Source organism: Salvelinus alpinus, chromosome 28, assembly GCF_045679555.1.
Source record: "Salvelinus alpinus chromosome 28, SLU_Salpinus.1, whole genome shotgun sequence".
NCBI classification, from domain to species: Eukaryota; Metazoa; Chordata; class Actinopteri; order Salmoniformes; family Salmonidae; genus Salvelinus; species Salvelinus alpinus.
The window spans coordinates 31,919,872-32,057,745 of NC_092113.1; the positions used below are offsets into that span (position 1 = coordinate 31,919,872).

Consider the following 137,874-nt stretch of genomic DNA (forward strand, 5'->3'; position numbering starts at 1 on the left):
TGTTCAGGGGAAGAAGGACAGGTTTTTACCTTGTCAGCTCGGGGATTTGACGCTGCAACCTTTCGGTAACTAGTCCAACGCTCAAGCCACTAGGCTACCTGGAAGTATACTTCCTCATGTATATCATCTGCAACCCCAGAAATAACCCCCTTGACAGGCGCCCTGCTTCGGAGATCCATACACAAAACCTTCAATTCAAAAATATTTTTGAGGGGCAAAGCACACACAAAATTCGTAATAAGACCAGCTTGTGTGACTCACCGAAGCCACCTCACCCAACGCCTTCATGACACTCTTTATGACTTTGAACCGATCCCCCAGGTAACATTGATCCAAAACCCTCACTCCGTCTATGAATTATTCTATCTAGTTAATTCTTAGTTTCCATCACAACTTTATTTATTTTGTTTCCTTTCTTTTTCACGACAACTCTCATTTTCACCCGACCCAGCATCAGTTTCGAACAGAACATCAGCGTCTGCCATCTTCCCTCCTTTCTCAAACAAGGCAACATGGTGCATCATCCAGAAACATACAACATCTCTTTTCCATAAGTTCAAATATGAATTTTCAAATTAGTTTCATTGGGAAGGCAGATAAAGCATTTTCATCAAAAGTAATTACTTTCGCATGTGAAAACACAGAATCCTACTTATTACTACACATGCTTAATTACGTCGCTTTTGTTGTACTGAACAGGGCACCTGGCTCATGCCCGGGAGGCAGCCCGGTTCCAAATTGAATGCAATCAGCTTTCAGCTGTTGTGAAACACGCCTACACAGGCGCCCGGGCTAGATTAATCAGGTAGGTCCCTCCCCGTTTCGTTGTATTTGCTTCCGTTTAAGATGCCCCTGCACACAAGTGAAAAGAGGGAGGTGTCATGACTTACTCACAAGACATAAAGTCATCAAGTCTACTATCTCTGTGTTTAGAGTATTTAAAAGAGAAAATGTGCAAAATGTTTCAAATGTCATCATTTTTTTATAGAATATAATTCAATGTAGTAGGTTGGCTACTTTGACAAGCCTTGACAAGGATTATGCAACATGGTTCAGAGAAATAAGGGTGAGAGAGAGAGAGAGATTTTCCCTTTCGTACAACACTGTACATAGCCATAATATAACCTTTGAAATGTCTCTATTCTGTTGAAACTTTATGTAATGTTTACTGTTCATTTCTAATTGTTTATTTCACTTTTGCTTATTATCTATTTAACTTGCTTTGGCAATGTAAATATGTTTCACATGCCAATAAAGCCCTTAGAATGAAATTGAATTGGCATGAACCTACTATGCATCACTGTGATTGACATTATGAGCCATGACACCCCATTTCAGATCCAAGCCTCACCATCTAGGGACAGAGGCTCTCATGTTCTGTCAAATCAAATACATTTTTATTTGTCACATGCGCCGAATACAACAGTTGTAGACCTTACCGTGAAATGCTAACTTACAAGCCCTTAACCAACAATGCAGTCCTATTGTTAATACATGTAGCTCAATAAACACCAACAGTTTATGTACATATTATACATGAAATTGTATAATCATGTAAATTCTAAACATTGGTGAGAAAATAGAGTGATTTTTGAATCAGCCGTAGGGACCTTTACAATGTGTAGGCTAGCCCTGGTGCAGAGAAGACTCTCCTTTAACAAAAAGCAAGCAACCACACAGTAAAAAATATCGTTTGAAATAAGGAAGTGATTTCAAAGCCGTCAGAGGAAATTGAAAAACGTTGCAATGAGAGCTCTGGTGTCCTGCGATCTAAACTATTGAGTGTAACTTTCTCTTGGAGTATATTTTTTTGCATTTTAACGGAATGAACAGTTGTGGAATGAAAAAGAGAGGAGTTCAAATGGGCTGAAGCAACTGGATTATTTACCTAGTTTATTTCAATCTACATACTTCAAGATGAATAGCAGCAATAAATTGTCTCAGTCAAGTGCCATAAGAGCAGAGGTAAAACGGCATGAATCCGTTCAGAACACAATCAACAAACTGTTTAAGCAGTTTGAGAGGGTTGGTGATCAGCAGCTCCGCTCTGGCCTTAAGGTTTACCTCCACAGTATTCAAGGTAAGCTCTCCTCTCATTACAACATGGGCAAGCTGTGTTTCACTTCAAATTAGAATATTCCATTTTCAATTGCTGTGACCTATACCATGGTGTTACTGAACTGAACTTGTCATATAGCATTCACACATGATTTATGCAGTTTTATGTTATAAATGAGTTTCTAGCTATTCTCTCTCTTGTTTTCGATTAGCCAATGTGAGGTCTTTTTTATCCCATCTACTATAGTACAGTTGCTTAGTGGTCCAGTTTGTTTGTCCCTTGTGAGTGTATTAGAAACAACAACTGACTTCAGATCATGATAAGATCAACCTCTTGTAGCTTCCTGTGTTTGACTGAGGTGGGGACTCTTTCTTCCACACATCCTCTCTATCAGTTCAGTGACAACACTTCTAACTAACCTGTCTCTGTGGTCATTGCCATGGCAGCAGGTTTGTTCAACCCAGAACTCTGGGCTTCTAGCCTACTTCCTGTCTGTCTGCCACTCTTCTTATTCTTCTGTTGCTCTCAAAGCCACTTCCTCTCAGACCAGGACAGTTTCTCAGCACCATAGTTTGCATGTGAATTATGTCACTTTCGTCACTTCCTTCATCCGCCCTCCCACAGTTGTTTAGTTATTTTCTTGACTTCACAGAGACTCAATGTATTACTCTCATCATCATTCTCGTTGTTAGTCTCTGTTTATGTAATTTAATCTCATTCACTTGTAATTGGTTAAAGTAATTGGTTAACCATTGCTATGTGGATCATGAATGTATGATTTAATAAAGGAGAGCTATTCACTCTCCTGTTTGACTGATGAGGCAAAAGATACTCGAATAGTTGAGAGCCACTGGTGCTTTACTACTCTGTGTCTGCGTCCCAAATGGGACCCTATTTTCTTCATACTGCACATTTTATTATTATTTAACTAGGCAAGTCAGTTAAGAACACATTCTTATTCACAATGACGGCCTACCCCAGCAATTCCCAGACAGCCCAGGGACAATTGTGCACTGCCGTATTGGACTCCCAATCACGACCAGATGTGATACAGCCTGGAATCGAACCAAGAACTGTAGTGACACCTCTTGCACCGAGATGCATTGCCTTAGACTGCTGCACCACTCTGGAGCATTTGTCCCTTCTTGTCACGTTCGTCATAAGAGTGAGACCAAGGTGCAGCGTGGTATGCGTACATTCTCTTTAAATGAATGAACACTTAACAAAACCAACAGACAAACCGCTATACAAATAGTGCAGACATGCAACTAAACATAGACAATATCCCACAAACACAAAAGGGAAATGGCTGCCTAAATATGATCCCCAATCAGAGACAACGATAAACAGCTGCCTCTGATTGGGAACCATATCAGGCCACCATAGACATACAAATTCACCTAGATAACCCACCCAAGTCACCATCACGCCCCAACCAACACAGAGAAAAACAGCTTACTATGTTCAGGGCATGACACTTCTAGTATTTCTATTTCTTTCTATGGCCCTCCCACAACCACTCCCCCACCCATCCCCAACCAAAGGTGTCACCCCCTCAAAATGCTGTAAATATTTACACAAATAAGATAAGACCTGGAGGAAAAAATAAAGTGTGAAGGGCTATGGTCGAAAGTAGTGCAAATGTACAGGAAATAGGGTGCCATTTGGGACACAGACTATGTGTTGACACGTTTTGAGTAGATTTGTATGATCTGCCAGACCTCTGCATGGCCTTAGAGATATATGCCTAATATACATTCAAACATTTATTTTACATACAGTGCCTTCAGAAAGTATTCACACCCCTTGACTTTTTCCACATTTTGTTGTGTTACAGCCTGAATTAAAAATGTATTAAATTGAGATGTTGTGTCTCTGGCCTACACACAATACCCCATAATGTCAAAGTGGAATTATGTTTGTTGAAATTTTTACAAAGTAAATAAAAAAAAACTGAAATGTCTTGAGTCAATAAGTATTCAACTCCCTTGTTATGGCAAGCCTAAATAAGTTCAGGATTTAAAATGTGCTTAATAAGTCACATAATAAGTTGCATGGACTCACTCTGTGTGCAATAATAGTGTTTAATAACATGATTTAGAATGACAACTTCATCTCTGTACCTCACACATACAATTATCTGTAAGGTCGTTCAGTCGAGCAGTGAATCTCAAACACCAATTCAACCACAAAGACCAGGGAGGTTTTCCAATGCCTCGCAAAGAAGGGCACATATTGGTATATGGGTAAAAAAAAAAGCAGACATTGAATATCCCTTTGAGGATGGTGAAGTTGTTTACACTTTGGATGGTGTATCAACACACCCAGTCACTACAAAGACATAGGTGTCCTTCCTAGCTCAGTTGCCGGAGAGGAAGGAAATCGCTCAGGGATTTCACCATGAGGCCAATGGTGACTTTATAACAGTTACAAAGTTTAATGGTTGTGATAGGAGAAAACTGAGGATGGATCAGCAACATTGTAGTTACTCCACAATACAAATCTAAATGACAGAGTGAAAAAAAGGAAGCCTGTACAGAATAAAAATATTCCAAAACATGCCTCCTGTTTGCAATAAGGAACTAAAGTAAAACTGGAAAAAAAATGTGGCAAAGAAATTAACTTCATGTCCTGAATACAGAGTGTTACGTTTGGAGCAAATCCAACACAACACAGCACTGAGTACCACTCTTCATATTTTCAAGCTTGGAATTGGCTGCATCATGTTATGGCTATGCTTGTCATCTGCAATGAGTTTTTTTGTTGACAAAAATAAACGGAATAGAGCTAAGAACAGGCAAAGTCCTAGAGGAAATCCTGGTTCAGTCTGCTTTCCAACAGACACTGGGAGACAAATTCACCTTTCAGCAGGACAATAACCTAAAACACAAGGCCAAATATACACCGGAGTTGCTTACTAGGACGACATTGAATGTTCCTGAGTGGCTTAGATACAATGTTGACTTAAATCGGCTTGAAAATCTATGGAAATACTTGAAAATGTCTGTCTAGCAATGGCAGTGATCAACAACCAAGTTGACAGAGCTTGAAGAATTATTTAAAGAATAATGTGCAAATCCAGGTGTGCAAAGCTCTTAGAGACTTACCCAGAAAGACTCATAGCTGTAATCGCTGCCAAAGGTGATTATCATCTATTGACTCAGGGGTGTGATTACTTCTGTAAATTAGATATTTCGGTATTTCATTTTCAATACATTTGCAAAAATGTCAAAAAACATGTTTTCACTTCATCATTATGGGGAATTGTGTGTAGATGGGTGAGAAAAAATTATATTTAATCCATTTTGAATTCAGGCAGTAACACAACAAAATGTGAAATGAGTCAAAGGATATACTTTCTGAAGGCTCTGTAATTCAAAAGTTCAATGGCAGCCATGATCAAAGAATGTCCATCTCAGATGGATACCATTTGGGATGCTTACATAGTGTGGAGTACACTGGTGGAAAGAGGGGCGTTTCTGTTAGGAATTGAATGCTAGTGAGTCGAAAGAGTGGGGAGAAGAAGTGATGCTCCAGGGTGCAGAATGAAGCCATTTGAATTGGGATCTGTCACATACAGCAGCTCTGTTCACTGCAGCATGCCAAGAGAGTGGGAGGGTGGGAGATATATGTAGAGAAAACTAATTAAAGAGGACCAGGGATGGTTCACAGCAAAGATGAAATAATATGAACAATCACAGCCTGAACACTGCCCTCTGTCAGTGTCCATCTGACTCGCTCTCTCTCTGTCTCTCTCTCTCTTTCTTTCTCTGTCTCTCTCTCTATCTCTCTCACTCTCTCTCTTTCTTTCTCTCTGTGTGTGTGCACGTGTGTGAGAGACAGAGAGAGCGAGAGAGAAAAGAGATAGAGGGAGCACACACATCTCTGATATTTCTTGCCTTGGGCAACTGGATTCTTCCATCTCAAATCTGTGGGTGTCTATATCAGATTCATTAGATTTAGTCTCTCTCTCTCTCTCTCTCTCTCTCCCTCTCTCTATCTCTCTCACTCTCTCTCTTTCTTTCTCTGTGTGTGTGTGCACGTGTGTGAGAGACAGAGAGAGCGAGAGAGAAAAGAGAGAGAGGGAGCGCACACATCTCTGATATTTCTTGCCTTGGGCAACTGGATTCTTCCATCTCAAATCTGTGGGTGTCTATATCAGATTCATTAGATTAATCAAGAAACAGAACAGAAATATTCATAAACCTCTTGCACGTGAGTAATTCAACACAAAAAATAGGATTTTATATGGACACATGGCAGTTGTTCCTGTTTTAGATGTTCTGCAGGATGTTTACACATAAATTGACCTGCTCTCCAAAAATAACATGTTGCATTAGTCGCATTAATTCACTTCCTCTGTGTTTGAGACTGTAGTCATGTTGTTTCTTGGTTGCGTTTCCCCCCTGTAGCTGAAACGCTGTCAGAATCTTTTCTATTCCATGTGGTCTGAGATGTCTAGAGATGTCATGAGACTGAGATGTCTAGTGTATGTGAAGATTCTAAACATATACAACCCTCACAAAACTGTTCGTAGACAACAGGTTTTTACAAAGGAAACCCATAAAATGTGTGTAAAAAAAAAATGAAATGTGTTACTTTTCAGCCCTTTTTCCAGCTCACACTCTCAAACACATAGATCCCCTGAACGCAGCCCACCTTCCAGCTCACACTCTCAAACACATAGATCCCCTGAACGCAGCCCACCTTCCAGCTCACACTCTCAAACACATAGATCCCCTGAACGCAGCCCACCTTCCAGCCCACACTCTCAAACACATAGATCCCCTGAACGCAGCCCACCTTCCAGCTCACACTCTCAAACACATAGATCCCCTGAACGGAGCTCACTTTCCAGCCCACTTTCCAGCTCACACTCTCAAACACACAGATCCCCTGAACGGAGCTCACGCTCCAGATCCCAATCACCTGAATTCTGATCACCTGTTCACATACCTGTATGTTATTTACACACACAATTTAGTTCAGTTCTTTGCACCCTGTCATTGTGAGGTATTGTTTGTTTTTGTACACATTCTATTCAGAGCTCTGTTTATTTCCATATTAGTCCTCCTGTGTATCATAGATTTTGGCCGTCCTCACTATCGGCGCCTTTTTGACTATTCCCTGCCTGTACTTTTGCCTATCGGATTTCCTGTCATCAACATCTTGCCTGATCTCCCGGACTACGGTACTAGCCTTTTCCCTGCCTGTACTGTTGCCTATTTGGATGCAATGTGTATGACCTTCTGCCTGCCCCTGGACCCAGCTACCTGCCTCCTCCTGTGGTCCTTTACAAATAAACACCTGCTGCGCCCTGCAATTGAAACCAGCTCTCTGTCTCCCATTGTATTCATTACAAATACATGGGTTCATTATGACATAATATGGTTTACAGATTTAATAGTCCTTTCCTCTACACCTCATCACCTCCCTCTTTACAACAAGGAGAGAGCGTGAGAGCAAGAGCGAGAGAGAGGGTGATGAGGGGGGGAGGAGCAAGGAAGAGCTGGGACAGTGCGCAGTCTGCATGCTGAGAGGCAGAGAGGTAAAAAGAGAGAGAGGGGGGGGTGGGGAAGAAGAGAAACAGGGTTTTCCTTCTCTGTTTGGTTTGGCACTCACACAAGAAGGGGATCTAGAGGAGGGCTTGAGAAGATTCTCTCTCCGTATCCATACTCTCAGGTACCAGCTGTGCGACTGGGTTTTGTACTCATGTCGTACCTGTTGTCTGTATAGCACAAAGATTCAGAGCCAAAGATGTTCAGTGTTCATTGCAGAGGCTTGGCTCAGCCTCACAGACCGGTGGCTCTATTGACATGCACAATGCCTGACACGATTGAAGGACACAGGAACTGACGGAAAGAGGCGTGATGGTGGCCGGGCGCTGTGACTCGGTCATGCATCTCCAGATCTCTGCCTGCGATTGGATCCTAGTGGCTTTTTCATCCTGATCCACATCAAACCTAATCACTGTCCCGTCTGTCTCTCGCTCAGACCTTTCTCTGAGTAGAGGTTGCTGTCAGAACACATGGCTGAAGAGGATTACCCATAGTCTGAACTGCACTCTGTGAGGATATTTTCTGATACCGTACAAAGGTTTTTTTTTCAACATGGGAGTATTGAATCCTTCAGTATCCTTCAGATTTTCCTGACACTCTTGATCGACAGTTTCAGTGAAATGGGATTTTTTTCCTTCTGATTTGCGTTTTGCATAGAATATGGGACAGCAAGTTGACAGGAAGTAGAACACTATTGGAGATGGGGGAGCGGCAACACAACACAAATAAAATCAAGTTAATAATTGAAACCATATTATACAGTTGATTTATATACTCACTTTAATCCAGATGTTTTTACTGCAGGATGTTTTAACACAACTGGAACGCTACTGAATGGATTTCAGTCTCTTTTGATATTTGTGGCAGAAGATGGTACTTTTGTACATTGCAACAAAATGAATGGAAGTTTAATTGAAACACTGACAATGGATGACTGGAATCCTAAATCTAAAAGCAATGAAGAGGGAGAAGAGGGGAGTGAAGTAAAGGAATAAATACATCTTAGAGCAGGTATAGCAGTTCTGTTCTAATCCCTTGAGGAGATACTTCAGCTCTCCTTCTCTCTCTTCAGCTCCCTCTCTCTCTCCCTCTCTCTCTCTCTCTCTCTCTCTCTCTCTCTCTCTCTCTCTCTCTCTCTCTCTCTCTCTCTCTCTCTCTCTCTCTCTCTCTCTCTCTCACTTGTTCTCTCTTCAGCTCTCTCTCTCTCTCTCTCTCTCTCTCTCTCTCTCTCTCTCTCTCTCTCTCTCTCTCTCTCTCTCTCTCTCTCTCTCTCTCTCTCTCTCTCTCTCTCTCCCTCTCTCTCTCCCTCGCTCTCTCTCTCTCTCTCTCTCTCTCTCTCTCTCTCTCTCTCTCCCTCTCTCTCTCTCTCTCTCTCTCTCTCTCTCTCTCTCTCTCTCTCTCTCCCTCTCTCTCTCTCTCTCTCTCTCTCTCTCTCTCTCCCTCGCTCTCTCTCTCTCTCTCTCTCTCTCTCTCTCTCTCTCTCTCTCTCTCTCTCTCTCTCTCTCTCTCTCTCTCTCTCTCTCTCTCTCTCTCTCTCTCTCTCTCTCTCTCTCTCTCTCTCTCTTCCCTGCATTTCACATCACCAACCATCAGTCTGACATTCTTAACTGTATAAATACTAAATATGCCCTTTTTGGAGAAGTTAATCAAACTTCAGAAGCCCTTGTAGTTTCATCTGCCTCGGGCACATACCATGTATTTCAAGAACAACAACATGGAAACATGAATAATGTCTGTGGAGGTTAGTGACAAGCTGTTTCACTGGTATTGGCTTGCAGCTTAATTATTTGTTTGCAGTGCTTTTATGTTTTCTCAATATGAGTATGGGCCTGAAGTGTATAGTATACATCGCATATGTTCTGTGTCTAGTCATGTATGGTATGTGTTCTCTCTGGGCAAGAGCAGAATCAGCCTAGCAGGGTCTGGGGGGAAAGGTTTCCATCGCAACACGGGGGTGCTGTGTGTGTGTGAGAGAGAGAGACTTCTAATGTTCCCAGGAAGAATAGAAGGGTTCTTTGAATGTCCGTGACATTTTAACAATTACACTACATTATTGTCTTCATACAGTTCAGGGAGAGAGTCTGGATATTTAGCTTTATACAGAGTGATTTGTAGGCAGCTGTATCATGCTGTCTGATTGCTTTGGCAACATGTCTCATGTGGCCTGGCGCATAAAGAGCCCTTTGGCTTGAGTTGAATTCGTCTCTCTCTATGTTAGGGGAAGCTGCCTGTGAAAAATACAATTTTGTCATCTCTCTCTTTCTCTGGCCCTATTGTGTCTTCCCTCCTTGTGCATCTGTGTTGGCCTGCATCTTTCAGGAACTGACATCACTGAGTAGTAGACTGCTGGCACTGGTCCCACCACAGCAACACACAGAGTCACTCAGCTTCCTGCGGACACAGAGTGTCAAAGGGTGTGGGGGTGTGAGCATCCTATTGCATTGGGGGCATCTCTGGCCCAGCAGGGACAGTAACAGTGTTGGTGCTGTTCCATCCCTGACAGTGACAGTGTTGGTGCTGTTCCATCCCTGACAGTAACAGTGTTGGTGCTGTTCCATCCCTGACAGTAACAGTGTTGGTGCTGTTCCATCCCTGACAGTAACAGTGTTGGTGCTGTTCCATCCCTGACAGTAACAGTGTTGGTGCTGTTCCATCACTGACAGTAACAGTGTTGGTGCTGTTCCATCACTGACAGTAACAGTGTTGGTGCTGTTCCATCACTGACAGTAACAGTGTTGGTGCTGTTCCGTCCCTGACAGTAACAGTGTTGGTGCTGTTCCATCCCTGACAGTAACAGTGTTGGTGCTGTTCCATCCCTGACAGTAACAGTGTTGGTGCTGTTCCATCCCTGACAGTAACAGTGTTGGTGCTGTTCCATCCCTGACAGTAACAGTGTTGGTGCTGTTCCATCCCTGACAGTAACAGTGTTGGTGCTGTTCCATCCCTGACAGTAACAGTGTTGGTGCTGTTCCATCCCTGACAGTAACAGTGTTGGTGCTGTTCCATCCCTGACAGTGACAGTGTTGGGGCTGTTCCATCCCTGACAGTAACAGTGTTGGTGCTGTTCCATCCCTGACCGTGATGGTGTGTGTGTTCCACTGGGATTGCACAGAGCATTCTACTGCCTAGCGACACACAAAGCGAAGGGAGTCGTTGCCCCCCTGCATCAGACACTTTGATCCTTAGTAGAGCAGCTGCCTTTGAATGGCAGCTACATCATGTGAAGGATCTTCTCAGAGAACGACACAAAATATGTATGGCAGACCTCTTGGTGGTACAGTGGATAAACAGAGCATTGTACAAACTAGCCTAGTCCAGTAAACTCATTTATGTTGTCGTGAAAGGTTATTTTGATCAAGAGTGCCTGACTGCCACTCAACCAATTCACATAACAGTCATTTATCGCTAGTCCTTTCCAAGGCCATTCTGATTGTTGTTTCCCTTGAATTATCAAAATGATGATTCCCTCTGTCCCTTTCTCCCAAGCAGCGGCTTGTGCAAATAGTCAAGAGTGGACCTTGAGTCGATCCATCCCTGAGCTCCGTGTGGTAAGACAAAGCATCCTCATTAAAGATGAATTGAAAGAAAAGTTAGATAGAGCTTCATCTCTTTTCACACTCTATTCAGGGAAGCTACCATGAGTGAAGATGTGTGTGTGTGTGTGTGTGTGTACAGTAGGCTGTGTGTGTGTTTTCGAACTTCTTTAATCTGTGCAGGGGGTGCTGGGAAGTCTTCGGAGTGGCAGGTCAGCGCTGATAAACAGATACATAACAGGAAGTTACCTTCCACTAGAGAAGATTGAAGGTAAGCATGAAAAACACTTTTCTTGTCCTACCATTTTATCTTTCATAATGGCTCTCTGACACACAATAACTAACCTCTGCGCTGCTGTTCCATTGTCAGGGGGGAGGTATAAGAAGGAGGTATTGGTAGATGGACAGAGTCATCTATTGCTAATCAGAGAGGAGGCAGTTACTCCTGATGCACAGGTGTGTGTAAATGTACTAGTGTATTTGCTGGAGTGTGTGTACAGTGCATTCGGAAAGCATTCAGAACCCTTGAGCTATTCCACATTGTGTTACATTACAGCCTTATTCTAAAATGGATTAAATTGTTTTTTCCCCTCACCAATTTACACACAATACCGCATAATGACAAAGCAAAAACAGATTTTTAGATTTTTTTTCAATTGTATAAAAAAAAAACTGAAATATCACATTTCCATAAGTATTCAGACCCTTTACTCAGTACTTTGTTGAAACACCTTTGGCAGCGATTACAGCCTCGAGTCGTCTTGGGTATGACACTACAAGCTTGGCACACCTGTACTTGGGGAGTTTCTCCCATTCCTCTCTGCTGATCCTCTCAAGCTCTTTTCAGGTCGCTCCAGAGATGTTCGATCGGGTTCAAGTCCTGGCTCTGGCTGGGCCACTCAAGGACATTCAGAGACTTGTCCCGAAGCCACTCCTGCATTGTCTTGGCTGTGTGCTTCGGGTTGTTGTCCTGTTGTCCAATTCTGAGGTCCTGCACTCTGGAGCAGGTGCTCTGGAGCAAGTTTTCATCAAGGATCTCTCCGTACTTTGCTCCATTCATCTTTCCCTTGATCCTGACTAGTCTCCCAGTCCCCGCCACTGAAAAACATCCCCACAGCATGATGCTGCCACCACCATGCTTCACTGTAGGGATGGTGTCAGGTTTCCTCCAGACGTGATGCTTGGCATTCTGGCCAAAGAGTTCAATCTTGGTTTCATCAGACCAGAGAATCTTGTTTCTCATGGTCTGAGAGTACTTTAGGTGTCTTTTGGCAAACTCCAAGCAGGCTGTCGTGCCTTTTACTGAGGAGTGGCTTCCATCTGGCCACTCTAACATAATGGCCTGCTTTCCAGGTTAAATAAAGGTTCAATTAAAATAAAACAACTTGATTGGAGCCCACCTGTGGTAAATTCAATTTATTGGACATGATTTGGAAAGGCGCACACCTGTCTTTATAAGGTCACACGTTTGACAGTGCATGTCAGAGCAAAAACCAATCCATGAGTTCGAAGGAATTGTCCATAGAGCTCCAAGACAGGATTGTATCCAGGCACATATCTGGGGAAGGGTACAAAATTCTGCAGCATTTTAGGTCCCCAAGAACACAGTGGCCTCCATAATTCTTAAATGGAAGAAGTTTAGAACCCCGGCCAAACTGAGCAATCGGGGAAGAAGGGCCTTGGTCAGAGAGGATCTGATCAACGTGAACAGGATGCCCCTGAGCTCAATTTCCAGTCTCATAGCAAAGGATTTGAATACTTCTGTAAATAAGGTATTTCTGTTTTTTATTTTTTATACATTTGCAAAAATGTCTAAAAGCTTGTTTTCACTTTGTCGTTATGGTGTATTGTGTGTAGATTGATGAAGACATTTTTTTATTTAATATTTTTTAGAATAAGGCTGTAAGGGAAGTGGTCTGAATACTTTACGAATGCACTGTATACCTTGTTGCATTGTTGTTGATGTAGAATGATGTGTTGAGAAATAATTACAGAATTACAATCTCACTAACTCATCTTAATCCTTATCCTGACCCATCTTGCACTTGTCTCCCTCTCGCCTCTCGCTTCTCTTCCCTCTCCTACCAAATCTCTGTCTGTAGATCAGCAACTGGGTAGATGCAGTGGTCCTTGTGTTCAGTCTGGAGAATGAGGCCAGCTTCCAGGATGTCTACCAGCTGTACAGCCAGCTCAACACACATCGCAGCAGTGCTGACATCCCACTTGTTGTGGTTGGGACACAAGGTAAGGAACATGGAGGAATGAAAATGGATGGATATGTTCAGGGAAATGTAAGAGGGCAGATGGATAGCATCTACAGAACCATTAGTCTTGTTTTATATAATTAGATGGAAGAAAGTGAGCATATACTGTACAAGCTACTGTAGCCTATATGACTTCATCTCAGTGTCTGAAGCCCCACGGTCTCCGCTGTCCTCTTTCTATAGACAAAATCAGCAGTACCAACCCACGTGTGATTGAGGACATGCGTGCCCGGCAGCTATGTGTTGATGTGAGGCACTGTGTGTTCTATGAGACCTGTGCCACCTATGGGCTCAATGTAGACCGGGTTTTTCAGGAGGGTGAGTTAACTGAAGTTGAGCATTGGTGTCAGAGCTGGTGACCCAAAGGTACAGACACATTACCATTGTTTTAACACAATAAATCATTCCGGTCACACTATACACAAATGCTTCACAAATCATTTAAAAGAAATGTCATTCTACATAAAGGATTATATCACAAATCTATGTTGTTTGACCAGAGATGCACGGCTGTACTTACTTACCTAACACATACAATTCACATCCTGAAGTAATGAGCGATTAGTGCCATCTCACTAGTGCAGTATTTCTCTCTCCTCTCAGCTGCCCAGAAAATAGTCGCACAGAAGAAACAGTCTGCGTTCCTGGCCTCCTGCAAGTCTCTTCCTAACTCCCCCAGTCACTCTGGGGGCTCCACATCGGGGTCAGCATCCTTCCTTGGACAGGTAACATGCCTCACACTGTTTACATCTGTCTTTTTCCCAGGCTTATCTCTTCTGTGTTGTTGACAGAAAATCAATACTGTAGTGCAGTGGGACCCACAGGTGGATACCAGCTACAGTACTGAAGATCCTCCTATAGGCCTTAACCTTGAGCTGTGGCTAGATACATTGTTGTCACCCACAATAAAATCGAGGAGGGGACTGTGGATCTGTCTCTTACATTAGTACGATATTGACAAAACTTGGGTGAATGATGCATCTTGCCATAGAGAGCTGGCATTTATACAGTTACACTGATTGGCTAGATGGTTGTGCTATCACAACAGATTTATAATGCAAACATTGAAAGGTCACACCCCTCACCCAATTTGACCTAGTCATGAAATTCGGTACATAGGTCACTCTCCTCACAAGGACCACATTTGCCTCAGGGACCCATAAGGTCCACAATGATGGATTTTCCACCATTTCAAATTTTGTGAAAAACACATAAAAGGCTACTCTTTTGGCACCGAATGACCGATCTGCACAAATCTTGTTATGTGGTAAGTGGCAGCTATGGACAAAGATGTCTCAACGCAATATTTTCCAGACTAGCACCTAAAACATCATGGCCAATACTGACCAATAAACATTCACGAGGGCGTATTCTGGCACATAAAGGCAAATCAGTCAAGGATATTCGTATTGTAACAAAATTTGGTTCACATGTTACAAACACTGTGAAGATTCAACATATACAAGAACATTAATGTCGACCACACGATGGCGCTATAACAGGCACATGTTTATATCTCTTGATCTGTTTGACTCAGAGAGGAAATGTGGCACACATTGCTCAGGAATATGAGTCTGGCTAACCCACGTGATATCTCAGACACCACTGGTCCAATTTCGATTAAACTTGGGTGAATTATGCATCTTTCCATAGAGATCCGACATTTACTAAATTATACTGATTGGCCCAAGGCGGGAGTTTTTTGTTCATCTGGGGGCTTAAAAGAGGCCCTTGATGGATTCAAAGAATGGTTCAAAAAGTTTGGGAACCACAGATGTAGGATTTATTCTAGTAGATACCAAATGTATTCAGGAGGAAGAGCATGTTGTCTGGTCCGTTTGTCTAGTTTTCTCTGTTTCATCTCATTTGTCCTCACCCCATCCTCTCTCTGTATTCCTTGTGCCACTCTCCGTCTGCCCTCTTGTCCATCCCCCTGTCTGTCCCCCTGTCCCCCTGTCCTCCCTCTCCCTCTCAGGCCAGTAATGGAGGACTGAATAGTGGCTACCCCTCCTCTCTACCCTCCACCCCTGTGATCAGCCACAGAGAGCTGCGGGGTGGGGCAGGGGCGGTGGCAGCAGTAGAGGGGGCTGGCAGTATCACCTCCTCAGGGTCCATGAGAAACATCCCTCAACGGCGGACCTCTCTGTTCAAGGTCAGTTACTGTTCTCAGAATCTCTGGTGATCAAATTATTGGAATATTTCATCAACGGAACAATGTTCCAAAGAGCCATATAATTCAAACAAGCTGATTTCAAAACAGAGCTAAAATAAATGTACAGTTTAACATACAGTAATAGTCACACAGTTTCGCATCTGTCCTGTACACTTGTGTCAGTCCATATTTATACCTGTCACACTCTCATCTCTAACCCTATAATGTTGATACAACTTCTCTCAGAACCGTCGAGGCAGTGGCAGTGAAAAGAATGTTGACCCTAAAGGTGACGTGGGCAGTGGCCGGGCCATCGCTATCAAACAGGTCAGTGTGACACACACTGGATATTGTGTATAATGAATAGATTAGTTCCAGTTCTTCAGTCATGGAAGGGAACTTAATGACATTGAACCCATTGTTTGTAACAGAGTATCCTATGGAAGCGGAGTGGGAGCTCACTGAACAAAGAGTGGAAGAAGAAATATGTCACTCTGTCCAACAACGGCTCCCTGGTCTATCACTCCAGCCACAATGTAAGTCACACCACAATCAACCAGACCAACACCAGTAACATGATCTCATCTTAGTTATAAGATAACAAAAATATATACAATACCAGTCAAAAGTTTGGACACACCTACTCATTAGAGGGTTTTTCTTTCTTTTTATTATTTTCTACATTGTATAATAATAGTGACGACATCAAAACTATGAAATAACACACATGGAATCATGTAATAACCAAAAAAGTGTTAAACAAATCAAAATATATTTTAGATGTTAGATTCCTCAAAGTAGCCACCCTTTGCCTTGATGGCAGCTTTGCACACTCTTAGCATTCTCTCAACCAGCTTCATGAGGTAGTCACCTGGAATGCATATCAATTAACAGGTGTGCCTTGTTAAAAGTTAATTTGTGGAATTTCTTTCCTTCTTAATGCGTTTGAGCCAATCAGTTGTGTTGTGACATGGTAGAGGTGGTATACAGAAGATAGCCCTATTTGGTAAAATACCATGGCAAGAACAGTTCAAATAAGCAAAGAGAAATGACAGTCCATCATTACCTTAAAAACTTCTTGTCAATAGGGGGGCGCTGTTTTCACTTTGGAAAAAATCGTGCCCAATTTATACGGCCTCGTACTCTATTCTAGATCATACAATATGCATATTATTATTACTATTGGATAGAAAACACTCTCAAGTTTCTAAAACGGTTTGTATTATATCTGTGAGTAAAACAGAACTCATTTGGCAGCAAACTTCCATACAGGAATTGAAAAATCTGAAAACGAGGCTCTGTTTCAGGGCCTGCCTATTCAACTGGCTTTTATTTATCGATATGCATGCACTTCATACGCCTTCCACTAGATGTCAACAGGCAGTGGAAGGTGGAATGGGGTGTCTAGCTTGATCTGAGGTCGAATAAGAGCTTTTGGAGTGACAGGTCCGGTATTTTCTTTGTCCTCGAAGGCGCGCAGGGGAGCTCGACATTGTTTTCTGAAAAGCGTTCGGTATACACGGCGAATATCTCCGGCTCTGATTTTATTTGATACATATGATAATAACATCATAAAGTAGTTTTTTTCAACCGAGTTTTATCAGTTTATTCAACGTTTATTGGGACTTTTGGAGTTTTCCGTTCTTTGCGCCAAGAGAGGATGGGAATGTTAGCAGCCTTGGCTAGCATTGTGGCACGAATTCGACAGAAGAAATGGACATTCTAAAACCAAACAACGATTTATTCTGGACCAAGGACTCCTTGTACAACATTCTGATGGAAGCTCAGCAAAAGTAAGAAAACATTTATGATGTTATTTCGTATTTCTGTGGAATATGTAGAATCCAACAGGGCGGAGAATATGTGAGCGCTGTCTCACAATAATGTATTTTGTATGTTGTAGTAAAGTTATTTTAAAAAATCTAACACAGCGGTTGCATTAAGAACCAGTGTATCTTTCCTTTGCCATACAACAAGTATTTTTATGTAAAGTTTATGATGAGTTCTTTGGTCAGATTAGGTGAGTGTCCAAAATATCTCCGGACATTCTGGGAAAATGTTGCTACGTATTCACAATGTATAACCACGATTTGCAGCTGTAAATATGCAAATTTTCGAACAAAACATAAATGTATTGTATAACATGATGTTATAAGACTGTCATCTGATGAAGTTGTCCAAAGGTTAGTGATTCATTTTATATCTTTTGCTGGTTTTTGCGAAAGCTACCTTTGCGGTGAATAAATGCGTTTGTGTGTTTGGCTATTGTGGTAAGCTAATATAATTCTATATTGTGTTTTCGCTGTAAAACACTTAAAAAATCGGAAATATTGGCTGGATTCACAAGATGTTTATCTTTCATTTGCTGTACACCATGTATTTTTCATAAATGTTTTATGATGAGTATTTATGTATTTCACGTTGCTCTCTGTAATTATTCTGGCTGCTTTGGTGCTATTTTTGATGGTGGCTGCAATGTAAAACTATGATTTATTTACATTTTCGAACAAAACATAAATGTATTGTATAACATGTTATAAGACTGTCATCTGATGAAGTTGTTTCTTGGTTAGTGACTAATTTTATCTCTATTTTGTCGGTTTTGTGAAAGCTACCTATGCGGTGGAAACATGGTGAAAATATGCGGTTGTGTGTTTGGCTATTGTGGTTAGCTAATAGAAATACATATTGTGTTTTCGCTGTAAAACATTTTAAAAATCGGAAATGATGGCTGGATTCACAAGATGTTTATCTTTCATTTGCTGTATTGGACTTGTGATTTCATGAAAAATATATTATATGATATCCCTGTCCCGTTAGGCTAGGCTATGCAAGTCAGCTTTTTTGATGAGGAGGATCCCGGATCCGGGAGAGAGAAGCGGTAGAGGTTTTAAGACACGAAGGTCAGTCAATCCGGAACATTTCAAGAACTTTGAGAGTTTCTTCCAGTGCAGTCGCAAAAAACATCAAGCACTGTGATGAAACTGGCTCTAACGAGGACCGCCACAGGAAAGGAAGACCCAGAGTTACAGCAGAGGATAAGTTCATTAGAGTTACCAGCCTCAGATTGCAGCCCAAATAAATGCTTCACAGAGTTCAAGTAACAGACACATCTCAACATCAACTGTTCAGAGAAACCACTACTAAAGGACAGCAATAAGAAGAGGAGAATTGCTTGGGCCAAGAAACACGAGCAATGGACATTAGACCGGTGGAAATCTGTCCTTTGGTCTGATGAGTCCAAATTTCAGATCTTTGTGAGATGCAGAGTAGGTGAACGGATGATTTCCACATGTGTAGTCCCCACCGTGAAGCATGGAGGAGGAGGTGTGATGGTGTGGGGGTGCTTTGCTGGTGACACTGTGGGTGATTTATTTAGAATTCAAGGCACACTTAACCAGCATGGCTACCACAGCATTCTGTTGCGATACGCCATTCCATCTGGTTTACACTTAGTGGGACTATCATTTGTTTTTCAACAGGAAAATGACCCAACACACCTCCAGACTGTGTAAAGGCTATTTGACCAAGAAGGAAAGTGATGGAGTGCTGCGTCAGATGGCCTGGCCTCCACAATCACCTGACCTCAACCCAATTGAGATGGTTTAGGATGAGTTGGACCGCAGAGTGAAGGAAAAGCTGCCAACAAGTGCTCAGCATATGTGGGAACTCCTTCAAGGCTGTTGGAAAAGCATTCCAGGTGAAGCTGGTTGAGAGAATGCCAAGCATGTGCAAGGCTGTCATCAAGGAAATGTGGCTAATGTAAGGGGTGCGTACTGGCGGCAGAGAAGTCAGACGCAGGAGAGCAAAAACTGTGTTTCCAACGGTGCAATTTAATAATAAAAACCCACCGGAAACCAGAACAATCAATAAATGGGTACAAAACCCGACGCACACCAGACATAACGTGCACAAGCACTTACAATAAACAATGCAGAACGTCGCACGAACAAGGAGAGGGACCGACTTCGGAGGAAGTCAGACAGCTACTTTGAAGAATCTTACAATCTAAAATAGATTTTGATTTGTTTAACACTTTTTTGGTTACTACATGATTCCATATGTGTATTTCTTAGTTTTGATGTCTTCACTATAATTCTACAATGTAGAAAATAGTTAAAAATGAAGAAAAACCCTTGAATGGGTAGATGTGTCCAAACTTTTGACTAGTACTGTATATATATATTTTTTTATGATGTTAAATTAGTTGAAATCTATTTTGATGTGAGAATTCACTGTGTTGAGAACTGTAATACACAGTAAAATTGCAATATTTCGGAAAAAAACTACATTTAATTTCCAGTCTAGTGAAATTTAGCAAATCATCCTAGTTTAACAGGTATGATCTTGGTGGTTTCAGGACTATATACAGAATTCTCACGCTAAAGAGATCGACCTACTGCGTGTCACAGTGAAGGTTCCAGGGAAACGCCCACCAAGGGCAGTCCCCCCTTATGGGCCCTCCCCTGGCCTGAACGGTGTGGCCAAGGATGCTGCACCCACAGAGAGCGCCAGTGCCCCATTGTTGCCACCAAGCCTTGTGCCTGTTGAAGAACAGCCTGGTGCGTTGTCTTCTCCCGGAGATAGAGGAGTAAAACGTTGTCCATCAACACTGTCCAGCAAGTCACATAGTGCTGGTATGTCAGAAATGTAATAATAATAGGTTTCTAATATACAGTATGTCAATGTGGGCTTTGGAGCATGATAGTACCAGAGCTGCAAGTTCCCTCAACACATAACAAACAGTGTTTTATGCATCTTTGTACCCCAATGTCAGATGCTATTGAAGGAGCAACCAGTCCCCCTTTTGGAAAAGATGGTCAATCCTCTCCAATGATGGACAAAAGGAAGAAAACAAGGAAGAAGAGTATGAACCAGAAAGGCGACACAGCCATTGGACAGGCTGAAGGTGAGCTCTGGGCCTCCTACTGTACATCTCTACCAGATTATTCTGCACTCTTTATATAAATCTATTTTGCTGTTATTTTCCTTAATCTCCTGCTAATCGGGGCTAAACTGTTGTCCTGCAGCCAAGCACAAAATGTGGAAATTAAAAAGCTTTGGTACCTTGAGAAACATTAACAAGACAGGTAACAACAAGGAACAGTGAGGAGCTGACTGGCTCACTGAATCTACATTTACATTTACATTTAAGTCATTTAGCAGACGCTCTTATCCAGAGCGACTTACAAGTTGGTGCATTCACCTTATGATGTCCAGTGGAACAACCACTTTACAATAGTGCATCTAACTCTAAGGGGGGGGGGGGGGGGGGTTAGAAGGATTACTTTATCCTATCCTAGGTATTCCTTAAAGAGGTGGGGTTTCAGGTGTCTCCGGAAGGTGGTGATTGATTCCGCTGACCTGGCGTCGTGGGGGAGTTTGTTCCACCATTGGGGTGCCAGAGCAGCGAACAGTTTTGACTGGGCTGAGCGGGAGCTGTACTTCCTCAGAGGTAGGGAGGCGAGCAGGCCAGAGGTGGATGAACGCAGTGCCCTTGTTTGGGTGTAGGGCCTGATCAGAGCCTGAAGGTACGGAGGTGCCGTTCCCCTCACAGCTCCGTAGGCAAGCACCATGGTCTTGTAGCGGATGCGAGCTTCAACTGGAAGCCAGTGGAGAGAGCGGAGGAGCGGGGTGACGTGAGAGAACTTGGGAAGGTTGAACACCAGACGGGCTGCGGCGTTCTGGATGAGTTGTAGGGGTTTAATCGCACAGGCAGGGAGCCCAGCCAACAGCGAGTTGCAGTAATCCAGACGGGAGATGACAAGTGCCTGGATTAGGACCTGCGCCGCTTCCTGTGTGAGGCAGGGTCGTACTCTGCGAATGTTGTAGAGCATGAACCTACAGGAACGGGTCACCGCCTTGATGTTGGTTGAGAACGACAGGGTGTTGTCCAGGATCACGCCAAGGTTCTTAGCGCTCTGGGAGGAGGACACAATGGAGTTGTCAACCGTGATGGCAAGATCATGGAACGGGCAGTCCTTCCCCGGGAGGAAGAGCAGCTCCGTCTTGCCGAGGTTCAGCTTGAGGTGGTGATCCGTCATCCACACTGATATGTCTGCCAGACATGCAGAGATGCGATTCGCCACCTGGTTATCAGAAGGGGGAAAGGAGAAGATTAATTGTGTGTCGTCTGCATAGCAATGATAGGAGAGACCATGTGAGGATATGACAGAGCCAAGTGACTTGGTGTATAGCGAGAATAGGAGAGGGCCTAGAACAGAGCCCTGGGGGACACCAGTGGTGAGAGCACGTGGTGCGGAGACAGATTCTCGCCACGCCACCTGGTAGGAGCGACCTGTCAGGTAGGACGCAATCCAAGCGTGGGCCGCGCCGGAGATGCCCAACTCGGAGAGGGTGGAGAGGAGGATCTGATGGTTCACAGTATCAAAGGCAGCCGATAGGTCTAGAAGGATGAGAGCAGAGGAGAGAGAGTTAGCTTTAGCAGTGCGGAGCGCCTCCGTGACACAGAGAAGAGCAGTCTCAGTTGAATGACTAGTCTTGAAACCTGACTGATTTGGATCAAGAAGGTCATTCTGAGAGAGATAGCAGGAGAGCTGGCCAAGGACGGCACGTTCAAGAGTTTTGGAGAGAAAAGAAAGAAGGGATACTGGTCTGTAGTTGTTGACATCAGAGGGATCGAGTGTAGGTTTTTTCAGAAGGGGTGCAACTCTCGCTCTCTTGAAGGCGGAAGGGACGTAGCCAGCGGTCAAGGATGAGTTGATGAGCGAGGTGAGGTAGGGGAGAAGGTCTCCGGAAATGGTCTGGAGAAGAGAGGAGGGGATAGGGTCAAGCGGGCAGGTTGTTGGGCGGCCGGCCGTCACAAGACGCGAGATTTCATCTGGAGAGAGAGGGGAGAAAGAGGTCAAAGCACAGGGTAGGGCAGTGTGAGCAGAACCAGCGGTGTCGTTTGACTTAGCAAACGATGATCGGATGTCGTCGACCTTCTTTTCAAAATGGTTGACGAAGTCATCCGCAGAGAGGGAGGAGGGGGGAGGGGGAGGAGGATTCAGGAGGGAGGAGAAGGTGGCAAAGAGCTTCCTAGGGTTAGAGGCAGATGCTTGGAATTTAGAGTGGTAGAAAGTGGCTTTAGCAGCAGAGACAGAAGAGGAGAATGTAGAGAGGAGGGAGTGAAAGGATGCCAGGTCCGCAGGGAGGCGAGTTTTCCTCCATTTCCGCTCGGCTGCCCGGAGCCCTGTTCTGTGAGCTCGCAATGAGTCGTCGAGCCACGGAGCAGGAGGGGAGGACCGAGCCGGCCTGGAGGATAGGGGACATAGAGAGTCAAAGGATGCAGAAAGGGAGGAGAGGAGGGTTGAGGAGGCAGAATCAGGAGATAGGTTGGAGAAGGTTTGAGCAGAGGGAAGAGATGATAGGATGGAAGAGGAGAGAGTAGCGGGGGAGAGAGAGAGAAGGTTGGGACGGCGCGATACCATCCGAGTAGGGGCAGTGTGGGAAGTGTTAGATGAGAGCGAGAGGGAAAAGGATACAAGGTAGTGGTCAGAGACTTGGAGGGGAGTTGCAATGAGATTAGTGGAAGAACAGCATCTAGTAAAGATGAGGTCAAGCGTATTGCCTGCCTTGTGAGTAGGGGGGGAAGGTGAGAGGGTGAGGTCAAAAGAGGAGAGGAGTGGAAAGAAGGAGGCAGAGAGGAATGAGTCAAAGGTAGACGTGGGGAGGTTAAAGTCACCCAGAACTGTGAGAGGTGAGCCATCCTCAGGAAAGGAGCTTATCAAGGCGTCAAGCTCATTGATGAACTCTCCAAGGGAACCTGGGGGGCGATAAATGATAAGGATGTTAAGCTTGAAAGGGCTGGTAACTGTGACAGCATGGAATTCAAAGGAGGCGATAGACAGATGGGTCAGGGGAGAAAGAGAGAATGTCCACTTGGGGGAGATGAGGATCCCAGTGCCACCACCCCGCTGACCAGAAGCTCTCGGGGTGTGCGAGAACACGTGAGCAGACGAGGAGAGAGCGGTAGGAGTAGCAGTGTTATCTGTGGTAATCCATGTTTCCGTCAGTGCCAAGAAGTCGAGGGACTGGAGGGAAGCATAGGCTGAGATGAACTCTGCCTTGTTGGCCGCAGATCGGCAGTTCCAGAGGCTGCCGGAGACCTGGAACTCCACGTGGGTCGTGCGCGCTGGGACCACCAGGCAGCGGCCACGCGGTGTGAAGCGTTTGTGTGGTCTGTGCAGAGAGGAGAGAAGAGGGATAGACAGACACATAGTTGACAGGCTACAGAAGAGGCTACGCTAATGCAAAGGAGATTGGAATGACAAGTGGACTACACGTCTCGAATGTTCAGAAAGTTAAACTTACGTTGCAAGAAATCTTATTGACTAAAATGATACAGTGCTGCTGAAGTAGGCTAGCTAGCAGTGGCTGCGTTGTTGACTTAGTTTGAAAGTGTAGCTGGCTAGGTAGCCTCGGTAACTGGCTAGGTAACCTAGACAATCTACCTGTGTTTTATGCCTGTTTGTCTGTTTGTCTCTCTACCTAGCAAGTGTATTACACATTTTGGATTGACCTGTGATTTGTAAGGTTTGTTGTTGGTTTTCGTTACTTTCTTTCTCTCAATCACCCTTTTTCAACTTTTTGCATCATGCACAATGTCTGCCTGCTCGGTGTCCTTTTTTTAAATGATCAGCGAACATCTCATGGTGATGAAGTGAGTCTGTGTTTATGCTGGTTACATGTGCTTTTTGTGTATGTACTGTAAAGAAGTGTTAACCAGGATTTGAATTTACTAAGTGGGGCAGACTAATGGTATTACATTTTCCCATTTTCCCTTGCCAACGTGTCTTTGTAGATGAGGAGAATACTGGCTTCATCATCGTGTCCAGCACAGGGCAGACGTGGCACTTTGAGGCCCAGAGTCTGGAGGACAGAGATGCCTGGGTGACGGCCATAGAGAGCCAGATACTGGCCAGCCTGCAATCCTGTGAGAGCCTCAGGAACAAGGCAAGGAACTGACTGGGCAGCACCCTGGGATGTGTGGAAATATGTACTGTTTAAAAATAGTATTCAAAGATGATTTCTTATAATAGACTATACAAATGGAAATAGTTTAAATAGTTTTGAATGTTTTATAGTACATAACATGTGTATATGTTCCCTGTGGAACCCTACTGGGGAGTGAAGATAATGCTGATTGGCTGTGTACTGACAGGCGTTGCGGTCCAAGTTGCTGATTCCTTAGAGACGTATTCAGTCACAATGCACATCCACTTCATACTTGTGGAATGTCAACTATGTGTTCTTTCATAGGCACGGAGGAGCAGCCAGAGTGAGGCGGTTGCCATACAGGCCATTCGCAATGCCAAGGGCAACAGCTTCTGTGTGGACTGTGGAGCACCAAGTGGGTTTCTAGACTTGACCTCCTCTCTCACTCTTTATATATCTCTCTAACTCTCTAGTTAAAAACGTATTCTATTCAATGTCCATGCATGTGCAAAGAGTTCATTATTATACTATCTACCAGATACGGCCATTCATTTTTTTCGGTATTAATGAAAAAGGAGTCATTAGTGCAAAATGATTGATTACGTTAGAAGCAGCCTTTCTTTTACTCAATCCCTTACTCTCGATCTCAATCCCTTACTCTCGATCTCAATCCCTCTGCTCTGGTTTGGATGTCCTCTCCAGACCCCACGTGGGCCAGCCTCAACCTGGGTGCGTTGATCTGCATCGAGTGTTCAGGGATCCACCGTAATCTGGGGACACACCTGTCCCGCGTCCGCTCTCTGGACCTGGATGACTGGCCCAGGGAGCTGACACAGGTCCTGACTGCCATTGGCAACCACTTGGCCAATAGCATCTGGGAATGCCACACCCAGGGCAGACACAAACCCACACCCAACGCCACACGGTGAGGGTCCTGGTTCAGTATAATAGATAGGAAACATCTGGATGCTTTATTTATGGTCACCTGTTTCGTGAGAGTTCAAAAGAAAAGCCAATATTTTTGTCCAATGAAGACCATTATTTGACTAGAATAAGATTTAAATAGTTGAATCCAAGAATGAGTTGCAGACGATCAAATCAAATCAAAGTTTATTTGTCACGTGCGCCGAATACAACAGTGAAATGCTTACTTACAGGCTCTAACCAATAGTGAAAAAAAAGTATTAGGTGAACAATAGGTGAGTAAAGAAATAAAAACAACAGTGAAAAATAACAGTAGCGAGGCTACATACAGACACCGGTTAGTCGGGCTGATTGAGGTAGTATGTACATGTAGATATGGTTAAAGTGACTATGCATATATGATGAATAGAGAGTAGTAGTAGCGTAAAAGAGGGGTTGGGGGGGCACACAGTGCAAATAGTCCGCGTAGCCATTAGATTACCTGTTCAGGAGTCTTATGGCTTGGGGGTAAAAACTGTTGAGAAGCCTTTTTGTCCTAGACTTGGCACTCCGGTACCGCTTGCCATGCGGTAGTAGAGAGAACAGTCTATGACAGGGGTGGCTGGAGTCTTTGACAATTTTTAGGGCCTTCTTCTGACACCGCCTGGTGTAGAGGTCCTGGATGGCAGGCAACTTAGTCCCAGTGATGTACTGTGCCGTAATCACTACCCTCTGTAGTGCCTTGCGGTTGGAGGCTGAGCAATTGCCGTACCAGACAGTGATGCAACCAGTCAGGATGTCCTCGATGTTGCAGCTGTAGAACCTTTTGAGGATCTCAGGACCCATGCCAAATCTTTTTAGTTTTCTGAGGGGGAATAGGTTTTGTCATGCCCTCGTCACGACTGTCTTGGTGTGTTTGGACCATTCTAGTTTGTTGGTGATGTGGACACCAAGGAACTTGAAGCTCTCAACCTGCTCCACTACAGCCCCGTTGATGAGAATGGGGGCGTGCTCGGTCCTCCTTTTCCTGTAGTCCACAATCATCTCCTTAGTCTTGGTTACGTTGAGGGATATGTTGTTATTCTGGCACCACCCGGCCAGGTCTCTGACCTCCTCCCTATAGGCTGTCTCTTCGTTGTTCAGGCCTACCACTGTTGTGTCGTCTGCAAACTTAATGATGGTGTTGGAGTTGTGCCTGGCCACTCAGTCGTGGGTGAACAGGGAGTACAGGAGGGGACTGAGCACGCACCCCTGGGGATCTCCTGTGTTGAGGATCAGCGTGGCAGATGTGTTGCTACCTACCCTCACCACCTGGGGTTGGCCCGCCAGGAAGTCCAGGATCCAGTTGCAGAGGGAGGTGTTTAGTCCCAGGATCCTTAGCTTAGTGATGAGCTTTGAGGGCACTATGGTGTTGAACGCTGAGCTGTAGTCAATGAATAGCATTCTGACATAGGTGTTCCTTTTGTCCAAGTGGGAAAAGACAGTGTGGAGTGCAATAGAGATTGCATCATCTGTGGATCTGTTTGGGCGGTATGAAAATTGGAGTGGGTCTAGGGTTTCTGGGATAATGTTGTTGATGTGAGCCATTACCAGCCTTTCAAAGAACTTCATGGCTACGGACGTGAGTGCTACGGGTCTGTGGTCATTTAGGCAGGTTGCCTTCGTGTTCTTGGGCACAGGGACTATGGTGGTATTACAGACTCAATCAGGGACATGACACTGACATGACACAATCAGGGACACTTCACTGACATTTTCTGAAGACACCTGCCAGTTGGTCAGCACATGACCGGAGCACACGTCCTGGAAGATACTGTATGTTGCCACAGAGATCTCTCTCTTGATCCATGAGCAGTTGCCATGGTAACTCACCTGTATGTTTGTGTCTCTCTCACAGAGAGGAGAGAGAATCATGGATCCGTGCAAAATACGAGCAGCGTGTGTTTGTGGCACCCCTGCCTGCTCTAAGCCCCACAGGCCCAGGGGACACTGCGATGTCTGTGTGTCTGCTGTCCGCGGTGACAGAGAGGGATTTGCCCAGGCTCCTACTGCTCCTGGCCCACATCAACAAGGATCAGATCAACACTGCCCTGGCCAACGGAGGAACACCCTCACAGCCACAGCCTCACACCTCCCTGCACGCTGCCTGTCAGCTGGGTGATGTGGTAATGACACAGCTGCTAGTCTGGGTAAGGCCCTGGTCTGGACAAATTATTTGTTGATGATGATCTTCCCCAAGCACTGGACACAAATTGTTAGCCTTTAGCCCAAGTCAAGTGGTGTCACATGAAATTAATTCACCTATTCTCAATTATTATATTTTGGGGTAATTTTATACCGAATGTAAATGGTGAATTGCTGAATCTCTCCCTCCCTGCAGTATGGAAGTGATGTGAAGGCCAGGGATCCTCAGGGCCGGACAGCCATGACCATGGCTAGAAAAACTGGGAGCAAAGAGTGTGCTGACATCCTCCTGCAACATGGCTGCCCTAACGAGGTCTCCCCCAATTGACACACGGGTGTCTCCCGTAGACCTAGCACTGCCAGCCTCAGCAGCCTGGGTCATACCAATTCCAAGAAGAGGGTTTCGTATCTTTAACGCCATGGTAGCACACAAAGGCTGGTGAAAAAAAGCTTCTATGGATGTGGTTTTGAAAGTGAGGAAGGCAACAAGAATACAAAGAAAGTACTCCACTTACAAAAGTAAAACCCAGAAAGAGAACATATCAAGCAACTAAAAAAGCCATATTCATTCAATTTTTAAAGGCAAATATATTGCTGAAATTGTCAATGGTTGTCTGTTTACAAATACAAACAAATGAGAAAATATGTGGGTTAAATCTGTAATAAACTATATCTGTTTAGATAATACATTTGCCTGTTTTACAATATTGAGAAGTCATACTGACATACAATGACCGATTATAATGATTTTGTAATATATACTGTACTTTTATGTAATTCTGCCTGCTGGAACATCTAAGACTTGTTTGTAGCCATGCAGGGTAACACTTACAATTCAACAAAATTGACTGCAATTGTTTTCTTTGATTTCCAGAGTACTTTATCAATAGACCATAGGATTTTATCAGACTGTATACTTTCAACCATTTTCTGTTTGTTATTTGTTACAATGTATCTATTTGTCATCTATTTTTCTCACTGTTTCTATTTGAAACGTTTATGAACTGTAAGTAAATAAAATATCGCCAAAAGTAAACGTTTGTTTTTATGGCCCTCTGGCTCCTGTGTGCCACTGTCATCCAACCACTGGGGGGCAATACTGCAAAATATTTGGCATTCAAGCAGCCTTCCAAGCATTATTTTGTTTTACGTCATTGCTGTGCGACTAACGACCGATAATAAAAAAGGAAGCTAGCGAAACCGTTGACTAAATGGTCGAACATACTGCCTTCTATTGGTAAAGAATATAATATCAACATTATTTATGAAAGACTCTGTCTATCCTTGTAGAAAGGTGTTTAGAGGTTTGCATTTTGTAGAGTTTGGAATTGGATCATGGCAAACGTAGAAAACTGATCTGCAGCTAGCGTTAGCTGGCAAACTAGGTACCCTAACAAATTAGCATTCAATGAAACTTGAAACGTTACAATGTTTCCCTAGTTTATTATGTATTCGAGCTCTAATAACTACCTGTTAGTTCAATAAGTATTATCTATTTGTTTTACAAGCATGGCACTCGACAAAGCTGCACTCCCCTTAATCTCACAATCAATCAATGGCGCTTGATACTGGATTATGTTATTGCGGACTGATTTAGGCTAGACAATGACGCTGTTGGCTTCCCCTTGTCTCTTCTCCTAGTTGGGATTTGAGTAACACCGCCAGGGAGGGATGAGGATTCGGCTGCAGGGCTCAGGCCACGCCGCTGGCCTCCTCGCCGAACTCAACCACTGCCGCCTGTCTCGCCTCTTCTGTGATGTCATCCTCCAGGTGGGGAGCCGCGCCTTTGCAGTGCACCGCGCCGTGCTCGCGTGCGCCGGAACCCACTTCCGCAGCCTGTTCTCGGGCAGGGGGACCCAGATCGTAACCTCAGGAGCCGGAGCCACGACAACGTACACTCTGGATTTTGTGTCCCCGGCCAATTTTGAGAAGGTGCTGACTTTCATCTACACGGGAGAGATCTTCACAGACCTGATAGATGTAGGAGTGCTGTATGAGCTGGCAGAGAGGCTGGGGGTGAGAGAGCTGGTGAGGGCCTGTCACGCTACCTTCCCTGACCTGCAGCAACCGGGCTCTGGCTCTGCAGACTGTGTGGTGGATGGAGACCTGGACCCTGACATGGTTGCAGCTGCTGCTGCTGGGTCATCCGTGTGCTCGTCCTCTGCAGCGTCTTGTTCCTCCCTGTCATCATCTGCTGGTCCCTCGGCTGCTCCTACTCCAGCGGCGGCCCCCTCACCTCTCCCCCAGGGCAGCAGGGTGGCCAGGCTGGGCCGGGGTGGTGGACACACAGCCCCTCTGTCCCTGTCCCTCAAAGCAGAGGACGTCCAGTCTCACCTGGGCTATGGACAGATGGCCGAAGACAAACGGCTACAGCTGACAGGAGATCAGCAGAGTTCAGTAGACATGTCCACTGTAGCTGTGGTGGCTACACCTGGACCTCCCCTGCAGCTGAAGACTGAGGAGGTGGTGGTGGGAGACGGGGTTGGTAACGGTGAGGAAGAACAGATGGTAGTTAGTGGGAGTAGGGCTGGTTCTGTACCTCCATGTGTGTCTGACTCCTGCTCCTACCCCGACTCATCAGCCCAGCTGGGAGGGGACATCTGTGGGGTGAGGGAGGCCCCCATGTCCTCCTCTGGAGACCCCCTGGACAGCCTGCAGATGGGAGTGGTGGAGGCTGGGGTGGGAGGGGTGAGCTCTGACCACGCAGGGGTCATCTTTGGGGGGGAGGATGATGAAGATGATGATGAAGAGAACGAGGAAGAGAGAGAGCATCTGCAGGGAGATGAAGAAGGGACTGATGGAGGAGTGGACCAGTGGAGACAGCTGGCTGGAGAGATCATTGAGTTGAGCGATGGCGAGAACTACATGGAGGAGGAAGATGAGGAGGAGGATGAAGACGAGGACTTGGTGTGTGTGGAGAACGGAGCAGCGGTCAGTGCAGGAGGTGTGAACACTGGCCAGGTGTCGTCGGTGCAGGGTATAATGGCGTGTAAAGCCTGTGGAATGGCACTGTTGGCAGACTCCGCTTCCCTGAGGGCCCACGCAGAGACCCACCTCTCTGAGACAGGGGCCTGCAGGGTGTGTGGGGCATCTTTCCCCGGAGACCGTGGCGCCAGCATCACCCACGCCCTGTCCCATGTGGTGTTCTCTTGTGACATGTGTCATCTCCAGTTCAACAGCCAGGCCAAGTTGGTACGCCACCGGCGCCAAGCTGCAGCCAGGTACACCCTCCCCAGTCAGCTCCACAACGCCACCCAGGGGCACAACGGGGAGCTGCAGTGTGCTGTCTGTAACAAAGCCCTCACCAAGGACTTCCAGGTCAGTTTGGTTTGCTCCACTTTTCCTGAGTGATTGCGTTTTGGCTAATGGCGACGGTAAAATATATAGATTGACATAGCTCAATCAAATTCATTGAACTCGAGTACACCTATTGCATTGAAGTGGCTAAGACATCTATTATCCCTCCTTGTATTGTTGACATACTGTCTCTCTCCTTCCCCCAGGTCATCAGGGATCACCTGCTTAGTCACGTGTCTATCCAGTCACTGAGCTGCGGTGTGTGCCAGCTGCCCCAGCCCTCCCTGTGTGCCCTGCTGTGGCACGCCCTCACCCACCTCTCCCTGCCAGTCTACTCATGCCCGCTCTGCGCCTGCGGCTTCCTAGATCGCCCTCTGCTGGACAGACACATGTTCCTGCATGCTGAGGAGGCCGCCACTGACAGAGAGGCCATGAGGGCTCATAAAGCAGCCGGACCAGAGGGAGAGGAGGAGCTGCGTTGCTTCTTATGCCCACAGACCTTCCGCTCCGCCTCAGCCTTCCAGTACCACCTGAGCTTTCACACCAACGAGGCCCAGGGCAGCCAGGGGTGGGCAGGGAAACGAAAGGCTGACCAGATAGAGTACCCTTCCTCTTGCTCCTCCTCCTCCCCCCTGGAGGCAGGCAGCCTGGGGAAGCTGGGCAACATGGGCTTCGGCCTGGGCTCCTTCAGCCTCTCAGACAAGCTGCTCCAGGGGGCCGTGGCGGCTGGCTTTCCCACGGGCCTCCTGTCCAATGGGAACTCCATGGGTGGCACCATCCCCCGGGAGAAATGGTACCGCTGTCGCTTCTGTGGCAAACGCTTTGCCCACTCTGGCGAGTTCACCTACCACCTGCGCATCCACACTGGGGAGAAGCCGTACCAGTGCAAGGTGTGCCTGAGGTTCTTCCGAGGGCGCTCCACTATGATCTGCCACCTGAAGACCCACGCCGGGGCACTCATGTACCGCTGCACCATTTGCGGCCTCTACTTTTCCACGCTCAAGCTGGTGTCCTCCCACATGGACGTTCACAAAGACCACCTGCCTCCAGACTTCAACATAGAGCAGACCTTCATGTACAACGACCACTCCAAAGAACCCCTCCCCGCCCTGGACACCTGATCAGCTACTCCTCTGGTGTCTCTTTCACTTCCTTTTCTTCCCCCCGTCTCTTTGTCTGCCTGTCTCTCGCCCCTTCTCTCCCTCTCTTTTCCACTCGCTTTCAATACCTCTTTCTGGTTGTGGACCATATCTATAGCCGTGTAGAATGTATTTCACTTGTTTTATGTCTGTATTTCAGATGGTATTATGGATCGAAGAGACCTGTTTTGTAGCATAGTGTCGCTGGAAAGGTCATCTTTCTTGGAAGAAGCTTAGCCACTTGGTGGCAGTATATCTATTGTGGTCTATGGAAGGAAGGACGTGCTACTGTTTACAACGCAAGTCCATTGGCTTTTCCTAAGTTGCAGTCAAACTTTGTCTTAAGTGTCTTCTTACTCAGTTTTACAAAAAATGAATAACATTTTTCTATCACTGTAAGCATTTTGTCAGTTACATGTTCATCCATTTTTATATTAAACACGTGACAGACCATTCATGTGTGTCTGAGTGAAACACAATATTTGCCACGCTGCACCAAGCATATGTACCCATTAACATGGGTTAAGTGTACCTGACCAGTCATACTTTGTAACTGAAGAATGGGAGGATGAATGAGGCCTTGCTGTATCTGTTCCCTAGGAAACCATTTAGGTAGATCTTCCTCAAAGCATTTGTTATGTTGTGATAGACTATAATGCAGACATTATATAGTAGTTCATATGTGTTACTGATCAGATGGTATGAACGGTAGTTTCCAACCAGAGTGCCATTTAGTCACGCAAGAGGTTTAAAAATTCACAGGAAATCATGTCTGCCTTGTCTCAGCATTTCAAAGGCACTACGTTATGAGTATTGTGTTTTGTAGACTTGTGGTCCTTCAAGTGCTCACTTTGGGTATGATGACATTTAAACAACTATTTGGTGTCTCACCTCATCAGTCGGATTAAACTATTTATTATTTTATGTACTTTTTTAAAATGAGAACTATGAACGTTGGCCTTTATATCTCGTTTCTAGTTCTGAAAAGAATAAAGTAAATATAACAAATAAATGTTGATCTCATTGTCTAGTTACTTTTCGACCTAACCCTAATGCTTTGTTTTTTCTTCATTGTATTTGATCTGTTATGTCCGCTGCCACAGAATAGTACATTCATCATTACATTTTAATGATGCATATGCATTATGCACAATTTGCGTGTTTATCTAGATCCTGCTTTAGGGACTGGTGACCTTTGAACCTGTAACGGTGTTCTGTTCTTGGTATGCTGCTTCCTCCCATTGTGCTGTATGTGAAGTGAAACCTAAGCCTTTTCTCCCTCTTATTACCATGTCAACATCGTTAAACCAACATAAAATTCCTTCCGGACTTCCCAGTGAAAGCAAACTCAGGCAAGTATTAAACTAAAAAAATGACTGATTTTGTGCAATCAGACCTGTGTTGAAATAATACTCAGGGTATTTTTTTATATTACTTTCAAAGACATTTGGAAGTATTTAGATATTTATTTGAAAAGACTAGTTGAATATTGGAATGTATTTGGAAATACTCACACTAACATGCATTTAATAACCCATGCATTTGAAGATAAGTACTTAAATACTTTAAAAAGTAGGCTATTTATAGGAAATTTAAATACTTTCAATAGAAGTAGTTGATTTAGGACAGATTTGAAAATACTAAAATAAACAGAAAATAAGTATAAATAACTAATCAAATATATAATTTTACCCAGGTCTGCATAAAAATAAAAGTTATAACATTTAAGAGATGTTTTCCAGTTACAGATTAAACCTAGTCCTGGACTGAAAAGTAAATTTAATGGAGAATATCCATTGAAAGTGCTATTTAGTCCAGGACTATGCTTAATCTCTGGGAAACCAGCCCATAAAAAATGTAAAGATGGTGCAGTGAAATGTGTTGTTTTAAAAGGTCAGTCATAGTAGTAAGGCAGCCCGTAGCAAATTAGGGTTAAGTGCCTTGCTCAAGGGCACGCTGACAGTTATTTTCACCTTGTTGGCTTAGGTATTCGAACCAGCGACCTTTTGGTTACTGGCTCAACACTCTAGGCTACCTGCCTCCTTCTACGTGAGCTATTCATAGTCTTGCCTTTATTTTTCCCTATTGTAAATAATCAAAAGGTGAAGTTGATATTGATATTAACACAATCATTCTGTTTGAAATACTTTTATTCAGCTTTCAACACATTTACAAATTCAGCAGAAAAACAGTTACTGTGGAAATTAAGATTTGTTTATGTGTTTGTGTAATCAAAATGTTTTACATTTAGCAGTTGCATTTCAATTTTACAAGTTGTTTATACTCAGTTATAAGTATAAGTATAAGAGGAAAATGTTTATTTGCGAGGAAGCTTCTCTTCACCCTGCGATGTAATGACTAATTCTGTCCTCCAGAAGTTCCTAGATATTGGTGCCACAAGTTCCTGTGGAAGTTCAAAGAAAAAAAATCTGAAAGCGTTTCCTTCCTTCCTCTGTTTACAACATTATTGATGTGCTGAATGAGAAAAACGGGAGACAGATGAGGGACAGAGAGCCCATCATTTACATTACTATTTCTTAGTGACCAAGGCTGAATCCTGATTCTCCACAATTCTCCATAAATGTGTACTTGCACACTGCTGGTCATGTTCTCTTTTGTTTTATAATGTAAAAAACTCCCTTCAGCCAATGCTTACACCAATCAAATACTTTGAAATGAAAGTGTGGAAGTGTACACTTTGGGAGAAGGGTGAACAATCTGGACCCAAGAGAGTCAGACTAAGAAACCTTGTCTTGTGCCCTGTCTTTTAGCCTGTGAAGGCAGCACACGCTTCAGTAACAGCTCAAGTGCTTTTTTCCCCTTTCCTACATTGTCCTTCAGTGATGATAGCTAGTTAAGTCTCAATGTGACACTGTGGTGCTTCCTTTTTCTACAACCCAGCAACATCAGAGTGACTGGTGCTCATGTTGCTAAGCTTGCGTTGTTTCTTCCTAGTGTCTGGTCCTCCTGCGTTGGGTGCAGTTTCTTGGGGATTCGACCCTCCTGGACCCTCCCTGGGTGCATAGTGGACCACAGCGTTGATCAGGTTGGAACGGAAGCTCTTGCTGAGGAAGTTGTAAAGGACAGGGTTGGCGATGCAGTGGAAGAGCGACAGGCCCTCAACCACACTGTAGGAGTTGTAGAGCACCTCCACTGTGTTGCAGCTGAACACGTGAGGGTCCAGATCATTCACCATCATCAGGAACAAGACCATGTGGTACGGCAGCCAGCAGAGGACAAACACCAGGGAGTAAACATGCACCAGCCAGACGTCCCGTTTTCCCTGCACGTCTGGAGCGGAGCGCACCGCTCGGGCTATCAAGATGTTACAGGTGACGATGACGGAGGCCGGGCCAAGGAACTGGAAGATGAGGCAGAGGAAGGAGACGGAGACGAACCACTCGGTGTAGTTGTTCTCTGGCAGCATGTAGCAGCCCGGCTCGTCCCACTCCAGCAGGTCCATGTGGACGTTCTCCAGCAGAGCCAGGAACAGGGAGAGGAGCCAGAGACCACCGCAGAGTAGCCAGCGGCGACGTCTGGCCACGGGGAAGCAGGCGGGAGACGAGGGCCTGGACAGGGACAGGTAGCGCTCCAGGGTCATGAAGGCCAGGAAGAAGGAGCTGCTATAGAAGTTGATCACGTAGATGAGGTGGGTGACTTTACACAGGAAGCGGCCCCACAGCCATACCTTGTCCATGGTCACCTCCAGCATGTAGAAGGGCAACATCAGAACCACCATCAGGTCCGACAAGCTCACGTTGATAACGCAGAACAAGACGCCGTTGGCCGAGTGGCGCCGGCGCCAATTGACCCAGACCACCAGGGTGTTTTCAGCCAGCCCCACCATGAACAGCAGCAGGTAGAGGAGGAACAAGGCGATCCGCTGATAGTCCTTATCCAGGTTGAGGGTGCACTCGTAGACGAACCAGGGCGTGCCATTGAAGAAATTTAACGAGGAGTTGTGCAAGTCAAATTCGTTCATTGTCTATTGAAAGCAGAGGAAATTGTTAGCCGTGTTAGGAGTTTAGAATTGGGATAATCAGATTAAAGTCAGACATAATGTAAGCAGTGGAGGACGTGCAGTGGTGAAACATGCATTTCTGGCTGGTTTTGAGCTGCAAAATGAAATGTGAGGAGCATTTCACACCAGAGAATTGTCATGAAGAATATATATATATACAGTGGGGAGAACAAGTATTTGATACACTGCCGATTTTGCAGGTTTTCCTACTTACAAAGCATGTAGAGGTCTGTAATTTTTATCATAGGTACACTTCAACTGTGAGAGACGGAATCTAAAACAAAAATCCAGAAAATCACATTGTATGATTTTTAAGTAATTAATTTGCATTTTATTGCATGACATAAGTATTTGATACATCAGAAAAGCAGAACTTAATATTTGGTACAGAAACCTTTGTTTGCAATTACAGAGATCATACGTTTCCTGTAGTTCTTGACCAGGTTTGCACACACTGCAGCAGGTATTTTGGCCCACTCCTCCATACAGACCTTCTCCAGATCCTTCAGGTTTCGGGGCTGTCGCTGGGCAATACGGACTTTCAGCTCCCTCCAAAGATTTTCTATTGGGTTCAGGTCTGGAGACTGGCTAGGCCACTCCAGGACCTTGAGATGCTTCTTATGGAGCCACTCCTTAGTTGCCCTGGCTGTGTGTTTCGGGTCGTTGTCATGCTGGAAGACCCAGCCACGACCCATCTTCAATGCTCTTACTGAGGGAAGGAGGTTGTTGGCCAAGATCTCGCGATACATGGCCCCATCCATCCTCCCCTCAATACGGTGCAGTCGTCCTGTCCCCTTTACAGAAAAGCATCCCCAAAGAATGATGTTTCCACCTCCATGCTTCACGGTTGGGATGGTGATCTTGGGGTTGTACTCATCCTTCTTCTTCCTCCAAACACGGCGAGTGGAGTTTAGACCAAAAAGCTCTATTTTTGTCTCAACAGACCACATGACCTTCTCCCATTCCTCCTCTGGATCATCCAGATGGTCATTGGCAAACTTCAGACGGGCCTGGACATGCGCTGGCTTGAGCAGGGGGACCTTGCGTGCGCTGCAGGATTTTAATCCATGACGGCGTAGTGTGTTACTAATGGTTTTCTTTGAGACTGTGGTCCCAGCTCTCTTCAGGTCATTGACCAGGTCCTGCCGTGTAGTTCTGGCTGATCCCTCACCTTCCTCATGATCATTGATGCCCCACGAGGTGAGATCTTGCATGGAGCCCCAGACCGAGGGTGATTGACCATCATCTTGAACTTCTTCCATTTTCTAATAATTGCGCCAACAGTTGTTGCCTTCTCACCAAGCTGCTTGCCTATTGTCCTGTAGCCCATCCCAGCCTTGTGCAGGTCTACAATTTAACCCTGATATCCTTACACAGCTCTCTGGTCTTGGCCATTGTGGAGAGGTTGGAGTCTGTTTGATTGAGGTTGTGGACAGGTGTCTTTTATACAGGTAACGAGTTCAAACAGGTGCAGTTAATACAGGTAATGAGTGGAGAACAGGAGGGCTTCTTAAAGAAAAACTAACAGGTCTGTGAGAGCCGGAATTCTTACTGGTTGTTGGTGATCAAATACTTATGTCATGCAATAAAATACAAATTAATTACTTAAAGATCATACAATGTGATTTTCTGGATTTTTGTTTTAGATTCCGTCTCTCACAGTTGAAGTGTACCTATGATAAAAATTACAGACCTCTACATGCTTTGTAAGTAGGAAAACCTGCAAAATCGGCAGTGTATCAAATACTTGTTCTCCCCACTGTATATAGTTTTTTTTATCTACCTGAGACAAAGTCAGACACTATGGCGTATGTGTATACTAGCTAATTTGAGATAATCATAATTTGCTGTTTTCCTCTTTACTTATCATAATAATACAGCCAAAAAATGCATGAATAAATTACTTTGTGTAGACCATAATGAGATAATTAAATAATAAATATGAATATTCGCAAATTAAGTTTTTCATTTTTCACTCTTAGAGTCTATCAAGTCTAAACTCAAATCATTGAAAATTCTACTAGAGGTGAAGAACAGCAGGAAGCCATACTGTTGTGATACATACAGTACCTTGATGTGCTGTGGCGAGGAGAACCTGGTGATAGATGATGAGTGGTTAGGAAAGGTCCCTCAGGGCAGGGGGTTCTGGTGGTCTGCCTGCCTGGGGAGTTAGCTGAGGCTTGGAGGAGCGAGAAGGCTGGACTGGCTCTGGGGTCCTGGAGAATCTGTGCTTAGTTCAGGCTGACTGGACTGACAGACAAAGCCCTCTCTCTCCTCCCCCGTCCTGTCTTCTCAGTGCCAGAGTTGACAGGACATCCTAAGAAGGGGGTGGGGGTTGGTAGTGTGGAGAAGAGCAGGAAAGCCTTGATGGCTGTGGAGCTGCTAGGGGGGAAATACTGGCCTATGTCCCAAATAGCTCCCCATTCCCGATTTAGTGGAGTACTTTTTATTGCCTTGTTAAAACTAATGCACTATATAGGTAATACGGTGCCATTTGAGAAGCTGTTACGGGGGGTCAGTGTGACTGGATGGAACAGGGAAAGCAGCCTACCTAGAATCTCTACCTTTACCTCCATAACAGCTGCAAATTTAGCATTGTTGCTTAGTACATCACACATATTGTATGCTCCTCTATCAACCTTTTATGATATTTTCCTTCACATATAAAGTGGTAAATACAGTGCATTTGGAAAGTATTCAAACCCCTTGCCTTTTTCCACATTTTGTTAAATCAAAAATTGATTAAATAAATGTTTTTCATATCAATCTACACACAATACCCCATAATGATGAAGCAGAAACAGATTTGCAAATGTATTACATTTTAAAAACGAATACCTTATTTACATAAGTATTCAGACCATTTGCTATGAGACTCAAAATTGAGCTCAGGTGCATCCTGTTTCCATTGATCATCCTTGAGATGTTTCTACAACTTGATTGGAGTCCACCTGTGGTAACATGATTTGGAAAGGCACACACCTGTCTATATAAGGTCCCACAGTTGACAGCGCACGTCAGAGCAAAAACCAAGCCATGGGGTTGAAGGAATTGTCCAAAGAGCTCCGTGACAGGATTGTGTCGAGGCACAGATCTGGAAAAAGTTTGGAACCACCAAGACCCTTCCTAGAGCTGACCGCCCGGCCAAACTGAGCAATAGGGGAAGAAGGGCCTTGGTCAGGGAGGTGACCAAGATCCCGATGGTCACTCTGACAGAGCTCTAGAGTTCCTCTGTGGAGATGGGAGAATCTTCCAGAAGGACAACCATCTCTGCAGCACTCCACCAATCAGGCCATTATGGTAGGCCAGACGGAAGCCACTCCTCAGAGGAAGGCCCAAAACATTGTCAAAGACTCCAGTCACCCAAGTCATAGACTGTACGATACCAGTGCGCCAAGTCTAGGTCCAAATGGCTCCTTAATAGCTTCTATCCCAAGACTGCTGAACAATTGATCAAATGGCCACCTGGACTATTTACATTGACACCACACCCATTTGTTTTTACACTGCTGCTACTCACTGTTTATTATCTATGCATAGTCACTTTACCCCTACCTACATGAACAAATTACCTTGACTAACCTGTACCCCCGTACATTGACTCAGTACCGGTACCACCTGTATATAGCCTCGTTATTTTTATTTAATTTTGTTTTATTTAGTAAATATTTTCTTAACTTTATTGCATTGTTGATTAAGGGCTTGTAAGTAAGCATTTCACGTTAAGGTTGTTGTATTCAGCACGTGTCAAAAACTTGATTTAATGAAAGCCTGCTCCAGAGTGCTCAGGACCTCAGACTGGGGCGAAGGTTCACCTTCCAACAGGACAACAACCCCACACAACAACCCCACACAGCCAAGGCAACGGAGTAGCTTCGGGACAAGTCTCTGAATGTCCTTGAGTGGCCCAGCCAGAGCCCGGATTTGAACCCGATCAACCCGATTGAACCCGATCTGAAAAGACCTGAAAATAGTTGTGCAGCAACGCTCCCCATCCAACCCGACAGAGCTTGAGAGGATCTGCAGAGAAGGTGAAAAACTCCACAAATACAGGTGTGCCAAGCTTGTAGCATCATACCCAAGAAGACTCGAGGCTGTAATCGCTGCCATAGGTGCTTCAACAAAGTTTTTTATTTGACCTTTATTTAACTGGGAAAGTCAATTAATAACAAATTCTTATTTTCAATGACGGCCTAGGAACAGTGGGTTAACTGCCTTGTTCAGGAGCTCAGAGACAGCTCAGGGATTTGATCTTGCAACCTTTTGGTTACTATTCCAACGCTCTAACCACTAGGCTACCTGCCGCCCCAAAGTACTGAGTAAAGGGTCTGCATACTTATGTAAATGTGATATTTCAGGTTGTTTTTTTTTTTTACCTGTTTTTGCTTTGTCATTATGGGGTAGTGTGTGTAGATTGAGGAAAAAATAAAATAAAAATAAGGCTGTAATGTAACAAAATGTGAAAAAAGTTAAGGGGTCTGAATACTTTCTGAATTTCTCTGTCCAGTTATTCTGTGGCGAACAACAAAACTATAATTCTACCAATTGTCTTCTAAGATTAAACTTGAGTAAAAACACAGTTTAGTTGGTATGAAGGGGGCTGTGTGATAAACCAAAAAAAAAAATCAGCCACTTAACATAAGACAATCCCAGGAAGCCCTTTTAGCCGTAGAGGAGTGATGAATGGCAGAGAGTAGGGGGACATTGGAAGCCTGTGGTACATCAAACCTCACTGGAGTGAGCGAGCCCTTTTATCTGAACCCCCCTCCATCTCTCCCTGTCTGATGTTCGTCTCAGCACCCACTTTGAAATCACTACTTTAACTACAGTAGCTTGGCAGCCACTCTGCACAGCCAGTTGTAGGCAATTATTTTACTTACATGTCAATACATTGTTTCATCTACCTTGGAAGGGGTGTATTTCCCGAAAGCTCTGTAGCATTAACATCATCCTTTGGCCGACCTATGAACTTAGTGCTATGAATTTGGGCGGGAATCACCCCTAGTCAGTTTTCCCATTGAAATAGTGAGTCAGATCATTAAGTCGTCAACACCTGTCAGGTTAGGTGACAAAGCAAAAGACATGATATCAGCATTGGGAAACCACTTGACATCATTGGCATAGCATTGCATCAACTTATTTGGTGCTTTTTTGCTGTAATATAACTTCTGTTCTCACCATCAGCTCCATTTAACTTCTGTGTAATTTGTTTGTTTTCATTGATTTTATGGGACCCAGGGCTCCCTGTAAAGCACTGGCTATTGTCAATGAGTGGACTATCCTGGCTAAATAAATCAAACTAAATGAATGAGCAGTCAGCACTATTGTTCTGTTGAAGAGTTCAAGTGGCAACAGCCACCACAGCCTTCCAGGGGTCGGAGTGATAAGGAGCAGCACAGGGAAGACATTTGTGTTGGCTGAGGCGCATGGGACATGTTCTGAACACAGTGTTTCAACTTCCACCTCTATTTTTTTCTCTCCTGAGTCTGCCCATCCTGCTTACGTCCCTTTGTTAAGAGTTGTCAATTCCTCTCTTTTCCTAAAGCAACAGGAAGAGGTCTGTCAGCAGAATTATGGCTCCTGACCTCCTCCAGTCCGTATGTTGGGCTCGGCCTGTTATCTGTGGCCAGTGTAAAACCCAAATAACCCTAGTGGTAGCACTAACCAAACTAACACCCCTATCAACTGTAACGCTAACCAAACTAAACCCCCTATCAACTGTAACGCTAACCAAACTAAACCCCCTATCAACTGTGATGCTAACCAAACTAAACCCCTATCAACTGTAACGCTAACCAAACTAACCCCCTATCAACTGTAACGCTAACCAAACTAACCCCCTATCAACTGTAATGCTAACCAAACTAACACCCCTATCAACTGTAATGCTAACCAAACTAACCCCCTATCAACTGTAATGCTAACCAAACTAACCCCCTATCAACTGTAATGCTAACCAAACTAACCCCCTATCAAACTATCACAAGAAAGCAATGCCTCTCTCCCCTATGTGACCTAGATATTGTATTGATATGTAGGCTGTGTGCCGTTTTGAAATGTATGTACTGTAGTTCTGTCCTTGAGCTGTTCTTGTCTATTAATGTTCTGTATTATGTGGACCCCTGGAGGAGTAGCTGCTGCTTTCACAACAGCTAATGGAGATCCTAATAAAATACCAAACTCACAACCATATCAACTGTACCACTAACCACACACCAAGAGAGATGTGTATGCTGCTGTGTGACTGCTGTAATGTAAAATCTATATAAAAAACACATTTCAGAAAATCTTTGTAAAATATATTTTGATCCAAAAGCTGATTTGCAAAAATACAAGATGTGCAATCACAATGGTTACAAGGCTTCACTTACTCATACTGCAACTATTCAGCCCGTCAATGTATTCAACTTCTATACTAGAAAACTCATCACATCTTTAAGGCAATCAAATTGCATAAAGCAGCTGAAATGTAGTGCTATATTCTATGAGTAACACATAATACCCAAGCTAGCTCTTCTGTGGAGTCTCTTCAAATGTCATAATAATAGTCGTCATCAAATCTGACCAAGCATAGACCATCATCTACCTCTACTCATCTTTTATTCTAGCTTGGTCCATTGCTGTCATTGTCAAGCAAACATGTTTGGCATGACAATGTGAGAGGGAGTTGGAATGATTATACTTATATTCCCCATAACAATGATCTTAAGAAGTCCTTTAAAAATGACTCTCAGTTTGAGGCACCAAAAGGTATTCAAAAGGACATTGTCAGTCCAACAACAGGGTCTGGTTTCAAGTCCACTCATGATAGCATAATGCTACACATGATCCAATGTGAGATGATGATGGAGGACGTTCATGGAAAATCCCAGAAGACTGAGACAAATTGCTCTGATATTTACTGTAGGGTTCACTACAATGATATGTTCCTATGTCCAGTTATATTAGTATATTCAGTAGATCAGACCAATCCAGGGTTGTGTTCAGTAGCCCGTAAATAACCATGATTTCTTATTGGACAAGTTCAGGTAGTTAGTCATTGGTAGTACAGCACCTCCCAGTTTCCCGCCGTTTCCTTCTGTTTGGTGCCTAATGGACACGACCCAGGATTTAAACTGACTGGGTTAAAGGGGCAATCTGGGATTCAAACAAACAAAGTGGTCGATGTATCAATCCCAGGTTGTCCCTTTAAGTCTAATCTATCCTTTTCAGTGTAACATCTCTGAGGACACAAAGCAGCAGTATTAGCCTAAGTACCCTTTTGCTACAAAGTCAGTCAAGAGTGCTTATCAATATGGAATCACATTAATCTTATCAATCTAAAAATAAATATGTATCAGTCAGTAATACATTACAACAATGGAAACAGTCAAGTGTGAGATCAAAATAACATGATCTGTGTGTTTAGAGTTTTTGGGTCAATGTTTCATGATATAAATGTACATCAGAAAAAAAACAAGGCAAAAAGTCCCAGAACAAAAGTAAGAGAGAAAGAACAATACAAGCCATCCAATCTAAATGGGAAAAGGTTGGTTGTATCAGTGGTGGTTATAATGTCCTGCTATGCAAAGATGTTGGAGATGAAATCACGAAATCGCTTGGCGTACTGTTCTGGGTGGACAGTGGAGATTTCAGCACCAGCCTGAAGACAGAGGCATAGAGAAGGGTACACGTCAGACTGAGTAGCTCATATAATGGGAATGAAAAGCGTCAATGAAATGCTCATTTTCCGGATAAAAGTTAAACAAATAAGATAGTGCCTACAGGAAGTATTCATACCTCTTGCCTAATTCCACATTTTGTTGTTACAGCCTGAATTTAAAATGGATTAAATGTTTTTTAAATTTTTTATCTCACCCATCTACACACAATACCTCATAATGACAAAGTGAAAACATGTTTTTAGACATTGAAAATGAAGTGGAAAACTATCACACACAAGTATTCACACCCCTCAATCAACACATGTTTGAATCACCTTTGGCAACAATTACAGGTGTGAGTATATTTGGGTAAGTCTCTAAGAGCTTTCCACATCTGGATTGTGCAACATTTTCCCATTATTCTTTTCAAATTTCTTTAAGCACTGTCAAATTTGTTGTTGATCAACAATTTTCAGGTCTTGCCATAGATTTTCAAGTAGATTTAAGTCTAAACTAACTCGGCCACTCAGGAACATTCACCGTCTTCTTGGTAAGCAACTGCAATGAAGATTTGGCCGTGTGTTTTAGATTATTGTCCTGCTGAAAGGTGTATTCATCTCCCAGTGTCTGGTGAAAAGCAAAATGAACCAGGTTTTCCTCTAGGATTTTGCCTGTGCTTAGTGCAATTCCATTTCTTTCTTATCCTGCAAAAACTCTCCAGTCCTTAACAATTACAAGCATACTCATAACATGTTGCAGCCACCACTATGCTTGAAAATATGGAAAGTGGTACTCAGGAATGTGTTGTATTGGGTTTGACCCAAACATAACACTTTGTATTCAAACCTTATCTCAGAGCATTTTGTATTATTCTGTACCTAAATCCAATACCTCCACTTAGTATGATATGTTATGTTTCATATGGTATGTATTAATTTTTGGATGTCCATCACCTATTTTGTATGATATTTTTTGAATTACAATCCTTTTATACATTACGAATTTGCAAAATGTACAATATGTTACAGATTCTAGCTAGGTGGCTATGTTAGCTAGGCTAGGGGTTAAGGTTAAGTTTAGAATTAGGTTAAAGGGTTAGGTTTAGCTAAAAGGTTTAAGGTTAGCTAACATGCTAAGTAGCTGCAAAGTAACTAAAAAGTAGCAAGAAGTTGAAAAGTTACTAATTAACTAAAATGCTAAAGTTGTCCATGATGAAATTCAAACTCGCAACCTTTGGGTTGCTAGACGTTCACGTTATACGCCCACCCATCCCGACAAACCACCCTACTTTCGTTTTTGCCTTAAGTAACCATCCGTCTTATGTAACCATACCAAACGTAACATATACTATTTTGATTGTCCCGGATTTATTTTTTATATGTTACGTCTAGTTTATGAGACCAGGCTGTATATTCAGGACAAAAAGTTAGTTACCTTGCCAAATTTCTTCAGTATTACTTTAGTGCCTTGTTGCAAACAGGTTTGGTGCATGGTTTGGAATAGTTTTACTCTGTACAGACTTTTTTCCCAATCTGTCAATTAAGTTAGTATTGTGTAGTAAATACGCTGAACAAAAATATAAACATATAAAGCGTTGGTCCCTTGTTTCATGAGCTGAAATAAAAGATCCCAGAAATGTTCCATAAGCACAAACATTTTGCACAAATTTGTTTACATCCCTGTTAGTGAGCATTTCACCAAGATAATCCAACCACCTGACATGTGTGGCAAATCAAGAAGCTGATTAAACAGCATGATTATTACACGTAAGTGCACCTTGTGCTGGGGACAATAAAAGGCCCTTCTAAAATGTGCACAACACCACAGATGTCTCAAGTTGAGGGAGCGTACAATTGGCATGCTGACTGCAGGAATGTTCACCAGAGCTGTTCTCAGAGAACGTTATGTTCATTTCTCTACCATAAGCCACCTCCAACGTCATTTTAGAGAATTTGGCAGTGCGTCCAACCGGCCTCACAACCGCAGACCACGTGTATGGTGTCGTGTGGGCGAGCGTCAGCTGATGTTAACGTGAACATAGTGCCCCATGGTGGCGATCAGGTTATTGTATGGGCAGGCATAAGCTACGGACAACAAACACAACTGCATTTTATCGATAGCAATTTGAATGACCAGAGATAACGTGACGAGATCTTGGAGGCCAATTGTTGTGCCATTCATTCACCACCATCACCTCATGTTTCAGCATGATAAGGCACAGCCCCATGTCGCAAGGATTTGTACACAATTCCTGGAAGCTGAAAGTGTCCCAGTTCTTCCATGGCCTGCATACTCACCAGACAAGTCACCCATTGAGCATGTTTGGGATGCTCTGGATTGACGTGTACGACAGCATGTTACAGTTCCCGTCAATATCCAGCAACTTTGCACAGCCATTGAAGAGGAGTGGGACAACATTCCACAGGCTACAATCAACAGTCTGATCAACTCTATGCAAAGGAGATGTGTCACACAGCATGAGGCGAATGGTGGTCACAGCAGATACTGACTGGTTTTCTGATCCACGGCTCTACCTTTTTTTTAAGGTATGTGACCAACAGATGCATAGCTGTATTTCCAGTCACGTGAAATCCATAGATTAGGACCTAATGGACTTATTTCAATTGACTGATTTCCTTATATGAACGTGTAACTCAGTTGGATGTTAAGTTTATATTTTTGTTCAGTATACAATGTTATTGATCCATCCTCAGTTTTCTCCTATCACAGCCACAAAACTCTGTAACTGTTATAATGAGGCCACCATGAGGCCAGTCACCATTGGCCTCATGGTGAAATCCCTGAGCGGTTTCCTTCCTCTCCGGCAACAGAGATAGGAAGGACGACTATATACAGTATGTAGTGACTGGGAGTAATGATACACCATCCAAAGTGTAATTAATAACTTGATGCTCAAAGGGATAATTTGTGTTTGCCCATCTACCAATAGGTGCCCTTCTTCGCAAGGCATTGGAAAACCTCTCTGGTCTTTGTGGTTGAATTGGTGTTTGAAATTCACTGCTTGACAGAGGGAACTTACAGATAATTGTATGTGTGAGGTACAGAGACAAGGTAGCCATTCAAAAACCATGTTAAACACTATTATTGCACACAATAATAACAATTATTGACTTGTTAAGCCACATTTTTGGGCCCTAACAAAGGGATTAAATACTTAGACTCAACTTTCATTTTTTATTAATTAGTCAAATGTTCAAAAACAATTATGCTAACATTATGGAGTATTGTGTGTAGGCCAATGACCAACAATCTACATGTAATTAATTTTAAATTCAGGATGTAACAACAAAATGTGGAAAAAGTCAAGGGGTGTTAATACTTTCTGAAGGCACTGTATTCTAATGGGAGACCCTTAACCCTCTAATCTCAAAGATGTGATCTGCACAACATCGAAACCAGGGAAAACAAGAAATTGCATTGGGAATAGGTCACTTTCAATTATTGATTAATAGGGAATGATGTTAGAAAAAGCAATAAATGCACAGTATGCACTAGGCTGTATCACATGATGGGGAGTCCCATAGGGTGGCGCACAATTGGCCCAGCGTCGTCTGGGTTTGGTCGGTGCAGGCCGTCATTGTAAATAAGAATTTGTTCTTAACTGACTTGCCTAGCTAAATAAAGGTTAACATTACAGTATGCACTGAGTATCTCATCCCTTCGCCCTTTTCACTCACCCCATGCTTGACAGTTTTGGCTGCGTGAGCGGCTTTCTTCTTGGTGTCGTACTGTGTTAGAACGTCTATCAGACCCATGAAGTACACCTCCTTCTGAGGGGCTCCTGAGGGGGGAAAACAGACCAGATGCTGAATAAAGTCACTGCTTAAAAACCCAAATGACCCAACTTGCAGTGTAACTTCGAATCCAGGAATAGAGTCAATTCCATTTAAAAATCATTTAATTCATTAGGGAAATTGAGAATCCAATTGCTTAAAATTACTGACTTGATCCAAACCCTGTAATTTCCCAACTTCCCTAAAACTTACCAGGGGCACTCCTTATGGCATACACATCCACATAGGGGTCAAACTCCCCGGGCCCCAGGGGCTTGCAGGAGGCCATGTAGCCAGCGATGCCCTCAGGAGACGTGCCGTAGGAGCACGCGTTAGGGACCTGCGTCAGGCCATTCTCAGTCTCCCCACCCTCCTCAATAGAGGGATCCTCTCCCTCCTCCTCTTCCCGCTCAGCCCGCCCCAAGTCATGGATACCCAGGAGCAGGCTGTAGTCCATGATCTTTAGCTTGACAAGAAACTATAGAACAGGACACACACCAGATGATTACTATGAATGGAGATGGTGGTATAATGGCAACAAACAGCTAGAATGTTTCTACTGCCACCTTGTGTTAGACTCAATAGAATAGGACGACAGTTTCTAGAACTTGAGAGGTCAATGTAGAAATAGACTGAATTCTAGTTCTAAATCTGTGGAGGTCACATTACCTCCACATCTCTGTTGAGTTTCTCCATGACCTTCTCCTTCTGCTCCTCGTTCACATACACCTTCTGCATGTTGTTTCTGAAGTCCATGTCCTTGTAGGTGGGCAGCTCTTTCACCTGAGGGACCGTTATGAAACAAACGCATGAGAACTTTCCCAAGCATGTCAAGTGGCCCCTAAAACTAAACTCTGGACCTCGAAGCCCATTCCACTGCATTTATTTTTATTTTTCAAGGATCATCAATTTGTAATATTATGCAATTGTTTCTAGTCTCCACCAGTAGATTGCCACAACCTCATGAGTAAAAAAACAACTAACTTACTATTCAAATCAAATCTTATTGGTCACATACACATGGTTAGCATATGTTATTGCGAGTTTAGCAAAATGTTTATGCTTCTAGATCTGACAGTGCAGCAGTATCTAACAGGTAATATCTAACAATTCCACAACAAAACCTAATATCTAACAAATTCCACAACAAAACCTAATACACACAATCTAGTAAAGGAATGGGAATATATAAGAATAAAATATATGGATGAGCAGTGACAGAGTGGCTAAGATGCAATAGTGTAGGATACAGTATATACAACTTTCGATGCAGAATTACTTTCCCATTGTTCCTCAACTGCAGTGTATGATATACAATTTTATAGTCGCTGAGTCTTTACTTTTATCCAACGTAAAAAATAAAAAAAATAAACATTTTGCTACATAAGACCGAATCAAGGTGGTGGGTCACATGTACTGTGGGTTAGTGTCACGATACCAGCATTTTGACTTCAATTCCAATAGCAGGTTTAGTATCACGATGCTCGATACCATGGCAAAAGAAGGTGTATTGGCCAAAATCACAGAATGGCACTTGATCCAGACAAATCTTTTGAGCTCAAACTCATTACATTTGACATTTTTCAGAGACAGCCATGTATGCATTAATGCAGAATCCAAAACTCGGTCCTCAGGACCCCAAGGGGTGCACATTTTGGTTTTTGCTCTAGCACTACATAGTCAACTAATCATCAAGCTTTGATCATTTGAATCAGCTGTGTAGTCTTAGGGGGAAAAAACTAAACATGCACCCCTTGGTTTCCCGAGGACAGAGTTTGGGAAATGCTGTATTAATGAATTAATTGCATCATACAATCAATTTGACTTCATTTTTACCAATGTAGCTCCATAACATAATGGTAATCATTTATTTGAATGCTATATCTATTGATAAACCAGGTACAGTGGGGGCAAAAAAGTATTTAGTCAGCCACCAATTGTGCAAGTTCTCCCACTTAAAAAGATGAGAGAGGCCTGTAATTTTCATCATAGGTACACTTTAACTATGACAGACAAAATGAGAAGAATTCTTTTTCCAGAAAATCACATTGTAGGATTTTTTATGAATTTATTTGCAAATTATGGTGGAAAATAAGTATTTGGTCAATAACAAAAGTTTCTCAATACTTTGTTATATACCCTTTGTTGGCAATGACAGAGGTCAAACGTTTTCTGTAAGTCTTCACAAGGTTTTCACACACTGTTGCTGGTATTTTGGCCCATTCCTCCATGCAGATCTCCTCTAGAGCAGTGATGTTTTGGGGCTGTTGCTGGGCAACACGGACTTTCAACTCCCTCCAAAGATTTTCTATGGGGTTGAGATCTGGAGACTGGCTAGGCCACTCCAGGACCTTGAAATGCTTCTTACGAAGCCACTCCTTCGTTGCCCGGGCGGTGTGTTTGGGATCATTGTCATGCTGAAAGACCCAGCCACGTTTCATCTTCAATGCCCTTGGTGATGGAAGGAGGTTTTCACTCAAAATCTCACGATACATGGCCCCATTCATTCTTTCCTTTACACGGATCAGTCGTCCTGGTCCCTTTGCAGAAAAACAGCCCCAAAGCATGATGTTTCCACCCCCATGCTTCACAGTAGGTATGGTGTTCTTTGGATGCAACTCAGCATTCTTTGTCCTCCAAACACGACGAGTTGAGTTTTTACCAAAAACTTATATTTTGGTTTCATCTGACCATATGACATTCTCCCAATCTTCTTCTGGATCATCCAAATGCTCTCTAGCAAACTTCAGACGGGCCTGGACATGTACTGGCTTAAGCAGGGGGACACGTCTGGCACTGCAGGATTTGAGTCCCTGGCGGCGTAGTGTGTTACTGATGGTAGGCTTTGTTACTTTGGTCCCAGCTCTCTGCAGGTCATTCACTAGGTCCTCCCGTGTGGTTCTGGGATTTTTGCTCACCGTTCTTGTGATCATTTTGACCCCACGGGGTGAGAACTTGCGTGGAGCCCCAGATCGAGGGAGATTATCAGTGGTCTTGTATTTCTTCCATTACCTAATAATTGCTCCCACAGTTGATTTCTTCAAACCAAGCTGCTTACCTATTGCAGATTCAGTCTTCCCAGCCTGGTGCAGGTCTACAATTTTGTTTCTGGTGTCCTTTGACAGCTCTTTGGTCTTGGCCATAGTGGAGTTTGGAGTGTGACTGTTTGAGGTTGTGGACAGGTGTCTTTTATACTGATAACAAGTTCACGACTGCCGTCTTCATGACTGTCTTGGTGTGCTTGGACCATGTTAGTTTGTTGGTGATGTGGACACCAAGGAACTTGAAGCTCTCAACCTTCTCCACTACAGCCCCGTCGAAGAGAATGTGGGCGTGCTTCGTCCTCCTTTTCCTGTAGTCCACAATCATCTTCTTTGTCTTGATCACGTTGAGGGAGAGGTTGTTGTCCTTGCACCACACGGTAAGGTCTCTGACCTCCTCCCTATAGGCTGTCTCATCGTTAAATGGGTTTCCATCGCATTTTCAACTCTACTGATGTTTCTCACAAAAAAAATTGTTATATAGCGAGATTATATTATGGACAAAATAGTAAGATTTGTATTTGTCAAATGACAGCCAAGCATCGATTATCATGTCACCAAAATAAGACCCTTGATATTTATTGGAAAGGGGCATCAAGCTCATCACCTTGCACTTTCACCACCCTGTTAAATTCATCATAATTTAGTTAATCTGTAGCCTAATAAACTGCATGCTTTCCCGATGAGTCGTAGAGGGAGGACCACAGAACATGTTATCACGTGACTAAGTTTACTTCAATATGATGGTTATTATATCAATACAAACCCAAAAAGATCCCACCTTGTCTAGCGTATTTTGTTTTGTCGACATAAAAAGGTTGGATGGAAACCTGGTTAATGATTATGTTTTTTTGGTGACAATCAGCACATTTTGCATTATGGTACCACAAACAAAGTACTATGGTAGTGAATTGATGTTAGCGTCATCTGTAAGAGAGCAAAAAAAGTTGGAAGCTTCCGGTATGTTCTGTTCTTGCATTGTAAAGTGTTCTAGCCTGTAAAGGACATTGCTTTGCGAACAGTAATTAACAGTTGCAACATTATTCAACTGTTTGCTTCTGTACAGCATGAGAGGGGAGCTAACATGATGCATCCCAGACTCCCAGTGAGTTCAGTGGTTCCTCAATACAGGCTAGATCTAGCAATGGATAACTGGAGCAGGCACGGTGCTCTCGTGCCTTAAGGCGATATTGTCTACAGACTTGATCCTTTCTCAGTCAGTAGACGACGTGAAATGCGTATGATAGAAGTACCGAAAGTAACAAATTCTAGTACCAAAATGTTTTTTAAATGTTATAGGATTTAAAAAGTTCTGAACTTTCGGTATACCGTGCAACACTACTGTGGGTGCCTAACAGAGCTAGTCCTTAAGGCAATTTTCACATGTATGGTTGGTTGGGTGAGATAGACATTCTTAGTTGACTTACCCGCTCTTTGTCACTTGCTTCACGAGACACCAGAGAGCCCTGAGTATCAATAAGATTAGAGTTTAATAGGCAAGGTCAGGGATTATACAAGTGTAAATCATGAAGTAGCGTAAGGAGCAAGCATTACAGAACACTACCGGTGTACAAGCATTATACAACAGGTGACTAGAGTTGCAAAATTCCAGTAACTTTCCCAAAATGCTCAGGTTTTTAAGAAATAAATCCTCCAATCAGGATTCCTGAAAAACCTGGGAATTTTCAGTAAGTTACCAGAATTTTGCAACCCTAGGTGTGTCTCTCTCTCATCTGGATGTTGTACTGTGTGTGTGTGTGTGTGTGTGTGTGTGTGTGTTTTTCGCTCAGTCTCACCTTAAGGTCGTACTTCCTGTGCACCACCAGTCTGTGGCTGAACATGTTCCTCATGACGATCAGGTAGGTCTCCTCATTCTCTACACCCACACGGTACATCCCCAGGAACTGGGGCAGCAGAGTGCTGCCGTGACACTTCACTATGTGCTGCAGCCAGGGAGAAGAGGGGGACAAATTAATGGCGAATAGACTGTGATTGTGTCTGAAATGACTCCAAGGGCCCTGGTCAAAAGTAGTGCATTATATAGAGCAATTTTTTTGTTTGTTTGTTGTTTACAAGCAAACGTCACGTTTGAGGGATGCACACACATCCCGCACCAAAAACCTCTGTAGCAGGATAGCTAACGCTTAAGTCGGGACCTTGACAAATAGTGAGTGAGTGATGACAATAAAAACACGCAAGACTTACGGCTATAGCTCTGTTCAACAAGTATATTATTCTTCTGGCTTTACCCATCTCTATTTGTGATATTTTACCTTGCCTGGCTGGCTTGCTACAGTAGGTAATCAATCCTCTGATGAAATCTGTGATGTATCTGATTACATGTTTGTTAATTTGAATGAGCTGCATTTGAAGTTGCACGTGATCGTATCCACTGCTAGGTAAACAGAGCTTTTTGATTCCAAACTGCGCTCACAACTTCTCATAAAGCGGCAGGGAAATGGTTCTGTGGAATAGGATGCCATCTGGAACACACCAGTACTATACATTCACATGACTCCTTTCACCTCTGGTTGAATATGAAAATGAAACTTTTTTCTACACTGAAACCAAATTGCTTGCTCTTACTTTTTCTCTTTGTCTTGCTCTCTATCCAAGTTACAAATATGTCCCCACTTAGTCTGACCAAAAATGTGTCAGACTAAGTGTCAAATTGAAACAGAGGTGGTCCCTGCAGATATCTCCTTACTATTAACCTTTCTGGCGCAGGCGTTCCGCTACCGACCCACCTCGACAACATCCGGTGAAATTGCAGAGCGCCAAATTCAAATTACAGAAATAGTCATAATAAACATTCATAAAAAATGCAAGTGTTATGCATCATTTTAAAGATTAACTTCTTGTTAATCCAGCCGCTTTGTCAGATTTCAAAAAGGCTTTACGGCGAAAGAATACCATGCGATTATCTGAGGACAGCGCCCCGCTTACAAAAGCATACAAACATTTTACAACCAAGTAAAGGAATTTAAAAAGTCAGAAATAGCGATAAAATTAATCACTTACCTTTGAAGAACTTCATATGGTTGCAGTCACAAGAGTCCCAGCTACACAATAAATGTTTGTTTTGTTCGATAAAGTCCCTCTTTATATCCCAAAAACTCTGTTTTGTTGGTGCGTTTCGTTCAGTAATCCACTGGCTCAAAGGCGGTCAAAACATGCAGATGAATACATCCTAATAGTACCGGTAAAGTTCGACAAAACATGTCAAACGATGTTTATAATTAATCCTCAGGTTGTCAATTGTCTAAATAGTCGATAATATTTAAACCGGATAATAGCGTATTCAATAGAAAGGAAAAACAACAAAGGGAGCGCAATCGGTCACGTGCACAAACCAGCACTGCATGATTCTACAGTCCACTGACAGAAAGGTCTCATTCTTCTTAATTTTTCAGAAAACAAGCCTGAAACAATGTCTAAAGACTGTTGACATCTAGTGGAAGCCATAGGAACTGCAATCTAACCCATTAGATACTCTATAAGCGTTCAATTGAAAATACCCACATCAAAACAACCCCACTTCCTGGATGGATTTTCCCCTGGTTTTCCCCTGCCATATCAGTTCAGTTATACACACACATGCATTATTTTTAACAGTTTTGGAAACTTTAGAGTGTTTTCTATTGAAATCTACCAATTATATGCATATCCTAGCTTCTGGGCCTGAGTACCAGGCAGTTTACTTTGGGCACGCTTCTCATCCAGACGTCGAAATACTGCCCCCAAGCCATAAGAAGTTTTAAGCAAAGCTTCCCTCAAGAAGGCAGGGGCTGTACTAGACATAAAAAATTACATTGAACTTACAAATTGAACTTACTACCTCAGGCCACTATTGTTTGTCTAAAATGTTTAAAGAGAACACACAGAGTTCAAGTAAAAATGAGATTCTGATGGACACAGAGAACATGGCCACATAGGAAAAACACAAAGTATTGTTGATAGACTTCAGAAATGACTCAGCAGTTCTGGGAATAATGAAAAGAGTATTTCCATTCTACGGCAGATAGTGAACAGTTGTGACACATGCCAGAAATACAGCAAAGGTAAGCCCAGACCAGCTGTTAGTTTGCCACTGGCTTCCAAGTACAATGAAACAGTGGCTGTAGATCTACATGAGCTGGGACCAAGTGTGTGGTACCTTCACATAACCCACCACTTCACACGCTTCAGCGCTGGAAGCATTGTGAATATAAAGAAAAGCACTTCATTCATTCCTGGATAAGTGTGCATGGCCTGCCCCAGAAATTGTACAGTGACAATGAAATTGCATTCACATCCGACCTCCGCATGAAGCTAACATGCTGACCAGACCGCACGCGTGCGCCATCGTGTGCACATTGATTTTGTCCACCCCACACCAGACACGCAGGTTGAAATATCAAAAACTCAGAACCAATTATATTAATTTGGGGACAGGTCAAAAAGCATTAAACATTTATAGCAATTTAGCTAGCTAGTTTGCTGTTGCTAGCTCATTTGTCCTGGGATATAAACATTGGGTTGTTATTTTACCTGAAATACACAAGGTCCTCTAGGTCATCTCTCCTCCTTCCTTCAGGCTTCTTCTTCTTCTTCTTCTTCTTCTTATTTTGGACATTATATGGCGTTTGGCAAAAACTTTAGGTGCATTAGCGCAACAGACATGAGTGTGGACCTAAGTTCATCTTTCAATCACCCACATGGGTATATGCTCAGAAAAACCAATGAGGAGATGGCACGTGGGTATATGCTCCTAAAACAAATGAGATGGGAGAGGCCGGACTTGCAGCGCATTGAGTGTCACAAATAGAACATATTTCTATTTTAGCGCCTGGACACGCAGACGCTTGCGAGCAGTGTGGGTGCAATGATTGAATAACGTGTACATTTATTTTGCAACGCTTGCACATGCGACGTGTCCGGTCTGGTCACTGTGGAAACTAAAAAGAAAAGTGTATGGCCTGGCAGATGCATCACTCTACTGGTACAACAAAGTCAAGGCAACAATGCTGAGTACAGGTGGGAAAATGGCACAAGTGGATCCTGCAGTCTTCTACTGGCTTGATCAAGACTGCAATGTGACTGGAGTACTTGCCAGTCATGTTGATGACTTCATCTGGGGGGCTCACAGACCTTTGCTACAACTGTGATTCCACACCTCAAAGCTGTTTTCCAGGTTGGCCACAAAGGAGCACCTGTCTGACTGTCTGACTAAAAAGGGAGCATCCGGTCTTGTGCTACTAAAGGCACCCAGTAATGGAAAGTGGCAGCTTGAGAAACAAAAATAAAAACTGTTACACAACCCATTTGTAATGGGGAACTTAAATAATACTTGGGACATTTAATTATTTTGTTGATGTTTTATTTGTCTTTAAAGAAAAGTGGGAGATTGGTAAGTTCATGTTTTAAGTATCCCTATATTTCTGTTATTACGGTGCTATCACTCTGTTATTAGTACGCCTGCGCCGTAGTCTCACTGGAGATGGACCTGGCTGGAGTGTGAAGGTGACTATGTACTGTGGAAATACGGGGAAGTAAACGTTGTTAAACTGGAACCTAGTCGTTGTATCATTTTTAGTTAATGGCAAACCTCAACAAATAAATAAATAACTGACTTCGCTGATAGCAAGTACATTACCCCTCAAAATAGTTATGACTGATATGTGGTTGTCTCCCCCAAATATCTTAAGATGAATGCACTACTTGTAAGTCACTCTGGATAAGAGCGTCCGCTGAAGGACTAAAATGTAAATGTAAAGCGTTCAAATTAAAATGTAGCCAAAATGTTTTCCCTCTCATGAACACGAATTGATTAACGCCAAGTTCAATGAGACTTAAATTTGTGAAAAAGTATAATTGACTAACATTTCTCCATTCCAAAGATAGAAACTGTATTGAGGTGGGAAAAAAAGATTCTCTCCTCGCCTAGTTTTGCTATGCAAAACATGAGGCATGGATGAACAGTCCTACATGATATACCCCCCTACTACTATAACATTTACATTTACATTTAAGCCATTTAGCAGACGCTCTTATCCAGAGCGACTTACAAATTGGACCTAACACTAGTTCCACCAGAGTACACAGACCAGACCATATGATTCAGTAGAAGATGCTAATTTGCAATTCAAGGAAGCCCATGTTGCTTTAATGCTTTTGATACGACCAATCAATGTTTTTGTTTATCAAATGCACTGTTCATTTCACCCAGCAGTACTAGAGAGCATTGCAACACTTGACCATAATAAAAAGGGAAACTTTACCCTCCCTTGGGCAGTATTACAAATTGCACCCTATTCCCTATGTAGTGCGCAAATTTTGACCAGGGCCCATAGGACTCTGGTCAACAGCAGTGCACTATAAAGGAGATATGCCATTTGGGATGAATCAATTGGGTTTTGAACTGAAGTTAATTGAGCTGTCCACAGCCCGGGGGTTATTACATTACCTGGTGGTATTCAGACAGGATGCCGTGCATGTCTGCCACGTCCTCACTAGAGATCTGCTTGATGACCAGCGTGCGGTCATAGGAGGTCAGGAGGATCCCCTCCCCCTGGGCGTCCCCACCTCTTACAGGAGGGCTACGGGTCAAAGAGACCTACAGGGATGAGAAAAAAACAGGGTTGTATTCATTAGTTCACACCTTTTTGTTGTGCTTCTACATCTGCATTGCTTGCTCTTTGGGGTTTTACATTCAGTTTCTGTATAAGCACTTTGTGACAACTGCTGATGTAAAAAGGGCTTTATAAATACTCCCGATTGATTGGAAAAGTTCAGGAAGTCCCTCCCCATATCAGTCCGTTTTCTTCTGTTGATGATGACTATCTTAATATTTAACCTATTGCTTTAGTAGTCATTTGGCTCTGGATGGATTACTGGCATCCATACATGCACATAGGGAGTGGATGAAGAGGAATACTCCTTTTGAATAATGCGCTGTGTCAAGATGTATCAAATATATTTATACACACACAAAATTAGTATAACCAAACATTAGGAACACCTTTCTAATAGTTAGTTGCACCCCCCTTTTGCCATCAGAACAGCCTCAATTCGTCGGGACATGGACTCTACAAGGTGGTCGAAAGCTTTCCACAGGGATGCTGGCCCATGTTGAATACAATGCTTTCCAAAGTTGTGTCAAGTTGTCTGGATGTCCTTTGAGTGGTGGACCATTCTTGATACATGTGAAACTATTGAACATGAAACTCAGCAGCGGTGCAGCTCGACACAAACCGATGCGCCTGGCACATACTACCATACCCAGCTCAAAGGCACTTAAATCTTTTGTCTTGCCCATTGTCCCTCTGAATGGCAAACATACACAATCCATGTCTCAATGGTCTCAAGGCTTTAAAATAGTTATTTAACTTGTCTCCACCCCTTCATCTACACTGATTGAAGTGGATTTAACAAGAGACATCAATAAGAGATCATAGCTTTCATCTGGTCAGTCTGTTATGAAAAGAGAAGGTGTTCTTAATAATGTTTTGTATGCTCAGTGCCTTCAGAAACTTTTTCAAACTTTTGTTACGTTACAGCCTTATTCTAAAATGGATTACATAAAACAAAACCCTCAGCAATCTACACACAGTACACCATAACACATTTTTCAAATGTATAAAAAAAATTCTAAACAGAAATACCTTATTACGATGGGATTCAAAATTGAGCTCAGGTGCATCCTGTTTCCATTGATCATCCTTGAGATGTTTCTACAACTTGATTGGAGTCCACCTTTGGTAAATTAAATTGATTGGATATGATTTGGAAAGGCACACCTGTCTATATAAGATCCCACCGTTGATAGTGCATGTCAGAGCAAAAACCAAGCCATGAGGTTGAAGGAATTGTCCACAGAGCTCAGAGAGAGAATTGTGTCGAGGCACAGATCTGGGGAAGGGTACCAAAAAATGTCTGCAGCATTGAAGGCACTCAAGAACACAGTGGCCTCCATCATTCTTAAATGGAAGAAGTTTGGAACCACCTAGAGCTGGCCGCCCGGCCAAACTGAGTAATTGGGGGACAAGGGCCTTGGTCAGGGAGGTGAACAAGAACCCGATGATCACTCTGACAGAGCTCAAGAGTTCCTCTGTGGAGATGGGAGAAACTTCCAGGAGGAAAACTATCTCTACAGCACTGCACCAATCAGGCATTTAGGGTAGAGTGGCCAGATAAAAGCCACTCCTCAGTAAAAGGCACCTGACAGCCCGGTTGGAGTTTGCCAAAAGGCGCCTAGACTCTCAAACCATGAGAAACAAGATTCTCTGGTCTGATGAAACTAAGATTCAACTCTTCGGCCTGAGACTAATCAGGATCGAGGCAAAGATGAATGGAGCAAAGTACAAGGAGATCCTTAACAAAAACCTGCTCCAGAGCACTCAGGACCTCAGACTGGGGCGAAAGTTCACCTTCCAACTGGACAACGAACCTAAGCACACAGCCAAGACAACGCAGGAGTGGCTTCGGGACAAGTCTCTGAATGTCCTTGAGTGGCCCAACCACAGCCCAGACTGGAACCCGATCGAATATCTCTGGAGAGACCTGAAAATAGCTGTGCAGCAAAGCTCCCCATCCAACCTGACAGAGCTTGAGAAGATCTGCAGAGAAGAATGGGAGAAACTCCCCAAATACAGGTGTGCCAAGTTTGTAGCATCATACCCAAGACGACTCGAGGCTGTAATCGCCTCCAAAGGTGATTCAACAAAGTACTGAGTAAAGGGTCTGAATACTTTTGTAAATGTGATCAGTTTTTTATTTAATAAATTCGAAAATTTGCAAAAAATCAGTTTTTGCGTTGTCATTATGGGGTATTGTGTGTAGATCGATGAGGAATTAAAAAAAAAAAAAACATTTATTTTATTTTATATAGAATAAGACAAAATGTGGAAAAAGTCAAGGGGTCTGAATACTTTCTGAAGGCACTGTACATCAACACTCGTACCTGGTAGTCGAGATCCTCAATTCCGAAGCGCTCCCTAAGATTCCGGAACACCTGAGGACAGTATTCTTTAAACTTGAAATGTCCTGGTAGATTCTCTCTGCGAAAAAAAAGGGGTGGAATTCACACATTTGCAGTGTTTACTAGCCTCTCCTTCTCTATCGCTCCCTCTCTCCCTCCAAACTTCTGTCCAAACCTCATTCGTTTTGGCATTTTAAACAGAGTAGTGACATAGACCTACTGGTAGATAGGCCAATTGTATTATGTATATTTAGAGTAAGTATTAACAAGAGTGAGCGAACACATTACTTGTTGAAGAAGTGGTTGTTGACTTTGATCTTAGTGTTGGCTTTCAAGTCATCAGGCAATAGCATGACAGGAACAGGCACTTGGTTTAGGTCATTTATCTGCAGAAATAAGTACTCCCATTAGCTAGAAGACTTTCATCATGGTTAGTGCCATCAGGGACCCTTGGGACGTCCCTACCCTAAACCCCTACCCACAAACCTAACCCTTACCTTAAAGTGTTACTGACAGTGTTTTAGCAACATGAAATCATATTAAAATCAGTTCATATACACCTCTAGGAAGAATACGTTTAAAAATATATATATATTTTTTTACAAGCGAGCACTTCGTCATTTTCACACATTCATAGAATGTTTGGGAATGACGTAGAGTATGGCATGTGAAAATTATACAGGGGGAAAGCGGCCGTGCATTAGGACAATTAATAGACACTGCAGTTAATAAAACCTAATAAAAACATTGGTCTTGTCCAGGACCGGACTCTACACCATAGCCAATCAGAGATACCTCAGGCCTATATGCAAATAAGCCATTAGCCACACGGGGCTGCCATCTTTAACTCTGAACTAGTGATGGGAAGTTCAGCTCTTTTAACTGAGGGGCTCTGTACAGGCCAGTCAAGTTCTTTCCCTTCACTGGAACTAAGGGAACTAGCCCAACCCATGAAAAACAGCCCCAGACCAGTATTCCTCCTCCAACCATTACAGTTGGCACTATGCATTGGGGCAGGTAGCGTTCTCCTGGCATCCGCCAAACCCAGATTCGTTCGTCGGACTGCCAGATGGTGAAGCGTGATTCATCACTCCAGAGAACACGTTTCCACTGCTCCAGAGTCCAATGGCGGCGAGCTTTACACCACTCCAGCCATCACTTGGCATTGCGCATGGTGAATTTAGGCTTGTGTGCGGATGCTTGGCCAGAAACCCATTTCATGAAGCTCCCGAAAAACAGTTATTGTGCCAACGTTGATTCCAGAGGCAGTTTGGAATTCGGTAGTGAGTGTTGCAACCGAGGACAGGCCCCGCGCTTCAGCACTTGGCGGTCCCGTTCTTTGAACTTGTGTGGCCTAACACTACGCGGCTGAGCTGTTGTTGCTCTGAGACGTTTCCACTTCAAAATAACAGCACTTACAGTTGACCGGGGCAGCTCTACCAGGGCAGAAAGTTGATGAACTGACTTATCGGAAAGGTGGCATCCTATGAAGATGCCACGTGAATGACTCTTGGCAGAATGCATTGCTTGATTGCCGTGAGGGTGATAAGTAGCCTAACGACTCAAGCTAAATTATTTCGCTGCTCTGTTGTTCGCTACATACTTCATATTGCGGAGAAGAAACTAACCTCCGTGAGCGTAGCGTTTGGCCGGAGCAAGGGCTTTCCTGCATCTGCAGGCGGCTCAGGAACTCCGCTACTCAGAAACATTCACTGTCTTCTTGGTAAGTAACCCCAGTGTAGAATTCAAATCAAATACATTTTTATTCGTCACATGCGCCAAATTCAACAGGTGTAGATCATACTGTGAAATGCTGACTTACAACTCCTTTAACTACAATGCAGTTTAATAATAAGAGTTAAGAAAAATATTTACTAAATAAACTAAAGTCAAAAATTAAAGCAACAATAACGAGGCTATACTCCGGGGTACCGGTACCGTGTCAATGTGCGGGGATACAGGTTAGTCGAGGTAATATGTACATGTAGGTAGGGGTAAAGTGACTATGGATAGATAATAAACAGCGAGTAGCAGCAGCATAAAGGGGGGCGGGGGGGGGGCAATGCAAATAGTCCAGGTGGCCATTTAATTAGCTGGTTAGCAGTCATGGCTTGCGAGTAGAAGCTGTTAAGAAGCCTTTTGGCAAGTGCTCTGGTACCGCTTGCCGTGCGGTAGCAGAGAGAACAGTTTATGACTTGTGTGACTGGAGTCGTTCACAATTCTTTGGGCCTTCCTCTGACACCGCCTAGTATATAGGTCCTGGATGTCAGGAAGCTTGGCCCCAGTGATGTACTGGGCCGTATTGGTATGTAACTGTTATGAAAGTTGTATTGTCAATTTTGTTTTGTATTTAAACGCCACTTTAAACGTGTACATGACACTGCAACAAAATTTCCCCATGGGGTCAGTAAGTATGTAAGTATGCACTAGCCTCTGTAGCGCCTTGCGGTCAGATTCCGAGCAGTTACCATGCCAGGCCGTGACGCAACCGGTCAGGATGCTCTTAATGGTGGAGCTTTAGAACCTTTTGAGGATCTGGGGACCCATGCCAAATCTTTTCAGTCTCCTGAAGGGGAAAGGTGCTGTCGTGCCCTCTTCACAACTGTCTTGGTGTGTTTGGACCATGATAGCTCATTGGTGATGTGGACACCAAGGAACTTGAAACCCTTGACCCGCTCCACTTCAGCCCCATTGATGTTAATGAGGTCCTGTTTGGCCCTCCTTTTCCTATAGTCCACGATCAGTTCCTTTGTTTTACTCGCATTGAGGGAGAGGTTGTTGTCCTGGCACCACACTGCCAAGTCTCTGACCTCCTCCCTATAGGCCGTCTTATCGTTGTCGGCGATCAGGCCTACCACTTGTGTCGTCAGCCAACTTAATGATGGTGTTGGAGTTGTGCTTGGCCACGCAGTCGTGGGTGAACAGGGAGTACAGGGGGGCCCCCGTGTTGAGGATCAGCATGGCATATGTGTTGTTGCCTACCCTTACCACCTAGGGGTAGCCCGTCAGGAAGTCCAGGATCCAATTGCAGAGGGAGGTGTTTAGTCCCAGGGTCCTTAGCTTAGTGATGACATTTGTGGGCACAGTGGTGTTGACTACTGAGCTGTAGTCAATGAACAGCATCCTCACATAGGTGTTTCTTTTGTCCAGATGGGAAAGGGCAGTGTGGAGTGCGATTGAGATGGGTCATCTGTGGATCTGTTGGTGCAGTATGCAAATTGGAGTGGTTCTAGGGTTTTCAGCATGATGGTGTTGATGTTAGCCATTACCAGCCTTTCAAATCACTTCATGGCTACCGACATGAGTGCTACGGGGCGGTAATCATTTAGACAGGTTACCTTCGCTTTCTTGGGCACAGGGACTATGGTGGTCTGTTTGAAACATGTAGGTATTACAGACTCGGTCAGGGAGAAGTTGAAAATGTCAGTGAAGATACTTGCCAGATGGTCCGCGCATGCTTTGAGTACTCCGTCTGGCCCCGCAGCTTTGTGAATGTTGACCTGTTTAAAAGGTCTTGCTCACATCGGCTACATAGAGCGTGATCACACAGTCGTCCGGAACGGCTGGTGCGCTCATGCATGCTTCAGTGTTGGTTGCCTTGTAGCGAGCATAAAAGGCATTTAGCTTGTCTGGTAGCCTTGCGTCACTGGGCAGCTCGCGGCTGGGTTTCCCTTTGTAGTCTGTAATATTTTTCAAGCTCTGTCAGCCAGTGTAGTAGGATTCAATCTTAGTCCTGTATTGACACTTTGCCTGTTTGATGGTTCGTCTGAGGGCAAAGCGGGATTTCTTATAAGCGTCTGGATTAGTGTCCCGCTCCTTGAAAGCGGCAGCTCTAGCCTTTAGCTCGATGCGGATGTTGCCTAACAGTCCATGGCTTATGGTTGGGAAATATACGTACGGTCACTATTGGGACGACGTCATTGATGCACTTATTGATGAAGCCGATGACTGAAGTGGTATACTCCTCAATGCCATTGAATGAATGCCGGAACATATTCCAGTCTGTGCTAGCAAAACAGTCTTGTAGCGTCCGCGTAATCTGACCACTTCCATATTGAGCGAGTCACTGGTACCCCCTACATTAGTTTTGCTTGTAAGCAGGAAACAGGAGGATACAATTATGGTCAGATTTACCAAATGGAGGGCGAGGGAGAGCTTTGTATGCATCTCTGGTTGCACATGTGGCATGCTGGTAGAAAAGGAGATAAAATAGATTTGAGTTTGCCTGCATTAAAGTCCCCGGCCACTAGGAGCGCCACTTCTGGATGAGCATTTTCTTGTTTGCGTATGGCCTTAAACAGCTCGTTGAGTGCGGTCTTAGTGACAGCATTGGTTTGTGGTTGTAAAGACAGCTACGAATAATATAGATAATTCTCTTGGTAGATAGTGTGGTATACAGTAATCCCTCGTTTATCGCGGGGGTTACGTTCCGAAAATGACCCGCGATAAGTGAAATCCGCGAAATAGAAAACTTCTTTTTTTTTTACAATTAGCAACTATTACATGTATACAAATACAGTGACTCACGTGTAGGCCGTTTCACTGCTCTTCAGACTGGGCCGCTGCATCCTGACTGCGCTCTGCAGTGTTCTCTTCTTCTGAAGCCCGCGGTGCAGGTGTGTTTGTTCGGGAGAAGAGCATAGTGATAGGCAGCTGTTGTCGCTCTTTTTTCTTCTTTGCAAAAAGATCCTTGTACACCGACATGCCACCATCGATTACGTTGGAGAACTGTAATGAACGGCTCATCAAAGGGTCCCATTCCTCAGCTACTCGCTTAAGTTCAGTGGCCATTCGCACCATGGTTGCTAAGCGACCAAGCGTTAGTCCTTCCTTCCTTCCTGGCCAACTTAATGTAAATTTGCCAAGCTGTTTTATGTACGTACACATAACTGCACGAGACGACAAAATGATAGCACAATTCGTAGCATGTTTTGATACAAGAAGCGGGAGTGAGTTTTTAGCGAATCAGAATGCAGAGCACAATGCACCAAAAAAAAATTAAAAATGCATTATGAAAATCCGCGAAATAGCGAATCCGCGATAAGTGAACCGCGAAGTGGCGAGGGATCACTGTATAGCTTATCATGAGGTATTCTACCTCAGGCGAGCAATACCTCGACACGTCTTTAATATTAAACATCGTGCACCACCAGTTATTGACAAAGACACACACCCCCACCCCTAGTCTTAAGTCTTAACAGACGTAGTTGCTCTGTCCTGCCGATGCACGGAGAAGCCAGCCAGCTCTATATTATCCGTGTCGTCGTTCAGCCATGTCTCGTTGCAACATAAGATATTATAGTTTTTAATGTCCCGTTGGTAGGATAGTCTTAATCGTAGATTGTCCAGTTTGTTTTCCAATGATTGCACGTTGGCCAATAATACAGAGGGATGTGGTGGTTTACCTACTCATCGGCAAATTCTTACAAGGCACCCCGCCATCCTCCCCTTTTTCCTGTCTTTTCTTCATGCTGATGACGGGGATTTGGGCCTTCTCTTGACAAGGCAGAATATCCTTTGCACCGGACTCATTAAAGAAAGAATCTTCGTCCAGTTTGAGGTGAGTAATCACTGTTCTGATGTCCAGAAGCTCTGTTCTGTCATAAGAGACGATAGCAGCAACATTATGTACAAAATGAGTTACAAACAATCTGGGAAAAAACGAACAAAACAGCAGTTGGTAAGGAGCCCGTAAAACGGCAGCCATCCCCTCTTGTGCCTTATGGTGTCAGAGGGGTCAGATCTATTACTACATTCATGTGAATTCGGAAGGGTCACCCAAAAAGTCACATATTACAGCTCTTATAAAGTTGGTTGTGTAGCATAAACTAGGAATGTTATATTTTGAACTGATATAATTTACTGATTGTTTAATATCTGTAAAGTATTTAACGCTGTCAGTTCCACTTCAACCGTTTTAAATGTCCACTTCAATGGAGTGACGTCAGAGTTGGGACGTCTCAATGATCCCCGTTTAGCCTGTTCCCTTTCATCATGGGGATAACAAACATGGAAGGTGTAAACATGCAGTTGATAGAAAGCAAACAAGCTGGAGATGAGTCTGAGGACTGAGTATATCTCATGTGTATGGCAGTCTACGGCCCTGTCATTGCTTTCTAGAGACCACACTGGCTAACTTTTATATAATGAGCAAAGCCCATGATGATGTGACACACACTTGACAGTCAACGGTCAATAATAGTTAGCCAGCAGCAAGTTGGCTAACGTTAACCTAAATAACGTTACTTAGCCTTCTAGTGCTATCTAGCTTGTTCTCGGTACAGTTCGTTTAGCTTACGTAAACGTTAGCTACATTTTTACTGAATGCGCATTTACATTTTGATAGCTAATTAACGTTAGCTAGGTAGGTTAGATAAGTTAGCTTGGTAACTAGCTAACGGAATGTCAAAATTAGCTAAGTTAGTTAACGTTAGCTAGCTAATAGGCTAAGCTAACGTTATCAAAACGGACAATGACAACATAACGTGTTATACTCACCGAATGGTTCACACCCCACATAAAAACGCTCAAGACTGGGTCACTGGCACGAAATACCTTCACCTTCTGCTGCACAAAATGTTTCTTTTTGGTTTTGGTTTTTGGGGCCAATATCACCATTGGACTGGAAACAGCGTTACCGACAGAGGCCATCGCGAAGCTTGCCTTGCTTGGGAACTTTTTTTTAAATACTCCTGATTCTGATCTTCCGCAAACTCAAACTTTATTTTTTCTTCTCCCGATTCTGAACTTTTGCAAACTGACTTCCTCGTCACCGCGTAATGCAAATCAAAGGTTAACCGTGCCGCGCGCAGATCCTTCTAAATTTAGGTTAGTAGTTTTAGCCTACATTTGCGCTTGTTCTAACACTCATTTTGGATTTCAAATTAGTCTGTCTACTCAATACATATTCCAGTCCAGCTATTCTCTGTTGGTCCAACTGTTCAGGTGTGATAAACCAAAGATATGTGTTACAAATAATATAATGTGATCAGATGGGCTGATAACATGTCCCTTTCATGAGTTCTTACTTACCATAACTATCCTTTCACAGTATTTCTGCTATTACTGTAGCAATGCAGATAATAAAAGCAGACTATGAAAGTAAGTCAGCTAAGTCATGTATCTAATATATTCCATTCTAGCCAAAATTTTACTTTTTGATTAATTGATCATAGAGGAATTGCAGCCCTCATGCGCTCTCTCTCAAAGCAGTGCTTTGTGCAGAACTTTCTGCCAACCCATATAGGCCACCACTCAGTGGTGATTTTCGCATGTAAATCTTGGTGGGGCAAACCCTGAAAAAATGTGGGCGTTGCATGCCAGCAAAACCACTACACAACACAACACTAACCAATACATTAATTGCACTATAACGGTGAAAAACAGTGCCCATAAACTGTTAGGGCCTACATAAAGCTGTCCCAACAGCAGTCCCAACACCTTACCACTACTACACCTGGCTGTCAGTGGAGCCTTGTCTGGCAGCGAAACAGTTCATTCAGCCTCAATTCCTGCCTTTAAAAAAAGCATAGCTGATATGGCTGACTTGCTTAAACAAATGTGGTTTCTACTGACAATTGAGATGTACAAACTATGGCATAAGGGGACGACAAGCGGATAAGAGGCCATCCATAATTCCGATTAAGACATTAATGAGCGAGCTAGGATGGATGTAGTCAATATAACTATTTGTTCAGCACTTTTGAAATGTACAGCGAAAGAATTCAGAACATGGGCTGTTCTTACAGTGTTCTCCCTGTATACCAAGTCAGAACTGTAGGATAAATAAAGGGGGCATATAAGCAGACAATGAAAGCTTTTACAATATTCGATGATTACATTTCTGAAACAGGTTATAGGCTACATGTGCACCGCCAAGTCAGAACAGTAGGCAACATTAAGAGGGGAAAAAATATCTGATTATTAGGGCGAGGCACATGAGCTACTAACAGCTTACTACACAACATACACTTAGTATTACTTTCTTAGCTACAGTATACATATCTCCCTGGCATATTACATAATTTATGCAGCAGTATACAATACATTTTTGGACTCACCTTGTTGTACTGTGCTAACTTGAACAGGAAGGTGGCACGGTGGTCCTTCGTGGGCACATTTTGTCATCAAAGTCTGGCATTCTCTGGATTTATGGTGCTTTCAAGACAAATGGGAACTCAAGGTCGAATCATGAACAAGTGTAACAGATTGAAACGCTATTAGCGCGGACCACCGCTAACTAGCTAGCCATTTCACATCCGTTACACAAGGTCAAATCATAATGACATCAGTGATCTTCAGCTCGTGACTCTAGAAAGAGGCCTGAGTTCCTGACTTACAACTCCGAGTTGGAAGACCATTCAAAACATATTTTCCCAGTCAGATCCTGTTTTTTCCTGAGTTCCCAGTTGTCTTGAACTCACTGAAGACAGATTTCACAGTTCTGAGTTAACATTTGTTTTGAGCGCGGCAGAAATCATGCTGGATTGACAGCATGGCCAATTATGAATGTTTATAATTTTAAGCTTGCAAAAGAGAACCTTAAACTGAGAATTGGGACCACACACCCACTCCACTCTATATCAGGCTAGTGATTGCTTTGCAATGCTTGCAGTTAGCCACTGATTCCTTCCAAACCACTCATTGTTGAATTTGCGATTTCCAACTTGTTGTGTAATGTTTATGTCCAATGGTCGATGAGCACCGATACATTTTATCTATAATTTCTCTTCATTATTTCTCTTAATATGACAAGGATTAAAAAGGATTGTCAGTAGATTGTCTACTTGATTCATGATGATGACTGCTAGCTAAGATTTTGAAAGTATGATGTTGACATGATCAGTCCAATCAAAGCTACTGTAGATATAACGTGATTTGATGTCATTTTATCTGTGGCCAATGACCTTGAGCCTTCTTGGATGGGCACTTCTAATGTAACTCAATGGCAGCATCCAAGGGGCTTGAATTTTCGAGCTCTACCCTTAGATTTGGCAGTGATGTAGAGTCCCCATGAGTGACAGAACACTGAGCCAATCACGCCGCAACTAGAGAACATTACCAACCCCTATGCTCCTGAGCTAGGTTGAAACACCTGCATTTTGGAGCTGCCTTACTCAAGAATGCAAAAAAGAGACCATGTTGGTATGGAGGCTTTATTAAATCACTGTCCCTAATGATGGGTCGCCACTGCCACCACCTATGGCTAAATTAGATTGAAGAGATTTTTGGGGGTTGAAATGACGTGGAAACAACATTGATTCTACCACTATGTGCCCAGTGGGGAGATGTGTGCATCCGGCTAAGAGCTGTTCTTGTGCACAACGCGGAGTGACTGGATACAGCCGTTAGCCTAGGTATATTAGCCATATACCACAAACCCCCAAGGTGTCTTTTGCTATTATAAACTGATTACCAATGTAATTATAACAGTAAAAAAAATTTTTTTGTCATACCCGTCATACTACAACTTTCAGCCAATCAGCATTCAGGGCTCGAACAACCCGGTTTGTAATAGAGGATATACCACAAGCAATGTTAATGGATAAGCATTTTGATACGTCTTCCATCTAAGCACATTTTAAATGGTTGATTCTGTGCACAGAGAAAGTAGCTATAGGATGTCTCCTATATTCACTCTCCTACGAATAGCAAATGTAACCACCCTAGATACAGAAGCAGGACATGTGGTGTGATTTAACAAAGGACGCTGCTTACTTTCCTGCATCATCTTCTGCGAGACCTGCATTTCGACCTGCATTTCAAATTATTATGCATGGACAAATTGGATATTCTATGCTGTTTCCTTGGAAACAGGCATGTGTCATTGTGTACTGTAAGTGCCAGAGCAAATGGTCCTTTGTATCCCCTAGACATGGTAGAAAACCTGCATCATACTGATGCCTATTCATTCTATTAATTCCTAACCTGTTGATTTATTTGTAACTTGATCTGGAGGTACAGTTATTAGATATTTTTGGAGAGACAGTTATTAGATCTTAATTTGAACAGAAAACAAATACTTGAAATCAGGGCGATGATTTTAAATCAACTCTGACATAAGAGAACAAAGTGGCCAGCCGAGTAGCTATGCTGTGCTACATTTAGCTGCCACACATGTGTGGTGCTTCAGACTGTGACTATGACTAAGCACCTTTGTAAAATGAATGCGATCCAAACCCACTACAGCTACTGCACTGGTGGAGCTCACAAATAAAACACACCGTAATGCTCTTTATTATATTAATATATGTATTTATTTATTGTTATCCAGTTTGATATCATTAGATTTTATTTGAGCTCTTACAGGCCCCCTGTGCATGGACCTAGCATCACAGCAAAGAGATTGGCACAACAAGATTGGTGAGAAATAGACACCATCTAATCACACAGTTTATCACACAATTTAACGTTTTTTATGAGGACTTGGGAAAGACAATTAAGTAACTGTAACATATTTCAACTTCATTTACGAAAATGAGCATTTTAATAGGATGTGCCAAAAGCAAAACATTACCATGATACATTCCAATATTAAATGGTCAAAGTATAAATAAAATAGAAATCTTGAAGTAAAAATCATAACAGTTGAATTGCTCAGATGTGTGTGGTGAATTTTGCCATGAGGGTGCTACTGCCGCCAAAGCACAATGTTGTCCCTAGCAATGAAATAAAATAACCTCTGTTTAAAAAATTAAAAAAACTGCTGACAATATAAAAATACATGGCATTGTAGTTCATTAAATTAACCAACCATTTATATATAAAATATTATATTGATGTATATAAAAATATGCTTAACAACTTCTTGAAAAGCGTAACAGCCATAAGCGTTTTTTGTCTACCACTTCAGAACACACTGTCAACCACAAAAATCCCAAATATGTACAAACAATCAGCTATCAGAGCAGTCGGAACGTCATTTCAACAACAATGGACTGTTTCACATCACTGTTTTTCTGACGCGATTATAGGATAAGTGTCAAATTCAAGCAGTACTACATATTCCAAAATAAATTAAATAGAAAAGGAATATTCTTATATTGTATTAATTAAATATCATAATGTCAGTGTATCTTTGGAGAGAGGGAGAGGGGATGGTGACGTAGACATGTTTTCAAACATTGTGTCACACCAACACCAGCGTAACAGTATTTCAGCCTACTGAGTCAATAACAGCTATCCTATAAAACAGAACATCTACAACGAACGGACGAAGCCAGGACAAGAGCCAGGGAATTAATTATGGAGAAATACAGCTGAGATATCAGTTAGTTGAGGCAGTGAGTAACAAAGTGGTAATGTGAGCTAGGTAAGCTATAGCACATTGTTACACTGAATGATTCAGAGGACTGGTATTGTAGCTGCAAACTGTTGAACATTAAGCTGGATATTGCTACTGTAGTACTGTAGGTATGTGTCTTTGTTGAGATGTTTCTTGACTAGAGGACTGTAACCTAATTTTGGGTAATTTCCATAGGAAGTGGTTAATCCCTGGTTTCTCCTGTCGAGGCAGTGTCTAGCACAAGCTAAAGCCACCCCCTCTCCATGTCCTGCTCCTCCTCCTCCTCCTCCTCCTATTCCCCTCCTCTAGGCTCAAAGTTGTGGGACAGAAACCTCCCTCAATCTCCATCGCATGGTAAAGTGCCGTCTTCGCTGGCACGTGAGTGCAAGGCAGTACCCAGCTCGTCCACACACCAACAGAGACCACGCTGTATACCCTTGGAGGAACGACACTGTGTTGTGTGACAGGAGAGAGAATGATATGTCATCATACCACAGAACTATTGTCTGCATGCCCACAGCCCAGAGGACCTGAAAGAAAAGTCTTCTTTATTCAGAGCCTCTGGCTGTGGAGACATTTTTGGGCTGAACTGAATAGAGAGATAGCATGCAATTAAAAGAGGGATAGCATGCAACTCTCTGGATCGCATAAACACACACACAGGCATATATACATACACAGGCAAATATTCACGTCAGCAAACATGTTGCTCTGTATCTACCTGCTTTTTCCTGTAGAAGCCCTGAGTATCACAATTGGGGATATAGATGTCACGATCAGACAGGAAGATAGTGAGCTCAACACCACGCAGAACACTATTGAGCAGCTTACGGCAGGGTGCCTAAACAGAACAAGGATACATTGATAAACACAGTAACTACACCTTGATAGAAACAGTAACTACACATTGATGCATACAGTAACTATACATGGATAAATACAGTAACTACACCTTGATGAATACGATAACTGCACATTGATAAATACAGTAACTACATTGATGGACACAGTAACTACACATTGGTCAATACAGTAACTACACATTGATAAATACAGTAACTACACAAGCAGAAATGCTTATTAAATGACAGAAAATGCAGAGAACCCTTAAGTATCCTATTGAAGTAGCTACAACATGTGTGGATATCATAGTACATGTATGTCAGTGATGGAGCATGAAGCCAGAAGCTTAACATATTATATGTCACATACTATCATGTCATTATATAATGATATTGGTAGACAAAGGCTGTGCCTTTTCAGGTCACTGAGACAGCGGCTGTGACTATATATACAGTACAGTGCATTCGGGAAAGTATTCATAACATTTCTAAAAACTTGTTTTTGCTTTGTCATTATGGGGTATTGTGTGTAGACTGGTGAGGGAAAAAAACAATTTAATACATTTTAGAATAAGGCTGTAACGTAACACAATGTGGAAAAAATTAAGGTGTCTGAATACTTTCCGAATGCACTATATTTGTTAAATTGTAGAAACAAATTGTGTGTTGTGTTTGTGTTTTATCGCAGGTCAACCTCATCTTTTAAAGTGAAAAATCCAAGGCCACCACAGTCGAGTCTAAACTTGACTGATTCACATCATGGCCTATTGGTTCTGCCACGCAGCTGCATACACATCATGCCCCATATGGCTTCAGAATGGCTGCAGAATGCTGTCACTGTATCACCCAGATAGCACAGCAGCTTCAGTAATAACTAACTCTCCCAGGCTCCTTCCATCATACAGTATCTATCTGTATGAATATGAACACATTATGTAATCAGCTCTACATATTTTCTCACATTTAAGCAGGTGTGGGTAAGTGTACATAGAAATCATTATTATCTTCATACTTGGATAAAACATACCTTTTCTATTTCACCACTATGCGAAGGATGTGGACCTATAGGAGAGAGCAGCATATTAACAAGAATATATTAAATCAGGGCATTATTAGGAACCTTAACCCATCTCTAATATCATTATATAAGTTAGAAGTATTTTATTTCAAGCTGTTGCAAGACATGAATCATCAAGCATATACTGGATACCGGTGTATATTTCCCATGAGTATAGTTCCTGTAGCATGTCCTTACTAAGGGATCGCAGTGGCTTAGTCTGAACAGTAGGTGGAGAGCTTGCAATGAAAAGCAGCATAATCTGAATGTGGGTGACAGCGTGACACTCATCTGTGCTGTCAAGAAAATGCACACGCACAGATCACAACCTCTCTTTGAAATGCCTGTACAGTACGATAACCATACACATCACATGTATCATGAGGCATACCTACACACACACACAAACACACATACTTACAGACACACACACATACTTACACAAGCTACTACGTACTAATATGCCTAAACAGCCTCACAAATGTCTGTTCATCATAGTGTAGCCTAAATTCCATTTATTCCATGACTGATGATATGCTGCTCAAGGCAATGTTTGAGACTTCTAGTTCCAAAGTCCCTCAAATTAGATTTTGGTCACAAGTAGGATTGCAAAATTCTGAGAACTTTCAATAAATTCCCTGGTTTCCTGAAATCCCGGTTGGAAATTAGGAAACCTCCAACCAGGATTCTGGAAAACCAGGGAATTTATGGAAAGTTCCCGGAATTGTGCAACCCTAGTCACATGACTCCAGAGGCACTGCAGCATAGAAATCAAGACCATGCAGCCCTTTCAAATCCATGTTTAGTGCTTGTCATGCATCTAACATTAAATGTCATACTCATATGATAATACAGTACTAGCATTTCTATTTGGTGCACGCCAACGTCACATACAATATTCACACTGATGATGAGAGATTGTGTGTCCTACTACGTGCTACTACAGCTACCCCCTTAATAAACTAATCTGTAGTATAATTGCCCTAACACACACAACACAGAGCTGAATTGAATACTATTAGAGGTGCTGGTGGTGTGTGTCTCAGTCTTACCTGTGGGGTGGGGCCTCTCCGTGGGACTGGTCCTGCTGTGCTTGGTGCAGAAGCCCCTGCCCTGCAACAGAGCCTGGAGAGGGCTGTGTTCCTGAGGAAGAGGCACGCAGCGCAGCCCCTTGGCACAGCTCATGGTGTACACACCACAGGGCTCTCCCTGGGCCAACATTGATGTACTGCCTGCCTGCCCAATATGGTCGCGGGGGGCCCGACCTGGTTCTTTACACGAGAGACAACCCTTGTAGGGTCCCAAACGGTTAGCTAGAGTCGAAGATCCGCAGTGAGCAATCAACAACAAGATAATAGTCGTTAAGTTAGATAGGAGAGGCATTTTCTGTCCAGGTCTCAGGTTCAGCTCCACACTCTCTCTTTCTCCCTCCCTCTCTCAGTCAAATGTGGCTAATGCTATTTCTTCTCTCCTGTTTTTCCGTCTTCTTTCCGTCTCTTCAGCTTTGCTTGATGCTTAGCCGGTTTAATCTCAAGACAGCCAGGAGTCCTCTGCAGTGCTAGAGGAGACAAACGGAGATCGAGACACAGCAAAGCAGCAGCTTTTAAAGATCTGAAAGGCGGTAAATAGAGAGGGAGAGAGAGAACACAGTTATGACACCTTCAGGGGCTGGGACTCAGAGAGAGAGGGAGAGGAAGGCAGAGAGGGAGTAGAGGAAGAGGTGGGGGTGGATTATTTTCCTTTTGGAAATTATCAAAATCTCCCCCACCTCTTCCTTTCAACCCCCATTAAACAGTATACATTATACAACATACAACCAAGTATAATGGGGAGAAATTGTAAGACCATTCTGGTCATATTTGCCATAGTAGCCATTAAACAAAGCTATTGCATTGCATTCAACTATACGGACTGCAATGTTTAGCCCTATAAGACTTGTTCTAATGCTCTGTCAACCCCGACCAGAGAAGAATACAGAATACTGATTGGATCTTGCAAAAGAGGCACTAAATAAAAAGATAACTTTGATAAATTAAAACGACAAAAGTTGATATCGAATTGCAGAGAGAATAATGAACCGTCCGTGTACAGGAGAAAGTTAAAATAACCAAACAAATAGCTTATTTTATCAGTACAATGTAATAATGATCTACCTAGATGTGTGCCAAATGTTAGTCAAGAAAGGTTCCCAGAAGTAGAAGTGTTTTAATATAAACTGAAAGTGGATTGCCATGAAAAACATGTTTCAGCAGCTGGTGTATCTTGTTCTTACCTTGTGTAATGCATGTGCATAACTATAACCCATTGGTTTGCTCAACTTTTTCCAGATCAAACAATGCTGAATGGATTGGTATCGCTCCAACAGGGGGACTATCCCACCTCCTGACAAACTATAGTGAACGTGATCGTTGAGACCAGGGATGACAGGGCTTGATGATGGCCGGACTGGGTATTTAACACATTGTACACTGAACAAAAATATAAACGTAACATGCAACAATTTTAAAGATTTAACTGAGTTACAGTTCATATAAGCAAATCAGTCAATTCAAATATACTGACCATATAAACACAATATGTAAAGTGTTGGTCCCATGTTCCATGAGCTGAAATAAAAGATCCCAGAAATGTTCCATTTGCACAAAAAACATATTTCTCTCAAATGTTGTGCACAAATGTGTTTACATCCCTGCTAGTGAGCATTTATCCTTTACCAAGATAATCCATCCACCTGACAGGTGTGGCATATCAAGAAGTTGATTAAACAGCATGATCGTTACACAAGTGCACCTTGTGCTGGGGACAATAAAAGGAAACTCCAAAATGTGTAGTTTTGTCTCACAACAAAGTTGGCTCTAACCAGAATATTGGTTGCAAAGAAAAATCCATATCTCAGACTGGCCAATAAAAAGAAAAGATTAAGATGGGCAAGAACACAGACACTGGACAGAGGAACTCTGCCTAGAAGGCCAGCATCCCGGAGTCGCCTCTTCATTGTTGACGTTGAAACTGGTGTTTTGTGGGTACTATTTAATGAAGCTGCCAGTTGAGGACTTGAGACATCTGTTACTCAAACTAGACACTCTAATGCACTTGTCCTCTTGCTCAGTTGTGCACCGGGGCCTCCCACTCCTCTTTCTATTCTGGTTAGAGACAGTTTGCGCTGTTCTGTGAAGGGAGTAGTACGCAGAGTTGTACAAGATCTTCAGTTTCTTGGCAATTTCTGCATGGAATAGCTTTCATTTCTCAGAACAAGAATAGACTGACGAGTTTCAGAAGAAAGTGCTTTGTTTCTGGCCATTTTGAGCCTGTAATCGAACCCACAAATGGTGATGCTCCAGATACTCAACTAGTCTAAAGAAGGCCAGTTTTATTGCTTCTTTAATCACCACAACAGTTTTCAGCTGTGCTAACATAATTGACAAAGGGTTTTCTAATGAAAAATTAGCCTTTTAAAATGATAAACTTGGATTAGCTAACACAACATCCCATTGGAACACAGGAGTGATGGTTGCTGATAATGGGCTTCTGTACACCTACGTAGATTGTCCATAAACAATCAGCCATTTCCAGCTACAATAGTCAACATTAACAATGTCAACACTGTATTTCTGATCAATTTGATGTTATTTTAATGGACAAAAATGTGCTTTTCTTTCAAAAACAAGGACATTTCTATGTGAACCCAAACTTTTGAATGGTAGTGTACATACTGACCATAATAGAGAAAGGGCTGAGGCAGGCAGCAGCTAATAATGCAATCCATCCATTCAACCGTTCAACATTTGCTTCACGGGCGCCATCTTCAAGAGATCACTCTCACCCATCCTGAGACTCACAACTCTTCATATTTCATACCACTTACAGTTCCATTCCATTGTTCCAGAATTCAGCCATGGCTGAAGAATCTGAATTCCATACTTCCATAATTGTGATCATAGTAGGCATAGAATAGCAAAAGAGATGGGGCTATAATGCATATGACAATACATTTTATTTATCTTGTCCAAATACATCAAACAACAATATAATGCATAAACCAGCCTTTGCTGGAGGATCATATAATTAGAATGATTCAATAGAATTAGAATGACTCTAATGTACCCATATAATTAGAATGATTCAATAGAATTAGAATGACTCTAATGTACCCATATAATTAGAATGATTGAATAGAATTAGAATGACTCTAATGTACCCATATAATTAGAATGATTCAATAGAATTAGAATGACTCTAATGTACCCATATAATTAGAATGATTCAATAGAATTAGAATGACTCTAATGTACCATAGAATTAGATTGACTCATCTATTTATATGGGTTAGAGCTCCATAGGTTAGAAATCCACTCTTACCTATAGAGCATATTATTCATAGTGTTGGGTGCTGTAGTTTGTCTGAGGTTACTACCATAGTGTAGCCTAAAGCACTTAAGTAAAAAATACTTTAAATTACTACTTAAGTAGTTTTGGGGGGGTATTTGTACTTTACTATTTATATTTTTGACAACTTTTATTTTTACTCCACACATTTCGAAAGAAAATATCCACTACATTTCTAAATAAAATATGTACTTTTACTCCCATGCATTTTCCCTGACACCCAAAAGTACTCAGTACATTTCGAATTCTCAGGCAGAACCGCAATATGGTCCAATTCACACACCTGTCAATGTAATGTATTGTCATCCTTACTGCCTCTTATCTATTGGACTCACTAAACACAAATACTGTGTTTCTAAATTATATAAAAAGTTATATTGCGCCGTCTGGTTTGCTTAATATCAGGAATTTGATGTATAGCATTTACTTTTATTTTGTGCTTTTACTTAACTATGACAATTGAGTACTTTTTCTACCACTGTACTTAAGTACATTTAAAACCAAATACTTTTAGACTTTTACTCAAGTAGTATTTTACTAGGTTACTTTCACTTTTACTTGAGTCATTTTCTATGAAGGTATCTTTACCTTTATGATAATTGAGTACTTTTCCACCACTGCCATGGTGGAGACTCCTGTAAGGACAAGATTCTGTGTTTATATACTGTTGTCACGAGGCAACATGAACATTATGACATCATTTCAGAGAGCATAAAACAGGATTTAGAAAGATGTCAATAGTTCCGGAACCCCACTTGGTGAAAACCTGTTTAGTCGTCAGCCGCCTGGTGTTCTTATTAGGGATGATTGATCTTGGCACTAAGAGCAGAAATCATCTGCAGTCTTATGTTCCCATCAGTGAGCTACAACAGCTACAGCCCTAGCTAGTCTGTTTCCACATGTTTTGTCAGGAGAATCCAAGAGACACGCCAGACCAATGGGGGCTCTCTTTTTCCACACTCCCTGGATTACTCATTTTTCCTCTGGAAACAGGTCTCTGTGCATAGACTGACAGACAGACCTATTCTATTTCATTATAAATCACATTTTATATTTTTGATATGGAATTGGTTTAACAGATTGTCAGTCTCTCTCATGGCTTGCTTTGATTGACTCACTGTAGTGCTCAACGTCGCCGATCAACTAACCACCGGCCCTGGCAACCATCATTACGCACACCTGGACATAATTATTTCCTTGATTTCTCTGCCTTTATTTAGCCCTCAGTAGCCATCGTTCATTAGGTAGTATTGTTTTGTTTCACGTTCTCTACGCTTTTCTTGTTCTGCATTTATTCATTTTTAAACTCACCTTCTGCACCTGCTTCCTGACTTCTGTTGTACGTAACAGTCACTAGGAAGCGCTATACTTCTGCAAAGTTTTTCTACTGTAGTTTTTTGGAGTCTTACCTAATGAACACAAGTGTATTTTCTAAATGAATTAATGAGATACTGGACAAAAGGTAAGCATTTCACAAGAATAGTGGAATGCTAGAGCAGTGCCTACACAGCAAGGTGGCTAGTAGCTAGTGAATCTGTGTGTCTGATGTGAGCAGCTAGCTTGCCAGAAGATACCCGCCCTACCGTTACGCTTGTTCACACTGAGCTGCACTGGGGTCAGAACGCAATCATGGTTACATCCCTCAATGCAGGGATGGGATATGCCACTGTACTTCAAATTTTGCGGTTATCCACACTGCTCCATTTTTTCCCCCCTAGAAAACGTCCCTTTTTGTCCTCATGCTAAGTAGTGGTTGCCACTGCAGCCATTTTGGAATGGCACATCGCGTAGAACAACAAAGGTGCTGATTGGCTGACGCTGCCATTCCAAACATGTTTGTCCTGTTAAATGACAGCAACATAATTGGCAAGAGCATTACAGAGCTGGGACCACCATTTAAAAAAAAAGGGTTAGGCTAATGCATCAATATACCGTCTCAGCAAAAACATGGTTTCTCCCCAAGCTGTGTGCCCTTGTCTGGGGATGAGGTTATTGAGGTTATGCCTACCATGCATGTCGATGAATTAAACTGTCACATGACAGCGAGGCAGACTGGCAAGTGGGAGTTTTCATGTGGTCAATCTGCGTGCTTTGGTTTCTTCACAAACACGATTTCGGCCTTAAAGTACAGTTCCTCAAATCAATATGCCGTCTCAATAAAAACAGGGTTGTCCTATGAAAAGATGGTTAGATGGGCTCTTGCGACCCAAATGGCACCCTATTTTTCTATACACATTTTAGTCATTTAGCAGAAGCTCTTACCCAGAGCGACTTAAAAATATATTTATTTTAACTAAGCAAGTCAGTAAAGAACAAATTCTTACTTACAATGACGGCCTACCGGGGAACAGTGAGTTAACTGCCTTGTTCAGGGGCAGAATGACAGATTTTTATGTTGTCAGCTCAGGGATTCAATCTAGCAACCTTTTTGGTTACTGGCCCAACACTCTAACCACTAGGCTACCTGCCACCCCGAAGTTGCTGCATTCATCTTATGATAGCTAGGTGAGACAACCACATTTCACGATTGTAGTAAGTACATTTTGCTCAATAAAGAAGGGAATGGGGTTCCATTTGGGACATAGTTTAGGGCCTATGTCTTAAACTGTCTTATGACAGGGAGGTAGACTGTACTAGACTGGTGAGTGAAGGGCATCGTGTGTACTGGACTGGCATCGTGTGTGTACTTGACTGGCAGCATCATGTGTGTACTAGACTGGCAGCATCATGTGTGTACTAGACTGGCAGCATCATGTGTGTACTAGACTGGTGAGTGAAGGTCATCATGTGTGTACTAGACTGATGAGTAAAAGGCATCATGTGTGTACTAGACTGGCAGCATCATGTGTGTACTAGACTGATGAGTAAAAGGCATCATGTGTGTACTAGACTGGCAGCATCATGTGTGTACTAGACTGATGAGTAAATGGCATCCTGTGTGTACTAGACTGGCAGCATCATGTGTGTACTAGACTGACAAGTGAAAGGCATCATCTTAACTTTGTGTGTGTCTGCCTTGCTGCATTTTTGAAAATTAAATAATCTATTGTTGTATGGTCTACCTGGAGTATGTGTAAAATAAAACATATTTTGTATTTTTCCATGATGTGCCATTCGTGCATCCAAAGATTTAGCCAACGACCACTCAACCAGATCTTTTTCATATTTAAAGGGAATTTCAATATTATGTACATTTAAACAGTAAATATTTTGGTTCTCCCGATCATTCATTTTGAAATGTTGGGGATTACACACAATATGAGAGAGGGTTCTCTCTACATACCATCATTCATGGTCGTGCCCAAGATTGCTTTTCCATCCATCCTCAGTAATCTTATCCTCCTGGAATCTTATTGCTGACAATTTTCTAAACGTCATATTAAATTCCCTCTGAGAGCCCCCTGCTGTCTCTGTTCATCAATGTGAAGCCACTACCTCAAAAATGTGTGTGTGTGTGTGTGTGTGTGTGTGTGTGTGTGTGTGTGTGTGTGTGTGTGTGTGTGTGTGTGTGTATGTGTGAGGGAGGGAGGGTTAGTGGCGGGCATCGCTTGCTGAAGGTCTCTGCTGCTTGAGATGCAGTTGTTGTTATTCAACTGAGTCAGAGAATATTGCTGTGCATTTATTCAGCTGATGTGCTCATATGTAGGCTAGGGCTATAACCTAGCCTGACCAACAGCTCCCTCCTCTCTGTCATACAATCCAGTTTGCAAAAAGTGTTCTGGTAATTTAGCACAGGAAAGCCTGCTAGCATTCTGTCGTAAATTAGAGGATGGGAGAAGGGTTGTAGCACGGTAATTTATGAGACTGAATGTGGAAGCGAAAGTGAGGCAGGCAGGAGGAGTAGTGGCATGTATTCTTCTAGTGGCAAGTTGGGCAAGCTTGATGGACTTCCTCTCCTGGGTTTTAGAGTTGGAAACTAAACATTATCCAGCTATCCTGCCTGGCCCTAGGCTGTGCACACAAACCTCTACCAAGATCTCAAGGAATGGGTAGACACTGGTTTCTTTTCATTCCGGTTTCGTGGAAAAGAGCAACACAGCAGCTCAAACTTGTGGTAACACTTAAAATTAGGTATACTTTAAGGATAAAGGTTTTATACGTAGTTGATAATTATGGATAGTTTATATGTTAGGCCTACATATAACCTCTTTATAAATCCTTTTAAGTATGTAAAGTGTTACCATAATAGTCCTATAGCCTCCTGCAAGGATTTGCAACGCCTGCAACTATTCACAACTGATTTGCAACTTATGTTGCAAACTTAGCCTAATATGAGAATATTAACAGTGCAGTGTACTGTAATTATATGCACAATTTATGCATAAAGCCTTTCTCAGTAACGTCAGGGCTGACAGTTTGTTGACGGTGATGTTCCTCATATTCCTGACCAATGTGTACTTGTGCGAGATGGAGGCCATTTTCCAAGCAAGTTTCTCAGAACCTGAACCCCCTTCATCAAAGAAAAGGGTAACACAATAATTCTCACACGCGATTCACAGTTGCAGTCTGATAGCTATCTGCAGGTAAGATTAAATTAGTTTGACATTAGAAGTTTAGAGTGACCATTAAAGAACTCCACATCCATACTTTGTGATGCCGTTATCAATTCTCCGTCGTCATGACGCACATCCTGTAAAATTCCCCCAGATCTGGACAGTATGGGAGCTTTCTTTCCCCATAAAGGTCATGTTCCTGTCAGAATATGCGTCACTGGAATCTTCATGTTCCTCATTACGCTTTCACAAGTGATTCATTTCACCTCCGTCAGACACTGCCCCTGTGTACTCAAATCTAGGCTTATCTGTCCTCTGCGATTCTAGCAGAAGAACATCTTTGATCTGTGGCATTCCACTTATTTCAACAGATTTATTTGAATTCCATTCCAATCGATTCAAACTCCATTCCTATTTCATCAGCCTATCTAAGCCCAGGTGCATCTGTGAATCTTTCATTCAGACCTTTTAAAGTACCTTCTACTAATGTAGTCAGTAGAACCTGTCAAGTGCAGTACAGCCAGTACAGTAAAACCCTACAGATTGAACTGAACTGGGAGTACATAGGAAAGAAGGAGAATGAGCCCTGGACTTTCACTCTGGGAAACCGAAGGTGTTCAGTTTCAAACTGTGAATAACCGAAGGTGTTCAGTTTCAAACTGTGAATACTCATGCGGGATCCAGGCCAGATTCTGGGTTTAAATAGTAATTGTTTTAAACATGTGTTTGAGCTTGCCTAAAGTGCGGGATTTGCACTTTTGGGACTATCATGTTGGTTCCATTGTGGGATGCAAGCTCAATCCATCACAGCTGAAGCATTATTTGAACCCAGGTAGGTCTGTGTGGAAGAGGTGTTACTGTATGTGTGCCTAAGAGAGGGAAATAGTTGCACAGGTTAGCAGCCAGAGACACAGGAGGACTACCCCCTCCTGTATGGGCTGGATCACCTTTCACCTAATTCTGCTTGGCTTTGTCCTGCCGGCCACTGGCTCTAACTCTAGCTGTGGTTCTGGCTCTCCCTGGCTGGCTGGCTGGCTGGCTGGCTGAGAGGGCAGAGTGGGGTGGTTACCCAGGGCAGTGGGGACGCTGGGGAGGCGGTCGGGCTGTCCAGCTGTAGACAGCTAGGTAGGGCCAGCCAGGGTGTGTGTGTGTGTGTGTGAGTGTGTGTGTGTGTGTGTGTGTGAGAGAGAGAGAGAGGCTGGGGTTGGAAAGTCAATGATTTAATAGCAGCTCCTGACAGTAGTTTTCCATTTAAGATTGTGACTCAGTGAAACTCTCACAGTAACTGTTGACTGTTTGATTTTCTGTTAGGCCTGTACATCTCATTGCTTCACAATCTAATTGTGAAACATCAGCATTGTGGCACACACCTGGGCCGCTCCCGAGGACTGTGAGCTCTCGTTCTCCGTGGCCAATGTGAGTAAGACATTTAAGCGTGTTAACCCTCTCAAGGCTGCCGGTCCAGACGGCATCCCAACCCGCATCCTCAGAGCATGCTCAGATCAGCTAGCTGGCGTTTTTACGGACATATTCAATCTCTACCTATCCCAGTCTGTCCCCACTTTCTTCAAGATGTCCACCATTGTTCCTGTCCCCAAGAAGGCGTTGGTAACTGAACAAAATTACTATCGCCCCGTAGCACTCACTTCTGTCATCATGAAGTGCTTTGAGAGGCTAGTTAAGGATCATATCACCTCCACCTTACCCGACACCCTAGACCCACTGCCACAGTGGAGAAGGAGAAAAGCTTCAAGTTCTTCAGAGTACATACCACTGACAATCTGAAGTGTTCCATCTACACACAGTGTGGTGAAGAAGGTGGAACAGCTCCTCTTCAACCACAGGAGGCTGAAGAAATTTGGCTTGGCCCCTAAGACCCTCACAAACTTTTACAGACGCACAATTGAGAGCATCCTGTCAAGGCTGTATCACCGCCTGGTACGGCAACTGCACCGTCCGCAACAGCAGAGCTCTCCAGAGCGTGGTGCGGTCTGCCCAACGCATCACCGGGGACCCACTGCCAGCCCTCCAGGACATCTACAGCACTCGGTGTCACGAGAAGTCCAAGAAAATCATCAAGGATGACAGCCACCCGAGCCACGGCCTATTCAGGTCAGTACAGGTGTATCACAGTTGTGACGAGAGACTGAAAAACAGCTTCTATCTCAGGTCCATCAAACTGTTAAATAGCCATTTCTTTCTCCCATCAGTATCATGTCCTGAACTTAGTCACCGTCACTAGCCGGCTACCGCCCGGTTACTCAACCCTGCACCTTAGAGGCTGCTGCCCTATGTACATTGACATGGAACACTGATCATTTTAATAATGGAACACTGGTCACTTTACATACTGTTTTACCCATATCATATGTAAATACCCTATTCCAGTCAAGGCCATGCTATTCAACTATTGCTGTACATATACTATCTACGTGTTCTTCAGATATACTACATATTCTATACACATACTGTCCATAATGTATATACATCCCGTCACATATACTATTTTGTGTGTGTGTATATATATATATATATATATATATATATATATATATATATACACACACACACACTGTATGTGGACACCCATTCAAATTAGTGGATTCGACTATTTCGCCACACCCGTTGATGACAGGTGTATAAAGTTGAGCACACAGCGATGCTATTTCCATAGTTAAACATTGGCAGTAGAATGGCCCGTATCATAGGATGCCACCTTTCCAGCAAGTCAGTTCGTCAAATTGCTGCCCCAGTCAACTATGAGGGCTGTTATCCTGAAGTGGAAACATCTAGGAGCAACAACAGCTCAGCCGCGAAGTGGTAGGCCACACAAGCTCACAGAACGGGACCATTGAGTGCTGAAAATCGTCAGCAAAATCGTCTGTCCTCGGTTGCAACAGTCACTACCGAGTTCCAAACTGCCTCTGGAAACATTGTCAGCACAAGAACTGTTCGTGGGGAGCTTCATGAAATTCATGAAATGGGTTTCCGTGGCCGAGCAGCCGCGCACACAAGCCTAAGATCACCATCTTACCACTACAATATACAATGACATTCTAGATTCTGTGCTTCCACAGAATCGGGAAGGCCCTTTCCTGTTTCAACATGACAATGCACAAAGTAAGGTACATACAGAAAAGGTTTGTCGAGATCGGTGTGGAAGAACATGACTGGCCTGCACATAGCCCTGACCTCAACCCCATCGAACACATTTGTGATGAATTGGAATGTTGACTGCGAGCCAGGCCTAATCGCCCAACATCAGTGCCCAACCTCACTAATGCTCTTGTGGCTGAATTTAAGCAAGTCCCCGCAGCAATGTTCCAACACCTAGTTGAAAGCCTTCCCAGAAGAGTGGAGACTGTTATAGCAGCAAAGGTGGGACCAACTCCATGTTAATGCCCAAAATTTTGGAATGGGATGTTCGACAAGCAGGTGTCCACATATGTGTGTGTGTCTATATATATATATATATATATAGTAAGTACCAGTCAAAAGTTAGGACAAACATACTCATTCAAGGGTTTCTCTTTATTTTAATATTTTAACTAGGCAAGTCAGTTAAGAACAAATTCTTATTTTCAATGACAGCATGTTAACTGCCTTGTTCAGCGGCAGAACAAAGGATTTTCACATTGTCAACTAGGGGATTTGATCTTGCAACCTTTCGGTTACTAATCCAACACTCTAACCACTAGGCTACCTGCCACTCCAAAACTATGAAATAACACATATGGAATCATGTAGTAATCAAAAAAGTGTTAAACAAATCAAAATATATTTGAGATTCTTCAAAGTAGCCACGCTTTGCCTTGACAGCTTTGCACAATCTTGGCATTCTTTCAACCTTCCTCATGAGGAATGCTTTTCCAACAGTCTTGAAGGAGGTCCCACATATGCTGAGCACTTGTTTGCAGCTTTTCCTTCACTCTGTGGTCCAACTCATCCAAAACCATCTCAATTGGGTTGAGGTCAGGGGATTGTGGAGGCCAGGTCATCTGATGCAGCACTCCATCACTCTCCTCCTTGGTCAAATAGCTCTTACACAGCCTGGAGGTGTGTTTTGGGTGATTGTCCTGTTGAAAACGAATGATAGTCCCACTAAGCGCAAACCAGATGGGATGGCGTATTGCTGCAGAATGCTCTGGTATCCATGCTTGTTAAGTGTGCTTTGAACTCTAAATAAATCACTGACAGTGTCACCAGCAACGTACCCCCACATCATCACACCTCCTCCATTCTTCACTATAGGAACCACACATGCAGAGATCATCCGTTCACCTACTCTGTGTCTCACAAAGACAAGGCAACCAAAAATCACAAACTTGGACTCATCAGACCAAAGGACAGATTTCCACCGGTCTAATGTCCGTTGCTCGTGTTTCAGTCTCCTCCCGAACAGTTGATGTTGAGATGTCTGTTACCTGAACTCCATGAAGCATTTATTTGGGCTGCAATTTCTGAGGCTGGTAACTCTAGTGAACTTATCCTCTGCAGCACAGGTAACTCTTTGTCTTCCTTTCCTCGTGAGAAACAGTTTCATCATAGCACTTGATGGTTTTTGCGACAGCACTTGAAGAAACTCTCAAAGTTCTTGGAATGTTTCGGATTGACCGGCCTTTCTTGCCTTAAAGTAATGATGGACTGTCGTTTCTCTTTGCTTATTTGAGCTGTTCTTGCCATAATATGGACTTGGTCTTTTACCAAATAGAGCTGTCTTCTGTTTACCACCCCTACCATTTCACAACACAACTGTTTGGCTCAAACGCATTAAGAAGGAAAGAAATTCCACAAATTAACTTTGACATGGCACACCTGCTAATTGAAATGCATTCCAGGTGACTACCTCATGAAGCTGGTTGAGAGAATGAGAAGAGTGTGCAAAGCTGTCATCAAGGCAAAGGGTATTTAAAAAAAACTACATTATTCCATATGTGTTATTTGATAGTTTTGATGTCTTCACTATTATTCTACAATGTAGAAAATAGTAAAAATAAAGAAACCCTGGAATGAGTAGGTGTGTCCAAACATCTGACTGCTACTGCTACTGCTAGTGTGTGTGTGTGTGTGTGTGTGTGTGTGTGTGTGTGTGTGTGTGTGTGTGTGTGTGTGTGTGTGTGTGTGTGTGTGTGTGTGTGTGTGTGACCTGCTCGTCGAACATCTCATTTATATAATATATACAGTGCATTCTGAAATTATTCTGACCCCTTGACCATTTTACAGCCAAGACAACACAGGAGTGTCTTCGGGTCAAGTCTCTGAATGTCCTTGAGTGGCCCAACCAGAGCCCGGACTTGAACCCGATCAGACATCACTGGAGAGACCTGAAAATAGCTGTGCAGCGACGCTCCCCATCCAACCTAGTAATTACCGAGTATAGGGTCTGAATACTTATGTAAATTTAATATTTCTGTGTTTTATTTTTAATACATTTGCAAAGAAATCTGAACTTGTTTTTGCTTTGTCATGTGTGTTTAGATTGATGAGGATGATTTTTATCCGTTTTAGAATAAGGCTGTAACGTAACAAAATGTTGAAGAAGTCAAGGAGTTTGAATGCGCTGTATGTACTCAGGACTCCAACATTACTCGTCCTAATATTGATATTTCTTAATTCCATTATTTTACTTTTAGATTTGTTGTTATTGTTGTGTTTTGTTAGATATTACTGCACTGTTGGAGCTAGGAACACAAGCATTTCGCTACACCCGCAATAGCATAAATATCTGTATGCAACCAATACAATTTTATTTGATATGATTTTGATGTCTGACAGTATCGTCCACTGTGATGATGCCGTCTTCCCTATCTATAGGTTGTACAATGGAAACCCTGTGGGCCAGCAATTTGGACCCAAATGCAACCGTGGTGACAGGATTGGCTGTGGAATATACACTGAGTGTACAAAACATTGTTACTCAGTGTACTGTGATACCACCGAGGCAGCGTTGACCAGTCTTTTTCACTAAGAGGAGAGTTGCTCCTTGCTTTTGGCCACATTCCACAAATCAATAAAAGTGGGCTTAACTTCAGATAAGTGATACATTTGTGTGTGTGTGTGTGTGTGTGTGTGTGTGTGTGTGTGTGTGTGTGTGTGTGTGTGTGTGTGTGTGTGTGTGTGTGTGTGTGTGTGTGTGTGTGTGTGTGTGTGTGTGTGTGTGTGTGTGTGTGCGCGTCTCAGTCTCTAGTATCAACATCTGTAACCTGGATTATTTGAATCTCTCTGTATTATAGATGACGGTGGTCTGATCTCCGTACCCAAAACCAAACACAGCCCAGGATGTTACTCTTAACTTTCCTAAACACTGCTGGGAAAACACACAGAGACAACAGGAAACATCCATCCTGACCCCTGCTACTCTTTCACCTTGGCACACAAACGCACACATGCATGCAGAAAAATTCCAGCTAACAACATCACTAATTGACACAGTTTTATGGTAAACCAACAAGGTCTTCTGGAGTCAAGAAGCTAGGGCAAGGAGGGGGAGTCATAATCATGGCGAAACCTCTTCCCAAATCCCCATCCCTGTTACCACTTCCAGTAACCGACCTTCTTCCCAAATCCCCATCCCTGTAACCACTTCCAGTAGCAGACCCTCTTCCCAAATCCCCGTCCCTGTAACCACTTCCAGTAACAGACCCTCTTCCCAAATCCCCATCCCTGTTACCACTTCCAGTAACAGACCCTCTTCCCAAATCCCCATCCCTGTTACCACTTCCAGTAACAGACCCTCTTCCCAAAACCCCATCCCTGTAACCATTTGTAGTAACAGACCCTCTTCCCAAATCCCCATCCCTGTAACCATTTCCAGTAACAGACCCTCTTCCCAAATCCCCATCCCTGTAACCATTTCCAGTAACAGACCCTCTGCCCAAATCCCCATCCCTGTAACCATTTCCAGTAACAGACCCTCTTCCCAAATCCCCATCCCTGTAACCATTTCCAGTAACAGACCTTCTTCCCAAATCCCCATCCCTGTAAACACTTCCCTATATTTAATTTTTGAGTGCTGGTTGTGTTTTTCATATGTCAGTCCTCTGTTGGCTATGTATGCTTTTCCACAACCCATTTATAAAAAGGAAGTGAGGGAATGACAGAGGACACTGTTCTGTATTTGTCTTTACCGTGTCGGGGACTTTACCGTGCCTCGTGGCTGTCCATCCATCCTGTCGTCCTCCTCCATGTCCCACTCAGCCTGGAGGTCCAGTCTCACTTCCTCCATGTCCCACTTTGCCTGGAGGTCCAGTCTCACTTCCTCCATGTCTCACTCTGCCTGGAGGTCCAGTCTCACTTCCTCCATGTCCCACTTTGCCTGGAGGTCCAGTCTCACTTCCTCCATGTCCCACTTTGCCTGTCTCACTTCCTCTATGTCTCACTCTGCCTGGAGGTCCAGTCTCACTTCCTCCATGTCCCACTTTGCCTGGAGGTCCAGTCTCACTTCCTCCATGTCCCACATTGCCTGGAGTTTCAGTCTCACTTCCTCCATGTCCCACTTTGCCTGTCTCACTTCCTCTATGTCTCACTCTGCCTGGAGGTCCAGTCTCACTTCCTCCATGTCCCACTCTGCCTGGAGGTCCAGTCTCACTTCCTCCATGTCCCACTTTGCCTGGAGGTCCAGTCTCACCTCCTCCATGTCCCACTTTGCCTGGAGGTCCAGTCTCACTTCCTCCATGTCCCACTTTGCCTGGAGGTCCAGTCTCACTTCCTCCATGTCCCACTTTGCCTGGAGGTCCAGTCTCACCTCCTCCCCCAGGGAGTGCATCTTGATGGCTGTGAAGATGCCTTCCGACGCTACCGGGTCCACCACCGGGATAACCAACGGGACCACTACTGAGACCTTTACCGGGATAACCACCAGGACCACTACTGAGACCTCTACCGGATAACCACCTGGACCACTACTGAGACCACTACTGAGACCTTTACCGGGATAACCACCAGGACCACTACTGAGACCTCTACCGGATAACCAACGGGACCACTACTGAGACCTCTACCGGATAACCACCAGGACCACTACTGAGACCTCTACCGGATAACCACCTGGACCACTACTAAGACCTCTACCGGATAACCAACGGGACCACTACTGAGACCTTTACCGGGATAACCACCAGGACCACTACTGAGACCTCTACCGGATAACCACCTGGACCACTACTGAGACCTCTACCGGATAACCAACGGGACCACTACTGAGACCTCTACCGAGATAACCAACGGGACCACTACTGAGACCACTACCGGATAACCACCTGGACCACTACTGAGACCTCTACCGGATAACCACCTGGACCACTACTGAGACCTTTACCGGGATAACCAACGGGACCACTACTGAGACCACTACCAAGATAACCAACGGGACCACTACTGAGACCTTTACCGGGATAACCACCAGGACCACTACTGAGACCTCTACCGGCTAACCACCTGGACCACTACTGAGACCACTACTGAGACCACTACCAAGATAACCAACGGGACCACTACTGAGACCTTTACCGGGATAACCACCAGGACCACTACTGAGACCACTACTGAGACCACTACCAAGATAACCAACGGGACCACTACTGAGACCTCTACCGGATAACCACCTGGACCACTACTGAGACCTCTACCGGATAACCACCAGGACCACTACTGAGACCTTTACCGGGATAACCAACGGGACCACTACTGAGACCTTTACCGGGATAACCACCAGGACCACTACTGAGACCTTTACCGGGATAACCAACGGGACCACTACTGAGACCTTTACCGGGATAACCAACGGGACCACTACTGAGACCTCTACCGGGATAACCACCAGGACCACTACTGAGACCTCTACCGGCTAACCACCTGGACCACTACTGAGACCACTACTGAGACCACTACCAAGATAACCACCTGGACCACTACTGAGACCTCTACCGAGATAACCAACGGGACCACTACTGAGACCACTACCGGGATAACCAACGGGACCACTACTGAGACCTCTACCGGGATAACCAACGGGACCACTACTGAGACCTCTACCGAGATAACCAACGGGACCACTACTGAGACCACTACCGGGATAACCAACGGGACCACTACTGAGACCTCTACCGGGATAACCAACGGGACCACTAATGAGACCTCTACCGGGATAACCACCAGGACTACTACTGAGACCACTACCGAGATAACCAACGGGATCACTACTGAGACCACTACTGAGACCTCTACCGGGATAACCACCAGGACCACTACTGAGACCACTACCGGGATGACCACTACTGAGACCACTACCAGGATAACCACCTGGACCACTACTGAGACCACTACTGAGACCTCTACCGGGATAACCACCCGGACCACTACTGAGACCACTACCAGGATAACCACCTGGACCACTACTGAGACCTCTACCGGAATAACCACCAGGACCACTACTGAGACCTCTACCGGAATAACCACCAGGACCACTACTGAGACCACTACCGGGATAACCACCTGGACCACTACTGAGACCACTACTGAGACCTCTACCAAGATAACCACCAGGACCACTACTGAGACCACTACCGAGATAACCACCAGGACCACTACTGAGACCACTACCGAGATAACCACCAGGACCACTACTGAGACCTCTACCGGGATAACCACCAGGACCACTACTGAGACCACTACGGGATAACCACCAGGACCACTACTGAGACCTCTACTGGGATAACCACCAGGACCACTACTGAGACCTCTACCGGGATAACCAACGGGACCACTACTGAGACCTCTACCGGGATAACCAACGGGAACACTACTGAGACCACTACCGAGATAACCAACGGGACCACTACTGAGACCACTACCGAGATAACCAACGGGATCACTACTGAGACCACTACCGAGATAACCAACGGGATCACTACTGAGACCACTACCAAGATAACCAACGGGACCACTACTGAGACCACTACCGAGATAACCAACGGGATCACTACTGAGACCACTACTGAGACCTCTACCGGGATAACCACCAGGACCACTACTGAGACCACTACCAGGATAACCACCTGGACCACTACTGACACCACTACTGAGACCTCTACCGGGATAACCACCAGGACCACTACTGAGACCACTACCGGGATAACCACCAGGACCACTACTGAGACCACTACCAGGATAAACCACCAGGACCACTACTGAGACCACTACCGGGATAACCACCAGGACCACTACTGAGACCACTACCAGGATAACCACCAGGACCACTACTGAGACCACTACTGAAACCACTACCGAGATAACCAACGGGACCACTACTGAGACCTCTACCGGGATAACCAACGGGACCACTACTGAGACCACTACCAAGATACCCAACGGGACCACTACTGAGACCACTACCAAGATAACCAACGGGACCACTACTGAGACCTTTACCGGGATAACCAACGGGACCACTACTGAGACCACTACCAAGATAACCAACGGGACCACTACTGAGACCTCTACCGGGATAACCACCAGGACCACTACTGAGACCTCTACCGGGATAACCACCAGGACCACTACTGAGACCACTACCGAGATAACCACCAGGACCTCTACTGAGACCACTACCAGGATAACCACCAGGACCACTACTGAGACCACTACCGAGATAACCACCAGGACCACTACTGAGACCACTACCAAGATAACCAACGGTACCACTACTGAGACTACTACCAAGATAACCAACAGGACCACTACTGAGACCACTACCAAGATAACCACCAGGACCACTACTGAGACCTCTACCGGGATAACCAACGGGACCACTACTGAGACCACTACCAAGATAACCACCAGGACCACTACTGAGACCTCTACCGGGATAACCAACGGGACCACTACTGAGACCACTACCAAGATAACCAACGGGACCACTACTGAGACCACTACCAAGATAACCACCAGGACCACTACTGAGACCACCTGGAACACACACACGGAGGTCGGATGGATGCGTACGCACACACAGACACACACAGTCTTGTACAACTAACCTTGTCAGGACACACAATTCAGTCCCATTCAAAATCCTATTTTCCCTAACCCCTAAACCTAACCTGTACCCTAACCCTAACCTTAAGCCTGACCCCGAAACCTAACCCTGGCTTCTAACTCTAAACCTAATTCCAACCTTAACCCTAAACCCCCTAGAAATATAATTTGAACTTGTCGGGACTAACAAAATGTTTGTTTACTATTAATAATTACACACACACACATTGCGTGACGGTGATGTGTTCAATCACATCTCATGACATCTCCAGTCGAGACGACTGAAACTGACACCACCATCAGTCAGTAGTGAAGGTAGACTGAGGTCATAAAAGAGCGTTGCTGGTTAAAGACAAATTATCTCTGGGCTCTGCTTTCCTGGACTGAAAGCTGGCAGGGGCACGGAAGGATGGTGCCAGCCAAGGCCTGGCAGCTCACCAGGTTGTAAAAATACAATAAGGGGAGTAATGGGACTCCAAGGAATCTTTTACTCCGTCTCATGTAGCCGGAGGTTTTCACAGCTGGGGTGCTCGGCATTGTTTGTGTGTGGGTCCTGCAGGCGGCCAGTTTGTTTAGTTCTTTTTTTTCACACTTCATGAGCAACTGAGTAGAGTAGCAGTCACCAGCATGGTGAGTAGAGTAGAGTAGAGTAGAGTAGAGTAGAGTAGAGTAGAGTAGAGTAGAGTAGAGTAGAGTAGAGTAGAGTAGCAGTCACCAGCATGGTGAGTAGAGTAGAGTAGAGTAGAGTAGAGTAGAGTAGAGTAGAGTAGAGTAGAGTAGAGTAGAGTAGAGTAGAGTAGAGTAGAGTAGAGTAGAGTAGCCGTCACCAGCATGGTGAGTAGAGTAGAGTAGCAGTCACCAGCATGGTGAGTAGAGTAGAGTAGAGTAGAGTAGAGTAGAGTAGAGTAGAGTAGAGTAGAGTAGAGTAGAGTAGCCGTCACCAGCATGGTGAGTAGAGTAGCGTAGAGTAGCAGTCACCAGCATGATGAGTAGAGTAGAGTAGAGTAGCCGTCACCAGCATGGTGAGTAGAGTAGAGTAGCCGTCACCAGCATGATGAGTAGAGTAGAGTAGCCGTCACCAGCATGTTGAGTAGAGTAGAGTAACCGTCACCAGCATGGTGAGTAGAGTAGAGTAGCCGTCACCAGCATGGTGAGTAGAGTAGAGTAGCCGTCACCAGCATGGTGAGTAGAGTAGAGTAGCCGTCACCAGCAAGGTGAGTAGAGTAGAGTAACCGTCACCAGCATGGTGAGTAGAGTAGAGTAACCGTCACCAGCATGGTGAGTAGAGTAGAGTAGCCGTCACCAGCATGGTGAGTAGAGTAGAGTAGCCGTCACCAGCATGGTGAGTAGAGTAGAGTAGCCGTCACCAGCATGGTGAGTAGAGTAGAGTAGCCGTCACCAGCATGGTGAGTAGAGTAGAGTAGCCGTCACCAGCATGATGAGTAGAGTAGAGTAGCCGTCACCAGCATGGTGAGTAGAGTAGAGTAACCGTCACCAGCATGGTGAGTAGAGTAGAGTAGCCGTCACCAGCATGGTGAGTAGAGTAGAGTAGCCGTCACCAGCATGGTGAGTAGAGTAGAGTAGCCGTCACCAGCATGGTGAGTAGAGTAGAGTAACCGTCACCAGCATGGTGAGTAGAGTAGAGTAGGCGTCACCAGCATGGTGAGTAGAGTAGAGTAACCGTCACCAGCATGGTGAGTAGAGTAGAGTAGCCGTCACCAGCATGGTGAGTAGAGTAGAGTAGCCGTCACCAACATGGTGAGTAGTGTAGAGTAACCGTCGCCAACATGGTGAGTAGAGTAGAGTAGGGTGGAGTAGGAGAGGAGAGGAGTAGAGTAGAGTAGAGTAGCCGTCACCAGCATGGTGAGTAGAGTAGAGTAACCGTCGCCAACATGGTGAGTAGAGTAGAGTAGGGTGGAGTAGGAGAGGAGAGGAGTAGAGTAGAGTAGCCGTCACCAGCATGGTGAGTAGAGTAGAGTAACCGTCACCAGCATGGTGAGTAGAGTAGAGTAACCGTCACCAGCATGGTGAGTAGAGTAGAGTAGCCGTCACCAGCATGGTGAGTAGAGTAGAGTAACCGTCACCAGCATGGTGAGTAGAGTAGAGTAACCGTCACCAGCATGGTGAGTAGAGTAGAGTAGCCGTCACCAGCATGGTGAGTAGAGTAGAGTAACCGTCACCAGCATGGTGAGTAGAGTAGAGTAGCCGTCACCAGCATGGTGAGTAGAGTAGAGAAGCCGTCACCAGCATGATGAGTAGAGTAGAGTAGCCGTCACCAGTATGATGAGTAGAGTAGAGAAGCCGTCACCAGCATGATGAGTAGAGTAGAGTAGCCGTCACCAGCATGATGAGTAGAGTAGAGAAGCCGTCACCAGCATGATGAGTAGAGTAGAGTAGCCGTCACCAGCATGGTGAGTAGAGTAGAGTAGCCGTCACCAGCATGGTGAGTAGAGTAGAGTAGCCGTCACCAGCATGGTGAGTAGAGTAGAGTAACCGTCACCAGCATGGTGAGTAGAGTAGAGTAACCGTCACTAGCATGGTGAGTAGAGTAGAGTAGCCGTCACCAGCATGGTGAGTAGAGTAGAGTAGCCGTCACCAGCATGGTGAGTAGAGTAGAGTAGCCGTCACCAGCATGGTGAGTAGAGTAGAGTAGCCGTCACCAGCATGGTGAGTAGAGTAGAGTAGCCGTCACCAGCATGGTGAGTAGAGTAGAGTAGCCGTCACCAGCATGGTGAGTAGAGTAGAGTAACCGTCACCAGCATGGTGAGTAGAGTAGAGTAGAGTAGAGTAGAGTAGAGTAGAGTAGAGTAGAGTAGAGTAGAGTAGCCGTCACCAGCATGGTGAGTAGAGTAGCGTAGAGTAGCAGTCACCAGCATGGTGAGTAGAGTAGAGTAGAGTAGCCGTCACCAGCATGGTGAGTAGAGTAGAGTAGCCGTCACCAGCATGATGAGTAGAGTAGAGTAGAGTAGCCGTCACCAGCATGGTGAGTAGAGTAGAGTAGCCGTCACCAGCATGATGAGTAGAGTAGAGTAGCCGTCACCAGCATGGTGAGTAGAGTAGAGTAACCGTCACCAGCATGTTGTGTAGAGTAGAGTAGCCGTCACCAGCATGATGAGTAGAGTAGAGTAGCCGTCACCAGCATGTTGAGTAGAGTAGAGTAACCGTCACCAGCATGGTGAGTAGAGTAGAGTAGCCGTCACCAGCATGGTGAGTAGAGTAGAGTAGCCGTCACCAGCATGGTGAGTAGAGTAGAGTAGCCGTCACCAGCAAGGTGAGTAGAGTAGAGTAACCGTCACCAGCATGGTGAGTAGAGTAGAGTAACCGTCACCAGCATGGTGAGTAGAGTAGAGTAGCCGTCACCAGCATGGTGAGTAGAGTAGAGTAGCAGTCACCAGCATGGTGAGTAGAGTAGAGTAGAGTAGAGTAGAGTAGAGTAGAGTAGAGTAGAGTAGAGTAGAGTAGCCGTCACCAGCATGGTGAGTAGAGTAGAGTAGAGTAGCTGTCACCAGCATGGTGAGTAGAGTAGAGTAGAGTAGCCGTCACCAGCATGGTGAGTAGAGTAGAGTAGCCGTCACCAGCATGATGAGTAGAGTAGAGTAGAGTAGCCGTCACCAGCATGGTGAGTAGAGTAGAGTAGCCATCACCAGCATGATGAGTAGAGTAGAGTAGCCGTCACCAGCATGGTGAGTAGAGTAGAGTAGCCGTCACCAGCATGGTGAGTAGAGTAGAGTAGCCGTCACCAGCATGATGAGTAGAGTAGCCGTCACCACTATGGTGAGTAGAGTAGAGTAACCGTCACCAGCATGGTGTGTAGAGTAGAGTAGCCGTCACCAGCATGATGAGTAGAGTAGAGTAGCCGTCACCAGCATGTTGAGTAGAGTAGAGTAACCGTCACCAGCATGGTGAGTAGAGTAGAGTAGCCGTCACCAGCATGGTGAGTAGAGTAGAGTAGCCGTCACCAGCATGGTGAGTAGAGTAGAGTAGCCGTCACCAGCAAGGTGAGTAGAGTAGAGTAACCGTCACCAGCATGGTGAGTAGAGTAGAGTAACCGTCACCAGCATGGTGAGTAGAGTAGAGTAGCCGTCACCAGCATGGTGAGTAGAGTAGAGTAGCCGTCACCAGCATGATGAGTAGAGTAGAGTAGCCGTCACCAACATGGTGAGTAGTGTAGAGTAACCGTCGCCAACATGGTGAGTAGAGTAGAGTAGGGTGGAGTAGGAGAGGAGAGGAGTAGAGTAGAGTAGAGTAGCCGTCACCAGCATGGTGAGTAGAGTAGAGTAACCGTCGCCAACATGGTGAGTAGAGTAGAGTAGGGTGGAGTAGGAGAGGAGAGGAGTAGAGTAGAGTAGCCGTCACCAGCATGGTGAGTAGAGTAGAGTAACCGTCACCAGCATGGTGAGTAGAGTAGAGTAACCGTCACCAGCATGGTGAGTAGAGTAGAGTAGCCGTCACCAGCATGGTGAGTAGAGTAGAGTAACCGTCACCAGCATGGTGAGTAGAGTAGAGTAACCGTCACCAGCATGGTGAGTAGAGTAGAGTAGCCGTCACCAGCATGGTGAGTAGAGTAGAGTAACCGTCACCAGCATGGTGAGTAGAGTAGCCGTCACCAGCATGGTGAGTAGAGTAGAGAAGCCGTCACCAGCATGATGAGTAGAGTAGAGTAGCCGTCACCAGTATGATGAGTAGAGTAGAGAAGCCGTCACCAGCATGATGAGTAGAGTAGAGTAGCCGTCACCAGCATGATGAGTAGAGTAGAGAAGCCGTCACCAGCATGATGAGTAGAGTAGAGTAGCCGTCACCAGCATGGTGAGTAGAGTAGAGTAGCCGTCACCAGCATGGTGAGTAGAGTAGAGTAGCCGTCACCAGCATGGTGAGTAGAGTAGAGTAACCGTCACCAGCATGGTGAGTAGAGTAGAGTAACCGTCACTAGCATGGTGAGTAGAGTAGAGTAGCCGTCACCAGCATGGTGAGTAGAGTAGAGTAGCCGTCACCAGCATGGTGAGTAGAGTAGAGTAGCCGTCACCAGCATGGTGAGTAGAGTAGAGTAGCCGTCACCAGCATGGTGAGTAGAGTAGAGTAGCCGTCACCAGCATGGTGAGTAGAGTAGAGTAGCCGTCACCAGCATGGTGAGTAGAGTAGAGTAACCGTCACCAGCATGGTGAGTAGAGTAGAGTAGGGTGGAGTAGGAGAGGAGAGGAGTAGAGTAGAGTAGAGTAGCCGTCACCAGCATGGTGAGTAGAGTAGAGTAACCGTCGCCAACATGGTGAGTAGAGTAGAGTAGGGTGGAGTAGGAGAGGAGAGGAGTAGAGTAGAGTAGCCGTCACCAGCATGGTGAGTAGAGTAGAGTAACCGTCACCAGCATGGTGAGTAGAGTAGAGTAACCGTCACCAGCATGGTGAGTAGAGTAGAGTAGCCGTCACCAGCATGGTGAGTAGAGTAGAGTAACCGTCACCAGCATGGTGAGTAGAGTAGAGTAACCGTCACCAGCATGGTGAGTAGAGTAGAGTAGCCGTCACCAGCATGGTGAGTAGAGTAGAGTAACCGTCACCAGCATGGTGAGTAGAGTAGAGTAGCCGTCACCAGCATGGTGAGTAGAGTAGAGAAGCCGTCACCAGCATGATGAGTAGAGTAGAGTAGCCGTCACCAGTATGATGAGTAGAGTAGAGAAGCCGTCACCAGCATGATGAGTAGAGTAGAGTAGCCGTCACCAGCATGATGAGTAGAGTAGAGAAGCCGTCACCAGCATGATGAGTAGAGTAGAGTAGCCGTCACCAGCATGGTGAGTAGAGTAGAGTAGCCGTCACCAGCATGGTGAGTAGAGTAGAGTAGCCGTCACCAGCATGGTGAGTAGAGTAGAGTAACCGTCACCAGCATGGTGAGTAGAGTAGAGTAACCGTCACTAGCATGGTGAGTAGAGTAGAGTAGCCGTCACCAGCATGGTGAGTAGAGTAGAGTAGCCGTCACCAGCATGGTGAGTAGAGTAGAGTAGCCGTCACCAGCATGGTGAGTAGAGTAGAGTAGCCGTCACCAGCATGGTGAGTAGAGTAGAGTAGCCGTCACCAGCATGGTGAGTAGAGTAGAGTAGCCGTCACCAGCATGGTGAGTAGAGTAGAGTAACCGTCACCAGCATGGTGAGTAGAGTAGAGTAGAGTAGAGTAGAGTAGAGTAGAGTAGAGTAGAGTAGAGTAGAGTAGAGTAGAGTAGAGTAGCCGTCACCAGCATGGTGAGTAGAGTAGCGTAGAGTAGCAGTCACCAGCATGGTGAGTAGAGTAGAGTAGAGTAGCCGTCACCAGCATGGTGAGTAGAGTAGAGTAGCCGTCACCAGCATGATGAGTAGAGTAGAGTAGAGTAGCCGTCACCAGCATGGTGAGTAGAGTAGAGTAGCCGTCACCAGCATGATGAGTAGAGTAGAGTAGCCGTCACCAGCATGGTGAGTAGAGTAGAGTAGCCGTCACCAGCATGATGAGTAGAGTAGAGTAGCCGTCACCACTATGGTGAGTAGAGTAGAGTAACCGTCACCAGCATGGTGTGTAGAGTAGAGTAGCCGTCACCAGCATGATGAGTAGAGTAGAGTAGCCGTCACCAGCATGTTGAGTAGAGTAGAGTAACCGTCACCAGCATGGTGAGTAGAGTAGAGTAGCCGTCACCAGCATGGTGAGTAGAGTAGAGTAGCCGTCACCAGCATGGTGAGTAGAGTAGAGTAGCCGTCACCAGCAAGGTGAGTAGAGTAGAGTAACCGTCACCAGCATGGTGAGTAGAGTAGAGTAACCGTCACCAGCATGGTGAGTAGAGTAGAGTAGCCGTCACCAGCATGGTGAGTAGAGTAGAGTAGCCGTCACCAGCATGGTGAGTAGAGTAGAGTAGCCGTCACCAGCATGGTGAGTAGAGTAGAGTAGCCGTCACCAGCATGGTGAGTAGAGTAGAGTAGCCGTCACCAGCATGATGAGTAGAGTAGAGTAGCCGTCACCAGCATGGTGAGTAGAGTAGAGTAACCGTCACCAGCATGGTGCGTAGAGTAGAGTAGCCGTCACCAGCATGGTGAGTAGAGTAGAGTAGCCGTCACCAGCATGGTGAGTAGAGTAGAGTAGCCGTCACCAGCATGGTGAGTAGAGTAGAGTAACCGTCACCAGCATGGTGAGTAGAGTAGAGTAACCGTCACCAATATGGTGAGTAGAGTAGAGTAGCCGTCACCAGCATGGTGAGTAGAGTAGAGTAGCCGTCACCAACATGGTGAGTAGTGTAGAGTAACCGTCGCCAACATGGTGAGTAGAGTAGAGTAGGGTGGAGTAGGAGAGGAGAGGAGTAGAGTAGAGTAGCCGTCACCAGCATGGTGAGTAGAGTAGAGTAACCGTCACCAGCATGGTGAGTAGAGTAGAGTAACCGTCACCAGCATGGTGAGTAGAGTAGAGTAGCCGTCACCAGCATGGTGAGTAGAGTAGAGTAACCGTCACCAGCATGGTGAGTAGAGTAGAGTAACCGTCACCAGCATGTTGAGTAGAGTAGAGTAGCCGTCACCAGCATGGTGAGTAGAGTAGAGTAACCGTCACCAGCATGGTGAGTAGAGTAGAGTAGCCGTCACCAGCATGGTGAGTAGAGTAGAGAAGCCGTCACCAGCATGATGAGTAGAGTAAAGTAGCCGTCACCAGTATGATGAGTAGAGTAGAGAAGCCGTCACCAGCATGATGAGTAGAGTAGAGTAGCCGTCACCAGCATGATGAGTAGAGTAGAGAAGCCGTCACCAGCATGATGAGTAGAGTAGAGTAGCCGTCACCAGCATGGTGAGTAGAGTAGAGTAGCCGTCACCAGCATGGTGAGTAGAGTAGAGTAGCCGTCACCAGCATGGTGAGTAGAGTAGAGTAACCGTCACCAGCATGGTGAGTAGAGTAGAGTAACCGTCACTAGCATGGTGAGTAGAGTAGAGTAGCCGTCACCAGCATGGTGAGTAGAGTAGAGTAGCCGTCACCAGCATGGTGAGTAGAGTAGAGTAGCCGTCACCAGCATGGTGAGTAGAGTAGAGTAGCCATCACCAGCATGGTGAGTAGAGTAGAGTAGCCGTCACCAGCATGGTGAGTAGAGTAGAGTAGCCGTCACCAGCATGGTGAGTAGAGTAGAGTAACCGTCACCAGCATGGTGAGTAGAGTAGAGTAGCCGTCACCAGCATGGTGAGTAGAGTAGGAGTGGAGTAGTGTTGAGTAACCGTCTCCAGCATGATGAGTAGAGTAGAGTAGCCGTCACCAACATGATGAGTAGAGTAGAGAAGCCGTCACCAGCATGGTGAGTAGAGTAGAGTAGCCGTCACCAGCATGGTGAGTAGAGTAGGAGTGGAGTAGTGTAGAGTAACCGTCACCGGCATGATGAGTAGAGTAGAGTAGCCGTCACCAGCATGGTGAGTAGAGTAGGAGTGGAGTAGTGTAGAGTAGCCGTCACCAGCATGATGAGGAGAGTAGAGTAGCCGTCACCAGCATGGTGAGTAGAGTAGAGTAGCCGTCACCAGCATGGTGAGTAGAGTAGAGTAGCCGTCACCAGCATGGTGAGTAGAGTAGAGTAGCCGTCACCAGCATGATGAGTAGAGTAGAGTAGCCGTCACCAGCATGGTGAGTAGAGTAGAGTAGCCGTCACCAGCATGGTGAGTAGAGTAGAGTAGCCGTCACCAGCATGGTGAGTAGAGTAGAGTAGCCGTCACCAGCATGGTGAGTAGAGTAGAGTAGCCGTCACCAGCATGGTGAGTAGAGTAGAGTAGCCGTCACCAGCATGGTGAGTAGAGTAGAGTAGCCGTCACCAGCATGGTGAGTAGAGTAGAGTAGCCGTCACCAGCATGGTGAGTAGAGTAGAGTAACCGTCACCAGCATGGTGAGTAGAGTAGAGTAGCCGTCACCAGCATGGTGAGTAGTGTAGAGTAACCGTCGCCAACATGGTGAGTAGAGTAGAGTAGGGTGGAGTAGGAGAGGAGAGGAGTAGAGTAGAGTAGCCATCACCAGCATGGTGAGTAGAGTAGAGTAGCCGTCACCAGCATGGTGAGTAGAGTAGAGTAGCCGTCACCAGCATGGTGAGTAGAGTAGAGTAACCGTCACCAGCATGGTGAGTAGAGTAGAGTAGCCGTCACCCGCATGGTGAGTAGAGTAGAGTAGCCGTCACCAGCATGGTGAGTAGAGTAGAGTAGCCGTCACCAGCATGGTGAGTAGAGTAGAGTAGCCGTCACCAGCATGGTGAGTAGAGTAGAGTAACCGTCACCAGCATGGTGAGTAGAGTAGAGTAGCCGTCACCAGCATGGTGAGTAGTGTAGAGTAACCGTCGCCAACATGGTGAGTAGAGTAGAGTAGGGTGGAGTAGGAGAGGAGAGGAGTAGAGTAGAGTAGCCGTCACCAGCATGGTGAGTAGAGTAGAGTAGCCGTCACCAGCATGGTGAGTAGAGTATAGTAGCCGTCACCAGCATGGTGAGTAGAGTAGAGTAACCGTCACCAGCATGGTGAGTAGAGTAGAGTAGGGTGGAGTAGGAGAGGAGAGGAGTAGAGTAGAGTAGCCGTCACCAGCATGGTGAGTAGAGTAGAGTAGCCGTCACCAGCATGGTGAGTAGAGTAGAGTAGCCGTCACCAGCATGGTGAGTAGTGTAGAGTAGCCGTCACCAGCATGGTGAGTAGAGTAGAGTAGGGTGGAGTAGGAGAGGAGTGGAGTAGAGAGGAGGAGTGAAGGCGTAGAGTAGTCGTCACCAGCATGGTGAGTAGAGTAGAGTAGCAGTCACCAGCATGGTGAGTAGAGTAGAGTAGCCGTCACCAGCATGGTGAGTAGAGTAGAGTAGCCGTCACCAGCATGGTGAGTAGAGTAGAGTAGGGTGGAGTAGGAGAGGAGTGGAGTAGAGGGGAGGAGTGAAGGTGTAGAGTTGTCGTCACCAGCATGGTGAGGAGAGGATGATGAGGGTGAGGCTTATGATGCTGGAAACAGATAAGAGCGAGATTTGACTCAAGGACTTTAGAATGGGGATCTGAGACTGAGACCTCTTAGGTTTTCTTAAGAGGACAGTACAGTCATTCTCTTCACAGGGCGACTAGTACAGTAGAGCTGATTCTGAATCTGAACAGACCAGGGTTCAAATATTATTTGTTTCCTTTCAAATACTTCAAGCTGCACTTGACAAAGCTAGCTTGTCTGGCACAATGGGACTAATGAAGTAGTCCCAAAAGTGCAAATCCCACCCATCTGGCTCTCCAAATAACCTACTAGGAGTATCAGGGCGATAGAGTTGCATTTTAATGGCCCTGGGTGGATCTCTCAGTGGGTTTTGGTTTCAACATTCAGCAAATGAAAACCAATACTTCAACCTTGTTTTGTCTTTTTTGGTGAGAACCAAACCACTCTCTCCAAAAAAAATATGTCTAGGCCCATAGTCTTCTAAACAGTGTTTGTGTGTGTGTGTTTCCCTCCCCCTCATGTCATGTCGTCTCTCCGTTGATGGAGAGTATTAATCTGATGTGTAGTTAATTAAAATAAAGCAAATATTACACCTCTTTCACTGTAACTATGCAACAGTGCTTTCCAGTGAAAGTTTACGATGACATAGCTATACAGTTTGAATCGTGGGTGGGTGTCATATCATTTTTTACCACCTAGGCCTACGTAATTTTACCGTATTCTTGCCTGCCGTTGTTTGCTTTGAGTCAGCGGCACCACTTGTAAACTTTGCCACACAATATAATACTGTACTTTTCTGTGTTATTCAAAACTCTATAATAACTGTTCTGATTCTGAACAATAACTGCCCTAACAGATGGTAAAAATATATATAATCATGACGCCGCAAGATAAATAACTTTTCTGACTAGTATGCTTTTTATGGGTTTTGAATTGAGAAGTGCAAAGCCACAGTGGGGATGCCACTGACTTGCCTGCCATGGAGTCCTTGTCTTTGTACACTGTTGACATTGCAGTCGGCGGGACTGCGCTCCTGTTTAGATAAGTGGGTATCAGGTCCCATCTCTATGCCAACTGTCAGCAGGCGTCTCTAGCAAAACCCTAAATCCAACCCTCAAATCTTTCTCTCTATAATATTATCCACCATCTTCAGATGTACATGGCTACTATGGTGTAAATCATATCTTGTTGTCGCCATGATAGAATTAATATAATAGATAAAGGAATAATATTTTTTAAAAGGTGACCTCCCTTGTTTTGTTGGATTGCTCAAGTCCCTAATTGTCATAATATTAGACCTTTACTGAACTGCTTTTGTCATGGTTTTTAATGGAAGGTACACAAAACGGACAACAAGTGTTTTGTAATCTGCTGTATATAAATCTGTTTTGACTAATAGACTAAAAGTCCCAACTCCGATAAGACTGAGGAATGTTATAGGTTGTATTGTCCTGATATATACTGATACTCCCGCTCCTGATTGTTTGTCTTGTCAGAAGGCATTTGGCTGGCTGTGCTGTGTACGTGCCGCTCTATGCGAACGCAAGCCGCCAATCCCTCTCTACCTGTTGTCACAGCAGCGACTGTGCTCACCAAGCTAATCCCCCCCAGCACAGTGCTGTTGAGGGCTGGACAGCACCTGGGTCTGATGCTGGAATGACTGAGCACTCCCTCAGACACGTACGCATGCGCTTACATGCCACGCCAGACCTGGGTTCAAATACTGTTTAGGGTATTTCAATTTCCTTCAAAGGCGTTTCTAAGTAAGTACTTGGATATTTTTTTATTTGAAAATATAAGTAGTTGAATATTGACGTGTATATTTGGAAATACCCTGGGAAAGTATAGGCATGTATTTAAAAATAGTCAACTACACAGACAAGTGTTTTTTATTTAAATTTAAAACCTAATTCTGTTTGGTACTAGGGATATTTGAAATAGTAAACTCCGCAAAAAAAGAAACGTCCTCTCACTGTCAGCTGCGTTTATTTTCAGAAAACTTAACATGTGTAGATATTTGTATGAACATAACAAGCTTAAACAACTGAGACATAAACTGAAAAAGTTCCACAGACATGTAACTAACAGAAATTGAATGTGTCCCTGAACAAAGGGGGGGTCAAAATCAAAAGTAACAGTCAGTATCTGGTGTGGCCACCAGCTGCATTAAGTACTGCAGTGCATCTCCTCCTCATGGAATGCACCAGATTTGCCAGTTCTTGCTGTGAGATGTTACCCCACTCTTGCACCAAGGTACCTGCAAGTTCCCAGACATGCTCAATGGGATTGAGATCCATGCTCTTCGCTGGCCATGGCAGAACACTGACATTCCTGTCTTGCAGGAAATCACGCACAGAATGAGCAGTATGGCTGGTGACGTTGTCATGCTGGAGGGTCATGTCAGGATGAGCCTGCAGGAAGGGTACCACATGAGGGAGGAGGATGCCTTCCCTGTAATGCACAGCGTTGAGATTGCCTGCAATGACAACAAGCTCAGTCCTATGATGCTGTGACACACCGCCCCAGACCATGACGGACCCCCCACCTCCAAATCGATCCCGCTCCATCCGACCATCACCCCTGGTGAGACAAAACCGCAACTCATCAGTGAAGAGCACTTTTTGCCAGTCCTGTCTGGTCCAGCGACGGTGGGTTTGTGCCCATAGGTGACGTTGTTGCCGGTGATGTCTGGTGAGGACCTGCCTTACAACAGGCCTACAAGCCCTCTGTCCAGCCTCTCTCAGCCTATTGCGGACAGTCTGAGCACTGATTTGAGAGATTGTGCATTCCTGGTGTAACTCGGGCAGTTGTTGCCATCCTGTGCCTGTCCTGCAGGTGTGATGTTTGGATGTACCAATCCTGTACAGGTGTTTTACACGTGGTCTGCCACTGCGAGGACGATCAGCTGTCCGTCCTGTCTCCCTGTAGCGCTGTCTTAGGCATCTCACAGTACGGACATTGCAATTTATTGCCCTGGCCACATCTGCAGTCCTCATGCCTCCTTGCAGCATGCCTAAGGCACGTTCACACAGATGAGCAGGGACCCTGGGTATCTTTCTTTTGGTGTTTTTCTGAGTCAGTAGAAAGGCCTCTTTAGTGTCCTAAGTTGTCATAACTGTGACCTTAATTGCCTACCGTCTGTTAGCTGTTAGTATCTTAACGACTGTTCCACAGGTGGATGTTCAATAATTGTTTATGGTTCATTGAACAAGCATGGGAAACAGTGTTTTAACCCTTTACAATGAAGATCTGAAGTTACTTGGATTTTTACGAATTATCTTTGAAAGACAGGGTCCTGAAAAGGGACGTTTTTTTTGCTGAGTTTATATTTGGAAACAAGTCTTTAAAATATAATTGCACTCAAATACAGTGCATTAGGAAAGTATTCAGACCCGTTGACTTTTTCGACAATTTGTTACGTTACAGCCTTATTCTAAAATTGATAAAAAATTCTCATCAATCTACACACAATACCCCGTAATGACAAAGCAAATACTGTTTTTTAGAAAATGCTGATGATAATTTATTTTATTTGACACCGATTACTGTCCTCTTGGGTATGACACTACAAGCTTGGCTGTATTTGGGGAGTTTCTCACATTCTTCTCTGCAGATCCTCTCAAGCTCTGTCAGGTTGGCCGGGGAGCGTCACTGCACAGCTATTTTCAGGTCTCTCTTGAGATGTTCGATTAGGTTGAAATCCGGGCTCTGGCTGGGCCACTCAAGAACATTCAGAGACTTGTCCCGAAGCCACTCCTGCGTTGTCTTGGCTGTGTGCTTAGGGTCGTTGTCCTGTTGGAAGGTGAATCTTCGCCCCAGTCTGATGGCCTGAGTGCTCTGGACCAGGTTTTCATCAAAGATCTCTCTGTACTTTGCGCCATTCATCTTTCCCTCGATTATGACTAGTGTCCCAGTCCCTGCTCCTGAAAAACATCCCCACAGTAACATAACAATATGTGGAAAAAGGGAAGAAGTCTGAATACTTTCCAAATGCACTCTACACATGTATTTGAACCCAGGTCTGTTACACACACTTTTGCACGGACGCACGTGCACAGACACAGACACACACAGACACCAAAAACGCACACATGCTAGTAATGCGTTAGTTGACTCATAACCCGCAGTCCACACGGTTATATCCGCGGGCGGATTTAGGGTAATTAAATATTGTGTGGATGAAGGGCGGGTGGTTGGCCGGCAGGATGAATAAAGACAAAACAATAGCTTCAATTCAAAAATTAGGGCTGCCCGAGTGGCGCAGCGGTCTGAGGCACTCTATCGCAGTGCTAGAGGTATTACTACAGATCCGGTTACTTCCCAGGCTGTGCCACAACCGGCAGTGGCCGGGAGTCCCATTGGACGGTGCACAATTGTCCCAGCGTCATCCGGGTTAGGGGAGGGTTTGGCCGGTGGGGCTTTACAAGGCTTATTGTGCTCTAGCGACTCCTTGTGGCGGGCTAGGTGCCTGCAGGCTGACACCGGTTGCCAGTTGAACAGTGTTTCCTTTGACACATTGATGCAGCTGACTTCTGGGTTAAGCTGACGGGTGTTAAGGCAGGTCATGTTTTGGAGGACGCATGACTCCACCGTTGCCTCTCCCGAGCTCGTTGGCAAGTTGCAGTGATGAGACAAGATCGCAAAAAAATGCAAAACAAATATTTAAAAAAATAGGATTGATCTATAAATGTTATAATTATTGTGCAATTCATATCTATAGGCCACATTGAGGTTTTTCTTTAATTATGTTTTAGCTGGTATTAGTGCGTAAGCCTTTTTCATAAAAGCATGCGCAACCTGTCAATTTAGGCTATTGTTCGAAATGTTTTGTTTCAACAAAACATTATGCTACAGTTCAATAGGCCTAAATGTTCAATAAATAAATGAAGAAATGTTGAAGACTTGTTCTATATTTGCGGGTTGGGGTCAGAGTGCGGACCTCAGATTTTCACTTTATAGTCAAATGGTTGTGGATGGGTTATTAGCAATTGCGAGTGGGTGCGGGTGAACAGCTGACCCACGCATCACTAACGCACATGCGCACACACCTGTCTGGCTTTGTCTGTCTGTAGCCACTTCAACACATCCAACAGGTCAAAAGGGCGCAAGTTACTGGATGGCTGCTGATTGTCCGTCTCTGTAGGGTCTAGGTTGAATACTCTCAACAGGACATTCCCCAATATTGCACTACAACTGACCAGAGGCTCTAAAGGGAATATGGGGCCAGTTCTTACACAGACTGTTTTTTTTTTTTTTATTAGTTGATAAAGAGATCAGTGTGTTTATAATTAAAAGCATTTCGCTGCACCTCCAATAACATCTGCAAAACTGTGTACGTGACCAATAAACGTTTGATTCGATTTTGAATATGGCATGACAGTGTTGGTTTTCTGTCCTCTTATATCATAGACTGTAGTTGTTGTAAAGAAAGCTCCAGACAAACTGTCCAGGAAAGGAAGCCGGTGGGTGATTCCATTGGAGTGACTCAGACAGAAAACGGGGCACTGAATCATCGCTCTCATCCTGATGTGTCACACATTGATACACACATTTGTATTATTGTATTACCTCTTTACACACACACACACACACAGACACACACACTGAAGTTCTGAATTGGCTGACAGTTCTACAAGTAAATCCCAAATTATTCTTCTTGGTGTGGTAATTACCCTATAAAGATTGAATAATAATTTCCTCTTGCCCCATCCACTATCCTCCACCTAAACGTGTCCAGCACATAGACTATATTATCAAATGTGCTGATCTCCTGCCAAGACATGCACCTCTCTGTTGAGTTCTATCTGAACCACCAGTCATGTTATTTCCATGTACACCCTTCTAAGGTTGCCTGGTTCCTTCCTTGGAGTTGTAATGCGTCCCATCATGTTAAGGTTTGATCTGTATTATCAGTTTCCCATAAACTGTGTAATTCCCTTGTTGAGAACCACTAGGCAGTATACTGACACACTTGTATGTGACTATTATGTCACAAGGTATAATAATTAACTTCTGAACACCTTTAAGGTAAGAGCTGCTTTTCTTTTGAAATAAAACGATTCAATTAAACTTCCACTAAGTAGTGGAAGAGACTTTATGGTGCAAAGGGGAAACCATGCAGGAGTCTGCCTGAATGGGATGGAAGGGAATGACAGAGCAAAGCCCAAAATAAGGTTTTCTCTTCCACTTCATCTGCAGTGAGGCCATGACTGTGTCCTGCGTGTCAGCCTGCCTTGAAACGACATGAAACTAAGGAGACTACATGAAACTATGAATACACTACATGAAACTAAGGAGACTACATGAAACTAAGGAGGCACTACATGAAACTAAGGAGACTACATGAAAATATGGAGAGACTACATGAAACTAAGGAGACTACATGAAACTATGGAGAGACTACATGAAACTATGGAGAGACTACATGAAACTAAGGAGGCACTACATGAAACTACGAAGAGACTACATGAAACTAAGGAGAGACAACATGAAACTAAGGAGAGACTACATGAAACTATGGAGCGACTACATCAAACTAAGGAGAGACAACATGAAACTATGGAGAGACTACATCAAACTAAGGAGAGACAACATGAAACTATGGAGAGACTACATGAAACTATGGAGCGACTACATCAAACTAAGGAGAGACAACATGAAACTATGGAGAGACTACATGAAACTATGGAGCGACTACATCAAACTAAGGAGAGACAACATGAAACTATGGAGAGACTACATGAAACTATGGAGAGACTACATAAAACTATGGAGCGACTACATCAAACTAAGGAGAGACAACATGAAACTATGGAGAGACTACATGAAACTATGGAGAGACTACATAAAACTATGGAGCGACTACATCAAACTAAGGAGAGACTACATGAAACTATGGAGAGACTACATGAAACTAAGGAGAGACAACATGAAACTATGGAGAGACTACATGAAACTATGGAGAGACTACATAAAACTATGGAGCGACTACATCAAACTAAGGAGAGACTACATGAAACTATGGAGAGACTACATGAAACTAAGGAGAGACAACATGAAACTATGGAGAGACTACATGAAACTAAGGAGGCACTACATGAAACTATGGAGAGACTACATAAAACTATGGAGCGACTACATCAAACTAAGGAGAGACTACATGAAACTAAGGAGAGACTACATGAAACTAAGGAGAGACTACATGAAACTAAGGAGAGACTACATCAAACTATGGAGAGACTACATGAAACTATGGAGAGACTACATAAAACTATGGAGCGACTACATCAAACTAAGGAGAGACTACATGAAACTAAGGAGAGACTACATAAAACTATGGAGCGACTACATCAAACTATGGAGAGACTACATGAAACTATGGAGAGACTACATAAAACTATGGAGCGACTACATCAAACTAAGGAGAGACTACATGAAACTAAGGAGAGACTACATGAAACTAAGGAGAGACAACATGAAACTAAGGAGACTACATGAAACTATGGAGAGACTACATGAAACTATGGAGAGACTACATGAAACTAAGGAGACTACATGAAACTATGGAGAGACTACATGAAACTAATGAGAGACTACATGAAACTATGGAGAGACTACATGAAACTAAGGAGACTACATGAAACTATGGAGAGACTACATGAAACTATGGAGAGACTACATGAAACTAAGGAGACTACATGAAACTATGGAGAGACTACATGAAACTAAGGAGACTACATGAAACTATGGAGAGACTACATGAAACTATGGAGAGACTACATGAAACTAAGGAGGCACTACATGAAACTATGGAGAGACTACATGAAACTAAGGAGACTACATGAAACTATGGAGAGACTACATGAAACTATGGAGACTACATGAAACTATGGAGAAACTACATGAAACTAAGGAGAGACTACATGAAACTAAGGAGGCACTACATGAAACTATGGAGAGACTACATGAAACTAAGGAGGCACTACATGAAACTATGGAGAGACTACATGAAACTAAGGAGACTACATGAAACTATGGAGAGACTACATGAAACTATGGAGACTACATGAAACTATGGAGAGACTACATGAAACTAAGGAGAGACTACATGAAACTAAGGAGACTACATGAAACTATAGAGAGACTACATGAAACTAAGGAGACTACATGAAACTATGGAGAGACTACATGAAACTAAGGAGACTACATGAAACTATGGAGAGACTACATGAAACTAAGGAGAGACTACATGAAACTAAGGAGACTACATGAAACTAAGGAGAGACTACATGAAACTAAGGAGACTACATGAAACTAAGGAGAGACTACATGAAACTAAGGAGACTACATGAAACTATGGAGAGACTACATGAAACTAAGGAGACTACATGAAACTAAGGAGAGACTACATGAAACTAAGGAGACTACATGAAACTAAGGAGAGACTACATGAAACTAAGGAGACTACATGAAACTAAGGAGAGACTACATGAAACTAAGGAGACTACATGAAACTATGGAGAGACTACATGAAACTAAGGAGAGACTACATGAAACTAAGGAGACTACATGAAACTAAGGAGAGACTACATGAAACTAAGGAGACTACATGAAACTATGGAGAGACTACATGAAACTAAGGAGACTACATGAAACTATGGAGAGACTACATGAAACTATGGAGAGACTACATGAAACTAAGGAGGCACTACATGAAACTAAGGAGACTACATGAAACTAAGGAGGCACTACATGAAACTAAGGAGACTACATGAAACTATGGAGAGACTACATGAAACTAAGGAGGCACTACATGAAACTAAGGAGACTACATGAAACTATGGAGACTACATGAAACTATGGAGAGACTACATGAAACTAAGGAGGCACTACATGAAACTATGGAGACTACATGAAACTATGGAGAGACTACATGAAACTAAGGAGAGACTACATGAAACTAAGGAGACTACATGAAACTAAGGAGGCACTACATGCAACTATGGAGAGACTACATGAAACTATGGAGAGACTACATGAAACTATGGAGAGACTACATGAAACTATGGAGAGACTACATGAAACTATGGAGAGACTACATGAAACTAAGGAGACTACATGAAACTAAGGAGAGACTACATGAAACTAAGGAGACTACATGAAACTAAGGAGGCACTACATGAAACTAAGGAGGCACTACATGCAACTATGGAGAGACTACATGAAACTATGGAGAGACTACATGAAACTATGGAGAGACTACATGAAACTAAGGAGAGACTACATGAAACTATGGAGAGACTACATGAAACTAAGTAGAGACTACATGAAACTAAGGAGAGACTACATGAAACTATGGAGAGACTACATGAAACTAAGTAGAGACTACATGAAACTAAGGAGAGACTACATGAAACTAAGTAGAGACTACATGAAACTAAGTAGAGACTACATGAAACTAAGGAGAGACTACATGAAACTATGGAGAGACTACATGAAACTAAGTAGAGACTACATGAAACTAAGTAGAGACTACATGAAACTAAGTAGAGACTACATGAAACTATGGAGAGACTACATGAAACTAAGTAGAGACTACATGAAACTAAGTAGAGACTACATGAAACTAAGGAGAGACTACATGAAACTATGGAGAGACTACATGAAACTAAGTAGAGACTACATGAAACTATGGAGAGACTACATAAAACTATGGAGCGACTACATCAAACTAAGGAGAGACAACATGAAACTATGGAGAGACTACATGAAACTAAGTAGAGACTACATGAAACTAAGGAGAGACTACATGAAACTATGGAGAGACTACATGAAACTATGGAGAGACTACATGAAACTATGGAGACTACATGAAACTAAGGAGAGACTACATGAAACTAAGGAGAGACTACATGAAACTATGGAGAGACTACATGAAACTAAGGAGAGACTACATGAAACTAAGGAGAGACTACATGAAACTAAGGAGAGACTACATGAAAGTATGGAGAGACTACATGAAACTATGGAGAGACTACATGAAACTAAGGAGAGACTACATGAAACTAAGGAGAGACTACATGAAACTAAGGAGAGACTACATGAAACTATGGAGAGACTACATAAAACTATGGAGCGACTACATGAAACTAAGGAGAGACTACATGAAACTAAGGAGAGACTACATGAAACTAAGGAGAGACTACATGAAACTATGGAGAGACTACATAAAACTATGGAGCGACTACATGAAACTAAGTAGAGACTACATGAAACTAAGGAGAGACTACATGAAACTAAGGAGGCACTGCATGAAACTATGGAGACTACATGAAACTAAGGAGAGACTACATGAAACTATGGAGAGACTACATGAAACTAAGGAGAGACTACATGAAACTAAGGAGGCACTGCATGAAACTATGGAGAGACTACATGAAACTATGGAGAGACTACATGAAACTATGGAGAGACTACATGAAACTAAGGAGAGACTACATGAAACTAAGGAGGCACTGCATGAAACTATGGAGAGACTACATGAAACTATGGAGAGACTACATGAAACTATGGAGAGACTACATGAAACTAAGGAGAGACTACATGAAACTATGGAGAGACTACATGAAACTATGGAGAGACTGCATGAAACTATGGAGAGACTACATGAAACTAAGTAGAGACTACATGAAACTAAGGAGAGACTACATGAAACTAAGGAGGCACTGCATGAAACTATGGAGAGACTACATGAAACTATGGAGAGACTACATGAAACTATGGAGAGACTACATGAAACTATGGAGACTACATGAAACTATGGAGAGACTACATGAAACTAAGTAGAGACTACATGAAACTAAGGAGAGACTACATGAAACTAAGGAGGCACTGCATGAAACTATGGAGAGACTACATGAAACTATGGAGAGACTACATGAAACTATGGAGAGACTACATGAAACTATGGAGGCACTGCATGAAACTAAGGAGACTACATGAAACTATGGAGAGACTACATGAAACTATGGAGAGACTACATGAAACTAAGTAGAGACTACATGAAACTAAGGAGGCACTGCATGAAACTATGGAGAGACTACATGAAACTATGGAGACTACATGAAAATATGGCGAGACTACATGAAACTAAGGAGGCACTGCATGAAACTAAGGAGGCACTGCATGAAACTAAGGAGGCACTACATGAAACTAAGGAGGCACTGCATGAAACTAAGGAGACTACATGAAACTAAGGAGGCACTGCATGAAACTAAGGAGACTACATGAAACTATGGAGAGACTACATGAAACTATGGAGACTACATGAAAATATCGAGAGACAACATGAAACTAAGGAGAGACTACATGAAACTATGGAGACTACATGAAAATATGGAGAGACTACATGAAACTAAGTAGAGACTACATGAAACTATGGAGAGACAACATGAAACTAAGGAGAGACTACATGAAACTATGGAGACTACATGAAAATATGGAGAGACTACATGAAACTAAGTAGAGACTACATGAAACTAAGGAGAGACTACATGAAACTCATTTGTTGACTTCTGTGATCGAAAAAGCCTTGGCCTCATGCATGTCAACATCAGAAGCCTCCTCCCTAAGTTTGCCTTACTCACCGCTTTAGCACACTCTGCCAATCCTGATGTCCTTGCCGTGTCCGAATCCTGGCTTAGGAAGGCCACCAAAAATTCTGAGATTTCCATACCCAACTATAACACTTTCCGTCAAGATAGAACTGCCAAAGGGGGAGGAGTTGCAATCTACTGCAGAGATAGCCTGCAAAGTTCTGTCATACTTTCCAGGTCTATGCCCAAACAGTTCGAACTTCTAATTTTAAAAATTAATCTCTCCAGAAATAAGTCTCTCACTGTTGCCGCCTGCTACCGACCCCCCTCAGCTCCCAGCTGTGCCCTGGACACCATCTGTGAATTGATCGCTCCCCATCTAGCTTCAGAGTTTGTTCTGTTAGGTGACCTAAACTGGGATATGCTTAACACCCCGGCAGTCCTACAATCCAAGCTTGATGCCCTCAATCTCACACAAATCATCAAGGAACCCACCAGGTACAACCCTAAATCCGTAAACATGGGCACCCTAATAGACATTATCCTGACCAACCTGCCCTCCAAATACACCTCTGCTGTCTTCAATCAAGATCTCAGCGATCACTGCCTCATTGCCTGTATCCGCCACGGGTCCGCGGTCAAACGACCACCCCTCATCACTGTCAAACGCTCCCTAAAACACTTCTGCGAGCAGGCCTTTCTAATCGACCTGGCCCGGGTACCCTGGAAGGATATTGACCTCATCCCGTCAGTTGAGGATGCCTGGTCATTCTTTAAATGTTACTTCCTCACCATATTAGACAAGCATGCTCCGTTCAAAAAATGCAGAACCAAGAACAGATATAGCCCTTGGTTCACTCCAGACCTGACTGCCCTCGACCAGCACAAAAACATCCTGTGGCGAACTGCAATAGCATCGAAGAGCCCCCGCGATATGCAACTGTTCAGGGAAGTCAGGAACCAATACACGCAGTCAGTCAGGAAAGCAAAGGCCAGCTTTTTCAAGCAGAAATTCGCATCCTGTAGCTCTAACTCCAAAAAGTTCTGGGATACTGTAAAGTCCATGGAGAACAAGAGCACCTCCTCCCAGCTGCCCACTGCACTGAGGCTAGGTAACACGGTCACCACCGATAAATCCGTGATAATCGAAGACTTCAACAAGCATTTCTCAATGGCTGGCCATGCCTTCCTCCTGGCGACTCCAACCTTGGCCAACAGCCCCGCCCCCCCCGCTGCTACTCGCCCAAGCCTCCCCAGCTTCTCCTTTACCCAAATCCAGATAGCAGATGTTCTGAAAGAGCTGGAAAACCTGGACCCATACAAATCAGCTGGGCTTGACAATCTGGACCCCCTATTTCTGAAACTGTCCGCCGCCATTGTCGCACCCCCTATTACCAGCCTGTTCAACCTCTCCTTCGTATCATCTGAGATCCCCAAGGATTGGAAAGCTGCCGCGGTCATCCCCCTCTTCAAAGGGGGAGACACCCTGGACCCAAACTGTTACAGACCTACATCCATCCTGCCCTGCCTATCTAAGGTCTTCGAAAGCCAAGTCAACAAACAGATCACTGACCATCTCGAATCCCACCGTACCTTCTCCGCTGTGCAATCCGGTTTCCGAGCCGGTCACGGGTGCACCTCAGCCACGCTCAAGGTACTAAACGATATCATAACCGCCATCGATAAAAGACATTACTGTGCAGCCGTCTTCATCGACCTGGCCAAGGCTTTCGACTCTGTCAATCACCATATTCTTATCGGCAGACTCAGTAGCCTCGGTTTTTCTAATGACTGCCTTGCCTGGTTCACCAACTACTTTGCAGACAGAGTTCAGTGTGTCAAATCGGAGGGCATGTTGTCCGGTCCTCTGGCAGTCTCTATGGGGGTACCACAGGGTTCAATTCTCGGGCCGACTCTTTTCTCTGTATACATCAATGATGTTGCTCTTGCTGCGGGCGATTCCCTGATCCACCTCTACGCAGACGACACCATTCTATATACTTCCGGCCCTTCCTTGGACACTGTGCTATCTAACCTCCAAACGAGCTTCAATGCCATACAACACTCCTTCCGTGGCCTCCAACTGCTCTTAAACGCTAGTAAAACCAAATGCATGCTTTTCAACCGTTCTGCACCCGCACGCCCGACTAGCATCACCACCCTGGACGGTTCCGACCTAGAATATGTGGACATCTATAAGTACCTAGGTGTCTGGCTAGACTGCAAACTCTCCTTCCAGACTCATATCAAACATCTCCAATCCAAAATCAAATCAAGAATCGGCTTTCTATTCCGCAACAAAGCCTCCTTCACTCACGCCGCCAAACTTACCCTAGTAAAACTGACTATCCTACCGATCCTCGACTTCGGCGATGTCATCTACAAAATAGCTTCCAACACTCTACTCAGCAAACTGGATGCAGTTTATCACAGTGCCATTTGTTTTGTTACTAAAGCACCTTATACGACCCACCACTGCGACCTGTATGCCCTAGTCGGCTGGCCCTCGCTACATGTTCGTCGTCAGACCCACTGGCTCCAGGTCATCTACAAGGCTATGCTAGGTAAAGTGCCGCCTTATCTCAGTTCACTGGTGACGATGGCTACACCCACCCGCAGCACGCGCTCCAGCAGGTGTATCTCACTGATCATCCCTAAAGCTAAAACCTCATTTGGACGCCTTTCCTTCCAGTTCTCTGCTGCCTGCGACTGGAACGAATTGCAAAAATCTCTGAAGTTGGAGACTTTTACCTCCCTCAACAACTTTAAAAATCTGCTATCCGAGCAGCTAACCGATCGCTGCAGCTGTACATAGTCCATCTGTAAACTACCCACCCAATTTACCTACCTCACCCCCCATACTGCTTTTATTTATTTACTTTTCTGCTCTTTTGCACACCAGTATCTCTTCTTGCACATGATCATCTGATGATTTATCACTCCAGTGTTAATCTACTAAATTGTAATTATTCGATTTATTGCCTACCTCATGCCTTTTGCACACATTGTATATAGATTCTCTTTTTTTCTACCATGTTATTGACTTGTTTATTGTTTACTCCATGTGTAACTCTGTGTTGTCTGTTCACACTGCTATGCTTTATCTTGGCCAGGTCGCAGTTGCAAATGAGAACTTGTTCTCAACTAGCCTACCTGGTTAAATAAAGGTGAAATAAAAATAAATAAAAAGGAGAGACTACATGAAACTAAGGAGGCACTACATAAAACTATGGAGAGACTACATGAAACTAAGGAGAGACTACATCAAACTAAGGAGACCACATCAAACTACAGAGACACTACATGAACTTGTCTAATTAAAAGCGTTCCTCTGTGGGCCTGTCTTTGGCCAGTCAAAATAACAAGTGGTTATTAATACATGGTAACTACTGCCATGTAGAATGTGTCCCATGGATTCAATCTACGCTCCACTACGTTCTGAGGTGTTTCCCTAATAATGGCAGTGCTCCTCCAACATCGACAACCATTTCAGTCTCAACCTCACTTTGTGACTTTGTGAAAACTCCAAAGAAATCAGTGGTGGCGGTGCGTTGGCCTGGGAGTGCTGAGTCTGGTTAGGCAACATACTCCCTACAGCCATAATAGTGATCATAAACTCATCTCTATCAAAAGGTGGTGAACATCACTCTCAGGGCATGTGGAGGTTAAGTGTCAAAGGCAATGCTCTAGTGGTTCTCCTTGTTTTCAAATGAAAACATGGGGGAGCTGGATGATTAAAATGGGACTGTGCTGCTTTGATCAATCCAAGATGGCGTAGCAGTCAGGCGTCTTTTGTCTTCGTCGTGTCCCGTGTATATATCGTTTTATATCTTTTTTCTTCGCATATATTTTTTATATTTTTCTTAACCCCAACTTCAACATACTCTGCTGCAACCCACCTCACCCAATGTGGTATGGATCTGCTATAATCTTTACTTTAGAACCGGCACCCCCAACAGAAGCTAGCCAGCTAACCTGCTACTAGCTAGTAGTCAGCTAGCCACTGCTAGCGGTCATCAGCTAACCTTTAGCCCGGACAACTCCTGCCAGTCTGCACAGCGCGATTCAACCCAGAGCTTATCGGACTTCTTTTTCTCCATATCCCCAGATTCCTACCGCAAGCTCTGAACCTGGATCATCGCAGCTACCTAGCTGCTATCCGATTGGCTTCTCCTGGCTAACGTCTCTGTCCCGAAGCAAGCACCAATTAGCCTGGAGCGAGCCTATGCTAGGCCCATCTCCCGGCTAGCTGGAAAGGTCCATCAGCCACTCCTTGAGCTACAATGCCTATTTTGCCAATTGGCCCGGACCCCTTTTATTGCTGATACGGAGCCCCGTTGATCCATCATGACTGGACTACCGACGTAATCCGCCCAAGGGTTTTTTTCAACAGGCCCATCCGTCGTGACGTCCCCTAAATGCCCATCTGCTAGCCCACTAGCTGTCAAGAACATACCGGATTGTTAGCTGAAGAAGTCCATCAGCCAAGTTTTTGGGGCTACTATACCTATTTTGCCAATTGGCCTGGACCCTTTTACTACACGGAGCCCTGCTGATCCATCACGACTGGTCTGCCGACGTAACCGCATGAGGGGGCTACAACAGACTTCTTCCGTCGCGACATCCCTCTAAGGCCCTTCTGCTAGCCCCGGCCCGCTAGCTGTCTGAATCGCCGTGTCTCCAGCCCGCCCAGCTACTCACTGGACCCTATGATCACTCGGCTACGCATGCCTCTCATAATGTCAATATGCCTTGTCCATTGCTGTTTTGGTTAGTGATTATTGTCTTATTTCACTGTAAAGCCTCCAGCCCTGCTCAATATGCCTCAGCTAACCCTCTTGTCCCACCTCCCACACATGTGGTGACCTCACTTGGTTTAATTGATGTCTCTAGAGACAATGCCTAGGTTTACTTCCACTGTACTCACATCCTACCATACCTTTGTCTGTACATTATGTATTGAATCTATTCTACCGCGCACCGAAACCTGCTCCTTTTACTCTCTGTTCCGAACGTACTAGACAACCAGTTCTTTTAGCCTTTAACCGTACTCTTATCCTACTCCTCCTTTGTTCCTCTGGTTATGTAGAGGTTAACCCAGGCCCTGCAGCCCCCAGCATCACTCCCAATCCCCAGGTGCTCTCATTTGTTGACTTCTGTAACCGTAAAAGCCTTGGTTTCATGCATGTTAACATTAGAAGCCTCCTCACTAAGTTTTTTTTATTCACTGCTTTAGCACACTCTGCCAACCCGGATGTCCTAGTCGTGTCTGACTCTTGGCTTAGGAAGACCACCAAAACCCCTGAAATTTCCATCCCTAACTACAACATTTTCAGACAAGATAGAACTTCCAAAGGGAGTTCGACGGCGGCAGTTGAGATACACAGGAGAGTGAAGGATGGAACAGACCACACTCTAGACTAGGAAGCTAGTGTTGTTTTCTATATTGTGGTAAAAAAAGGCTTGATCCATGTCTTCTTGCAGGTTTTGCTTTTATGTAGGCCGAGTCTACTGTCCCCACCACTTCAGTATCTTCACATACTACAGACATGGAAGGAATGGTCATTACCAGTCAAGTCAACGTTCTGTGAAGGGTGGACCAGTGTCCATTCTAGGCCCTTTTTCATTCTATTTCTATGTTCCACACCACCTGCCATGTAGATTTACAGTCAACCCGGACACACAGTCCATGTAAACGGACTTGAAGTCATTGTCCTGTGTGAGTGACGGATTGAATTGGGTGCAGTAGAAAAATAATCTCTCTCTCTCTCTTTCTTTCTTACTTTCTTTCTTTCTCTCTTACACAGTCTCTCTCTCTCTCTCTCTCTCTCTCTCTCTCTCTCTCTCTCTCTCTCTCTCTCTCTCTCTCTCTCTCTCTCTCTCTCTCTCTCTCTCTCTCTCTGGATAGGTCATTTGGCAATTGGTGAGTAACTAGCTTAGTCCCAAATGGCACCCTATTCCATATTTAGTGTAGCTATTACTTTTGACCAGGACCCAAAGAAGTGCACTAAATAAGGAATAGGGTGCCATCTGGGGCGCAGACTATACAGGCAGCACCCAGTGGCAGCACCCAGTGGCAGCACCCAGTGGCAGCACCCAGTGGCAGCCAGACAGTGGCAGCACCCAGTGGCAGCACCCAGTGGCAGCACCCAGTGGCAACACCCAGTGGCAGCACCCAGTGGCAGCCAGACAGTGGCAGCACCCAGTGGCAGCACCCAGTGGCAGCCAGACAGTGGCAGCACCCAGTGGCAGCACCCAGTGGCAGCACCCAGTGGCAGCACCCAGTGGCAGCCAGACAGGTACCAAGCCCAAGCGGGTTGGCTGGTAGGGAGAGGCTCCCTCATCTCCTACGCTTTCCTACGGTTTCTTCCAAATGCCCCCTGGCGTGACAGGAAACAGGGAAGACGGAGTTCTCAGCGTGTTTCACCTGTTGCCCGGGCAGCAGGTCAACAAAACAGGGCCCTGCTCCTGGGTAAACAACAACACCTGTGTATCTACTGTAACAACTGTTTCCACTGCTCAAGCACCACTGTCTCTACTGTTGATGTTGTGAGTGGAGTTTTACAAAGTTGGTCCTGACTTCTGTTTCTTCGTTCTGACTTATTGCTGATGTAAGGAGGATGTATTTTGGCATGAGTTAATATGCCTGTGTACTGTAAAGAATACTGTACCTGGATTGGTCCTTCAACTTGCTTCTGAATAATTTAATGAAAACTATATTTTCTTGACTGAGACTTAATTGGGAAGTTATTTATTTCCACAGGATGGAAAACCAGGCAATACTGTGTAATATGAAAGGAAAAATGGAAATCGTCATCATCATTTAGCCTAATTGAAGAAAGCCATTCCTTTGCAGTAGAACTCAAATAGCCTCAACGTCTTCCAATCACATCTGTCAGCCAAAGGCCTATTAGCTTAACGGGCCCAGGGGTTGTCAGAAGCGTATTAACGGAGTCCCCCCCCCACAATGTCTGTCATCTTTTCTCTTTCAATTCAAACTGGAGATGTTCTCTCTCTCTATTCTCTATGACACGCAATGGAAAAAGAGGAGCGGCACTTGGTTGCCTAGCTACCCACCTACTCGCCCATCCCATAGTAACCTATTCTTCTGATGCATATGTGTTTTTCCTATAGGATCTGGTTAAGCCCTCAGTGGAGAAGTTATTATAATGTTCAATCAGTAGAATATTTAGCAAGACTATTTAGACATGATCAACAGGGGCGGGCTTGTTACAGTGGGAGTTTGACTGCATGACTGTGTCCCAAAATGAGGCTATTTAGTGCACTACTTTTGAGCAGGGCCCCCTCTGAGGACTGAGAACATCGCATTTCCTAGTCTGTACTTGATGACTTCCTCCTTATGTATGTCTGTCTCTTGAATATACCAGGCATATTTTTGAAAGGATAGCATGTTGTATCCAATGCATACTGACCCCCTCTCCCTCTCTCTCTCCTCTATCTTTACTCTCACTCTCTCCTCTCTCTCCTCTCTTTCTCTATCTCTCTCCTCTTCTCTCCTTTCTCTCTCTCTCCTCTCTCTCCTCTCTCTTCTCTTCTATATATCTCCTCTCTTTTCTCCTTTCTCTTCTCTCTCTCTCTCCTCTCTCTCCTCTCCTCTCTCTCTCTCCCTCCTCTATCTTTCCTATCACTCTCTCTCTCTCTCTCTCTCCCTCTCTCTCTCTCTCTCTCTCTCTCTCCCTCCTCTATCTTTCCTATCACTCTCTCTCTCTCTCTCCCTCCTCTATCTTTCCTATCACTCTCTCTCTCTCTCCCTCCTCTATCTTTCCTATCACTCTCTCTCTCTCTCTCTCCCTCTCTCTCTCTCTCTCTCTCTCTCTCCCTCCTCTATCTTTCCTATCACTCTCTCTCTCTCTCTCCCTCCTCTATCTTTCCTATCACTCTCTCTCTCTCTCCCTCCTCTATCTTTCCTATCACTCTCTCTCTCTCTCTCTCTCTCTCTCTCTCTCTCTCTCTCTCTCTCTCTCTCTCTCTCCCTCTATCTTTCCTATCACTCTCAATTCAATTCAATTCAATTCAAGGGGCTTTATTGGCATGGGAAACATGTGTTAACATTGCCAAAGCAAGTGAGGTAGGTAATATACAAAAGTCAAATAAACAATAAAAATGAACAGTAAACATTACACATACAGAAGTTTCAAAACAATAAAGACATTACAAATGTCATATTATATATATGCAGTGTTGTAACAATGTACAAATGGTTAAAGCACACAAGTTAAAATAAATAAACATAAATATGGGTTGTATTTACAGTGGTGTTTGTTCTTCACTGGTTGCCCTTTTCTTGTGGCAACAGGTCACAAATCTTGCTGCTGTGATGGCACACTGTGGAATTTCACCCAGTAGATATGGGAGTTTATCAAAATTGGATTTGTTTTCGAATTCTTTGTGGATCTGTGTAATCTGAGGGAAATATGTCTCTCTAATATGGTCATACATTGGGCAGGAGGTTAGGAAGTGCAGCTCAGTTTCCACCTCATTTTGTGGGCAGTGTGCACATAGCCTGTCTTCTCTTGAGAGCCATGTCTGCCTACGGCGGCCTTTCTCAATAGCAAGGCTATGCTCACTGAGTCTGTACATAGTCAAAGCTTTCCTTAAGTTTGGGTCAGTCACAGTGGTCAGGTATTCTGCCACTGTGTACTCTCTGTTTAGGGCCAAATAGCATTCTAGTTTGCTCTGTTTTTTTGTTAATTCTTTCCAATGTGTCAAGTAATTATCTTTTTGTTTTCTCATGATTTGGTTGGGTCTAATTGTGCTGTTGTCCTGGGGCTCTGTGGGGTGTGTTTGTGTTTGTGAACAGAGCCCTAGGACCAGCTTGCTTAGGGGACTCTTCTCCAGGTTCATCTCTCTGTAGGTGATGGCTTTGTTATGGAAGGTTTGGGAATCGCTTCCTTTTAGGTGGTTGTAGAATTTAACGGCTCTTTTCTGGATTTTGATAATTAGTGGGTATCGGCCTAATTCTGCTCTGCATGCATTATTTGGTGTTCTACGTTGTACACGGAGGATATTTTTGCAGAATTCTGCATGCAGAGTCTCAATTTGGTGTTTGTCCCATTTTGTGTGACTCTCTCTCTCTCTCCCTCTCTCTCTCTCTCTCTCTCTCCTCCTCTATCTTTCCTATCACTCTCTCTCTCTCTCCCTCTCTCTCTCTCTCTCTCTCTCTCCCTCCTCTATCTCTCTCCTCTCTCTCCTCTCTTTCTCTCTCTCTCCTCTTCTCTCCTTTCTCTCTCTCTCCTCTCTCTCCTCTCTCTTCTCTTCTATATATCTCCTCTCTTTTCTCCTTTCTCTTCTCTCTCTCTCTCCTCTCTCTCCTCTCTCCTCTCTCTCTCTCCCTCCTCTATCTTTCCTATCACTCTCTCTCTCTCTCTCTCCCTCCCTCCTCTATCTTTCCTATCTCTCTCTCCCTCCCTCCTCTATCTTTCCTCTCTCTCTCTCTCTCTCTCTCTCTCTCTCTCTCTCTCTCTCTCTCTCTCTCTCTCTCTCTCTCTCTCTCTCTCTCTCTCTCTCTCTCTCTCCTCTCTCCTCTCTCCTCCCTATCTCCCTCCTCTCTTCTCTCCTCTCTTTTCTCTTCTATATCTCTCCTCTCTTTTCTCCTTTCTCTTCTCTTCTCCCTCTCTCTCTTCCCCTCTCTCCCCTCTCAAATCAAAATCAAATCAAATTTATTTATATAGCCCTTCGTACATCAGCTGATATCTCAAAGTGCTGTACAGAAACCCAGCCTCTTCTCTCCTCACTCTTCTCTTTTATATCTCTCCTCTCCTCTCTCCTCTCTCTCTCTCTCTCTCTCTCTCTCTCTCTCTCTCTCTCTCTCTCTCTCTCTCTCTCTCTCTCTCTCTCTCTCTCTCTCTCTCTCTCTCTCTCTCTCTCTCTCTCCTCTATCTTTCCTATCACTCTCTCTCCTCTCTCTCCTCTCTTCTCTCCTCTCTCTCTCTCCTCTCTCTTCTGTCTCTATCTCTCTCTCCTCTATCTCTCATCTCTCTTCTATCTGTGATCTCTTCTCTCCTCTATCTCTCAATTCAATTCAATTCAAGGGGCTTTATTGGCATGGGAAACATGTGTTAACATTGCCAAAGCAAGTGAGGTAGATAATATACAAAAGTGAAATAAACAATAAAAATTAACAGTAAACATTACATATACAGAAGTTTCAAAACAATAAAGACATTACAAATGTCATATTATATATATACAGTGTTGTAACAATGTACAAATGGTTAAAGCACACAAGTTAAAATAAATAAACATAAATATGGGTTGTATTTACAATGGTGTTTGTTCTTCACTGGTTGCCCTTTTCTTGTGGCAACAGGTCACAAATCTTGCTGCTGTGATGGCACACTGTGGAATTTCACCCAGTAGATATGGGAGTTTATCAAAATTGGATTTGTTTTCGAATTCTTTGTGGATCTGTGTAATCTGAGGGAAATATGTGTCTCTAATATGGTCATACATTGGGCAGGAGGTTAGGAAGTGCAGCTCAGTTTCCACCTCATTTTGTGGGCAGTGGGCACATAGCCTGTCTTCTCTTGAGAGCCATGTCTGCCTACGGCGGCCTTTCTCAATAGCAAGGCTATGCTCACTGAGTCTGTACATAGTCAAAGCTTTCCTTAAGTTTGGGTCAGTCACAGTGGTCAGGTATTCTGCCACTGTGTACTCTCTGTTTAGGGCCAAATAGCATTCTAGTTTGCTCTGTTTTTTTGTTAATTCTTTCCAATGTGTCAAGTAATTATCTTTTTGTTTTCTCATGATTTGGTTGGGTCTAATTGTGCTGTTGTCCTGGGGCTCTGTGGGGTGTGTTTGTGTTTGTGAACAGAGCCCTAGGACCAGCTTGCTTAGGGGACTCTTCTCCAGGTTCATCTATCTGTAGGTGATGGCTTTGTTATGGGAGGTTTGGGAATCGCTTCCTTTTAGGTGGTTGTAGAATTTAACGGCTCTTTTCTGGATTTTGATAATTAGTGGGTATCGGCCTAATTCTGCTCTGCATGCATTATTTGGTGTTCTACGTTGTACACGGAGGATATTTTTGCAGAATTCTGCATGCAGAGTCTCAATTTGGTGTTTGTCCCATTTTGTGAAATCTTGGTTGGTGAGCGGACCCCAGACCTCACAACCATAAAGGGCAATAGGCTCTATAACTGATTCAAGTATTTTTAGCCAGATCCTAATTGGTATGTTGAAATTTATGTTCCTTTTGATGGCATAGAATGCCCTTCTTGCCTTGTCTCTCAGATCGTTCACAGCTTTGTGGAAGTTACCTGTGGTGCTGATGTTTAGGCCGAGGTATGTATAGTTTTTTGTGTGCTCTAGGGCAACGGTGTCTAGATGGAATTTGTGGTCCTGGCGACTGGACCTTTTTTGGAACACCATTATTTTGGTCTTACTGAGATTTACTGTCAGGGCCCAGGTCTGACAGAATCTGTGCAGAAGATCTAGGTGCTGCTGTAGGCCCTCCTTGGTTGGTGACAGAAGCACCAGATCATCAGCAAACAGTAGACATTTGACTTCGGATTCTAGTAGGGTGAGGCCAGGTGCTGCAGACTGTTCTAATGCCCTCGCCAATTCGTTGATATATATGTTGAAGAGGATGGGGCTTAAGCTGCATCCCTGTCTCACCCCACGATCCTGTGTGAAGAAATGTGTGTGTTTTTTGCCAATTTTAATCGCACACTTGTTGTTTGTGTACATGGATTTTATAATGTCGTATGTTTTTCCCCCAACACCACTTTCCATCAATTTGTATAGCAGACCCTCATGCCAAATTGAGTCGAAGGCTTTTTTGAAGTCAACAAAGCATGAGAAGACTTTGCCTTTGTTTTGGTTTGTTTGGTTGTCAATTAGGGTGTGTAGGGTGAATACATGGTCTGTTGTACGGTAATTTGGTAAAAAGCCAATTTGACATTTGCTCAGTACATTGTTTTCATTGAGGAAATGTACGAGTCTGCTGTTAATGATAATGCAGAGTATTTTCCCAAGGTTACTGTTGACGCATATTCCACGGTAGTTATTGGGGTCAAATTTGTCTCCACTTTTGTGGATTGGGGTGATCAGTCCTTGGTTCCAAATATTGGGGAAGATGCCAGAGCTAAGGACGATGTTAAAGAGTTTTAGTATAGCCAATTGGAATTTGTTGTCTGTATATTTGATCATTTCATTAAGGATACCATCAACACCACAGGCCTTTTTGGGTTGGAGGGTTTGTATTTTGTCCTGTAACTCATTCAAGGTAATTGGAGAATCCAGTGGGTTCTGGTAGTCTTTAATAGTTGATTCTAGGATTTGTATTTGATCATGTATATGTTTTTGCTCTTTATTCTTTGTTATAGAGCCAAAAAGATTGGAGAAGTGGTTTACCCATACATCTCCATTTTGGATAGATAATTCTTCGTGTTGTTGTTTGTTTAGTGTTTTCCAATTTTCCCAGAAGTGGTTAGAGTCTATGGATTCTTCAATTACATTGAGCTGATTTCTGACGTGCTGTTCCTTCTTTTTCCGTAGTGTATTTCTGTATTGTTTTAGTGATTCACCATAGTGAAGGCGTTGACTCAGGTTTTCCGGGTCTCTATGTTTTTGGTTGGACAGGTTTCTCAATTTATTTCTTAGATTTTTGCATTCTTCATCAAACCATTTGTCATTGTTGTTCATTTTCTTCGGTTTTCTATTTGAGATTTTTAGATTTGTTAGGGAAGCTGAGAGGTCAAATATACTGTTAAGATTTTCTACTGCCAAGTTTACACCTTCACTATTGCAGTGGAACGTTTTACCCAGGAACCTTCCTCTCTCTATCTCACTCTCTCCCCTCCGACCATCTCCGCAGCTCCTGGAGGACGTGAGGAAGGGGGAAGGGGATGAGCATCCTGGACGTGGGTCTGGCTTAGGCCTGTCAGCCTCTCAGCACTGGAGATAGTGTATGGTGGAGAGAAGTGCTACATCGCCCTGGGCCTGGCCAGAAGGGTAAGCACTTTACAAATATTGTACGCAGCACAATTGCATATCAGCAAAGCTACGGCCACACAGAGACGTATGAACACGGATTAAATAACATATGCATTCATCAATTGTCTGTTTTAGTCTGTGAAAAGTGAAACTCAAGTCAGTTATTTTCGGACGAGTTGCATGCGTAAAAAGACAGACAATTTCTTGACTCCGTTGTCCATCATCAGTCAACGGATGACTCCCACTGAAATCTTTGGCTCAATCTGTAATTTTCAGACACAAAATCTCGGTCTGGCCATTGCCCTCATAAGTCTGTCCACTGTTTTGCCCATCAGCACTACAGAGACGTATAGGTTCCCTTCATTTAGTGAGATTCTCACAGCAGGAAAATAATCCTGCAGCAACAGGCAAATAATCCTGCAGCAACAGGCAAATAATCCTGCAGCAACAGGCAGGCAATGTGAATTATAATTAATGTATTTTTTGTAAAGGTTGATACATTTTTTGTTAGGGCAAATCAAGTCTGACATTTTAAAGGTGAAATTACAAACTTCAGACGTGTTTTTAAACCTTGAAAACACTACAAATGTGCATTTCCTGCTTTGCAGGAAAATTCCTGCAACAACAGGATGATCAAATTAAGATATGGCATCTGTACTTCCTTCATTATTCAAAACCTTTGTTGTGGGTGTAGGACACATTGTGCTTGATGAAGAGGAAAAAACAATTAAAGAAATTTTAGTACGTCTAATTCGAACCCCTCATTTCTTTTTCCAAAGAATGCACATGCGGTTCCAATCTAATGTTAGCACAGGACAGGAGCTGCTAGACTTCCCATAATAACCTGTGAGCCTTGAAGCCCAACACAAATAACTGCTGTATGGGAACTGATCAAAACAAGGAGCAACAGCCTGGTCTTACAGTAATGTGGACTGTAACAAAGCAAAAAATATACAGGTTGCCACTACGGCTAAAAGTAGTTCACTATATAGGGAATAGTGTGCCATTTGGGAAGTATCCATAATATACATAGGTGCAGTATCAATGGAAGTATTGACAAGTATATCACTAATTTGCACATACTGCCTGCCTGTAGAGGATGAAATGGGCTGGGATTGACTGTGTAGGTCTGACCTAGGAACATCAGTCATGAGGTGTAATGAACGCCAGCCACAGCCACAACCCAAGGCCTGGTCTGTGTGGAGTTGCCCTGTCATGTCATGCTCTTTCTGATTTCTCTGTGGCTATGGGCATGGCTCACTGCAAACAGAGACTAATTACTCTCAGGTCCTGAACTCACCGGCCGGCGACCGCAGACTGAAACTCAGCTTGTCTTGTGAAGGGAAGGGTTGAACAAGACCAAGGCCACTGGGTCCGATCAACTGAGTTCAATAAAATGTTTTTTTTAAATTCAAATACTTTGAATGTTTTAGCCTGCCTGGTGAACAGGGTTTGTAGTTTTGGTACTTTTCTATTGGTTCCATTGCAACAGGCAAGCTCAATTAATAATAGCTTATTTCAAATAGTATTTGAACCCAGGTCTGCCGACCAGACCGACTGCTACCCCTCACTACCGCTCCCGAAAAAGGAGGACGTTTTGTTGGTGACAATGAACCCTCTAACCTTTCCACCTCATCAGACTCAGTCCCCCTCAGTCTCTCTGCATCTGTTTGTCATTACCGAGACATTATGACCTCCCTCCTCCTCCAAAGGCCAACAGAGGCGATAAAGCAGATAATTGAAGGGCTGGTTAATCACTGTTTACTCACCACGATGTTACATGTTGTTGGGCTCAGCTGCTTCACACAGACAGCATCCTGCCTGATGTCTCAGAGTGGACGCCCAACACACACACACCCCTTAACGTATAATCCTGCTAGATGCCTTAGAGCGGACGGTCAGGTTACCTGACCGATGGTTCCACCGTGCAGTTACTGTGCGGTCAGGTTACCTGACCGATGGTTCCACCGTGCAGTTACTGTACGGTCAGGTTACTGTACAGCCAAATAGGCAGACGAGAGGTTGGGGATGTATTTTATCATTAAATCTAAAGCGAAATACATTTTACATTTACATTTAGGCCTTTAGCAGACACTCTTATCCAGTGACTTATATTTAGAGCATTCATCTAAAGATTGCTACGTGGGACAACCACATATCTCAGTCATATAGTAAGAACATTTTTCCTCATAAAGTACTGTAGCTAACAGCAAAGTCTGTGCCAGTAGGAAAAAGTCAAGTGTTAGTGTTAATACGAGTGTTAGTGTTAATACGAGTGTGAGTGTTAATACAAGTGTTAGTGTTAATACGAGTGTTAGTGTTAGTACGAGTGTTAGTGTTAGTACGAGTGTTAGTGTTAGTACGAGTGTTAGTGTTAATACGAGTGTTAGTGTTAATACAAGTGTTAGTGTTAGTACGAGTGTTAGTGTTAGTACGAGTGTTAGTGTTAATACGAGTGTTAGTGTTAGTGTGAGTGTGAGTGTGAGTGTGAGTGTGAGTGTGAGTGTGAGTGTTAGTGTTAATACAATAGTTAGTGTTAATACGAGTGTTAGTGTTAATACGAGTGTTAGTGTTAATACGAGTGTTAGTGTGAGTGTGAGTGTGAGTGTTAGTGTTAGTGTGAGTGTTAGTGTGAGTGTGAGTGTGAGTGTGAGTGTGAGTGTGAGTGTGAGTGTTAGTGTTAATACGAGTGTTAGTGTTAATACGAGTGTTAGTGTTAATACGAATATTAGTGTCAGTGTGAGTGTGAGTGTGAGTGTTAATACGAGTGTTAGTGTTAATACAAGTGTTAGTGTTAATACGAGTGTTAGTGTTAATACGAATATTAGTGTTAGTGTTAGTGTGAGTGTGAGTGTGAGTGTTAATACAAGTGTTAATGTTAATACGAGTGTGAGTGTGAGTGTCAGTGCGAGTGTCAGTGCGAGTGTTAGTGTGAGTGTTAGAGTGAGTGTTAGAGTGAGTGTTAGAGTGAGTGTTAGAGTGAGTGTGAATGTGAGTGTGAATGTGAGTGTTAGTGTGAGTGTTAGTGTGAGTGTTTATACGAGTGTTAGTGTTAATACGAGTGTTAGTGTTAGTGTGAGTGTTAGTGTTAGTGTGAGTGTTAGTGTGAGTGTGAGCGTGAGTGTGAGTGTGAGTGTGAGTGTGAGTGTGAGTGTTAGTGTTAATACAATAGTTAGTGTTAATACGAGTGTTAGTGTTAATACGAGTGTTAGTGTGAGTGTGAGTGTGAGTGTGAGTGTGAGTGTTAGTGTTAATACGAGTGTTAGTGTTAATACGAGTGTTAGTGTTAATACAAGTGTTAGTGTTAATACGAGTGTTAGTGTTTGTATGAGTGTTAGTGTTAGTGTGACTGTGAGTGTGAGTGTGAGTGTGAGTGTGAGTGTGAGTGTTAGTGTTAATACGAGTGTTAGTGTTAATACGAGTGTTAGTGTTAATACGGGTGTTAGTGTTAATACGAGTGTTAGTGTTAATACGAGTGTTAGTGTTAATACGAATATTAGTGTTAGTGTGAGTGTGAGTGTTAATACGAGTGTTAGTGTTAATACAAGTGTTAGTGTTAATACGAGTGTTAGTGTTAATACGAATATTAGTGTTAGTGTGAGTGTGAGTGTGAGTGTTAATACGAGTGTTAGTGTTAATACGAGTGTTAGTGTTAATGCAAGTGTGAGTGTGAGTGTGAGTGTGAGTGTGAGTGTCAGTGTGAGTGTCAGTGCGAGTGTTAGTGTTAGTGTTAGAGTGAGTGTTAGAGTGAGTTTTAGTGTTAATACGAGTGTTAGTGTTAATGTTAGTGTGAGGATTAGTGTTAATACGAGTGTGAGTGTGAGTGTTAGTGTGAGTGCGAATATTAGTGTTAGTGTGAGTGTGAGTGTTAGTGTTAGTGTTAATACGGGTGTTAGTGTTAATACGAGTGTTAGTGTTAATACGAGTGTTAGTGTTAATACGAGTGTTAGTGTTAGTGTGAGTGTTAGTGTTAGTGTGAGTGTTAGTGTGAGTGTGAGCGTGAGTGTGAGTGTGAGTGTTAGTGTGAGTGTTAGTGTTAATACAATAGTTAGTGTTAATACGAGTGTTAGTGTTAATACGAGTGTTAGTGTGAGTGTGAGTGTGAGTGTTAGTGTTAATACGAGTGTTAGTGTTAATACGAGTGTTAGTGTTAATACAAGTGTTAGTGTTAATACGAGTGTTAGTGTTAGTATGAGTGTTAGTGTTAGTGTGACTGTGAGTGTGAGTGTGAGTGTGAGTGTGAGTGTGAGTGTTAGTGTTAATACGAGTGTTAGTGTTAATACGAGTGTTAGTGTTAATACGGGTGTTAGTGTTAATACGAGTGTTAGTGTTAATACGAGTGTTAGTGTTAATACGAATATTAGTGTTAGTGTGAGTGTGAGTGTGAGTGTTAATACGAGTGTTAGTGTTAATACAAGTGTTAGTGTTAATACGAGTGTTAGTGTTAATACGAATATTAGTGTTAGTGTGAGTGTGAGTGTGAGTGTTAATACGAGTGTTAGTGTTAATACGAGTGTTAGTGTTAATGCAAGTGTGAGTGTGAGTGTGAGTGTGAGTGTGAGTGTGAGTGTCAGTGTGAGTGTCAGTGCGAGTGTTAGTGTTAGTGTTAGAGTGAGTGTTAGAGTGAGTTTTAGTGTTAATACGAGTGTTAGTGTTAATGTTAGTGTGAGGATTAGTGTTAATACGAGTGTGAGTGTGAGTGTTAGTGTGAGTGCGAATATTAGTGTTAGTGTGAGTGTGAGTGTTAGTGTTAGTGTTAATACAAGTGTTAGTGTTAATACGAATATTAGTGTTAGTGTGAGTGTGAGTGTTAGTGTTAATACGAGTGTTAGTGTTAATACGAGTGTTAGTGTTAATACGGGTGTTAGTGTTAATACGAGTGTTAGTGTTAATACGAGTGTTAGTGTTAATACGAGTGTTAGTGTTAGTGTGAGTGTTAGTGTTAGTGTGAGTGTTAGTGTGAGTGTGAGCGTGAGTGTGAGTGTGAGTGTTAGTGTGAGTGTTAGTGTTAATACAATAGTTAGTGTTAATACGAGTGTTAGTGTTAATACGAGTGTTAGTGTGAGTGTGAGTGTGAGTGTTAGTGTTAATACGAGTGTTAGTGTTAATACGAGTGTTAGTGTTAATACAAGTGTTAGTGTTAATACGAGTGTTAGTGTTAGTATGAGTGTTAGTGTTAGTGTGACTGTGAGTGTGAGTGTGAGTGTGAGTGTGAGTGTGAGTGTGAGTGTTAGTGTTAGTGTTAATACGAGTGTTAGTGTTAATACGAGTGTTAGTGTTAATACGGGTGTTAGTGTTAATACGAGTGTTAGTGTTAATACGAGTGTTAGTGTTAATACGAATATTAGTGTTAGTGTGAGTGTGAGTGTGAGTGTTAATACGAGTGTTAGTGTTAATACAAGTGTTAGTGTTAATACGAGTGTTAGTGTTAATACGAATATTAGTGTTAGTGTGAGTGTGGGTGTGAGTGTTAATACGAGTGTTAGTGTTAATACGAGTGTTAGTGTTAATGCAAGTGTGAGTGTGAGTGTGAGTGTCAGTGCGAGTGTCAGTGCGAGTGTTAGTGTTAGTGTTAGAGTGAGTGTTAGAGTGAGTTTTAGTGTTAATACGAGTGTTAGTGTTAATGTTAGTGTGAGGATTAGTGTTAATACGAGTGTGAGTGTGAGTGTTAGTGTGAGTGCGAATATTAGTGTTAGTGTGAGTGTGAGTGTTAGTGTTAGTGTTAATAGGAGTGTTAGTGTTAATACAAGTGTTAGTGTTAATACGAATATTAGTGTTAGTGTGAGTGTGAGTGTGAGTGTTAACACGAGTGTTAGTGTTAATACGAGTGTTAGTGTTAATGCGAGTGTGAGTGTGAGTGTGAATGTGAGTGTGAATGTGAGTGTTAGTGTGAGTGTTAGTGTGAGTGTTAATACGAGTGTTAGTGTTAATACGAGTGTTATTGTTAATGTTAGTGTGAGGATTAGTGTTAATACGAGTGTGAGTGTTAGTGTGAGTGCGAGTGCGAGTGTCAGTGCGAGTATCAGTGCGAGTGTTAGTGTGAGTGTTAGTGTGAGTGTGAGTGTTAGTGTGAGTGTTAATACGAGTGTTAGTGTTAGTGTGAGTGTTAGTGTGAGTGTGAGTGTGAGTGTTAATACAAGTGTTAGTGTTAATACGAGTGTTAGTGTTAGTGCGAGTGCGAGTGTTAATACGAGTGTTAGTGTTAATACGAGTGTTAGTGTGAGTGTTAGTGTCAGTGTTAGTGTTAATATGAATGTTAGTGTTAGTGTTAGTGTAAGTGTTAGTGTTAATACGAGTGTTAGTGTTAGTGCGAGTGCGAGTGTCAGTGTGAGTGTTAGTGTTAATACAAGTGTTAGTGTGAGTGTTAGTGTTAATATGAATGTTAGTGTTAGTGTGAGTGTTAGTGTTAATATGAATGTTAGTGTTAGTGTTAGTGTGAGTGTGAGTGTTAGTGTTAATACGAGTGTTAGTGTTAATACGAGTGTTAGTGTTAATACGAGTGTTAGTGTTAATATGAGTGTTAGTGTTAATATGAGTGTTAGTGTGAGTGTTAGTGTTAGTGTAAGTGTGAGTGTTAGTTTGAGTGCGAGTGCAAGTGTCAGTGTGATTGTCAGTGCGAGTGTCAGTGCAAGTGTCAGTGTGAGTGTTAATACGAGTGTTAGTGTGAGTGTTAGTGTTAGTGTTAGTGTTAGAGTGAGTGTGAATGTGAAAATTGGAACGGAAATGGCGCCACACCAAACTGGAAGTCTTCCGACTAGCTTGGAAAGACAATACCGTGCAGTATCGAAGAGCCCTCACTGCTGCTCGATCATCCTACTTTTCCAACTTAATTGAGGATAATAAGAACAATCCAAAATGTATTTTTGATACTGTCGCAAAGCTAACTAAAAAGCAGCATTCCCCAAGTGAGGATGGCTTTCACTTCAGCAGTAATAAATTCATGAACTTCTTTGAGGAAAAGATCATGATCATTAGAAAGCAAATTACGGACTCCTCTTTAAATCTGCGTATTCCTCCAAAGCTCAGCTGTCCTGAGTCTGCACTATATCAAATCTTCCATTCCTCTCAAAAATTTTAGAAAAAGCTGTTGCACAGCAACTCACTGCCTTCCTGAAGACAAACAATGTATACGAAATGCTTCAGTCTGGTTTTAGACCCCATCATAGCACTGAGACTGCACTTGTGAAGGTGGTAAATGACCTTTTAATGGCGTCAGACCGAGGCTCTGCATCTGTCCTCGTGCTACTAGACCTTAGTGCTGCCTTTGATACCATCGATCACCACATTCTTTTGGAGAGATTGGAAACCCAAATTGGTCTACACGGACAAGTTCTGGCCTGGTTTAGATCTTATCTGTCGGAAAGATATCAGTTTGTCTCTGTGAATGGTTTGTCCTCTGACAAATCAACTGTACATTTCGGTGTTCCTCAAGGTTCCATTTTAGGAACACTATTGTTTTCACTATATATTTTACCTCTTGGGGATGTCATTCGAAAACATAATGTTAACTTTTACTGCTATGCGGATGACACACAGCTGTACATTTCAATGAAACATGGTGAAGCCCCAAAATTGCCCTAGCTAGAAGCCTGTGTTTCAGACATAAGGAAGTGGATGGCTGAAAACGTTCTACTTCTAAACTCGGACAAAACAGAGATGCTTGTTCTAGGTCCCAAGAAACAAAGAGATCTTCTGTTAAATCTGACAATTAATCTTGATGGTTGTAAAGTCGTCTCAAATAAAACTGTGAAGGACCTCGGCGTTACTCTGGACCCTGATCTCTCTTTTGACGAACATATCAAGACTGTTTCAAGGACAGCTTTTTTCCATCTACGTAACATTGCAAAAATCTGAAATTTTCTGTCCAAAACTGATGAAGAAAAATTAATCCATGCTTTTGTTACTTCTAGGTTAGACTACTGCAATGCTCTACTTTCCGGCTACCCGGATGAAGCACTAAATAAACTTCAGTTAGTGCTAAATACGGCTGCTAGAATCCTGACTAGAACCAAAAAATGTGATCATATTACTCCAGTGTTAGCTTCCCTACACTGGCTTCCTGTTAAGGCAAGGGCTGATTTCAAGGTTTTACTGTTAACCTACAAAGCGTTACATGGGCTTGCTCCTACCTATCTTTCCGAGTTGGTCCTGCCGTACATACCTACACGTACGCTACGGTCACAAGACGCAGGCCTCCTAATTGTCCCTAGAATTTCTAATCAAACAGCTGGAGGCAGGGCTTTCTCCTATAGATCTCAATTTTTATGGCATGGTCTGCCTACCCATGTGAGAGACGCAGACTCGGTCTCAACCTTTAAGTCTTTACTGAAGACTTATCTCTTCAGTAGGTCATATGATTGAGTGTAGTCTGGCCCAGGAGTGTGAAGATAAACGGAAAGGCTCTGGAGCAACGAACCGCCCTTGCTGTCTCTGCCTGGCCGGTTCCCCTCTCTCCACTGGGATTCTCTGCCTCTAACCCTATTACAGGGGCTGAGTCACTGGCTTACTGGTGCTCTTTCATGCCGTCCCTAGGAGGGGTGCGTCACTTGAGTGGGTTGAGTCACTGACGTGATCTTCCTGTCTGGGTTGGAGCCCCCCCTTGGTTTGTGCCGTGGCGGAGATCTTTGTGGGCTATACTCGGCCTTGTCTCAGGATTGTAAGTTGGTGGTTGAAGATATCCCTCTAGTGGTGCGGGGGCTGTGCTTTGGCAAAGTGGGTGGGGTTATATCCTTCCTGTTTGGCCCTGTCCGGGGGTATCATCGGATGGGGCCACAGTGTCTCCTGACCCCTCCTGTCTCAGCCTCCAGTATTTATGCTGCAGTAGTTTATGTGTCGGGGGGCTAGGGTCAGTTTTATCCGGTGTCCTGTGTGAATTTAAGTATGCTCTCTCTAATTCTCTCCTTCTCTCTTTCTTTCTCTCTCTCGGGGGACCTGAGCCCTAGGACCATGCGTCAGGACTACCGGCATGATGACTCCTTGCTGTCCCCATTCCACCTGGCCTTGCTGCTGTTCCAGTTTCAACTGTTCTGCCTGCGGCTATGGAACCCTGACCTGTCCACCGGACGTGCTACCTGTCCCAGACCTGCTGTTTTTCAACTCTCTAGAGACCGCAGGAGTGGTAGAGATACTCTTAATGATCGGCTATGAAAAGCCAACTGACATTTACTCCTGAGGTGCTGACTTGCTACACCCTCGATAACTTCTGTGATTATTATTATTTGACCATGCTGGTCATTTATGAACATTTGAACATCTTGGCCATGTTCTGTTATAATCTCCACCCGGCACAGCCAGAAGAGGACTGGCCACCCCTCATAGCCTGGTTACTCTCTAGGTTTCTTCCTAGGTTTTGGCCTTTCTAGGGAGTTTTTCCTAGCCACCGTGCTTCTACACCTGCATTGCTTGCTGTTTTGGGTTTTAGGCTGGGTTTCTGTACAGCACTTCGAGATATTAGTGTTAGTGTTAGTGCGAGTGTTAGTGTGAGTGTGAGTGTTAGTGTTAGTGTGAGTGTGAGTGTTAGTGCGAGTGACAGTGTTACTGTGAGTGTTAGTGTGAGTGTTAGTGTGAGTGTTAGTGCGAGTGTTAGTGTTAGTGTGAGTGTCAGTGTGAGTGTTAGTGCGAGTGTTAGTATTAGTGTTAGTGCGAGTGACAGTGTTACTGTGAGTGTTAGTGTGAGTGTTAGTGTGAGTGTGAGTGTTAGGGTGAGTGTTAGTGTTAGTGTGAGTGTGAGTGTAAGTGTGATCGTTAGTGTGAGTGTGAGTGTTAGTGTGAGTGTGAGTGTTAGTGTGAGTGTGAGTGTAAGTGTGATCGTTAGTGTGAGTGTGAGTGTTAGGGTGAGTGTTAGTGTGAGTGTTAGTGTTAGTGTTAGTGTTAGTGTTATTGTGAGTGTTACTGTGAGTGTGAGTGTTAGTGTGAGTGTTAGTGTTACTGTGAGTGCGAGTGCGAGTGTTAGTGCGAGTGTTAGTGCGAGTGTTAGTGTTACTGTGAGTGTTAGTGTTAGTGTGAGTGTTAGTGCGAGTGTTAGTGTGAGTGTTAGTGTTAGTGTTAGTGCGAGTGTGAGTGTTAGTGCGAGTGTTAGTGTGAGTGTTAGTGTTAGTGTTAGTGCGAGTGTTAGTGTTACTGTGAGTGTTAGTGTTAGTGTGAGTGTTAGTGCGAGTGTTAGTGTGAGTGTTAGTGTTACTGTGAGTGTTAGTGCGAGTGTGAGTGTTAGTGCGAGTGTTAGTGTGAGTGTTAGTGTTAGTGTTAGTGCGAGTGTTAGTGTTACTGTGAGTGTTAGTGTTAGTGTGAGTGTTAGTGCGAGTGTTAGTGCGAGTGTGAGTGTTAGTGCGAGTGTTTGGGTTAGTGTGCGAGTGTTAGTGTTAGTGCGAGTGTTTGGGTTAGTGCGAGTGTGAGTGTTACTGTGAGTGTTAGTGCGAGTGTGAGTGTTAGTGCGAGTGTGAGTGTTACTGTGAGTGTTAGTGCGAGTGCGAGTGTGAGTGTTACTGTGAGTGTTAGTGCGAGTGCGAGTGTGAGTGTTAGTGCGAGTGTTTGGGTTAGTGCGAGTGTGAGTGTTAGTGTGAGTGTTAGTGCGAGTGTTAGTGTTAGTGCGAGTGCGAGTGTGAGTGTTAGTGCGAGTGTGAGTGTTAGTGCGAGTGTGAGTATTAGTGCAAGTGTTTGGGTTAGTGCGAGTGTGAGTGTTAGTGCGAGTGTTAGTGTTAGTGCGAGTGTTTTTGTGAGTGTTAGTGCGAGTGTTAGTGTTAGTGTGAGTGTTAGTGTTAGTGTTAGTGTTAGTGCGAGTGTTAGTGTTAGTGCGAGTGTTAGTGTTAGTGCGAGTGTTAGTGTTAGTGTGAGTGTTAGT

At 43.9% G+C, this 137,874-nt stretch overlaps 5 protein-coding genes across 8 annotated transcripts; 2 read left to right on the forward strand and 3 right to left on the reverse strand.

Moving 5' to 3' along the window:
* The first annotated feature begins 1,712 nt into the window (after positions 1–1,712).
* On the forward strand, positions 1,713–28,629 carry LOC139557703 (arf-GAP with GTPase, ANK repeat and PH domain-containing protein 2-like). 2 transcript variants are annotated; one of them, XM_071372801.1, is made up of 17 exons: positions 1,713–2,080; positions 11,104–11,165; positions 11,334–11,421; positions 11,521–11,606; positions 13,253–13,394; positions 13,598–13,732; positions 14,018–14,139; positions 15,390–15,566; positions 15,813–15,893; positions 15,998–16,102; positions 19,927–20,203; positions 20,344–20,475; positions 24,373–24,524; positions 24,831–24,921; positions 25,209–25,431; positions 27,307–27,598; positions 27,790–28,629. In XM_071372801.1, the coding sequence occupies exons 1-17, from the start codon at positions 1,918–1,920 to the stop codon at positions 27,919–27,921; spliced, it is 2,460 nt and encodes an 819-aa protein (XP_071228902.1). In that variant the 5' UTR covers positions 1,713–1,917; the 3' UTR covers positions 27,922–28,629. The 2 variants fall into 2 exon arrangements, with proteins under 2 accessions (XP_071228902.1, XP_071228903.1); XM_071372802.1 differs by having other exon boundaries at positions 11,107–11,165.
* Positions 28,630–28,702: 73 nt separating this feature from the next.
* Positions 28,703–33,041, forward strand: LOC139557702 (zinc finger and BTB domain-containing protein 39-like). Of its 2 annotated transcripts, none has more exons than XM_071372799.1 (3): positions 28,703–28,830; positions 29,235–30,911; positions 31,097–33,041. In XM_071372799.1, the coding sequence occupies exons 2-3, from the start codon at positions 29,265–29,267 to the stop codon at positions 32,009–32,011; spliced, it is 2,562 nt and encodes an 853-aa protein (XP_071228900.1). In that variant the 5' UTR covers positions 28,703–28,830; positions 29,235–29,264; the 3' UTR covers positions 32,012–33,041. The 2 variants fall into 2 exon arrangements, with proteins under 2 accessions (XP_071228900.1, XP_071228901.1); XM_071372800.1 differs by lacking the exon at positions 28,703–28,830 and adding an exon at positions 28,840–28,978.
* Positions 33,042–34,161: 1,120 nt separating this feature from the next.
* LOC139557698 (G-protein coupled receptor 182-like) lies at positions 34,162–38,342 on the reverse strand. Of its 2 annotated transcripts, none has more exons than XM_071372795.1 (2): positions 38,121–38,342; positions 34,162–36,014 (listed from the first exon to the last, which is right to left on the reverse strand). In XM_071372795.1, exon 2 carries the CDS (start codon positions 36,009–36,011, stop codon positions 34,920–34,922), a length of 1,092 nt encoding a protein of 363 aa, XP_071228896.1. In that variant the 5' UTR covers positions 36,012–36,014; positions 38,121–38,342; the 3' UTR covers positions 34,162–34,919. The 2 variants fall into 2 exon arrangements, with proteins under 2 accessions (XP_071228896.1, XP_071228897.1); XM_071372796.1 differs by having other exon boundaries at positions 38,116–38,283.
* Positions 38,343–42,334: 3,992 nt separating this feature from the next.
* On the reverse strand, positions 42,335–66,257 carry LOC139557697 (phosphatidylinositol 5-phosphate 4-kinase type-2 gamma-like). Its single transcript, XM_071372794.1, has 10 exons — positions 65,986–66,257; positions 59,776–59,873; positions 59,470–59,566; positions 56,974–57,123; positions 52,325–52,471; positions 51,956–51,994; positions 48,157–48,270; positions 47,701–47,965; positions 47,392–47,495; positions 42,335–43,692 (listed from the first exon to the last, which is right to left on the reverse strand). The coding sequence occupies exons 1-10, from the start codon at positions 66,136–66,138 to the stop codon at positions 43,612–43,614; spliced, it is 1,248 nt and encodes a 415-aa protein (XP_071228895.1). The 5' UTR covers positions 66,139–66,257; the 3' UTR covers positions 42,335–43,611.
* Positions 66,258–69,720: 3,463 nt separating this feature from the next.
* On the reverse strand, positions 69,721–74,268 carry LOC139557699 (insulin-like growth factor-binding protein 6). Its single transcript, XM_071372797.1, has 4 exons — positions 73,723–74,268; positions 72,641–72,675; positions 71,493–71,612; positions 69,721–71,222 (listed from the first exon to the last, which is right to left on the reverse strand). Exons 1-4 carry the CDS (start codon positions 74,051–74,053, stop codon positions 71,109–71,111), a joined length of 600 nt encoding a protein of 199 aa, XP_071228898.1. The 5' UTR covers positions 74,054–74,268; the 3' UTR covers positions 69,721–71,108.
* Positions 74,269–137,874: the final 63,606 nt, after the last annotated feature.

What these genes read in the sequence shown, in the direction of transcription:
- LOC139557703 (XM_071372801.1), top strand. Translation starts at nt 1,918, where the DNA reads ATGAATAGCAGCAATAAATTGTCTCAGTCAAGTGCCATAAGAGCAGAG. An exon ending in CAGCATCCTTCCTTGGACAG is followed by an intron (nt 14,140 to 15,389) that starts GTAACATGCCTC and finishes TCTCCCTCTCAG; the next exon opens with GCCAGTAATGGAGGACTGAA. An exon ending in TGACACAGCTGCTAGTCTGG is followed by an intron (nt 27,599 to 27,789) that starts GTAAGGCCCTGG and finishes CCCTCCCTGCAG; the next exon opens with TATGGAAGTGATGTGAAGGC.
- LOC139557697 (XM_071372794.1), bottom strand. Translation starts at nt 66,138, where the DNA reads ATGGCCTCTGTCGGTAACGCTGTTTCCAGTCCAATGGTGATATTGGCC. An exon ending in TGTGGGGTGTGAACCATTCG is followed by an intron (nt 59,874 to 65,985) that starts GTGAGTATAACA and finishes TTATTTCTGCAG; the next exon opens with ATAAATGACCTAAACCAAGT. An exon ending in AAGCAAGTGACAAAGAGCGG is followed by an intron (nt 48,271 to 51,955) that starts GTAAGTCAACTA and finishes ACGGTCCCTCAG; the next exon opens with GTGAAAGAGCTGCCCACCTA.
- LOC139557702 (XM_071372799.1), top strand. Translation starts at nt 29,265, where the DNA reads ATGAGGATTCGGCTGCAGGGCTCAGGCCACGCCGCTGGCCTCCTCGCC. An exon ending in CCCTCACCAAGGACTTCCAG is followed by an intron (nt 30,912 to 31,096) that starts GTCAGTTTGGTT and finishes TCCTTCCCCCAG; the next exon opens with GTCATCAGGGATCACCTGCT.
- LOC139557698 (XM_071372795.1), bottom strand. Translation starts at nt 36,011, where the DNA reads ATGAACGAATTTGACTTGCACAACTCCTCGTTAAATTTCTTCAATGGC.
- LOC139557699 (XM_071372797.1), bottom strand. Translation starts at nt 74,053, where the DNA reads ATGCCTCTCCTATCTAACTTAACGACTATTATCTTGTTGTTGATTGCT. An exon ending in ATAGTGGTGAAATAGAAAAG is followed by an intron (nt 71,613 to 72,640) that starts GTATGTTTTATC and finishes TGTTCTGTTTAG; the next exon opens with GCACCCTGCCGTAAGCTGCT. An exon ending in GCTTCTACAGGAAAAAGCAG is followed by an intron (nt 71,223 to 71,492) that starts GTAGATACAGAG and finishes CACACAACACAG; the next exon opens with TGTCGTTCCTCCAAGGGTAT.